Here is a 144,179-nt window from a genome sequence, read left to right on the forward strand (position 1 = left end):
AGAGCACTCAAGTTTGCATGTGTTCCCAAGGATAGCTTCATTCGTTGATTTTATACTTCTTTCCATTGCAAATTTGGATCGTTCAATCATCTCCCGCATATAAATATGTGAAGTTGAGACCTGGAAAACTTTTCAACATCCATTGCATTCAAGTTTTCTTTATTAGTATACATCTTCTCCTCTTCCTTCCTAAAGGTGTTCATCATTAATTGTAACATTTCTATCAAATTTTATGCCTTATTCCATTCACTCTGTTTCACCTATCTCTTATAATCAGGTACCCTTCTCTCATCAAGATTTTACCTTAAGCATTTTTTTGTATTTTATTCAAGATGAGTGATAGTACCGTTAACCTAATGAGTGATTCTCAGAGTGATACTTCTTCTATTGTGATAATGGAGATATCTCTTGATTCTTATAACATTCCCCTTGTTCATGACCGCCTAGAAACTGAAGCCATACACCCTTAGTTGATGATTCTAACTCAGAACTGCATTTAAGAACTCTCAAGGGGAGGAACTTCTTAGTTTGACTCATTTGAAGCTCTCTTATTAGATGAAAATAAATAAGGGAATCATATTGAAGTACCCATGCCCCCGTGTATATTGACTGAGGAGGAAACATATGCTATGGAGCTTATGAGGAAATACACTGATTATTTCGTTTAACTCTTACTAAGAACCAACAATTGTGAACCCAACGAAGATTAGGGGAAGGCCCACTTGGATCTTTGGGGTAGGTCAAATGAAGTGTGGTGGATCACGCACAGAAAACATTCTAAAATCGACCACCTAACTCATAAGGGTGTGACATCAGTGGAGCCGACAGATGAAGTGAAGTACGGTTGGGTGGAGGCCGAGGTGGTTGGTACACTGTCTACCCTGAATACTGAAGCCGCAATATAGGCTACAATTATTATGGTTGATGATCCTCATGATTGGTTGGTCCTTCTTGTGGACCTGAAGAATATTATATGTGTGGAAATATGTTTTGCAGGAGACCTAAAGAAGTGATCAAAGTGTGACAATGTTCCTATGATGATGACAACTAAAAGGAGTGTTTGATGATGCAACATGTATTGAAACTTGCATAACAATCGTTACAACATATGAAAATTCAAGAATGCAAAGCGATTAAAGTTGCAAGCAGACAAGCTAGGATTTGATGATTACAACAAAAATCCTCTAATGATGGGTCTCAATTAGAATAAATTGCAAGCCTCATCTCCGAGAAGATTTAAGCAAGTGTTCGTGTGATTGGTTTACTTGACAAGTCTTGAAGCTTCAAAGTATGAAAAAGGGGAAGTGTTAAAACTCGCCCTGTCGCGTCTGAGTGAACTGTGTTTTGTAAAAACACAACAGCTTTTTCGTAAAGTGATACAGTTAAATCAAACATACAAAAAAAATTGTAAGCCCTTATTTCTTAAGAAAATATCCCTAAAAATGTTCTAGAGCCGTTCTAGTTGAATTTGGAATGGTAAAAATAGTTTTGGAAAAAATTTGTATTGTCTAATAGATGGGCACTCATACCCAATCGATTGGGTATTGTGTACTAAAAATTTGAAGCACAAAAGCATATATAGTAATTGAAAAAACAGACCGTGCTAAGCCCCATCATGGCTCGCTTACACGACTACACGAAAAATAGAGCAAACTGTCACAAATGATGCTAAACGCTGGAAAAGGATGCTTAGCATGCTACCCTCTGACTGGCCACCTCTAAGTGCGCTTTTACCACGCTAACACCAACCAGAAAATCATGATTTTCATCCAAAAATTCATCTTGAAGCTTTTCTTTTGCCTATGTAGTGCCCAATATGCTTCAACCATGCAAGGAAACCTATAAAATGAAATGAAATTGATCAAACTAAGTGATATTTACATGATAAAGCTAAAAACCAATTATTTACATTAAAGTTAAGGTTTTCACATGAAATTCCAATGAAACCAAGTGAAAAGGGCCACAAAATACTACTGATTATAAAGACAATTTGACCTTTATTTGTTTTTAAGGGTTAGAGTTGTTCCATCTCTAGTGTGCTACTGATACGGTGTTGGTGGGGGTTTTGTCCTTTGAGAACCTCTTCGCCATTAAGACGAATCTTTGGGCCTAAAGTGATCTTTTCTAAGAGTTGTCTATTTAAAGTCAATGTGGCTAGGCCATTTCTAGATAATGTTGGGGAATATTTGCACTGCAAACTGGGTTCCATCCTTTACAAGTACCTAGGGTTTTCGATGAGGGTGAACCCGGAGAAGGAATTGACTTAAAATCCTCTTATGAATATCTCTAAGAGATTATCTTCTTAGAGAAATATATTTGTGAGCTTAGGTGGTAGGGTGGTCCTGTTGAACTCGGTGTTGAATTTAATCTCATTGTTCTTTTTGTCTTTCATGAATGCCATGCTCAATTTGGAAGAAGTTTTTCGATTTAGAAAGAATTTTTCTCTAAGGAGGTGCTAAAGGTGGAACAAATTTGTTTGGATAAAGTGAGAGGTCTCATTGATGGATGGGGTTTTCTCTCACTGGGTCTTCGTCGATGAGCTGTTAAACTAGTTTATTTTTTCTCGTGGTTAAGGATGGTCATAAGGCTAGATTCTAGCATGATGTTTGGGTGGAGACAATCCCTCAATGTGTCTATTTTGAGAGGTTATTTATAATCTAAGAGCAAAAAGCTCAATGGTGGGTGCTCTGGGTTATTGGAAATTGGTGGTATAGGTTTGGAGTCTTAGGTGGAGGTGAGTGTTCCTAGTATGGAAGGAGGAACTTTTTAAGGAATTGTTCACCACCATATCAGGTGTGGCTAAGTGAGGCAATGAAGATGTATGGATTTTGAAACCAATTCCAAAATAGGGGGTTCTCCATGAAATTGGCTTATGATAGCTTTTTGGCTTTGGTTAATTCTTTGAATAGTATGTCCAATAAGGTGGTGTGGGGTCTTTCTTGAATTTGGAAGAGTTAGATGCCTTCTAAAGTTGTAGTGTTCTCTTGGCAGTTAGTTCATAATAGGTTGTTGACTTGGCAGAATATCTTGAGGCATCAATTGTGTCTAGTTCTATTAATTCAAGGTGTGGAGTGTGCATGGGGCATGTAGAGTCGACAAATCATCTTTTTGTCTTATGTAGGTTGCCTCATCTATCTAGTATAAAGTGTTAAGTTGGTGGGGACGGGCTGGGCCATTACAACATTCGATTTTAGGGTTGCTTGAATTGTTTTAGGGCTTGGGTCAAGGTAAACATACGTCTTTAATCTTATTTTTAATCTAACTCTCTATGGTTTGGACTATTTGAAAATTACGTAATAAGATCGTTTTTTGTTGGGAAAGCTTTTCGGTTAATAATTGAATGTCTCTGATCATTAGCTTGGCGTGTAAATGGGTTCATGATCATACTCTAAGTTCTAGAGTTTCTTTATTAGACTGAAAGTGGAACTCGCTCAAGTAGATGGGAATTTAGGGGTGTGTTGGTTGACTAACCACCATCCTTTGTTGTAGGCAGTTGTTTTTTCCTCCCTCCAACTAACTATCTTCGGAGGTTTGTTTGCGTCCAAGATTTCAAGTTAGTTCGGTTTGTTCAACTAGTTGATTTGTTTTTCTTTTGTGGTTGTATTGTTGTTATGCATTATTTTATTTGTTCCGACTTACTTAATCTTTGTCGCATTTGTTGTTTTTGTTGCATACTTCTAAAATTCAATTTTTTTCTGGTATCGATTATATAACTTTTATTTTTCTTTTATATTAATATATAATTTCTGCCTTATTATTATAATAAAAACCTCATTCATAGAAATATAAATTTAAATTTAATAGTTAACATGATATTTCAACTAATATTTTTTTAATTCTTGTTATTTACTCCATATTTAAAGACATAATATTTTCTTAAATAAAAAGCAAGTTTATCTTATACAACACTTAAAGCGTAACATTACATTTAAAACGAACAGGAGGAAATCCACAATCTACAGAAGTTTGAATTTGGAAAGCTTAGTCTTTATTCTAACCCACCATTGATAGACTACGTAAATATATACTCAATCTACTTTAGGAAATCCATATCCAAATTGGAAAACTCAGTTTGTAATTACTTCGAGGTTTGATATATATACCTTGCCATAAACTGAAATACGTGGTTTCCTTCATTTAGTAAAGAAAATAAAAAGAAATTCGTGGTTCTTTATGAATTCTTCACGGAAGAGATTTATTAAGGCTTTCAAAATTTGATGGATATATTTCAACAAACACTTTGAGGAATTCAAGTTAAACTTAGTTAATTAGTGTATAAATATGTCTTGCCCCCTGTCAAATAAAAATAGAGTATGTGATGTCCTTTATTACCGTTATATGTTTTGAGATTATTTTTTAAAAAAGTTTTTTTAGTTAAGTATTTAGCTAATGTTTGGATTGTAAATTATTAATAATTAATTATAATTAATTATCATGGTTGTGTTTTAAAATGGTAAGAAAATATGTATGTAAAGTTTGTATTTTGAATTTGAAATAGACAATATTTCATGAAGTGTTGCAGTAAACAATTTGTATTTCTAAATTCGGAAATAAACAACACTTCGTGAAATGTTGCAGAATACATAACAATACAACTTTTAAAAAAAATTGTTGTAGGCGAAACAATGCAACCAGGGACGGAGCCAGGAATTTTGAATAGTGAGGTCAATATATATTCATATCAATAAATAAATTTAACATTCCATTTTCAAAAATATAAATTTACATCATAATTGCTCTCTACGATTTTCCATGTTTTGAAAATGTTGAATGATTTTTTTTCATTTTCAACATTTACAAAAATATCTCTTTCAATGTAAATAACTCAGTAATCATTTAACCATTCATATCCCTCATGCGATTTCACATATGATTCTCGATAATATTCATAGTAGAGAAAACTCTTTCAACTGTTGCAATCACTACAACACGCAGGGGCTTTAAAAGCGCTTTTTATGGGCTTTAAAAGCGCTTAAAAGCGCTGTGAAAGCCAGCGCTGGCGTAGGTAACAAAAGCGCTTCAGAAAGCGCTCTGGTAGGCCCCCCCTATAAGAGCGCTTTTCTGGAAAAAGCGCTCTGGTAGGCCCCCCCTATAAGAGCGCTTTTCTGGAAAAAACGCTCTGGTAGCCCCCCCTATAAGAGCGCTTTTCCAAAAGCTCTTTCGTATGTTGCGTTTTTTTTATATTTTTTATGCTTTTTTATTATTCTTTGGCAGCGCTTTTACTAAGAAGCGCTTTTGTAGGTGGACCTTTAAGAGCGCTTTTTAAAAGCGCTGTCGTTGCTAAATGAGGTATTTTAATGTGCAGCCTGTAATTTAATCCTCCCAGTCGACCTGTAATATGTTTTCAACCTGTAATATTTTCGACCTGTAATATATTTTCGACGATATAATTTCAGCCATCAGTAAGACAATATATATATATATATATATATATATATATATATATATATATATATATATATATATATATATATATATATATATATATATTAATATAATACCATTATAATATCCAAAATTATATATATACATCATTACAACATCAATAATATTATAGTTCAAATCGACACAAATCCTACATGAAAAATTGCTTAATATAAAAGTGACACAAATCCTCTTTGATTTCTTCCAACTTAAGTCTCGGGTACCCAGCAACACGGAATTCGTCAAGGTACTACAAAACAAAAACATAATATGAATGATATATTTAGTTAAATGTAATAAATTATATGAAATTATCTTAAGTTATAAATTCATACCGTGAGCGGAATCTCTAATTGATTCGCCTAAAGGATTTCTTTCATAAACCTCAAAACAAAGTATCCGCAATCTGAACTGTTTCGCTGTTGCGGACACTACATAGAAAAACAAATAAGATTTTATAGTTGTCTTGTTTTATCAAGTAGCATAAATATTATAAGCAAAATTGTGAAAAATAATGTACCTGCACTTTGATCCAAGTAATGTTGTTTGATTTAGTCTGGGATACCTGTGCGTCCCGTTGACTTCGGAACACTTGTATTGATCTAATTAACAAATATATAAAAGCATGTTTAGATCAATCCCACAAATAAATAAATATATAAATATACACGAATATTTAGAACGATCCCACTTACAAATCAACGATTTCCTTCATAGCCGGATAATTGGTTCAGTCACCATTTATCGAATTCAGATAATACACGACTTCTCTTATAGGGTTGATAGCAAGCAACAACCAGTGTGCTCTATAAATTAAAACAATAGGTTATATGAAAATTTTGCTATACACAAAAGAAACAGAGATTAGATGAACCAAGAATGAGAAACTAACCCTACTGGTCGGGTATTATACGCCCAAAGATGCAGACTTTCTGAATTGCCGGTGGACATGAATCTATCGACTAAGAGCTGTCTAACTGATTCCGGTTCCGAAGCAATTGTCATTCCGCTGCAATGGGCGGAAGACACGAAACGGAATCTGTTAGACAATACAGTCCCGCGTAACACTCTGTCATACAACAACCTTAAATAAAAACATAATAAACATTCGATTATTTTCATTGAAATGTGTAAATAAATTATATTGTGGGACTAATTAAATAATATATCGGATGAGTGAATATTACCGGATGTATGAGTGCATATTACCGACGCCTAGTTGTTCATGCGTAAAAATCTCTTCCAAGTCATCAATTGCAATATGTGACTTGAATTCAATACCGAAGACACTTTCATCCATATTGATTTCACGTAAAGCACCATCCTTCAAATCAGACATATCAACCATTGTTGCGAGTGTCGTCCGGTATCGAGGCACAAAAGCACCGCCTTTTTTTGCCGCTATCTTCGGAGGACCAGTGGGTGGTACGCTACGAACTTGCTGCGTCACTTGTTGTGACTCCCGAGCGGATGCCTAAAAATCATATAAGTTAGGTAAAATATAAAATCATGCAGATTTAGATTCAGATTATATATTAACACTTTAAATGTACCTCTTTTAGTGATGCAACAGACTCCTCCTCCTGTAAAATCCCTTTACCCTTAATTGCGGGTTTTATAGGCGCAGTCTAAAATTAAAATGTAAAAAATAATTAATAAACGGTTTAGAATTGACATTCGAAAACTAAATGATTCATAATCGTTTTCAATATACCTCATCACTAATGGTAATGAGCTCCGAGGGCCATGCAACAAATGATCCTATTGCATCTCGCAGCAATGTCGTCTCTGAGACCATGTCAGGTACCGGTAGCATCGCATCATGATCTAATACAACATCCACCGATACTTTCAGGTGTCCATCCGGGAGCGGTCTATGGTGAAGTAAATCTCCCAAAGTGTTGTGCACTTTTCCCTTGCCAACTAGTCGATAATTCGGTGACGATAAGTATAGTTGGCAAGATGAAATGCCCTAAACCAATAGTAAATATAAAGTCATTATCATTAATAAAATAAAACAATTTGTAAGGAAAAAAATTTATAATTACCTCGGGAAATTTCCTTTGACAGTTGATACTAGCCTTATCACTAGTTTCTTTCACCGATGAAGTGTTGCACTTTTCTCTCATATACATATCTTTATCTCTTTGCAATTCAGAGACTTGTGCTTGTAGTTCCTGCAACTTTTGCAACACTTCTTCATTGGTAAGATTTGATCTTCTCCTAGGACTCTTGTAAAAAGAGGTTGGAGTCACACCATGACCCTTACCCCTCACCCGATCGGGATACTCAGGAGCATCTAGTGCTCTACTAAGTACGCTCCCCTCACCGGTGGATACCGATTGCGACAAGGTCTCCTGTAATTCATTTACATTTCAATAATTATTAGTGGAGATAAAAAATCATTTATATATTAAAAAACATTTGATTTAATTAAAGACACAACATTATACTTACACATTCAGTATAAACTCTCTGAACATCGGGATCGACAGCTTGATTCTTGCCCACACGAGCTTCCTTCCATAACACATGTACAGGAAGTGAAGTTTCCTCACTTTTAGTCTCCTCTAACTATGCATTGACACAAATGATAAAATCGTCAAATAAAACATGCACATTTAGACAATTAATTAAAACGCATTTCTATTTACTTACAATTTTATCCTCTAAGCGTGCATATCCCAAACGCCCTTTTTTGTATGGATACGCGGGTTTGGATGCTCTCGCACTATTCGTGGCACTCCTTTTCCGAAAATCTTCATCTCTTTGCTTTACAAACTCAGCCCAATCTTTTTCATCAATGAAGATCTCATACTTTTTTGGCCGTCCCGGTGCCTCTTCAAGAAAGTTTCCATCTTTATCCTTAAGATAGGTGTTTGTCAAAAAAGCTTTCCACCCTCTATATCTTTTTCCGGCCAAACTAAGTATGTAGCGTCTACGATCATCTGGTATCTCAAGAGTCCTCTGCAAAAAAACATACGCATAGTGTGTTAGTATAAGTAATTTAAACAATTTATCGTCAAGATAATAACAACAATTAACCATATATGATATATACCTGAAGCTCGTCCAAAATCGCTTTTTTTTCCGCATCCAACTCTTCGCTTTTCAGATTCCATTTAGCTATGGAGACCGGAATATGCATACGAACAAGTGTACCAATATAGCTTGTCAACTTTGCAGAATTAGGACCAATTGCTTGTTTATCAGAATTCCAATCCAAATGGTATACTAATCCTTGGTCTCTATGTCGAATGATTCCCTTCATAATGGTGATGCCTCGTGCAACTTCTTTTGCTTCAGTATCAGGTGGAGCATTTGTATCCGGAGCATCTCTTTCTTGAGCATCTCTTTCTTGTGAGTTTTCAGGTGGAGCATCTCTATCCGGAGCCATTGAACCTGTATCAAACAAACTAAAGCACATTAGTACACTATTAATAAGCTAACAATCTATACAAGTCAAATGGAAGTCAAACCATGCATGTACAAGTAAATCGGAAACGAAATCGGTACAAATCAAAATAAGCGTCAAAAAAGAAAGTTGTCGGAATTGAACGAAATTTACATGGCTATGGTAAAACGTCCCCACGGACTCAAAAATAAAGTCGGTTTTCCGAAATTACCTTATTTCAAGGTAATATAAGTCCACAAACCAAAAAACTGGTTGAGAGACACTAAATTGATATTAAATAGAACCATAAACAATAAACTATAAGCAGAAAATAACAAACTATAAGCAAGAAGAAAGGGATAGTAACCTGAGTTAGACTTTATGTGGGAGATGGGTAGGTTTGAATCGGCGTTGTACAAGTAGAAATCAGAGACTTCAAAGTAACTGTAAAATTAAACACACACACGATGCAGTTAAATACAAATATCATAAAAGTGAAGGAACTATATGCAAACTGTAGCACAAACTACAATGATTAAGAATAGATTAATATTATTTTGACATACATTTTTATATTAGCAAAAGAATAACTAATTACCTTTAGAGAAATTCAGAAACTTCTGGAACCACACACCGTAAGCTAATCTGATGTCTCTAGTGATATTCTTTTAAAAAATCTTTAATATCCCCTGAAAAATAATCATAACCTAGATGTTATAGCAATTCTAGATCCATAGTACCGCAAGGTAAATCAAAGTTTAACAACTACTTAGAAACCGGGGCAGCAAATACGCATGTCAAAACAACGTCGTGAAAACGACCACAAATCATAGTCGAGTCATACAAATGGAGAAATCAAGGTGGAGCAATTATATCTCATGAGAAAACAACAATTTAGCATGTATTTTCATAACGGGGCAGCATTGATGTCTAACAAAATAAAGAGGAAAATACACTCAACTCCCTTTAGATTTAGCTAAATAACACAAACATCTTCTTTAACTTTCAAAATACAATAACCGTCCTCTATCGTGATATCGTGTTATTTAGAGAAATCGGAAGAATTAACTTATGTGAGTGATGGAGAGTTGAGCTTGTATCCAGAAGAAGAAGTAAGCAATAGAAGCATAGTGAAGGAACTGACTTACAATCAAAGGAGAGTGGGATTTGATTTGGATATAATGGCAAAGATATATCAGGCTATGATTATTTGTTGATAAGATATATTAGACTTGTCAAACATTGTACATGGTAAACTATACCATTATGATGAATCATAAGCCAAAGATACATAGAAAAAACTATTTGCTTGCTATCATACTTTTAGAGTAAACTATACCATTATCACTTCAGGATCAAATAAGATAGCAACACAAAAACAAATTTCTACATTACAGAAATTATGAACAGAAGCAGAACCAGAAACTATTTGCTTGATATCATACTTTTAGAGTAAACTATACCATTATCTCTCATAAATGTTTCAAAGTATTCTCACAATTTGCTCTTAAAATAGTGGGAAGACTTTACCTGAACAGAAGCAGAACTGGACTTTGATTTTGACCAAGAAAAACCCTAAAATCCCACAAGACTTTGATTCTGAGAGAAGCAGCAAGAAGACGACGACGGCGGCTAGTTGAGACGATGACGGAGGGACGGAGGAGGGGCTGAGACCACGGCGGAGGGAGTGAGAGCGAGGAAGCAGAGAGTACATGAGCGAGGAAGAAGAAGAAGATGTACGGAGGAGTTTTGGGTTTCTGAATAAAATAGCGTGTTTTAGTTTTATGAAAATTTTAAAAAGGGCTACCAGAGCGCTTTTCAGAAGCGCTTTCATATGCCCCTTTATACCAGCGCTTTATTACTAAAAGCGCTTTCGTACCCACCCCCTATAAGAGCACTTTCAAAAGCGCTTTCATACCCACCCCCTATAAAAGCGCTTTTAGAAAGCGCTTTCATACCCACCCCCTATAAGAGCGCTTTTAGAAAGCGCTTTCATTACCCCCCCTATAAGAGCGCTTTTCTAGCGTGATTTTTAATTTTGTTTTTAGCCAAATCTACCAGAGCGCTTTTGGGCAAAAGCGCTTTCGTAGGTGTGCTGTTAAAAGCCAAATTTGGCGTAGTGAATTGCCACAGATAATATCAAAGATAATTTTAAAAATAAATATACCAACGGGTACACAACATGTTTTTTGGTCTCTACGAGCTTGATAGCAAGATCACTAACCCCTCTAATTCTGAAAATTCATTGTTAGAGCATACATCTAAGAAATAGTTTTGAAGATGACAATCTAGTGCCAATAATTCAACTTGGGAAAACTCGAAAGGATAAAATTGAGCTAAACGAATCAACCTCTCCTTATCAAACGCAGAAAATGAACTTCTTGGACTTAAACAGACTATACAAAGGAGCAACTCAGTATTCACTTCAATAAAACGATTATTCAACTCTTAAAGTTGTCGATCATTCACTTCATAAAACAATTGAATTTGACAATTATGTAAATTAAATACTTTCTCCATTATCTTTTGTACCTTGTAGCCTTATTTTGGATACTTTTACTAACTTCATAGCACTTACAATATCTTGATCACTTATTTGTAATGCTTGAGTTAAGTCATGTGTAATTCCTATAACTTTTTTCATCAAGTGCAAGATGAAAATAAGTTCAAAAGATTGCATATAATTCATTAGAATTAGTGCTTCACCTTTTTTATCTAAATTTGTACCATCTTCCTCAACCATTTCTAACACATCAATCATAGAAGAGAATATAGAAACTATACCAAGTAATGTACCATAATTTGAGCTCCATCTTGTTTCCCTTGCCTTCTTAATTGTAATATTTTCTTGATTCAAAGCCACGCCCACTAGAGATTTCTTCTTGTTGCACTGCTTCTTTCACCTTTGTAGATTGACTTTCACGAAAAAGATCTCAACGCTTACATGATGCTCCAACAACATTAAAAAAATAAGCAACCAAATTAAAAAATAGAGAAATTTCACTTTTTTTTTTTGCTAATGCCATAAGAGCTATTTGGAGTTGATGGGCAAAATAATGAATAAAAAATGCAGAACTATTCTCTTTTAATATAAAGATTTTTAGACCATTGTATTCACCTTACATATAACTTGCTTCATCATATCCTTGTCCATGTATCCTTGAAAAACCTAATCCATATTTTATAAATAATGACTCCAAAGCCAATTTCAATGTTAGATCACTAGTATTTGAAACATGAACAACACCAAGAAAACGCTAAATAACTTTTCCTTCGTTATTCACATAACATATAACTACAACCATTTTCTCCTTCAATGAAATATCATGAGATTCATAAATTAAAATAGAAAATAAGTCACCTCCAAGATCATCAAGTATAACTTGCGTAGTAACACTTGCAGCAGGTTTAACAATATCCTTTTGAATATCAGGAGATGTTAACTTCCGATTTCCGCGACAATTTTTCCAAACTTTATAAATAGCTTCATTTTGGTTAACAGGAAAGTTCATAAGTTCAAGAAAATTCCCCTCATTTCTTGATTAAATTGATTCATCATTACAACAAAAAGCTAACCCTAGGGCTAATAAATATCTAATACAATCAATTAGACCCATCAAATGAATTTGATAATCCTTTTTAAAGTGGGAGTTAAGAATACAACCAGGAACAGAGCTAGAAATTTTGAGTTGTGAGGTCAATACATTTACATATCAATAAATAAATTTAACATTTCATTTTCAAAAATATAAATTTACATCATAATTAACGTCTACGATTTTCCATGTTTTGAAAAATGTTGAATGATTTTTTCATCTACAAAAATATCTCTTTCAATGTAAGTAACTAAGTAATCATTTAACCATTCATCCCCCATGCGATTTCACATATGATTCTTGATAATTTTCATAGCAGAGAAAGCGCTTTCAACTGCTACAATTGCCACAGATAATATCAAAGATAACTTTAAAAACAAATATACCAACGGGTACACAATATGTTTTTTGGTCTCTACGATATTGATAGCAAGATCACTAATCCCCTCTAATTATAAAAATTTATTGTCAGAGCATACATCTAAGAAATAGTTTTGAAGCTGACACTCTAGTGCCAATAATTCAACTTGGGAAAACTCGAAAGGATAAAATTGCGCTAAACGAATCAACCTCTTCTTATCAAACGCAGAAAATGAATTTCTTGGACTTAAACAGACTACACAAAGGAGCAACTCAGTATTTACTTCAATAAATCAATTATTCAACTCTTGAAGTTGTCGATCAATCACTTCATAAAACAATTGGATTTTACAATGATGTAAATTAGATACTTTCTCCATTTTTCGCTTTGACTTTCTCCATTATCTTTTATACCTTGTAGCTTTATTTTGGATACTTTTACTAACTTCATAGCATTTACAATATCTCGATCACTTATTTGTAATGCTTGAGATAAGTCATGTGTAATTCCTAAACCTTTTTTCATCAAGTGCAAGATGAAAATACATTCAAAAGATTGCATATAATTCATTAGAATTAGTGTTTCACCTTTTTTTTATCTATATCTTCATCAACTATTTCTAACACATCAACCATAGAAGAGAATATAGAAACTATACTAAGTAATATACCATAATGTGAGCTTCATCTTGTTTCCCTTGCCTTCTTAATTGTAATTTCTTGATTCAAGCCACGCACTAGAGATTTCTTCCTGTTGTAATACTTTTTTCACCTTTGTAGCTTGACTTTCACGAAAAATATCTCGACGCTCACATGATGCTCCAACAACATTAAACAAATTAGCAAACAAATTAAAAAATAGAGAAATTTCATAATGTTTTTTTTGCTAATGCCACAAGAGCTATTTGGAGTTGATGGGCAAAATAGTGAATAAAAAATGTAGAACTATTCTCTTTTAATATCAAGCTTTTTAGACCATTGTATTCACCTTACATATTACTTGCTCCATCATATCCTTGTTCACGTATCCTTGAAAAGCCTAATCTTTATTTTGCAAATAATGACTCCAAAGCCGATTTCAATGTTAGAGCACTAGTATTTGAGACATGAACAACACCAAGAAAATGCCTAATAACTTTTCTTCTGTTATTCACATAACGTATAACTAAAACCATTTTCTCCTTCATTGAAATATCACGAGATTCATCAATTAAAATAGAAAATACGTCATCTCCAAGATCATCAAGTATAACTTGCGTAATAACACTTGCAATAGCTTTAACAATATCCTTTTGAATATCAGGAGATGTGAACTTAAGATTTCCGCGACAATATTTCGAAACTTTATAAATAGCTTCATTGTGGTTAACAGGAAAATTCATAAGTTCAAGAAAATTCCCCTTATTTGTTGATGAAATTGATTCATCATTACAACAAAAAGCTAACCCTTGGGCTAATAAATATCGAATACAATCAATTATACCCGTCAAATGAATTCGATAATCCTTTTTAAAGTGGGAGTTGAGAATATAGCAAGTGTGATCAGTGTGGGGGAAATAGTTTTACATTGGATAGGAATGTGGTGACTTGAGCATTTATAAGTGGGAGAATCCACTCACCTATCACCTTAAAGTTTTAGGTGGACTAGTGGTGTGTCTTTCACAAAGGTGTGTTGCTTAAAGGAAAGTCCCACAAAAATAAGAATTCTCCCCGCTCGATCCTCCTCTGATTCTTGCGCTAATAAATAATATCAGAGTCTGGTTTCGAGAAAGGGATCGTCTTACTTGTATCGAAAAGCACTACACATGTTCATGAGTAAGTGTTCCGCATTTGGGTAAAGACAATAGTGTCTCATTGAAGAGAGTCAACGGCGGTACAAGTGTAAGTGGAAGAAAGAGCTTCCAATATTGAGGGGAACATTGTGGACTCACACTTGAGGGGAAGTGTTGAGAATATAGAAAGCATGAGTAGTGTGGGGGAAAAGTTCCACATTTGGATAGGAATATGGTTACCTGAGCATTTATAAGTGGGAGAATCCACTCTCGTATCACCTTAAGGTTTTAGGTGTACAAGTAGTGTGTCTCCTACAAAGGTGTGTTGTTCAAAGAAAAGTCTCACACAAAATAAGAATGCTCCTCACTCGATCCTCCCCGATTATTGCGTTAACAAATGGTATCATGTGTCTTTGGTTTCGAGAAAAAGACCAGCTTACTTGAATCGAAAAGTACCTCACATAGTCATGGGTAAGCGTCCTGTGTGTGGGTAAAGAGTGTCCCGTTGAAGAGTCAACAAAAGTACAAATGTATGTGGAAGAAAGAGCTTCCCTTGAGGAGAGCATTGTAGACTCACGCTTGAGGAGGAATGTTGAGAATATAACAAGCGTGAGTGGTATGGGAAAATAGTCCCACATTGAGTATGAATGTGGTGACTTGAGCATTTATAAGCGGGAGAATCCACTCACCTAACACCTTTAGATTTTAGGTGGACAAATGGTATGTTTTCTACAAAAGTGAGTTGCTTAAAGAAAAATCTCAAAAAAATAAGAATATTCCTTACTCGATTCTCCCCAATTGTTGTGCTAACAATTTTAATGTATCCGTTATACATTTATACTCATTTTATGAATTTGCTTATTAAAAAAAACTCAAATTCACCCTTATCACATATGCATATAGTGAATTTGACCTAGTATTAAAATTGGCAAACCAGTGTTTGCCTCTAGTTGAAACTTAAAAATAAAATATAACTTGAAAGCAAACTATCTAGCAAATAGATACTACAGTGATTTATAATTATTTTTCATTAAGAAAGTTATGAAAGTTCATAACAACCTAATTGCTAACATTCCAATTTATTGATTATTCAATTCAAATATAATTTACTTACTTCTAGTTATAGAAATAGATGTAACCTTTTTTGGCCTATATTTATGGATCTGCTGAAATAAGAAAAGAAAACAAATGGCAATTACCTCATTGGTTCCACCAAACTTTCTATTCTTATCCCTATGATTAACTAAAGACAATACTAGCTATTTGACTCAACCAAACTTTTTCTTGAAACGTGGCCAGCCCTATCAAGTTGATCTTCATTGTATTTAATTAAATTCAGTGTCCTAGAAGGATAGATAGAGTGTAACATTTCTAAATACGATTTTTTTGTTATTTTTTAAACCCTAAATCCAAAGGACCACGTGTTAAACATCTCGATCAGCAAAATATCAGGAATCATATTTTTAAATTAGTTAATTGATTTGATTGTATCCATATAATAGCTCAAATCCTAACACTATGATATGTTATCTTGGTTTCTTCACAGCCGGACTAGTTGCATAATTGCATTAAACAATATGTATTCAATTAAATCAACCCAACATGTTATTTGGAAAGAAGCAACCTTATTTTTAGACAAAAAATATATCTATATGTGAATAATTAAGACAACTTATCATCATTAAAAAATCATTATCATTATCCTCGTGGTTGAATATTCTAATTATTTTTCTCTATTGTTGAATTATTCAAGATAATACGGATCATTTAAATTACTCTTATATACAGTCAATTAAATACTTCCACCAATTTCTATTATAATTGCTTTAAAAATATATTAAATAATTAATATATCTAATAATAATAAAAAATTTAAAAATACACATAAGAATACAGGGAGTATTAGTTAAACTCTTGTATATTAAAGATGCATTCTTTTTAAAATTTTAAGTTTGAAGATTTTGTATTAAAAAATTATTTTTGTTTTTGGAAGACCCATGATAAATAGTTCAATAAAGTGTCACACATAAAAGTGTGCACAGTATATGAGATTTCACCTTAGTGAAGATATGCGATTTTGTCCTTCAACACATTCTTTACTGTTGGATCAAAACGAACGGTCACCTACATGTCACATCGCATTTTATGGAGACAATTTTAACTATTTATCTTATATAAAGCATAATATGTATCATTCCAAGTAGGGGTGTTCGCGGTGCGGTTTGGTTCGGTTTTGAACATAAAAGTCATCCTAACCGCGAGATAAAAATGCATGCGGTTCGGTTTGGTTCGGTTGATTTTTAAAAAGTCATCCAAACCAAACCAAACCAAACTAATGCGATTAGATCGGTTCGGTGGACCGCGGTTTATACTATAAAATAAAAATGTACTAAAATAAAAGGAAAAAAAGAAAGTAATTCAATGTCAATATAATATATGATATTATACCACACAAAAGAAATTATATTACAAGAACAATTATATTACAAGAGCAGTAGAGAACTAAAAATATATTATAAATGAAATATATATATTAGATAGTGGAGAATTACATATATATGTAGCTCAATAAAATACAAAAATTAAGTGGATTATGCCAAAACTTAAGTTAATAAATTAATTATTAAAATTCAAAACGTGTGTCCAATTGGATTTGGAAAGATAATAAATTAATTATTAAAATTTAAAACTTAAGTTAAATATGCGGTTCAGTTCGGTTTGGTTCGGTTTTGTGAAATAAAAACCGCAAACCTAACCGAACCGTGCGGTTTAGTCCAAAAATCATCCAAAATCATCCAAACCAAATGCGGTTTTTTGCAGTTTCGGTTTGGATTGGTTCGATTTGCGGTTTTGCTTTTGGATTGGTTCGGATACGATCACCCCTAATTCCAAGTATTCATTCATACAAACACTCAAAATACTTTCTCATTCATTCACTCGTTCGAAGGTCCTCTTCCACTTTACCTGAAATTCACGCCACCGCATCAGAACTCAAGTCCATTCGATCTCCACATATTTCTAGTTATTGTATGGAACATTGGTGCTGTCAATAGGCAGTATGTGAAGATGGAATGAGCTGATTTCTAATGTGGTGGAATGATATTTTAGTATGATAGAAAGAGGATAGATTTGCAAGGTTACCACTCTAACCCTTAAGTTAGTAAATGAGTGAAAACAAAATTTTTGTGTGTGAATAAGATAATACATGAAATGGTGATAATGTTAGACTTTATATAGTGTGAGTGGTTGTTGCACAGTGTGATATGGTGCCTCACACGGGAGGTAACCCTATTGTATTCGAAGGTGGTGAGTGCTCTGAGTTATCAATGCCTTGGCGCACATGTTCTTGGACTAGGCCTCCTCATGATTGGGCTTTATTGTCCTTGGGCATGTTTCAATCTGAACAGTGTGGAGTTATGTACTTGCATGTACAACTATATGCAAATGATATTGGTGGTAGATGATCCTGGTGGTTTTGATGATGACAACACCTAATGTCAAACAATATTCGCTTGAGTCCTTAAGGGTCTCTGATCAAGCAACCTGTGATGATAATATCTATAAAAAATCTTTATTAAGCCTCATCATATAGAAGAAGTCAATGCCTTGATGAAGTGTAGAATCAATGATGAATCAAGCTAGGGAGCTTGAAGCTTCAAGGTTGAAAGAGAGAAAGTGTAAAAGCTCGTCTAGTTTTGTAAAGAGAGAAAGTGTGAAAGCTCGTTTGGTTTGTATTTGAATAATCTCTTAAGATACTAAGGAAACTCACACACACATGCTAAAATATTTTTGAAGCCTTTTTTAATATAAAATCACCTGAAAACGTTTTATCCGAGTACCTAGTTGCTTATTGGCTTAGTTAAAGTTTTAGGAGTGTATTTTACATTAGATAATCAATTAAAACTCCAGGGTTAATCTATTAAGTATTTTGTAATGCCTCCTAGTCATTTAAATGAGCTTATAATCAATTAAGAGACAATGGATTTGAAAATCTTCCATATTTAGCCTACATAATCAATTAAACTTAGGTCATAATTAATTATGAGAGTTAAAAAACTCATTGATCATTTTTCTTTATTAGCTAAAATTTCTCCTATAAATAAAGGGTTTTTTCTCATATCAAAATACACTAGAATTTGGATTTATACTATCCCTTTATCTTTTTCTACTTTTATCCTCTCAAAAGTACCGTTTGTCGCAGGATGATCGGGAGAATCTCAAATTTCTCAGGGGATCAAGACAAGAGGGTTAAGTGAGAACAGACAAGCAAAAAACCTAGTGACAGGAACACCCCTAATAGTTGGAACATTGATGGCCCCCACAGAAGAATTAAAGACCTTATGAATCTTATTCATTTGTAGCATCATGTAATAACATATCATTTTATCTCCAAACCAGAAAATAAGAATATGGTCGCCATGAAAGAAGTATAGAAAAGAAGTGCAGTGTGTTTCTATTCATCGTTTATTTTATTTCTTTGGCATTGCCACAAAAGAAGAAACTCCGCCAATGAAACCACATCCGTCAAAGAAGGCCATCACTTTCTTCTTTAGATAAGTTTCTTCTGGGGACAAGTCGTGTGAGCTGTAAACATAAAACTTGGTGTCCACCAAGAAATGACTCAGACGTTAGAACTTGGAGAATTCGCTCGAGATTCGGAAGGCGGCTCAAACTTGCATATTCTAGCATGAACCACCTTGGTATGAAGCGTAACAAGATAATATCACGCCGTCAGATTAAACCTCAAACATCTTGCTATTTTTCTTGAGAAATCAAATCTTGACCATGCGCTGAATCAACGAAGCTGCGTTGAGATTCAAAGAGATAATTAATAGTGGCAAGGTCAACACACTCTTATTATACTCACATAAATACTAGAATACATTGGTGTAAGCCTAGCTCTACGGGTGCAATTTCCAAGCGGGTATTGATAGGGAATTTAGAACGCCTACCTCGAAGTGATTGAAAGGAAGACATAAACATATCAAAGAAAATATGCATTCATGGAGAGGGATGACATACCCATCATACTTATTGCATATCCTCACATACCCTTTGAGGGGATGCACCCCCCATTCTGAGGAAGGGCCACCTCAATGAAGGCATGATCTATACAACCATTATCAATGAATTCAAAGACGATATCCAATGTCTCCGGATCTACCCTCACAACTAAGTTATCTTTTATCGCTCCTCGAGCTCTTGAACGAGAGTCCTCCATTTGAAATGTATGTCAACATATAAAAATAAATGACCATAAGTGGAACCACGAGGCTGATATAAAATTGAGTTTTGCATTCCTATTAAAAGTAATCTATGACAAAGGATTTCGTAAGGGGCCTAACAACTTTCCAAAGAATATATCACCACCCAATATCCCACCATCGACGGTGAGTTTATACTTCAAAATCCCGTTCTTCATAAACCCTAGCAAAGCAAACTGATTTAAAAGAAGAGAAAGGTTTTGAAATTTTACTTAATAGAGATGAACTCGAAAGTTTGCTCGTTGAGCACTCCACCAAAAGAGGTGGCACAAATGGGTTGAAATAATAAACAGCTGAAGGATTTTGGAGAAGATGAAAGAAGTTGTAAACAGATAAGAAGAGTTCTCAAGATCCACGAGAAACGAAAAAGGGATATGATAATACTACTACAAAAAACCTTTTTACCGAAGATGAAAAATGGGTTTTACCTCGGTTTCATAGGCGAGGTAACAAAGGGCGCCTTATGCGCCTTAAAATCTTGCCACTTTTCCCCGCAAGTAAAGTTCCACTGAGGGGAAAAATGGAACTGGTCATGGGTTCAATCCCCAACAACAACATTTTTTGGATTTTCACAGCGCGTCACTTTACCCCTCGATTAGAATTAATATCTGAGGTGAAATACTATGTTTATATAATTTTAGTTTTAGCCCTTTTTTAATTTGCATAGCATCAAGTTTGTTGAAAAATTCTAAATCTTCCTCATTATCATCAACAATAACAACAACAACAACAACAACAAAAGAAAAATCAATAGAATCATTAAATATTAATCTCAACAACAACAACAAAATCAGTAGAATTCTTAAACATTAAATCTCAACAACAATAACAACAAATCAACAAAATCAATATGATCGTTATACATTAAATCTCAACAACAACAAAAACAATATTAAATATTTTACTTGATACAACAACAAGTAACATTGCAAAGCTACATTCATGCTTTCCTAACTAACATTAAAAAAATTTAACAAGAAATTAAAAGAGAAGAGATTACATTAAGGAACCAACTTTAAAATATTTTCCTGCTCTTGCAATCCATCATAGATAATGGAGTTGTACTTTATGCAAATACTTTCATTAGGTTAAGTTTACATTTTAGCACTCTGCATCCAAGATGGATAGTTGTAATATTCGCGCTCGGATTCACTAATGAGAGGTAAATAAGGTCGTCATAAAAAGTAAAGTCTTATCACCTCCGTGATTAAAACACCAAGGTAAAGGTTTATTATCGCATGAGTTCGAACCCCATTTTTTGCACTTTTATTATTTACAAAAACTAGCAACTTTTTTTATCTCGGTTTATCATAAAAACCGAGGGTTCCTTAGTTTTTTTTTTTAATAAATGTCGTTACAGTGTTTACTGAAATATTACATTTTTTTAATAAAACTTGTTACAATGTGATAACACGAAAACGTATCGTATATTTAGCTTAATTTACATGCATTATTATTCTATTTTATTTTGGTTTTATTATTTCTATTTGTTTTCAGGAATTTATTTAATCGGAGCTCGCAAAAGAAATAGTCGGAAAAAGGACCTAAAATGGAAGAGAAATTGCTTAAAAGGACATTTAAATAAGGAGGTGCAAATAGAAGAAGGAAAGAGGCCCAAAGCAATGCTGAAGCAATAAGCCCATATGCGCAAAAGTGAGTTGCACGTGACGTGGGGCACCCTGAGGTCCACGCCGGTCGGCGCACCCCCCTCTCTTCCGTTCGGCACCCCCCTTAATATTGGTGTGTGACGTTAGTCACACACCCAGGCCCAGAAGACGCAGCTTTCCAACTCTCCGCCATTTTCTCCTCCGAAAGAACAGCAACAGCTACGGAACGTGATAAAACCCAAGAATCTGCAACTCTATAAATATCCCTCAAGAATCATTGAGAGAGGACGCAATTTTTACCCTACTGCCGTCAATTAGTTCCTCTGCAATTTCCAGATTCTGTTCTTATTTCCTACCCGCTTCCTGCAATAGATTTCCACACCGGAAACTCTATTGCGATTTAGTTTTCTTTGTCAGCCTCAGATTTAGTTTTAGTTTTAGCGTCAAATTTAATTTCCAGAACTCAAGATTCAAGAACCAGTGCTGCTCTATTTCAAATTCAGTTTGCTATATTAATTCAGGTTTATTTATTTGCATTTAATTATCATTGTCAGTTTATGTTAGTTTATAGAATTATGCCTGGATCATTATTTACATGCTATATCTATCCTGTTTTGTTTATTAAACAATGTCCAGCTAATTTATTTTTATCGGTATGTAAGGTCACATAACCGAGGGAATCGAGTAACACTATCAATGTAGTTTTTTAATTGAATTTATTTGTCTGGCTGATATTTCTAAACGCTTAATTAAACTGTTTTGTAACGAGAGTTAAAAATAATAGAAGTTAGGATCAATACAAACGAGAGTTTGAGATTTTAACTGGACCTTAGAAATTAGGCATTAACCTTAAATACAGCGAGAGCGCTTTAAGGGTAATTAGTTTTCATTGGTTTTCAAAAATCACTTTGAACTTTAATTGATACAGCGAGAGCGCTCACTTAGGTTTAATAGTGAAATCATAATCAATAAACACGAGAGTGTGAGAGGAAGGTTTTTAAACTAATGATTTCTACAGAAAAGTGATTTTAAAATTACGATCCGCATCGATGGCTTACTAGATCCCCGAAGTCCGGCCATTGCATACCGATATTCTTATCCTAGATTTAATTCAATAATATTCCTTTTTAATTCCCGTCTGATCAATAATCAATCAGATATTAGCCTTAGATTTACGTAGTAGCGATTAACTACATTAGGTCGATTCTTAGTCCTTGTGGGTTCGATATCTTTTAAAACTACACGATAGACTGTGCACTTGCAGTCATAATCATAGACATACCCCATTGTCGCGATCACAATGTTTATCCAGAATATTACATTAATTGTTCATGAATATCATATGTTGGATCTTCAATTCCTTGATATTCTGGGAAAGATCAAATACTTGGAAACTGTTTTCTCAAAACAAAACAAAAGAGTTTGTTAAAGGATATTCTAGACGGATCTTGTATGTATTTGTTTCTGGTGAAAAAAAGGTAAGATAATTAATATCAATAATAAAAAATATTTTCGGTACAAATAAAAATTTAATAAAACAAACTTTGAACCCGGATGATTTTCTACTCTTGCAATCCATCGTAGAGAATTTTTCCAAGATTCCTTAGGTTTCAAACGCTTCATATGTTTCATTTAGATTTCGAATGTCGTAAGAGAACTTATATAATGGATATTCCTTAGGTTTCACACGGATCACTAATGTTAGATTCTTGAGCATTGATAACCTTTAAATGGACGATAAAGATTTGTTTTAGGCTGTTGATTGAAAATAGTGAAAAAAACACTTAACTATCATCTCAGTTTTTAAAACAATCGAGGGGTTAGAGTAATTTTTCTTTTGTACAAAAATGGTTACGTTTTTTACCCATAATATTAAAAATACATTGTATGCAATCAATCTTCACAGAATATCAAGATTGTTTAACCAGAATATTAAAATTGCAGCATGCGCAGGTCCCATACAATATTTGTTGCATACAATGTATTTTTAATATTCTCTGTAAATAATGTAACCATTTTTGTTAAAAATATTATTGTACTCTAGCCCCTCGGTTTAAAAAAAAAATCGAGGGGTTAGAATATTTTTTATATAAAAAAAATAGTTACATTGTTTAATCAGAATATCAAAAATACATTATAGCAACAAATCTTTGCAGAATATCAAAAATGTTTACCCATAATATTAATAATACAGCATGTTCAGACCCCATACAAGATGCTAGAGATATGCACTTGGATGACAGAACTGCCTTCACAAAGATTGATTGTTGATGCTATCATTATCACTGCCTTCACTAGCGTATACAATTTGCATGCTTTGAATGTATCCAATTTCTAATTAGGTGTTTGTTCCAAAAATTGAAAAAAAAACTTTGCACTTGCAATCCACTAGTGAACACTTTTAGGAATAACTCACAATTGTTCAAAACCTTCAACAACAACAACAACAACATCAACACTATTGTTTGAGATGGATTACAAAAGTTAAAAAAAAAATTTAAGGTAGAAGAATATATTTTTTCATGTTTGCAATCCATCCTAAAAAAATGCATTCGACGGTGGAGCGACTACAAATAAGATAACATTAGGGTGAAATCTGTTCAGCCAATGTTTTATATTAAAATTTGATTATTATATCCCTCACGTTATCAAAGAAACCAAAAGGTTAAATCATTTATTTTACAGTTGTTAACAAATAAAAATATAAAGTGCATTAGCTGGGATTCAAAGCATGTTCTGAATGGTATATCACCTTGGTTTTTAAAATAATCGAGACAACAATATATATATATATATATATATATATATATATATATATATATATATATATATATATATATATATATATATATATATATATATATATATATATATATATATATATATATATATATATATATATATATGGCGTACCTTGGAATAAAACCTCAATTTTTTGTGAATGACGTGAAAACTTCGTCATGAAAAGCGTTATTTGTTATAGTGGCAATGTCTTGATCATGATTACTGAAAGATTTTGTTACTTAATTTTTTATCAAATTAGACAAAAAAAAATTCTCCTCGGTTGCTAGCTCAATCAAGGTAATAGTTCATAAATAAAAAATAAAAAACATTAAAATACAACTATACTTTATCCCTCGGTTGTCAGCTCAATTGATGTAATAGGTCATAAAAAATTTAAAAAATTAAAAGGTGATAAAATATAGTTGCTGGGATTCGAAGACATGTTACCTCAATTCTTTACCCCTCGGTTGTCTGCTCAACTAAGGTAATAGGTCATTAAAAAAAATACTAAAAGGTGTTAAAATGTAGTTGGTGAGATTCGAAGGCATGTCCCCTCAATTCTTTTGCACTTGGTTTCCAGCTCAACCGAGATAATAGGTCTTAAAACAATTTAAAATAAAATAAAAGGTGCTAAAATGCAGTTGTTGGGATTCGAAGGCATGTCTCTTGGATACTTTTCCCTCGGTTTCCAACTCAACTGAGGGAATATGTAGTATTTTTTAAAATTAAAATGTGACATATAATGTTTGTTGGCCGAGGTGAACGTTTTGTCATATAATGTATTATTTGTAGTAGTGTAATTTCAGGACTCGCCGTAAATCCTACAACAAAGACAATTGTATGAAACACAATGATAATAAATATTAGGAAATGCGAGCTACACCACCAACGATCGAGGTCTTAATTCATATTGGTAATAATACTCTAGTACAAGAAGGCATCATTTTTGTGAGGATTAGGGCTACACGTCTAGATTCCCTTGCTAAATGTCGCTAATAACAAGGTAGGTAATTAATGAGCATGTTCCCAATTCTACTGATGATGTTCCATCATAGCTCTTCCACTTCCTCTTGTTGGAATTCGAATTAAAGACATGCACGACAATCCCTCATTTATCAATATGAACAAGGACTTAGGGGACAACTGTTTTAGGTCCCTCACAAGGCCCACAATGAAGAGCCCAATAACAAGCACCACATAAAAAAGAACTTGAAGCATGTGAGACCTCACCCCAACAAAAGACACGTGACTCCAGCCTCCAGCACAATCCTCACTATTTAATCGGATTAACAACCACACACATGTGGCGTCGAATCTCATGGAGACTGTTTTAACTAACCACTTTATATATAGCACAATACACTACACTTCATTATATGTATTCATTCATTCATACACTCAAATTATTTTTTCACTCATTTACTAATTTATGTGTTGGAGTTTTAATGCCGCGGGTCTTTCCATCGCATTGAAATCTCACTCGACCGCTGGAGAACTCAAGTTCATTCGATTTCCACCTATCTCTGGTTCATGTATAGAGTATGTTGGATCAATAAATAAAAAATTTTATTATGATTTTAATTTCAATATCTGTGACTACATATAAGAATTAATTTTTAAATTAGTTGCTTTCTAAATTGAGTACCAACTTTTGAACAAAACTAAACATTAATAACACATTCATCCAATTAGAGTATTTTAAAGTGTCAAATCAGATAAATAATTTAAAATTTACTGGGTCTGTTTGATAAAAATAGCGGTTGGCTGATAGTTTATAGTTTATGGCTGATGGCTGATGACCGATAACTTATAGCTTATAGCTGATGGTTGAGACTGATAGCTGATAAGCTAATTGAAGTGTTTGGTAAATTTATCTGTTCAACTAACTTATAAATGTAAAATGACATAAAAGTTATTTAATACATAATTATTTTATTTTAAATTAAAATAAATTGTAAAAGATAAAAGTGGTTTTTTTTTTTTAAATAAGGATAAAAAAAAGAAAAAAATGATAAGCTATAAGCTAAAACGCTATTTGAAATAGCATCCGAAAAATAAGTTATAAGCTAGCAAAATAAATTATAAGCTCGTGATGACAAGACCGTTATTAAACAGGTCTAAATTATCATTTTAGCTTATAAATTATAAGCTCAAAAATTAGTCTTACCAAACAGACTCATTGTCTCACTTGACGGAATAGTTATTGATTAAGTGTGTAAAAATAATTTAAACTTTCAGTACACCATCCATTTTCTCTAATTAAAATATAAAAATGGTCATTTTCTCGGCAGCCATAGATGGACTTCTCAACTCTCACTTTTACGTATATAAATATAGCCTATATATGAAGAATATCAGACTCACATTTCATCAAATTTAATCTGTGTATCAAATCAAAACCATGTGGTCTATAGTAACAGATCCCATTAAAACTCTTATTTCAAGAGTTGTGAAACATTCTATCCATGGAGATTTTCATGATGCAGTGGCCAAAATGACCATCATAGATGCCTTTCTCTTCTTTGTAAAATTACTTTTCTTCATCTAAATCAACTATATATATTATATTTTTCATTCATGTTTCTTTATAAATAACATACATAATTGTTGTTTTAACTAATTATTTCAACTTTATTATGCTCATGACTTCTAACTTCATTATTTTATTTTTTTTGCATGGTTTGTACAGATTATGCATTCCATTGACAAGTTGGGAATATGGCACCGTTTGCCTGTATTCTTAGGGCTATTGTACTTGGCCATAAGGCGTCATCTTCATCAAGAATACAATCTCTTGAACGTTGGAACAACACCTGTTGGAATTAGGTCAAATCCATCTGATTTTCCATATAGAACAGCTGATGGAAGATATAATGATCCTTTTAATGATGGTGCTGGCAGTCAAGGATCTTTCTTCGGCAGAAATATTCTCCCTGTTGATCAGAAGAACAAGGTAAAACAACAATCATTTTAAAGCGGAGGGGGTATTTAATAGTTGACTTTTTGGATTTTTTTTTTTTTTGAGATTTAGCTATATTTAGATATAAGGAAAGAACAATAAAAATTATTGATGTGAAAAAAAGAAGAAGTTAGGTTTAACTTCACTATTAATTGTTGGAAATGCAAAAATGTTTGAAAATCAATTTTGTTTGTTGTTTATCTAATTTTGGTTAGTAATTCAATTGGTGGAGAGATGTTTCTCTCCTTAGGTCTCTATGGGATTAAGTGTTTGACTGATTTGACTCCTCTTGTGTTAAGTTAGTCGGGGACGGCCAAAAGACCACGTTTTGACATGATGTTTTGGTTGGGACTATCCATGTGTGTCTCCCAAATTATTTCTTATTTTGAAATTAAGTTTTAGGTGGTGAGTTCTTTTGGTATTTGGGTAGGGGATGATTGAGTTTGGAATTTTAGATAGAGGCGAACTTTTCTAGTTAGGGAGGAGGAGATTTTTTGAGGTATTTTTCGATCTTATTTCGGGATTGATTAGATGTGAAAGGGAAGATATTTGAATATGGAAGTCAGACCCGACTAGAGGCTTTTCCGTTAGTTCGACTTATGTTAATCTTTTAGCTTTGGCTGGTGTTAGAGAAGACATGGTTGAGAAGGTTTGCAGGGACTTTTTAAGATTTGGAAGAATTGGGCACAGACTAAAGTGTATTTTTTAGTTGGGTTAATAGTAGTTTACCCCCTGTAATATGAGCGTGTTTTGGTTTACCCCCACCATTGCCAAAGGCAGGTTTTGGCAAAAGGTAGGTAGGGGGAAAAGCAAAATTCGCTAAGATTACAGGGGGTGAATTACTATTAACCCTTTTTTAATATTTATATTTCAACATAAGGGAAAACAAAATTTAGTTGAAAAATTATATATAGTTTGATAATGTGTTTTTTGTAGTTGTTGAAGCCAGATCCAATGGTAGTGGTGACAAAACTTCTTGAGAGGAAAACGTACAAGGACACAGGAAAACAATTCAATGTGATTGCAGCTTCTTGGATTCAATTTATGATACATGATTGGATTGACCATTTGGAGGACACTAAACAGGTTCAAATGGATTTCATCAATTTAAAAATAAATACATACAAAGTTTTACACGTTACATCTTTGGCTTTTCTTAGTAAATACTTAATTACTTATGTCATCAGAAAATATTAAATGCTATTACTATATATAGGTTGAACTGAGTGCACCACGTGAGGTTGCAAGTCAATGTCCATTAAAATCTTTCAAATTCTTTAAAACGAAAGAAATTTCAACAGGCTTCTATGATATCAAGACTGGACATGCAAACATTCGTACTCCATGGTGGTAAGACTATTTTTATGTGTTTATTTATTTTTCTTTTAAAAGAGATGGTCAATCACTATCTTTTACTTTGATGAGTATTCCATGGTAATACGTAAGAAAATTGAAAATGGAAAAGGGTTTGAGTCAGAAATGAGAACATTGCAATTTTTTTAATGTTGAAAAGAAAGTGAATTGTTAATTGAGAATTAAGTCTTGCAATTTTTATGACAAAATCATATTCCTAACATCAATTGCAGGATTAAAAAACTAATCATTACTTTATAAATAATTGTATATTAAGTTTGATTCTCTTTGTCATGGTTTATATATCTGAAAAGTATTGGAGATTCAACATTACACTACATTTTAAAAAGATTATCAATGGAAAAGTTGAGTTCAACTCCAATTATTAATGTGAAATCTCTTTATAAGATAATATAAGTATTTCTTTATCAACAAAATTTAAAAAGACTAAAGAGGATTGATTTAACATGTCACCCCTAAATTATATCCGACATTCATTCAAATTTTCTTAATCTTAAATTGTCTATGATTAAATTTGGGGTTAATTAGGGAAAAAAAAATCTATAATAGATTTTCCAAAATTTCTGGTAACATGCCAAATTTTCTATATGAATTTAAAAAATATACTCCCTCCGTCCCAAATTATAAGAGAAATTCACTTTTTAGATTCATTGAATAATTAATGTATCTGGTCTGCATATAGACCAGATACATTAATTATTCAATGAATCAAAAAAGAGAATTTCTCTTATAATTTGGGACAGAGGGAGTATTATATTACTGGAAATTTCCAGTAAATTTTGAAATCTGCTGTAAATTATTGAGAATTTCGAAATTTCTGGTATTTTCTTGAAATTTTCAATAAATACGAAAATAAATTTCAAAAAAAATTTGTGAGGACATGAGTAATAACATCCATCATTGGACGTGCGAGATATAATTTGAGGGTGGCATTTTGAATCCTCGAAGCATTGGGATGAGATGACGGAGATCTTCGGTTTAACTCGTTTTTTAAAAAAATATTTTAAAAAAAAATAATTACACTTAATTAATGATATGTACTCTGACTATTTAAGTTAACTTACACATAACATGAGTATATGTTTATGATAAAAGGGACGGAAGTGTGATATATGGAAGCAATCAAGAAGTTTTGAACAAAGTGAGGACTTTTAAAGATGGGAAGCTAAAAATATCAAAGGAAGGTCATCTTCTTCATAACGAAGATGGAACTGCAATTTCAGGTGACATTCGCAACAGTTGGGCTGGTGTCACAACTTTGCAGACACTTTTTGTTCAAGAACACAATGCTGTTTGTGATGCGATCAAGGTATACATGTTATATATCCATTAGATATATCCTTTAATTAGTTACTCTAGACCAAAATGTTGATGATATAGTTATATATAAAAAACTAATACATATTTTTTTTTTCCATATTGTACTTTATTAGAAGGAAAATCCAGACTTGGAAGATGAAGATCTTTATCGTCATGCTAGATTAGTAACTTCAGCTGTGATTGCAAAGATTCACACTATAGATTGGACTGTCGAGCTTCTTAAAACTGACACTTTGCTGGCAGCCATGAGAACCAATTGGTAAGATGAATTGAGATATTATAGATGAACTAATTAAGATATATATTTTCTATAATTTTGAAATAAGTTTATGATTAGTTATAAATATTAATATTTTGGTTTGATTGCTAAAAAGTTCAATTTGGTTTTAGGTATGGACTATTGGGAAAGAAATTCAAGGACACATTTGGACATGTTGGAGGAGCCATCTTGGGTGGATTGGTGGGCTTGAAGAGATCAGAAAATCATGGTGTTCCATACTCTTTAACTGAAGAATTTACTTCTGTCTATAGAATGCATCCACTTCTACCTGATTCACTGCATTTAAGAGACATATCTGCCACTCCTGGACAAAACAAATCTCCACCATTAATCAAAGAGTATGGAAATTAATGGTTTTACATCATCATAGCTTCTTTCTTCAAAATATAGCAATATTGGAAAGATTACAAATTCACTCTCTAATCCTTTTGTTTTGTATTATCTAGGGTTCCAATGAATGAGTTGATTGGACTACAAGGAGAAAAGACCTTGTTGGAGATAGGAGTTGCAAAACAATTAGTATCAATGGGTCATCAAGCTTGTGGAGCCTTAGAACTTTGGAACTATCCATCATGGCTCAGAAACCTAATACCACATAACATAGATGGCACAGAAAGATCTGATCATGTGGACTTGGCTGCTCTTGAAAGTAAGATATATGAATCACAACTTCTAATTCTAAGACTTTTTCTTATTTTTGTCATTTTGTGTCTAAGTGTCATGGAACTGACATTGTAATTTGATATGATAAACTATGCAGTTTACAGGGATAGAGAGAGGAATGTAGCAAGATATAACCAATTCAGAAGAGGACTATTGTTGATACCTATTTCTAAATGGGAAGATTTAACAGATGATAAGGAAGCAATTAAAGTATTGAAAGAGGTATATGGAAATGATGTTGAGGAGCTTGATGTGCTAGTAGGTCTCATGGCAGAGAAAAAGATAAAGGGTTTTGCAATTAGTGAGACTGCTTTTGTGATATTCCTTCTCATGGCATCTAGGTAATAACAACTAAAATTTTATTTCATTGAAGTCTAAACAATTATATTATTTTTTACTATTTATCAGAAATACATATTTATACTATTAGAAATACTCAATTTTAGAAATAGAATATTTTAACTCAATATTATATTCAATTTGGTTGAACTTTATTACACATTACAGGAGATTGGAAGCTGATAGATTTTTTACAAGCAACTTCAATGAAGAGACATACACCAAAAAAGGTTTGGAATGGGTGAACACAACTGAGAGTTTAAAAGATGTTATTGATCGCCACCATCCAAAAATGACAAATAAGTGGTTGAACTCTTCAAGTGCTTTCTCTGTTTGGGATTCACCTCCAAACAAAGACAATCACATTCCACTTTACTTTCGTGTTCCTAACTAATCAATTGAACTTAGCAAAAGTTTAAATTCATGTATGTGTTTGTATTTTGATTGTCTTAAATAATTGTATTTGTATTTGTGTTTGTATGTACACAATTATGTGTATGTATTCATGTTTATTTGTTGTATTTGTGTCTTTCAAAGCAATTCTATGTTGTCCGATCTAAACATATAATCCTAATGTATTTCAAATGATGAATGTTCATTGGTTTTATGTCTATATTTTTTTTGGAAATTTCATTATCCACCTCCCTCTTTTCTTGGTCACCTCTGGTGAAAAACTCAAAATACCCTCACTTCGGAAATGCATTTCTGAAACGCTTATTTTTTTTTTTTCAAAATTTGTCTTATTTCGGAAATGCACTTCCGAAAATACGAAAAAAAAGGTGTTTTCGGAGATGCATTTCCGAAAACACCCCTTTTTTGGGTTTTCGGAAATGCATTTCCGAAAACACCTTTTTTTTGGGAGGGGGTGTCTTCGGATATACACTTCCGAATTTTTTTTGGAAGGGGGTGTCTTCGGATATACACTTCCGAAATATTCCAAGACCAAATTGGTCTTGGAATGTTTCGGATATACACTTCCGAAAGAATTCAATAATTATTAAAAAATTAAAATCAAGGTAAATCAATACAATTAATAGGTATAAAATCAAGGTGAATCAATACAATTAATAGGTATAAAATTTCCTAAACAATTTTAAAGTTAAAAATTATTTTACTAACTTATATAAATCAAAAACATCTTAATTTCATAAGTAAATTTTGAATTATTTAAAATTAAATATAATATATAAATATAAATATAATATATAAATATAAATATAATATATATATTATAAATTAAAACACTCATTGTTTTAATTTTTATATTTATTATATAAATGTATAAATATATTTATAATTAATATATAATAATTATTATATAAATATATAATAATTTTTATAAATATATAATAATTATTATAATTATTATATAAATATATAAATTAAAACACTCATTTTTTTAAATTATTTTTGTAAATATATAAATATATAATAATTATTATAAATATATAAAATATAAATAAAAAATTATAACTCATTGTAAGTGAAATTATTTTAATTATTTTAATTAAAATTATTTTAAATTTTAAAATATGAATCAAAATAGAAATATATAATAATTATTATTCATAACTCATAAATTATATCAAAATATATAATTATTATTATTATTCATTACTCATAAATTATATCAAATTTATGATAATTGAATTAATTAATATTCTAAAATTAATTTTTGGGATTTTTTTAGATTTTTTTTTGTTGTTTCGGAGATGCATCTCCGAATTAGTCAAAATCCCAATTTTTGGGATTTTTTCGGAAATGCACTTCCGAAGTCTAGAAAAATTTAGAAAAAAAAATATTTCGGAAATGCATTTCCGAAGCGGGGTAAAATGGGGTTTTCGCTGGGGTGACCCCATAGGGAGGTGGGTAAAGAAAAAATCATTTTTTTTATTTAAAAACAATTATGATAGATATTCTATAGCTAATTTAAATATTGGATTGCAAAATAAAAAATAATATAGATGTTGCTTCAAAAAACTTTAAAAATTTTGTCATCACAAACGTTACACAAGTAGTTAAGATTTTTAAAAGACTATGACCTATGATCCACTTCAAGGAGTCAAACCAAAAGTAAACAATTAATAATATATGATAGAGAAAGATACTAATTGCACCTCCTTAAAATTGATAATAGTCTTTGAACCTACCACTATGTTTTATATATCTCTTTTAGCCAGGTAGTACTTTTACATTGATTTTCTTTTTATTTTTGTTTATCACAATGGTTTTGAGAGAGTAACATGGTTTTTAAAGTTATTTAGAAAATAGTAAGCAAGAAAATAATTGGCTTGAAAGGATATGATGATCCAAGGAAGTGTGATGTTGAGTGTTCCATGCTGAAAAAGTCTATTGGGCAATCAAATTTCTGAATTTCGATATTTCTGAATTACCACAATTGGAGTAAATCAATGTGTTGCGCTTTGACCTTCAAGAACAAACTCTCGTTCATCAATGGCGGTCTTCCCAAACCCTCTTCCACTGATCCCGATTTTGAACTTTGGGATCACGCTAACAACATGGTTCTTTCATGGATCAATCGCACGCTTTCTCCACACATCGCACAAAGCACCATTTGCTTTGACTCGACATTCGACCTCTGGGAAGTTCTCAGAGAAAGATTCACGAAAGGTAATCACTTTCGTTTTCAGATCTTCTTCGTGATTTGCATTATATTCAAGAAGGAGATCGCTCCTTATCAACATACTTCACTGATATGAAAATCCTATGGGACGAACTCGAGGATTTACGACCTACACCTTCGTGTTCATGCCCTACACCCTGCACCTGTGACCTAGCCAAAGTTGTGCGCAATTACAAACATATGGAGTACGTTTCCTGCTTCCTCAAAGGTCTAAACGACAATTATCACAATATTCGTACCCAGATATTGCTTCTTGATCCTCTCCCTAGCATCAGTAAGGTTTACTCCTTGATAGCACAACAACAAGTACAATCCACATCTGCTCCTTCCACCACACCGGCTATTCTCTATGCAAATTCTCACAACAAGCCTAAAGGGAAAGCTCCTTCCAAGACCCCTATGCTTTGCACCAACTGCAGCAAGACCAACCATACCATTGATAACTGCTACATCAAGCACGGTTTCCCTCCTAGATATCGTTCAAAGAACTCAAAGACTCATTCTGAATCAAAGCCCGTTGCTGTTCCAGAGAAAGAACTTTCCATATCTAAAGAAGATTATCAACATTTGTTACTCTTACTTCAACAATCAAGGAAAAACAACCAACAAACCAAGACCAGCACAACAGATGCAGAAATCATCTCAGGTATTGTCCCTATAGGTAATCCTTTTCATAATACCTCCTCATGGATCTTGGACTCTGGTGCTTCATACCATGTTTTTCCTTTTATTCAACATTTTTCAACCCTCGAACATATCACCTGTGTTAATATTCACTTGCCTAATGGTACCAAACTGTATGCAAAATTCTCTAGCTCTATTATATTTGATGATAAATTTCAATTGCATGATTTTTTTATAAGCCAGCTTTCCATTTTAGTCTAATCTCCATATCCAAACTATGTAGCACATCACCTTACACAATCACTTTCTTACACAATTCCTGTTTCATTCAGGATGTGTCTACCACGCAAATGATTGGGCAAGTGATTCAGCAACATAGTCTCTACATATTGGACAGATTACCTATTCACACAGTTAACTGCAATCCATTAGTCTTAAGCAATCTACTCAATGCTCTTATACTCTATGGAACCATCGTTTCGGACACCGATCTTTAGAAGTTTTACACTTAATGTCTAAACAATTTCCTGTAATCAAACATTATAAATATTCTACTTGTAATACTTGCCATTTGGCTAAGCAAACTAAATTGTCGTTTCCTACAAGTAATTCATTTTCTACTCATTGCTTTCAACTTGTGCATATGGACATATGGGTGCCTATTTCTAATCCCTCTTTGGTTCATTATCACTATTTCCTAACTATTGTTGATGATTATTCTAGATAAACCTGGACTGTTCTCAAGCATAATAAATCAAAAACTAGACTGCACATTAAAATTTCCTTGCTTATTGTAAAAACCAGTTTTCTTGCAGCATTAAAACCCTTAGAAGTGACAATGACATTGAATTTATAATGCCCTCTTATTATGCTTCACTTGGTATACTTCATCAAAGGAGTTGTGTGGAAACACCACAACAAAACTCAACAGTAGAAAGAAAACATAGGCACCTCTTAAATGTCACTAGATCTCTTCTTTTTCATGCTAACCTTCCCAAATGTTTCTAGTCATATGCTTTGTGTCATGCTACCTTTTTGATAAACAGGATTTGCAGTCCACTGCTTAAACACAAAACTCCTTATCAACTGCTTTTCAAAACAGACCTATGCTACAATGACCTTAAAATTTTTGGATGTCTTACTAATGCTTCTACCATTTCAAGACAAAGAGATAATCTTGATCCTAGAGACATTAAGAGTCTAGTCTTAGGTTTTCCTATTGGGATTAAAGGTTACCTCCTTTTTTACTTACAAACTATATCCATATTCATATCTAGGAACTGAAAGTTTCATGAGGATGTTTTTCCCTATGTACCTCACACTACATATTCCCACATACCACCTCTTGATAATCATACTTCCACCATCCCCTTTCTTTTTGAGCATTTACCTTCCCAACACATAACTCAGCTGCAGCATGACTCTGCCGCTCCAATCCATCATGAACCTGAAACAATACAACAAGATTCTCCTATACCATTATAATCCATGGATGCTCCTACTTCCGATGAAACACAAGAAAAACATACCAACATTGCACCTTGCAATGTTATTTATTCATCTACTTTATATGACATTTCAAAATATATTTCTTACTCTCAAATATCTCCTGCCTTTTTTGCTTACATTTCTGCTATTACGACTGATTCTACACCTAGTAACTATAAACAAGCCAGCCTACATCCTAAATGGATTCAGGCTATGCATGATGAAATCACTGCTTTAGTAGAAAATCAGACTTGGGAATTAATTACTCTTTCCAAAGGTAAGAAAGCAATAGGTTATAAATGGGTCTACAAAACAAAACTTCATTCCAATGGCACTATAGAAAGGCACAAAGCAAGGTTAGTAGCCCAAGGCTTCAATCAAATCCAAGGTATTGATTACTTTGAAACTTTCTCACCTGTTGCAAAATTGACTACTGTAAGACTCATCCTATCTCTTGCTGCTTCTTTGAATTTGCATTTATTTCAACTTGATGTTCATAATGCTTTTTTACATGGAACTTTGGATGAAGAATTCTACATGTCTCTACCTAAAGGCATGACACTCACTCATCCAAACCAAGTGTGCAGACTTCTCAAATCCATCTATGGATTGAAACAATCCAGCAGGCAATGGTTAGAGAAGCTCTCCACTGTTTTGCTGACCAATGATTTCAGTCAATGCACTTCTGATCATTCATTATTCATCCATAATTCCAAACATTCATTTACATTTATTCTGATTTATGTTGATGACATCCTCCTTGTAGGAAACAACTTAGAAATCATCAACAATATCAAACAATCTTTGCAGCATCATTTTCATATTAAAGACCTTAAACATATGAAATATTTCTTGGGATTGGAATTGGCTCGCAACAGCAATGGAGTCAATATCTTTCATAGAAAATACACACTGGACCTGCTTGCTACAACTAGAATGATGGGTTGAAAACCATCCTCTACACCTATGGCTCGCGACATAAGACTGCAATCAACTGATGGCACACCATTAGAAGATCCCACGCAATATAGGAGATTAGTTGGTCAACTCATATACCTCCTCAACACAAGACCCGACATATCCTATGTCGTCCAACAGCTAAGTCAACACATGAATCAAAGCATCCCCAGCCCAAGGCATCTTGTTTCCTACCAAATCAACTCTTCAACTCAAAGCTTTTTCTGATTCAGACTGGGTCACATGCCTAGAAACTCGTAAATCTGTGAATGGCTACTGCATCTACTTAGGAGAATCACTTATTTCCTAGAAATCCAGGAAACAAGCCACTTTATCTCGCAGCTCCACTAAAGCCGAATGCCGCTCCATGGCCTCCACTGTTTGTGAACTTCAATGGCTCACTAACCTCCTGACCGAACTTTGCATACCGTTCACCACCCCTGATGTTCTGTACTGCGACAATGCCTCAACAATACACATAGCAAACAATTTATCTTTTCACGAACGCACCAAACATATTGACCTAGACTGCCACTTCGTACGAGGGAAGCTTCATCAACATTTATTTTGTCTCTTGCATGTTCCTTCATCTCAACAGCTAGCCGATATTTTTACAAAACCGTTAGACTTGAAACCATTTTCTGATAACATTTCTAAGCTAGGACTATATTCCATATACCCCAAGTTTAAGGAGGGGTATTAGATTATATTGGGCCTTTTGTATTTTACCCATTTGGGCTTTATCTAGTATACTAGGTTGTTACCTATATTGTATATCAGGGCCGTCTCAATTTTTTGGAGGCTCTGTGTAGGTTAGTCATGATTCAACCATGAACAAATAATTAGAGGCCCTATTTAACCCCATGTTAATAGTGGCTAAGATTTATGAGGCCCTATTTACTTACAATTTAACTGGAGGCCCTATGCGGTAGCCCGCCTTGTACGCCCTCAAAGATGGCCCTGTTGTATATATATAAGCCCAGTTAGGTTATTGTAAAAGGTGAACATTCATACTCAATATTCAAATTGTTTTCTGTGCCGCCAATATGGCACATTCATCTTCTTCATCACATTTTGTGTAATAATACATTACATACATATTAGATCAAAGATAAAAAAAGGAAAATAAAGATGCATTCATCATCTTCTACATTCCATCCATCATCCTTCAAACCTTGTACCTAAGCCTCATCATCTTCATGCCTTTCTTCACTCCATCATGCTCTATTGCCATCATCAGCATCCCATATCATTCAATTCATCACAAACATAAATATTAAGCAGTAGCATCATACACAAAAACATAGCATACATAAACATTCACCATCAAATTGGGACTACCTCCAAAACACACGGTTTTCACCCTCAAAACAAACTCATTTCAAAGCAACTAACACAAAATCACTTCAAGCAAATACAACACAAATGGAACCCAAACTTTGTTCAATAACCTTTCTCACACGAATCACCAATAACCAAATGCCAACCTTTGATCAATGACCTTTCTCACATGTATCACTATCCTAACCTCACTTCCCTCCAATTTTCAATCTCATTCATAACATAATGTGTGTCTTAGAGTTAGAGAATAATGTGAAGCATGGATATCTCCCATTTATTGAAAAAGACATTCACATTCTTTTTTTTGAAATCCAATAAAAAATTTGAAAGAAATTGATGCTATTCATCTTTTAAAGTATTGTGAGAATGTAAAAAAGAGTTACTCTAAGTTTCAATATACTTATACACTTGATGAAGAAAAAAGGCTAGTGCATATTTTTTGGTCCCCTGCTTCTTGCTTTGATTTGTACAAAAAATATGGTGATGTTGTTGTATTTGATATTACATACAAGGTAAATTCTTATGTAATACCCGTTTAGAATTTGTGTGGGTGTATGAATAACACTACTAGAAAATTCGCTTTTAGTGACCGATTTAGTGACCAAAAAATTTTGGTCACTGTAGTGACCGAATTAGCCACCGGAATATGATATTCATGAGCCAATCTTAATAGGTCACTAAATCGGTCACTAAAATACATTAGCCACCGATTTAGAGACCAAAACTTAGTGACCGAAATTTCAGTCACTGTAGTGACCGAATTAGCCACCAAAATTTGATATTCATGAGCAAATTTTAAGAGGTCACTAAATCGGTCACAAAAAATATTTTTTTTATGCAATTGAATTTATATATATAAATTAGAGACCGAAATTTCAGTCACTAATATTTATTGTTTTTTTATTTATTTTTAATCCTCTTTATTATATTATTATTTCCTTTCCATTTTTTTAAAGATTTTAATTCTCTTTCAATTTTTAATTTTTCATAAAATTTTCATATTTTTTATTGTTTTAACATATAATATATTTGTAAAAAACTATATGTTTAAATATAAAATATAACAATAGATGTAAAGTGGTGTAGTGGTAAGTTCTTCTTAAAATATGCGGATGTCACAAGTTCGATTCCTAGGTATCACAACTTTTGATTTTATTTTATGAAAAAGAACACTAAAATCGGTCTCTAAATCGGTCACTGAATTCGGTCACAAATTTCGGTCACTAAATTCGTCGCAAATGCTTAGCGACTAGCACTTTTCCAACCGAAAAATAATGGTCTCTAAATCTGTCACTAAACGTTTTAGTGACCGATTTTTAAGCATTTTCGGTCTCTAATTCGGTCACTAAAAGCGAATTTTTTAGTAGTAACCATGGAAAGACTATACTTTTTGGATGTACACTTTTACAGAATGAAACAATGTCTGTATTTCGTTGGTTAATGAAGGTAGTTCTTGCTTTTTTTTCTATAAAATTTTATTATGTTACCCATTTTCTTTAATTTTTTATTTTATCCTTTTTATAGACTTTTATAGCTGTAATGAAGAAGCCACTGAGAACTATATTAACCGACCAAGATCCGTGGATGAAAGAAGCAATATCGAAAGAAATATCCTCAACTACTTTAAGGTAGGTCTTGTTATTGGAGTCAATTCTCACTTGTATCTAAGGTAGTTAGCAACTACTTTAAGATAGGTTTCTACCAGAAAAAACCTACTAAATAGGGGGGTATTCATTAGACTAGAGGGTGCTTTTGCAATTTTTGCTCGAGGTTTCTAGAGTCATCCTCACACCTTTTTGTGACTTGCAATGTAGTAATATATGTCTGGTATATTACATTTAGTTGGTTGTGGTGGTATGTAGCTATACCAATGGATTCTCTGACCCCTTTTTCAGATGTTTCTCACTCTTAGCAGTACATATATTCTTAGGGGTGTAGTATGATATGGCATGTTGTGGTCTTGTCAATCTAGAAATCTCTTAATGATATATTGTTTTCAAGTAAATTGGTGTTAGCGAAGGACATGGCAGATTTGAGTATTATTTTGCCTTGGAAATGATATCTTGATAGTTCTATGGGAAATTCACGTGTTTTCTTAGCCTGACTCGATAACCTTATCAAGTATCTGAGCCAATAGCAGCTTGAATGTCTTTGATTTCCTTCTGGTATGTTCTTACTGCTCACCGAAAATTGGTGCCTTTTTCTTATTCGCGGATCTTTGGTTGGGGAGATCTAGCTTGTGCTTCTCTCCGGTGCTCTTGGTTTTTGCTTCTTTTTTTTTTTTTTGCTTTTTGTTCTCTTTGAATATGTTTTAATCTTGTAATGTTGGTGTTTTTTAGACAAGTTGTTGTTTTATTTTGTTGTTGTTGTATTGGTTGTTCGGTACGAGTGTGGTTGATCCCCTTTTATTTGTACTATTAACATTTGATATCTAGTTATATTAATATAGTTATTTTCTTATAAAAAAAATTATTTCTTTTTTAAAAATTTTGTGAAGACAACATTTATTCTTAAAATCAGTGTTGTATAAATAGGATCAGACCAGTCGGTTGGACCATAAACTGGACCAATGATCGGCTTGGTTCACTAGTTGAATCGTGTTTGTCTTCAAACTGGCGTAAACCGGACTGAACCGATCAAAACCATAAAATCGGCAGTTTCCGTAAACCGTCCGATTCAATTGCTTTTTTTTAATTGCATGATTAAATTGTTGAATACTTGGTTGTGCTGTTCTTTTGATTGCAATATGATTACTGTTAGACTTAGTGTTGTTCTTTATATAGGTTACTATTAGACTTTGTAACATATAGAAATTTGTATTGTTTTATTATAGTGTTCTATTATACCAAATTTTTTTCTATTATACCAAATTTTTTCTATTGTCCTACTATACCAAATTTGTTCTATTATATCAAATTTGTTATATACTTTTGTTCTTTTATAATGTTACTATTGCAATATGACTCTTTGTAACATATAATATTTCTATTAAACGTTTTGAGATTTGTTGTTGTTTTATGATTCTTTGTTGAATTGATTTTCGGTTAATAAGCTCTATAAGCTTTTCATATAGGTCATTAATGTTATTTTGTTTCTGTTTTTGAAATTTGTCGTCGTTGAATTTAGTTTATGAATTAGAATTTAGTAAATTTATGATATGATATTTTTAAAAAATTTAAGTGTTAGTTATATTTTTTTTAGAGATTAAATGATCTGTTTCGATCGGTTTTATATTTATATAGTTTTGTCATAATGATAGATCTATTAAATCAAGTTACAGTATTTGATTTAATCTGGTTTGATCATGTGGTTCGACTAATGATTCAATAGTCCGACCAATAAATCAGTAATTCAATACTCTCACCAATTTGATGACCGGTCTAATTTTTAAAATAATATTTAAAACTTTAAAGTCTAAATCCACGTTGGCCATGTGTACAATTACTTGATTGAAAAATGATATTAATTAATGATTTTAAAGGTGTTCATTATGATTGATTGCTTTTATCCATAGAATCGAAATCTGCAACAGATGTCAAATAATGCACGCTACCTTATCTTGGTTTGTGACTACTCACTTGTTTTTTTCTTAGACAGTGTGTATTCACATAGTTGCAATAAACATGTATTCAATTTTTAAAACATGTACAAATTATTTAGAGAGAAGCAATGTTTGATTAGAACAAGAAAAAAAATTTATCCACCTCCTATGGGGTGACCCCTAACAAAACCTCCGAGATGTCCCTGCTTCGGAGATGTATCTTGTATTTTTTTTTTAGATTTTTTTAGATTTCGCCCAAAAAAATTTAAAAATTGGGATTTTTATTAATTCGGAGATCGAAAAAACCAAAAAAAAATTAAAAATCCCAAAAATTAAAAATTTTGGAATATTAATCATGAGTAATGAATAATAATAATTATATATTTTGATATAATTTATTAGTTATGAATAATAATTATTATATATTTCTATTCTAATTCATATTTTAAAATTTAAAATAATTTTAATTAAAATAATTAAAATAATTTCAATTATAAAAAATTTAAAATAATTCGAATTATTAAAATGTAGTTACGAATAATTTCAATTCATGTTTCTACGGTTGATAATAATATTGAAAGAGATCAAGTAAAACTAATGATGATAATAATAATAATAATAGTGATAAAAAAATTATTTTTCATAATTAAAAATGAATTATAATTTTTCATTTAGCTTAAAAAAATTTAAAAAAAAATTGTCTTAATTTTATTTAATGAATAAATTTTATATTTAATTTCATATAATTCAAAATTTACTTATAAAATTAAATTTTTTTTAATTTATATAAGTTAGTAAAATAATTTTTAACTTTAAAATTGTTTAGGAAATTTTGATTCACCTTGAGTTTATTGATTCATCTCCATTTTATTGATTCACCTTGATTTTATACCTATTAATTGTATTGATTCACCTTATTTTAATTTTTTTAATAATTATTGAATTTTTTCGGAAGTGTATATCCGAAACATTCCAAGACCAATTTGGTCTTGAAATATTTTGAATATGCATCTCCGCAGACACCCCTCTCCAAAGACTTTTTTTTTTCGTGTTTTCGGAAGTGCACTTCCGAAATTAACTTTTTTTCAGAAAAAAAAAAAATTTTGGAGATGTATCTCCAAAATATAGGGACTTTCTGAGAAATTCGCAGCGGGTGCCCAAGAAGATTATGGGGATGAATAAAGAAATTTCCTTAGAACAAATTGATTCATTTGAAAAGAAGACCATATAAAAAAAATTGTCTTTTTTTTATTGATAACTTAATCAACTTTTTTATTTTTTCATAAACACTACTATTTCTTGTGTATTCTAATATGTTTCTTTTTAATATTTTAATGATTATAATTTAGTCCAATATATATAAAATCATAAATAAATAGAATGTTACAATTTTAAATCTGCACATTGTAATCGGTTATTTCTGCAACATTAACTCAACTGAATTATCGAGAATATGTCAAATATTTTTCAATTTTTCTAGAATTATCGTCGAAGCAATCAAGATTGATATTGTCTTGGATGAAACAAATAAATTGGCAGATGCTTTAATTAAATGGGTTTTATTGTCTTAATATATATTAACTCACTATTTTGATGTGGTTCCTAATTGTTGTACTAGTATTTTTTTTCTATTAGGTAGAGCTAATATTATTTTTATGTGAGATTGTTGGGTTTTTTAGTGACTCTTTTTTCATCATTAAGAAGAAAAAAAAGATTAATCAATATTTTTCTTTTTATCATGTTATATACGCACTTTAATTTTTATTGAAAAATAACCATTTTATTTATAATTATAAATTTCATATATTTTTTTGAGATCTCTATCATATTATTTAATCTATCATTTTAAAATAAGTGATATAAGTAATTATTTAATGCAGATTAAGAAAATTATGTCAATTTAAATTTTTTTATATTTTTCTTATATATTTTTATGCACTTATATTTATCATAAATACAAAAACAAATACTAAATTCAAAATAATGCAAATTAATTGACACAATTAAATATAATTGTACTGAATATTAAAAATGTTATTTATTTAGAACACAACTTTTTTGAATATGTCATTCAATTTAAATGTTAATAAGTTTTTAAGTTTTTGTAAGTTTTATAAGTTTTTAATCTTGTTTGCAAACTTATTAAAAAATTTGTAATAAAATACTACTACTTTTTCCTTAATAATAAGACACTTTTGACAAGAATAAGGAAACTAAAATAATTGATTGTTGTATTAAATTAATTGACAAGTATAATTTAATAAAATAGTGAAGATCTATTTTAGTCCCTCACCAAAATTAGAGAGTTTAAATGCAAATTAATTTTATTTAGTTAACAAATAAATCTAAAAAAACAAAATTTTGCACCAAACAAGAGTTAAACCAAGGACCCTTTGGTCTATAGGTAATATGCTCTACCACTAAATCAATATATTTTTCTTGTTTTAACTTTAAAATAACACTTATATCAATATATTTTCTTATTATTTTTCAATTATTAGCAATAATTTATATAATTTGATCTCTAACATAAAAATAAAATCATTTTTAATTTCTTGTAGTATCATAGGTTCAATCATACATTATAGTATCATAGGTTCAATCTTAGTCTCATAGGTTCAATCATACATTATAGTATCATCGCATTCAAACCAAACCGCAAAATTCTACATTATCATCACATATGTTATAGGTGTACCATAAAATTCAAAATATTATAGTACAATAAAATTCAAAATATTTTATTAACATCAAATTCCAAAATATTGTATAAAAAAATAGAACTTAAAAATCTAAAACATCCAGTATCACCAAAATAAAACAAACAAGTGTCCTAAAATTGCAAAGAACGATGTACCAATAATTACAACTTAAAAGCAAAACATATGATGGTGCCACCAAATTCAAAAGACAAACTAAATAAAGTAGAAGGAAACATCATGTTGACCATCATTGTGTAAATCTAATAGTAGGCATGAATCTTGAACTACTAGGTCCAATTTGTGGAGATTGAGATGAACATGGAGGACAAAATGGAGATGTTGGTGGTCGGGTCGATGAAGTTCCAACTATGGAAGGACGTGCAATGAAAGGTGGTGGTGGCGGCCTAACTAGAAGAGATGATGGCCGAACAGAAGGAGGTGGTGGTGGCCTAACAAGAGGAGGCCTTACAACTTGAGGTTGTGGTGATTCCTGATGCATAAATAATAACAAAATATTAGATTGAAATAAAGTACAAGCAAAAGTAGAAGTGACAAATTATTACATGTGACAAACTTTGTGATTGAGGCTGAGTTTGTGACCAATTCTCCATAGTTGTTGTTTTCTCTGCTATATTTTCGTTTTTTTCACATATCTTGGTTTTGGAGGTCCTTTACATGTCTTTTCATAATGACCAGCTTCACCACACTTTGGGCAAATCACTTCATATCTTCTTTTAACCTTGCGTGTTCCGCTCCCAGGCATATCTTCTGAAAATTGCATCTTTTCTTCTATGCTTCTTTGGTCTGCCAATAGGTCTTTTCATCTTTGGTGGTTCTGGCTTAGGATGCTCTATAATTTTCCAATATACTTGGCTGTTGACCGGTCGAATATAATGATCATAAGTAGCATTCAAAGCTTCAATTGTGAGCCACTGATGCACATAATTCTCAGGCTTCTCAACCTTATATGTTATAGCTGCAATGGCATGAATACAAGGCATACCAGTTAATTGCCACATTTGACAAGTACATGTTTGCAAATCCAAGTTCACACCAAGGCTTGTACCATGTCTTCGAACCTCATACTGATCATCACCCGTTATCTGAGGTGTCCACTTATTGCTCTCTACCTTTAATTTTTCAATCTTCCTTTGTTGAATAGGTGGTAATATACTCTTGCATGTGCCTAAGACTCTTTTTAAAATAATTGGAATTAAAAATAATGAGTCCACCTAAATAAAAATAATACATATAGGCAGTCCAGTCACGGTTCAAAAGTAGAAAGAAAAAACGATTTGAAAAAAATTCTAACAGAGGGACTAACATGACTCGGTTAAATTTTGCAAGGGACTAAATAGAGACTTTTTTTCTTAGAGATTAATTTAAGCTCTCTAATTTTTGTGAGAGACTAAAATGGGTTTTCACTCTTAACAAAATTATTTTCTAAGTGAGAGAATCAATTAATATTTATATAAGAGTATTTATTATAAATGGTAGAAAAACATGTAACATGTTATTTTTGGTAAAGAAAAAAATCAATGCATTTTAATATTTAAAAAAGTTCATAGTTTATTTTAAAGTTTGGTATTCAACCATACAACCCTCTACTTAAATAGAATCAATTTCATTTTTCTCTTGAGGACCGCTTGAAGATCAGTGACAGCAGCCACTATTTGCATTGCAAAGTGGTGAATCTTACAGTGTTGACTGTTAGCGCAATAATCGGAAGGTCGAGCAAGGACCATTCTATTTTGTAGAATTGTTTTGAGCAACACACCTTTGTGAGAGACACACCACTTATTCACCCAAAACCTTAAGGTGATGGGTGAGTGGGTTTTCTCACTTACGAATATTCAAGTCACTACATTCCTATCCAATGTGGGACTATTATCCACACTGTTCACACTTACTATGTTCTCAACACTCCCGCTCAAGTGTGAGTTTATCCACAATGCTCTCCCTCAAGTGAAAGCTCTTTCTTCCACACACACTTGTATCACTATTGACTCTCTTCAACAGAACACTACCTACGGACATTTTGATACAAGTAAGTCAGTCCTTTTCTCGAAACCAAAGGCTTCTGATACCATTTGTTGGCGCAACAATCAGGGGGTCGAGCAATGAGCATTCTAATTTGTGGGACTTTCCTTTGAGCAACACACCTTTGTTAGAGAGACACCACTTATTTATCCAAAATCTTAAGGTAATAGGTGAGTGAGTGTTCTCTCTTATAAACGCTAAGTCACCACATTCTTATCCAATGTGAGACTATTATCCACACTACTCACACTTAATGCTCCCCCTCAAGTCCACAAACTCTTGTACTGCACAAAACATTTCTTACTCACCACCTTTGTGGTGCCGTTGACACTCTTTAACAGGACGTTTCTTAAACACTACCCTGCGGCGCCGTTGACTTTCGATACAAGTAAACTAGACCGTTTCTCGAAACCAAAGGCTCGTGTTACCATTTGTTGGGAGAGTTTTTCACTAGGGATTACTGATACTTTGTAAGACTTTCTTTAAGCAACACACCTTTGTGAGAGACACGCCACTTATTCACCCAAAACTTTAAGGTGATAGGTGAGTGAGTTCCCCCACTTATAAATGCTCAAGTCACAACATTCCTATCTAATGTGGGACTATTATCCACACTACTCACACATGCTACATTCTCATCAATGACCAACACAATCGCTCGTATTTGGAACGCTAGAAATAAAGCTCGATTTCAAAGCTTAATTTCTTTTTAGAAATCATGTTGTTCCTTCATTATTTCACTCACAACATATATCAGCACCAAATGCAACAACCATAATATTCAAAATTTTATTATTTTAAAATATTTCGTTATCAATGCTCACCCTTCCAAAGTGTAGATCTGTAAAGAAGTCTTGTGGTGTCCCCTTCTTTATTTTAGGTCAAGGTTAGTATAAATCGTGTTTTAGTTGGAACTCCTCTGTTAGCAGTTTGCGGTGGCATTTTCAAAAACCATAACGGTGATCATTTGGGAAGTTTTACGTGTAATTTTGGTCATGAAAATGTTTTATATGCTGAGCTCATGAGAGCAATTTTAAGAATAGAGCATGTTGTGAGTCAAAATTGGGATAGGTTGTGGTTGGAGAAGGATTCGAAGCTTGTGGTGCTTGCCTTCAATAAAGCATTTGTCGTGCCTTAGAAGCTTAAAAATAGATGCGACAAATGTATTCAAACTCTAAACAAATTAAACATCTTCGCAACTCACATCCATAGAGAAGAAAATCATTGTGCAAATTAGTTAGCTAATTTAGGTGTAACTAACTATACCGGGTGGAATGATACACATCCTAATGTAAATATGGACTTTCAATAAGAATAAATTAGATATTCCTAATTATATGTTAGGTTTGAAATTTTGACTTTAATCCCCCTCATTTTTGTGTAACTATTTTATATATATATATATATATGTCCCCTCAAGTGAGAACACTTGGTTATTATGAGAAATGAGAACAATGAATCACGACCATTAAATTTGATTTTAATGGACTGGATTGGTTTCTCTTTCTATGTTAATTTAAAGTAAATATTAAGGATCATAGAAAGAGAAACCAATCCAGTCCATTAAAATCAAATTTAATGGTCGTGATTCATTGTTCTCATTTCTCATAATAACCAAGTGTTCTCACTTGAGTCGTCCCCTATATATATATATATATATATATATATATATATATATATATATATATATATATATATATATATATATATATATATATATATATATATATATATATATATATATATATATATATATATATATGATGGGCCAATGTCCTCTTTTGATTAAAAAAAGAAACCTCAACCTTATGGGTTTAGTACTCCATCTAAAAAGAGAGAGAAAACATTTTGCATTAGTTATTATTCTGAGTAAATTATTTCTACCATTGAATCATAGAAGATGTGACATTATTTTCAATTAATTTTGTACGGTTTATTTGAATATTTAATAAAAAAATTAAAAGAAATAAACTTCTTGGTCCTCTCTTTTCCCTCCCCTCTCCTCCATCTATAAATACCCAAAAGTTTCTCAGAATGATACACACACAAATTTCATAAAACTAGTCTTTCTATCATCCAAAAACCATGTTGCCTCTTATAATTGCTCCCATTAGAATTATATTTTCAACAATTGTGCAACATTGCATCCATAAAGATTTTCACGAAGCAGTGGCTAAAATGTCCATCATTGATGCTTTTCTCTTCTTGGTACAAATAAATACCCTTCTTCATCAAATCAATAAATATATACTAAAAACTCAAATCACTAGTATTTTATTTTCATACAACAGTTAAGATTATGCTTCCTATTTAAGCATAAATATAAGCAAGAAAACTCAAATATATTTACTCCAAAATTTTGACAAAATATATTTTGTTCATACATAACCTCTAACTATATATTGTCTTTTGTTTTGTTTTTTACTATGACATTTACAGCTGATACACTCCATTGACAAGTTGGGAATATGGCATCGTTTGCCTGTGTTCTTGGGACTACTTTACTTGGCTTCTAGGAGACATCTTCACCAACAATACAATCTCTTCAATGTTGGTCAAACACCTGTAGGAATTAGGTCCAATCCTTATGACTATCCCTATAGAACTGCTGATGGAAAATTTAATGACCCTTTTGATGATAATGCTGGAAGTGAAGGTTCTTTCATTGGAAGAAACATTCTTCCTGTGGATCAGAAGGACAAGGTCAAAACAGTAAATTAATTACATATAAAAAAATATATATTTTCTGATTATTTAAAAATATGATTGAATGATATTTTTTTTCAGCTGTTGAAGCCAGATCCAATGGTGGTAGTGACAAAACTTCTGGCAAGAAAAACATTCAAAGACACCGGAAAACAATTCAATGTGTTGGCTGCAGCTTGGATTCAGTTTATGATACATGATTGGATTGATCATTTGGAAGACACTCAACAGGTGTGAATGGATTTCATCACCTTAAAATTACATAAAAAAAATTTATCAAGAAATTCTTAATATTATTTATATTTATAATAAACAATTTAATATTTTGACAAAATAAACACCAAATTCTAAAAAACGGACTTTAACCTTAAGATGTTGATACTGTTTTATGATGGAAAAAAATTGTGAGTAATTCAGGTTTGGACGATCACAATCAATATCACAATATCTGTACGACTAGACCACGACTAGACCGTTATTTATTATAAAAGACTAACATATTGTGATTTATTTTATTTTATAATAATAGATTGAACTCACTGCGCCACGGGAGGTTGCAAACCAATGTCCATTAAAATCTTTCAAGTTCTTGAAAACAAAGGAAATTCCAACTGGATTCTATGATATTAAAACTGGACATGCAAACATACGCACACCTTGGTGGTAAGAACATGTTGATTTATCACATATCTAACATATATTGAACTTACATTACACATGACATGAATGAATATGTATATAATATGACAGGGATGCAAGTGTGGTATATGGAAGCAATGAGAAAGTTTTGAGCCAAGTGAGGACTTCAATAGATGGGAAGTTGAAAATATCAAAGGGAGGTCAGCTAGAACACGAAAATGGAATTGCGATATCCGGTGATGTTCGCAATAGTTGGGCTGGTGTTTCAGTTCTGCAAACCCTTTTTATTCAAGAACACAATGCTGTTTGTGATGCTCTCAAGGTATATGTATAAACTGTTGTCTATAGTTTCATTTTAGTACAAAAAACTAATACACATTTTCTTTTAATATTGTACTTTATTAGAAGGAATATCCACTCTTGAAAGATGAAGAACTTTATCGCCATGCTAGATTGGTGACTTCGGCTGTGATTGCAAAGATTCACACCATAGATTGGACTGTCGAGCTTCTTAAAACTGACACTTTACTTGCAGGCATGCGAGGAAATTGGTAAAAACATACTAACTATAGACGCAAACACTGGCATAGACACACGTATTTTTTCAGAGGTACCTGTGCTGCTTATGATAATGAAAATTTTGATTTGATTTTAGGTATGGACTATTGGGAAAGACATTCAAGGACACATTTGGACATGTTGGAGATGGCATATTGGGTGGATTGGTGGGCATGAAAAAACCAGATAATCATGGTGTTCCATACTCTTTAACTGAGGAATTTACCACTGTCTATAGAATGCATGCACTCTTACCTGATACCCTCCATTTGAGAAACATACATGTCCCTCCAGGAGATAACAAATCTCCACCATTAATCAAAGAGTATGACAAAATATTTGTGTTTTCGTAATCCAACCTACAAAAACCTTGTAAATCTCTAAGTTTTTTTTAAAAAATATATTTCTTTTGGTATTATATAGGATTCCTATGAAAGATCTGGTTGGACTACCAGGAGAAAAGGCCTTGTCACAGATAGGAGTTGGACAGACATTAGTATCAATGGGTCACCAAGCTTCTGGAGCTCTAGAGCCTCAGAACTATCCATCTTTTCTTAGAGATCTCGTATCACAAAACGTCGATGGAACAGAAAGATCGGATCATGTGGACTTAGCTGCTCTTGAAAGTATGATATCTTATGAGTCACAATTTTTATTTCAAGATCATTTTTTAATGGCTTGAAACTGACACTCAATTTAATATATAATAAATGATGCAGTTTATAGGGACAGAGAGAGGAAAGTTGCTAGATATAACCAATTCAGGAGATCATTGTTGTTGATACCTATTTCAAAATGGGAAGATTTGACAGATGATAAGCAAATAATTAAAGCATTGAAAGAGGTATATGGAGATGATGTTGAGCTGCTTGATACACAAGTAGGTCTCATGGCTGAGAAAAAGATAAAGGGTTTTGCAATTAGTGAGACAGCTTTTGTGATATTCCTTATCATGGCATCTAGGTAAGAACAACTAAAACTTTATTTGTTGAATTTGCTTAGTATAAGAAATACATATAATGGATTTGATTGAACTTTCATGGATTTTGAAGGAGGCTAGAAGCTGATAGGTTTTACACAAGCAACTTCAATGAAGAGACATATACCAAAAAGGGGTTTGAATGGGTGAACACGACCGAGAGCTTAAAGGATGTGATTGATCGTCATTATCCTGGAATGACAGACAAGTGGTTGAACGCTTCAAGTACTTTCTCCGTTTGGGATGCACCCCCGAACAAACCAAATCCAATTCCAATTTACCTTCGTATTCCTAACTAAATGTTGGTAGCACTCACTCTCTTGAAGTGTTTTTCACTTTTATTATAGTACTTTGTATTTCCAAGAAATGGATATGATTCCATACTAGTTATAAATCTAGTTTCGGATTTCCAATAAGCTCTATCTCATTTGTATTGTTACATTGTACTGTTAATGAGGTTTTGAGTAATGTTGTTCCATTTGAATTCTCTTCTATAATTTTCCGACTCTTACATCTTCGTTTTCCTCTAAAATACAATTTTATATTTAATGTTTGTTTGCTTAGTGCTCTAAGATATTGGTTAAAAATGATCACATTCCAAACAAATCACTTCCCTTTAACATTATTTATATGTTTTGAACAAATAAAAAAAAAAAACCTATATATTGATGACTTGATGAAGAGAAGAGGTCAATTTATCATCATGAGACAACACAGTAACCTATATGTTGATGACTTGATGAAGAGAAGTGGTCAATTTATCATCATGAGGCAACAGCAACCTATATGTTGATGACTTGACGAGGAGAAGAGGTCAATTTATCATCATGAGACAACATAGCATAAAACAAAATCAGAGATTGATAACAACTCTGAACTTCTAAGCATGTGATACACGAGAATTTTATAGTGCTCTCCGGAGAAAAGGATTCAATAACTTTAATGCAATGACTTTAGATAACTTTAATCGACTATTCGAGGGGTCAGATTTAGTAATTTTAATCCAATAACTTTATTTTAATCATTTTTGTTTTGGGGAAGGATTCAGTAACTTTAATCCAATGACTTTAGATAACTTTAATTATTTTTGTTAAGATTATTCTAGGAGTCAACACGAGGAAGCATTTTTATATTTGAGACATTTTCTTTTGATCTCCGGAGAAGGATTCAATAACTTTAATCCAATAACTTTAGATAAATTTAATCATTTTTGTTAGGACTATTCGAGGGGTCAACACGAGAGAACATTTTTTATATTTGGGACATTTTCTTTTGAGCAACACTTTTTTGTGAGAGACACCGCATACCCAACCAAAATCTTAAGGTGATAGGTGTGTGGGTTCTCCCACTTATAAATGCTCAAATTTTCACATTTCTAACCGATGTAGGACTTTCCCCACATTATTCACACTTGTTATTCTCAACAATTTCCTAACCTATTTTATGAAAAAGAAAATAAAAGAAAAAGAAAAATTAAGATTAGAGGGAGAGTTGTAGGTGAGAGAGATAGAGGGAAAGTTATGTGACTTTTCTCACGTTAAAGTTACTAAAACCCAACCCATGCTCTACATATCTGTATCAATGAGTCGAAATAAAAGATAAAAAATCTAACTCATGCCCTACATACCTGTATCAATTAGTCAAAATGAAAGATAAAATATACAACTATATAACAAAAACAACTAATTCTAGTTAACTTCACCCACCAAAGATATCTTTTGGATAAGCTTTGTTTAGGTCGGTTTAATCAACAACATGCACCATTTACCACCCACCTTCTTGACCAACACTATATTGGATAGCCACTTCGTGTACTTCAATTATAAAATGAAGCTTGCTTGTAGAAGTTCCTTGAAAATATTTCTGATAGCTTTAGCTTTCTCTGGTGTCTGTGGGTCAAATACCAAACATAAGGGTCGATGTTCAACTAATGACAAACAACATTGAGATCGATGTTGAACATATCTTATGAGGAAATAGTGAACAAATCAACATTGGCTTTAAGACATCTAATTATTTCCTCCTTAATAGAACTAGGAAGGTTAAATCCAATCTTCATTGTTCTTGCTTGACTTTCGTCGAGCTTGATGACTATGGAATCATCTTCAGAGACCAGACTTGGTATTTTCCTCCTAGCTTAGACGGGGAGAAGTATCTCTGTTTGGCCTCATCATCAAATTTGGCCTCCTCTAAACGTGCGTCGAAGTTCACGAAGTTGACTTATAAGGGGTGTTGTTTGGAAGAGATGGACTTCTACCTTCTCCCTCTATTAGACAATAGCCACATCCATGTTCTGCTGTAGGGATTTGTGAATGTGATAGGCTCTTCCAGGTCTTTACATATTGTCTTTAGTTTGTCATGAATGTTGTGGTACTTCAACTTCAGTTGGACGGTGGAAGCGGCGATGTCAAGGGTTTGTGAGAAGGGCCTCCCGAAGATGAAACTGCAGATGCTTTTATAAGGAACCACTAAGAATTGAACATCCATCGTTCTGGTGTCTCTTATTTTGCAGAATATTGCCACGAGCTCTATGAAACCCCAAGGGTAGGTTACATAATTGTTGAATGCTTGCAAATTAGTGCCCATATAAGACGATAATTTCTCCTTCTTCAAACCTAACTTCTCGAAAATTTAGGCATATACATGATGTCACATGAAATTCCTCTGTCAATGAGGATCCTCGGAATATGAAATCCCAAGTGGGAATAGGATAGTATCTCTATGAATTTTGTGGTGGTTTTTCCTATAACTGTTAAAGAGTATGATTCAATTTGGATTATAGTTTCTATTCTAGTATCGAAATGGCACTATTTGAAGTGTTATATTGTAGAAGATGTAGAACATCCTAGTGTTAGTATGAGTTTGGAGAAACTGCCGCGTTAGGATCGAAGTAGTTCAGCATATTATTGAGAAGTTTAAGATGATTTAAGAAAATATCAAGACGTTGCAAAGTAGGCAGAAAAGTTATCATGTTAAGTGAAGAAAAGCCCTCGAATTTCAAGAAGGAAATCATGTGTTCTTAAGAGTCACTCCCGTGATTGGGGTTAGTCGAGAATTGAAGTCGTATAAGCTTAATCTTTGGTATTGTTCTTTATTAAATTCAAAGAAGAGACGATGAATTCGCCTACGAAATTTCCTTACCCCTATCTCTTTTAAATGTCCACTGTGTCTTTCAGGTCTCTCAACTTCGTAAGAATATTCCAGATCTGTTGCATGTGATCAGTTAGATGATGTGCAACTTAGGGGTGGTAAAATGGGGCAACCCATTGGCCATGCTTGTTTTTCCCGCACTTTAATGTGGGACAGACCAAGGGTTTATGCTCACTCCCTCTAATGTGTTCGCTCCACCCTGCCTCATTTTTTTGTGGGCACGTGCATTTACAGGTGGAACAAGGTTTCAAGCCTGCACCCTTAAGTATGCCCGCCCCTCCTCATTTTTTGCAGGCTTTTGCAGGACGGTCCAAAATGGGGCGGGCATGTCTGTTTTCCACTCCTAGTGCAAATAAGAGATAACATATATTATGAAACACCACCATTGTAAATTGAAGATCGAAAGGTAAAACACTTGAGAGAGGGAGAGATACGAAGGGAGGGAGAGAGAGAGAGAGAGAGAGAGAGAGAGAGAGAGAGAGAGAGAGAGAGAGAGAGAGAGAGAGAGAGAGAGAGAGAGAGAGAGAGAGAGAGAGAGAGAGAGAGAGATTCCTTTGGTTAAGGTTTTTTAAGGAGGAAATTTTGAGAGAAGTTTGACTTGGTAGCGCGAGAGTCAGATACATGAGTCTTATCTATACTTGTTCATTTCAGGTAAATTTTCGAGGACGAAAATTAAACAAGTGGTAGAGAGTTATAACACCCCAAATTAATTAAAATATATTTTTTTAGTATTATTCCATTTTTATTTATGTTTTTCTTATGAATTTTTATTATTGTTATTAATATTATTAAGGTTATTATTATTAATAATAATATGAATTATTGAGAAATAATTATTTAATTAAAAAATTGTTGAGATAATGGGAAAAAGAAAGTCAAAGAGGAAAGAGTTAGTGGCGAAATAAAAATTTATTTTAGGGGGGAGAAAAGGGATGAATAGAAAAAAGGAAGAGATGGAGAGAGAAAGAGAGAAACAAGAGAAAACACGTATTCTGAGGAAAATCCTCACCATTCCAAAAATCACCAGAGAACATCTTCTTCTCCAAAAGACCTTATTTCCCCAAAAAAAGATTGTAATAATAGCTAGTGTGCAACGGAGAGATGCTGTCATTGTTAGGAGCCCCGCAGAGAAATTCCTACAAGCATAAGGTAAGGGAGAAAATTGTTCTATAATTGGGTATTTTGGTGTTTAGGGTAGTGGAGTTTTCCTTGAACCCCGACTTCCGCCTAATTCCATGTGGAATTTCTCCTAAGAGATGACAATTCATGAACCTTAGATTGAGAATTTTCTTTTGTAGGATAGTTCCCTTAAGTTGACTGTATAAACTTGTGTGTTTACATATGATCATGTATGGGGTTGTTGATTCATATTTTGCTTGAATGAATATATGTTATGATGGATTGGTCGTGTTAAAATGATGCCTTAGTATGTTATAAGATGAAATTTCATGCCAAGACTATTTTTCGAGTTTAGGGTTGAGTAAACATGTCGGGAAAGAGTTTGGGTTGAAGAAAAGGAACAATAAAATGTAAATATCCTAGAGCCATTACGGTTCATAATAGCCATTATGGCTAGACCGTAATGTTGTTGAATATTTGTACTAGGTTAATTTGTAATCATCATATCTTAAGTAAGAAAACTCTGATTGTGGTATGCTCAATTGCGTAAGAAAGATAATAAGGTGATCTATACCCTAGTGAAGCTCTTGCGACCAATAGGTCTCCCCCTAGTAAGTGGTAATTAAATATTTTAAGGTAAATCTTAGGACATGAGTCCAACGTTTGGTAAAACTAATGTGAATCTCTAATGTGGCAACCAATGCAAAGGTGGCAATACAAGTTTTATAAACTATTTGTAAGGCTCTAATGTGGAAATAAATAAAGTGTATCATTGTGTGTTATGAATTGTGCTGCCACTTGCTGTTATTATACCTTGTACTTTGTAGAATGTATTATCACCCCTTTTTTTCTATGTTTTGACGATGCATATCTTGCACTGAATATCCTCAAGTTGAGACCGAGGAATAGTCTCAGTGCGATGCTTTAATTGAGAATGGTGTGGAATACCAATTCATTAATATTTTTTTGTATTTATTATTTATGTTAAATTGTTAAGTCAACTAGTATGTTTGATTTGTAATAAGGTTTTGGTATTATAACATTGTGGTTTGGGGTGCACATGGGTCAGTTTGGGTTGAATTTAGCCAAAATCATAACCTAACCCGTACATGGTACACTGGTTTGGGTGAGGTAAAATAACCACCCGCAATATTATTGAGTTGGTTTGGATAAAACCACAAATTTATGGGTTGGATTTGGTTAGATAGTGTGTTACCCAATATTTTTTTCCTTATATAATTATTAATTATATGTCACATTTTTTCTTAATAAATAGTTTAGAATATTACTGTTATTTTTTTAAACATCAAATGTCTAAATGTACAATGAAATTTATCATAAACATATATTTGTAAAAAACAAAGATACATTATAGTAAAACCTAGAATTGCATAAAATACTTGCAACTTACTAGAATTAGGATTAAAATAATCAAAATGTGACATCCTAAATAATTTAAAATCACTAGTTACTGAATAAAAGATGTTCAAAAGATTGAAATTGAAGCAAGCAAAATTAAAAACATCAAAGTCATCACTTGTCAAATTATAAAAAAGAGAAAAAAATATAATCACTCAATAACCCATGGGTTTTGTGGGTTGGGTGTGGGTTTACCTATAACCCAATTATTTTGAATGGGTTTTTATTTTTGAAAGTCGTATTCACCCAATAACCCGACCCAACCACTTTTGGGGTCGGTTTGGGTAGGTTTTACTGGGTTTATTGGGTTTACCCAACCCATGAACACCCCTAATTGTGGTAAGGATTCATGATTTTTTACTCAAATGCCACTATTTTGAAAAAATACCAATATGTCACACTTTGAAAAAAAATTCAAAATGCCACACTTTTAGAACAAGCTCGGCCATCCATTGGTCGAGACAATGAAAGAAACTATTTTTATGTGTAGGCTCGGCCATCCATTGCCTGAACAACTTATTAAGTCAGTTAACAAGATACCTGACTTAATAAGTGTATAATTTCAAATAATTTTTCAAATTTTAAATAGCAGGAGGACTTATTAAGTCGGTTAAGAGAAGACCTGACTTAAAAAGTGTAAAATTTCAAATAATTTTTCATAGCAACATGACTTATTAAGTCGGTTAACAGGAAATCCAACTTAAAAAGTGAAAACAATCCGATTTAATAAGTGGCTCGGCCAAACCTATACATAAAAATATTTTTTTTCATTGACTCGTCCAATGGATAACGAGTTTGTTTTAAAAGTGTGCAATTTAGAAAAAAATATTCAAAGTGTGACATTGATTTTTTTTTTAAAATAGTGGCATTTTAGTAAAAAAAAATCTCAAGATTCATGTATCTTTTTAATGATTATGTTTAATTTTATGTTTTAATCTATTCAAGTGTCCTTTTGAGAATCGTTTCACGTGTTGAAACTTGAATTTTTTTTTTTTTTCTAAATGAAAGTGAATATTTTCAAAAGTAGACATTTGATTCTATTTTGTCCATGGAATCAAAAATTTATATCACGTGTCCAATTTTTTCTGAAAAAAAAAGCAAATAATACCAAAATACTCATTTGTCCATAGAATAAAAAATCTAGGGGTGGCAAAATGGATGGATTAGATGGATATGGATTGGATTGCTAATGGATGGATCCAATCAATCCATTAGTCCATTAACAATCCATTAAATCTTCATCTAAAAAATCCAATTCAATCCATCCATTAAGGTTAAAATCCAATCCAATCCATCCATTAACATCTTTATAGTGGATGGATATCCATCCATCCAAAACATTTATTTAAATATTTTAATTAATTTTCTAATAATTTAGATTTTAAAACTTTACAAAAATTTTTTTTTTTTATTTCTCTATAATAATATTTTTAGAATATATAGATATAATATATTTATGTTATATTTATTCATAATTTATAATATTTGATAGATAAATTTTGATAATTATTTGTTAGTGTTATTCTGTTTTATTTTTCTCTTTTTTTCTAATGTTGTTTCTAATTTTTTTATCTTTGTATGAATTTACAATTTCGTTTAATAATTGGAATGATATATTTCTTCGTTGTTAAATTATGACACCCTTGCATTCTTATTTCTCCTTCAATACTTAACTACTGTGTTGAATTATAGATTTTTTCAATTTTATTTTGAAATATGATTTCCAATTCAAATGAATTGGTGTTTTTCAAAGTATATACAAAAGTATATACATAATATATACAAAAGTGAGTGAAAAAACTGATGGTGATATTTAATTGGTGATGAACATGATTGTTTACGTGAGAGAGAAAGAGTAATTTCACGATAGTGGAAATAAAAAATAAAATTATTATTATTATCATTAAAAATTAGTAACTTACTTGAACAATGAGAAGAAATTAACAGCACTTATTGATGAAAAATGCAATTGTTAGATGAAAATTTTAAGTGAAACTAAAAAAAATCCATTGGATTTATTAAATGAGATGGATGGATTGAATCCATCCATATAGTTAAATGGATGGATTGAATCCAATCCGTTAAATAGTTATTTGGTTGATGGATGGATTGGATGGATAAATTATTGGATGGATTGGATGGATTTTCCCTTAATGGATTTTATTCCCACCCCTAAAAAAATCTACAAAAACACCTGACTAGGATAAATTATCTTATCTTGGTTTATAGACCAATTGATTGGTCAAAAAAGAAATATCTTTATAACATATTACAGTCTTTTTAAAGAAGCAACATTTTTAGTCCCTTTATTTTTAGCTTTTTTTTCTTTTGGCTTAAATGCAACTTTGGTCCCCCTATTTAGCATTTTTTTTGATTTTGATCCCCCCACTTTCAAAACCACCATTTTAGTCCCTAATTTAAGTTTGTTGCTTGAATTTAGTCCCTCAGTCAATTTGGGACAGATTTTTTATGACGTGGCGTGTTTTTATATGATGTGTCAACGCCAGGTCATTTAAATATTAATTAAATTAATTGTTTTATTTCATATTTTATTTAAAATTTTCATTAATTAAAATAATGTCAATTAATTTAAGCCAATTTTATATTGTACTATATATTTCTCACAAAACCCTAAATGCCTCTTCACGTTTCAGATTAAGCTTCCAGCAGCTTTCTTCCACCCTACCGCCAACATTCTAGCCTTCTTCACCATTCCTTAGATCCAACATTTTTTTCTCTTTGTTCAAATCTTCTTCTCTATCTTTCCTAACCATTTCGTATTACACCCAAAAATGTCAGAAACAAATTTCTCTTTTGCCTCCTCAAATTTATCCGGTGCTAGAAGAAGAGGTGGTAGATGTTGGTGTGGCCTTGAATCTCCGTTGATGACTTCGTGGACTTACGAGAATCCAGGAAGAAGATTTAATGGATGTGGTAATTACAAAGTGATGAAGAAAAAACAATGTAACTACTTTCAATGGTATGACGAAGACATGAGCGGCCGAGCAAAAGATGTGATTAGAAGTTTGAAAGACAGGAACGACGAACTTGTGGACTTATTTAGGGACACCAAGAATAGGGAAGAATTTCTGCAGATGAAGATTAAGTTTATGTCCTATTTTGTTGGTTTTTGTATGGTGTTTGTAATATTAGGGGTCTTTGTACTGGTTGCAACATATGTAGTTAAATGAGATACTCCAATGGATTTAAATGGTTGTAAAATGCCTTGTCTCTTAAATGAAATGTTTGTAACCTGTTATTGTATCTTTAGTGAAATGGTTGTAACCTGACTTATAAAGAAATTGCACTGTTTTAATTGTGTTTTAATAAAATGGTTATAACCTGTTTTAATGAAATTGTTTGGAAGTGAAAAACACCATTCCTGTTTCTATCATAACATTCCTGTTGAAACATGTTTGTGTCATAACATTTCTGTTAAAATTGTTATAATGAAATGTGTTTCGAAGTGAAAACACCATATTAAAACACCATACTAAAACAACCACGTGAAAAACATCATGGTGTGTAGTTGGCTTTTGAAAAACACCATATTAAAATAACTTGTTTCTGTCATGCACAACCATGTGAAAAAAACATCATGGTGTGTGTAATTGGCTTTTGAAAAACACCATACCAAAGTAACCTGTTTCTATCATAACATCATGGTGTGTTTATTTGCCTTTTGAAAAACACCATGTCATTAAAAATACATACAAAGAAGCATAGTTTCTATCATAACATCATGGTTTAGTTACCAAAATAACAGTATACTCACCAAAATTACATACTAAGGCCAGAACACAATAGAAGCATAGTTACCAAAATAACAGTATTGCACAACCACGTAACAGTAGGGTACCTAACAGCATAACAGCATACAACAAGAACATAACAGCCAGCCTAATTCAAGTTTAAAAATGACCCAAAATGTTTGGTCATTACAAAACAGCTAACAACAGAATATATCAAACAACAAAGTAACTATTCTTGGGTTGATGGCGGTGCTTGGGATCCTCCTTCAATGACCGTTTGTCCAGCCACTTTGTCAACCTTCTTTTTCGCCTTTTTATTTCCACCTTTAGGAATCGCTCTCTCCGCCGCTCTCTTTCCTTTACACGTTCGTTTGTTATGGCCAAAACTACCGCATTTTTTGCACTTCACAGTTTGTAGACTTCTAGGCAGCGTATTTCTTGCTCTTGGTTCATCATTTGCCTTGTTGCGATTCTTTTTTGGACGACCGATAGACCTCCTCATGAATGGAGGGTTGATTGGATGAGAAACATTCACCGGCCATAGTTGAGGCCCATTGGTTGGCATTACGATATGGCTATAAGTAGCCAACACAGTAGATTTCCTATACACAAAAAACAATACATTAGAATATGTAGAACATGTAGTAGAACATTGTATAGAATAACAGTAGAACACGTTACCGATAAAACGATGAAACAAATTCTTCGGGCTCTTTCTTGGCAAACCATATGCACGAGATAGCGTGGCAACATGGAATTCCGGTTAAGTCCCATCTCCTACAGCCACACCTCCTTTGCAGCAAATTAACAGGATACGTCTCGACACCGTTTGAAACCCCAAATATAGCAAAGTCATCATCGGCGTGCCATGTCGCAATCCAGCCTTCAGCTTCCCTCTTTGTTCTTTCCAAGACTTTTTGAATGTTAGGACTGATTACACCTTTGTATCTACCTAACTTCTCCTTTTGAGTGGAAATTCTAACTGTTATGTAATGTTTGATTCCTTCCAGCAATGAAATAATCGGCTTGTCTCTATACTCCAAAATTGCTCGATTAAAAGCTTCACACATATTGTTGACTTGTAAATCGCATTGTGTGTTAGTCTTGAAATGAGACCTACTCCAACTTGCTGCAGGCACATCCATCATGTCTTTCCAAGCATTAGGATTCAGCTCTTTCATGTAATTCATTGATCTTTGCCATCCAGATATTGTTGTGGCCCTAGCTGCCCTCCATAGCACTTCCTTCATTATTATCCCAGGATATTTTTTCCTCCAATTACCATACAAGTGTTTAACACACAGCCGGTGTTCAACATGTTGGCTTGTCTCTAGAATAGCCGGTACCAAACCCTGGACACATTTAAATAACACATTATCAGAACTACTGCTATTAGTAAACTCCATAACAGAACTGAACTATATTGATCAGAACTGAACTATATTTATTAGTAAATTCAGAACTATAATTACATGATCATTAGTAAATGAAAAACATATTAGAACTGAATGTTAATTCATAATAGTAAATGAAAAACATATTAGAACTGAATGTTAATTCATAATAGTAAATGAAAAACATATTAGAACTGAATGTTAATTCATAATAGTAAATGAAAAACATAACAGAACTGAACTGCAGAACCATAAATGAAAAACATATTAGATGTGCTTCATATTAGTACAGAATGATGATAAAGCCATAATTACTAATCCATTTGTTGAACTGCAGAACCATAATTATTAGTAAATGAAAAACAAAACAGAAATGAACTGACCTTCTGTTGATCGGATATAAAGCCATAATCGTTTTGTTGAACGGAATTTAAGTCGTCAAGTAATAAGTTAAGGAACCACTGCCAAGAGTCCTTCGTTTCAGCTTCCACGACAGCATAAGCGATTGGATAAATCTTGTTATTTCCATCCTTACCAATTGCCCCTATTAACTGACCTCCATAATCCCCTTTTAGAAAACACGCATCCAATCCTATTAAAGGCCTACATGTAGTTGCAAAGGCTGCCTTACAAGCTTCTAAGCATACGTATATTCTTTCAAATACAGGACCAGAATCTGAATCAACACACTTAATTATAACAGTAGAGTTTGGATTTGACTTTAACAACTCCTCGGCGTAACTCCTTAGATGGTTAAACTGTTCGCGACCAGCACCTTGAATCAATTCTATTGCCTTCCTCTTGGCTCTATATGCTTGATGACTTGATAACTTTACCCCCCATCTTTGAAGACATTCTGCAACTAGTCCTTTACTTTTCATTTCAGGAGTGTGTCTTAACGTATCCACAAATTTACGAGCTAACCATTGTGTCGTCGCTTGTCTATTCTTGGCTGTCCTATGACAATTATGTTGATCAATGAAGCTAACAACTTGCCAAAATTGATTGGTAGACCTCATGCTAAACCTAATATGAAATGGACATCCTTCAATACATTTGACAACAACTCTCCTCTTGTCATTTTTCTTGATCACAAGACTCTTATTTTTCTCCAATGCAAACTCCTTGATGGCATCTTTGATTTGTTTTTTATCCTTAAACATCATCCCTAATTCAAGTTTTGTGGATTCCTTGAAAGTTGGATACTCCTTTATCGCATCTTCAGCATCACTATCCGGTGGAGTACGAAGCACATCTGAATCACAACTATCATTATCAGAAATAACATCCAGCCTTGAAGGGTTTTGTGTAGGAACCGTAGGGAGAATTGTCGTCCAATCAATTACAGTATCACTACCTAAATCCAACTCATCAAAAATAGCTTCATCGTCCTCCTCATCTTCCTCACTACTCATCTTATAATCAGGATCAGATTCACTATCACTGTCAACCTCCACCTCCACATTATCCTCAGCATTTACTTCCTTCTCGTTATCAACCTCCACCTCCACATTATCCTCAGCATTTACTTCCTTCTCGTTATCAACCTCCACCTCCACATTATCCTCAGCATTTACTTCCTTCTCGTTATCAACCTCCACCTCCACATTATCCTCAGCATTTACTTCCTTCTCGTTGTCAACCTCAACCTCCACATTTTCTTCATCATTTACTTCCTTCTCGTTATCAACCGAAATCTCCACATTATCCTCAGCATTTACTTCCTTCTCGTTGTCAACCTCAACCTCCACATTTTCTTCATCATTTACTTCCTTCTCGTTATCAACCGAAATCTCCACATTTTCCTCAACATTAACTTCCACCTCATTATTAACCTCAACATCCACATTTACTTCCTCCTCAATAATAAAATCATCAATACTAACTTCTTCAACCTTGTGCTCAACGTAAATATCAACGACTTTAAATCCTCTAACGTCTTCCACAAACCTTATAACGTCGCTATCATTGTTCAACGGCTTAAGTCCACGGGAAAATGCAAAGGATGGATTCCAATACCACACACACTTTATGTTAAAATACCCCTGAGCCTTGATCAATTCTTCAATTTGCATATAAGACAGGTAGTCCACATCCCAGTCCCAATCCATCTCAGTAATAACCTCACCAACATATAGCTTCACTGGGTTTTCGACAAAACTTCCCCGATGATGTATTCGGAGTCTCACATATTGACTTTTGGATGGCCTGCAACAGAACACAACTAACTCACGTGACATGTTCAACACTTTATAAATCAAACAACTTAAACTATTCAGAATCTGGGACCACATAATCTGGGACCACATAACAGTTTAAAAATTCAGATTTGGGACCACATCATAAACAATTCAGAATTGGGACCACATCATTTACAATTCAAAATTGGGACCACATCATAAACAATTCAGAACTACAACCACGTCATAAGCAATAGAAGCATATGAAACACATCATAAACAAAGACCGAATGGCTTAGTGAAAAGGACGAACCAAGAAAGAGTTACCTGGAAACGAAGCTTGGGGTCGCCATTTCTTCAACTGATGAAACGAACAGCGTAAGTTCAGTAAACGCAGAGGGTTGTTCGTTGTTCAGATGAAAACGAAAACGAAAACGAAAACGAAAACGAGATGAACAGTGTGAAAATGGAAACGAAAACGAGACGAACGAGATGATTTCAGACAATTTCTCACAGCAGCCTAGGGTTGTTCGTTGTTCCTCTCTTCATTGTGTTTATGGTTCTTGGGAAATTTCAGAGTAATGAATGGATTATGAGAAAACCCTAATTTCTAATTAAATTAAATTGGGAAAAAAGAATTTCCATAATTAATATTTCATTATTATATTATATTAGTGATTTTAATGGAGGAAAATGACGTGGATTTTGTTTCAAAATGCCAGCTCATATAAAAACACGCCACGTCATAAAAAATCTGTCCCAAATTGACTGAGGGACTAAATTCAAGCAACAAACTTAAATTAGGGACTAAAATGGTGGTTTTGAAAGTGGGGGGATCAAAATCAAAAAAAATGCTAAATAGGGGGACCAAAGTTGCATTTAAGCCTTTTCTTTTTTAGCGATCTAGCATTAAGCCAATTTTGAAGAACAATTTAACAACTCTTTTTCACACCATCATCGAACAAAAATGGCTTTTCTTGTGTACAAGTTAATGATACAAGGTTTAACCGAGTTGGGATTGGATAATTATAGGGAGAGAAAGACGAGGTGCATTATTCTCTTAAATTTCACTCATAAATATTTTTTGTTTTTTTTTTTTAATAAAAGAAAATCAACTCATATCATTAATAAGTAAATATTCAATACAAGGAGGAAACATATTAAAGAAACTACGCCTAGTCCAAGAATCGACCGCCTTAGCTAAAGCATGAGCAATCGAATTTGTTTGACGCTTTACAAAATTAACCTCAAAGTTGGGAAAATTATCCAATAAACTACGAATAGACGAAGTAATAGTACTAAACTCAGAGAAGCCATTAACATCAGAACAAATGGCGTGAATCGTATTTTGTGAATCACTCTCGAAAATAACATACTCTAGATGCAAATCAATAGCACTAAGGATGGCTTCTTTGAGGGCCAAAGCTTCCGCTTCCCGGATTGGAAATATTTATGTTCTTATTATATCATTTTGGTGAATTCTTATCTACCCAATTCAAAAAGTTGGGTAGAATTACTTTAGTGTAAAATGGTTTGGAAACAACCAAAAAAATGTACTATTTAATAATAATTAAATAAGATAAAATTAAATGTTACAATGTGATTAGTGGAAAATAGGATAAAATATACTATTCAATTTTTTGTGATGGTTAGAGAAGTTATCCACTGTAATTTTTCATTAAAAAAACGAGGTACATTATTCTCTTAAATTTCAGTCATAAATATTTGTGTCCTTATATAAAATATAAGACAAATTTTCATAAATGCAAAGTCTGGGTTGTGAACATGAGTAGGTATAGGAAGGACAAATATAGACCATGATGATGTTTATAATCTGAAACCACACACTACTGCTGACCATGTGACAAACCATTTTTGTTCGTATATATAAATACTAGTACAACTTTTTCATCAGAAAAGTCAGAAAAGTAAATGATATCTGAACTTTTTCATCACAAAAGTAAATGATATTTGTACTTATCATGAATCGATAAGCAAATAATTGAGTGTGTGTTTGGTTTGTGCGGTGAAAATAAAATTGATTTTCTGTAAATTGATAGTGTGTGTTTGGTTCTGCAGTGAAAAAATTAATTTTGAGTGAATTGATTATATAAAATTGATTTTGAATAAAAGTGAGTTAAAGGTAAAGTGATTTATATTTGGAGAAATTTTTGCAAAAGTGAGTTTAACAATAAATTTCAGTGTAAAAATCACATTTAAAAATCACATTTGATCAAAAATTATAAATTTTAACTTCAAGTAGAATCAATTCTTGAAAGCATAATCAATTCTGCTTGAGATCAACCAAACACCTCAAAATCAATTCTAGGCATCCAGAATCAATTCTGGATATCTCAAACGTGAAATCAAACATAGACTATGTAAAATTGATTCGGGATAAAAGTGAGTTAAAAGTAAATTGATTTATATTTGAATTTTTTTTTTGCAAAAGTAAGTTAAACAATAAATTTCAGTATAAAAATCAGGTTTGCCCATCACGAAGAAGTTGCACTTTTGACTTTCAATTGTCGATAAAACAAGTTGTTATAAATAATTTTATTTTATTAATATTATTAATCATTAAAATAATATTATTCATTTATGTTGATAGATTTTTCTCTATTCATCATCATTATCTTCACCGCTACCAAACATTAAAATAATACTTCCTCCGTCCCACAATAAGTGATCCATTTGAAATAAAATGATGTCTCAAAATGAATGATCCATTTTAATTTTCAATACTTTTTCCAATTCTACCTTCTAATTATTATAAAGTTCACCATTCCCAATATGGGTGGACAAACGGTCACCATCCGACGGAGTCCGACCGAATTGAAAAGAGTTTGGAGCTACGAGTTGGTTTTGTTCGGGTTACGGGTATAGGTGGAAGATTTAATTTGGTGTGAATGGATATGAACAGTCGGTTTCGGTGTTGGAAATTTCACCCGTCGGAATCCGGAATCGGCCAATTTGTATTATATGTTTGTATGTTTGTTTCAGAACTAGGCTAGGCTTAAATGCAATTGGCCCAGAAGCTCAGATTAGGGCTATTAGTTTGTCATTTTCAATCTCTTTTTCACTTTCTCTCATTCGCATCTAGGGTTACAGCCGCCACCACCATCCTTAATTCCTCTTCGTCATTCCATTCAATGTCGCTCGAAGCTTCAAGCTACCACCATCGTTCTCATCGTCATCCATGATCCTCTTCTAGGGTAAGTATAGTGCTTTCTCCCCTACTCAGTTTGTTTTCTTCTTCACGATTCGGTGGCTTACTAAAGACTTACTTATCACCTAATTTTGTTCATTGATTTACATGTTAAAAGGTGGTTTGTGAAGTTGCTAAGGAGTTATGATCAGCTGAGATTACTTCACAATTTTAAGAGGTAGTTTCTTCTCCGCCGCTGTTTCCATCTTCATCAATCCTTCCTTGTATTTTCCTTCTCCATCCTTCCTTGTATCATCTTGACTTCCTTCTCTTATCATCACATCATCACATGTTTACTTCTTAGTTTTATCAATTTCATCTCATCTTCATAAATTGTTTATCTGTAGGCGTTCAACTGATTGGAAGTTACGAGAGGTGGTTCTACCACTAATAATGTTTATTTTCAGGTGTTCAACGGATTCGAAGCTACGAGATCTGGTTCTACCACTGATGAAACAGAATCCTACCACATGTTAATTTTTGTTGATTTTTAATTTTAAGGTTTATTTTTGTTGATTCTTAATTTTAAGGGTTGTTAGATAGGGTTTAGTTAACTATAAAAGTGATATAGGGTTTGAGGTTTTTGGATTTGTGTTGTTAGTGTCTTAAAAAGTTTGATTCAACATTTGGGTTTTGTGAAATTTAAATGAATTTAGAGATCTGTTTTGATTTTGGTTGTGTTCAGATTTTGAAGTTCAACTAAGTGTGGAATGAAGGGTGATTCTTTAAATGTTTGTTAAGTTTTTGACATTAACCAATAGTTGTTTTCTAATCTTTTTGCAGCTTGTAAAAGGAACTCCATAATGTCATAGAAGTTGCTGGTATTCTCATTACTTCATATTATAAGGTTTCTCGTTACATTTAATTTACAGGCTATATATTGTCAATTATTTTTTCATAAACTTACTAACATAATTTTATAGTCGCATTTGATTTCTTTCAGGAAGTGTTGAAATGAATGTTTCATTCTTATTTTAAAGGTAATATTTGTTAAGATTTTGACACTAACCTTTGAATGTTATCTCAAAGTTATGTTTGTTAAGGTTATGATTCTTCTTTTCTTTGATATAGATTGTTTTCTGATATGCATAATTTTGTTGCTGTTGGTTTCTATGGGTTATTATACCTGAAATTGTCTTTAATATTTTCTAGATCTGAATCTATTTTGCCTAAGATCTTCATAGTTATTGTAAATCTGAGAATTACTTTTGTTAATCTTCCATCACTATTAATCTTTTCCTTACTCATTTGTTTCATTTCTTTCTTTTATTGACCTGGTATTAGGGATGACAACTGGTCGGGTGCGGGCTTCACACTACTCAAACCCGCACCAGAAATCGGCACCCGAATCCGAACCCAAACTCAAATGTTGTTCGAATGGCAAAATAACACCCACGTCCGCACCCGTTGGGTTCAGGTTTTTTCATCCAAACCCGAATCCGAAACAAAATACATTTTTCTACAATGTTCCTGCAACTTTCCACAATATTATATATATATATATATATATATATATATATATATATATATATATATATATATATATATATATATATATATATATATATATATATATATATAATCGGGTGTGATTTTGGATTTCGGGTTTGGGTTTCATACTACTCAAACCCGCACCGGAAATATCGGGTGGCACCCGAACCCAAACCCAGTCAACTTGGATTTTCACTCGTTGACTCGGGTTCGGGTGCGGGAGGGCCCCGTGAGTGCGGGTATGCTTGCCATCCCTACCTGATCTTAAGAGGGGGATGAAGAGAATCAGAACAATGTCAAATGTGTACATCGAAACTTATTTCATGATTGTGTTGTTCAGGTAAATTAAACTCTTCCTTTTTTACTTTTATTTTGGCTTATTTTAATTATTTATAAAATATTTTATTTATTCATTTGATTTTAGAGTTAATATACTAAAACTAAGCCATTTCAACATTATTGGTTTTATGTTAACCAATAATAAAGTTATATTTTTTTTCTTTTGATTAATCATTTATTCTCATTTATGTGTTTTATGACTAAATTTGATAATTTATTACTTTTAATGTTTGGATAAAATCAAATATTGATTGTAGAAAATTATTTACAGTTTTAGTATAATCATGTTTTTAAATATTATAATGGTAAAATAAACATTTTATTGGTTTTATGTATAAAAATGTTTATGTTTGTTTATGGATGATGGATGATTAATTATTTTTGTTGATAAGAATGGATAATTAATTTTGAATCAAATATTGATTATAAAAAAGTAGTTATGGTTTTAATATATTGAATTTATGAGTTTTAATTTAAAATTCTAATTAAACTTAAATAGCATTAAAATTGTGCTCATTGTTAATACTTATTAATTTTGAATTTTATTCATTATTGATTTATTAGTTGAATTGTACAATATGAATGCTCTTAAATTTGAACCTATAATTATTATAGATTTGAACATCACTATTTTATTAACTATATATTTTTTAATATTTTATTTTAAATAATTTTAAGAAAAATTCAGCTTAATCAATATTTAATAGTTTTCAAAGATTTAAAAGCAATTCAATTATAATTTTTAAAATTTATTAAAAGGAAAAATTAATGTTTTAAGTTGGGTCACAATTTTAAATTGACCTACTGACTAATATGACTAACTAAAATTTTAGAAAGAATTCAATTAATTTTAATTCGGGCCTAAAGTTCGATATGGCCCAATAAATTGCTAACCGAAAAAAACCGAGTTTGTTAACTGAATCGAAAAAAACTGAATGACAAAATGGTCGGAAATTTGGCCTGCACTTCTCACCTGTGAGTTGGTTCGGTTCAATGGTTTGGGCCCGAATCCGAACCGTTGTCCATCCCTAATTCCCAATAGAATATTATAATAAAAATAATATTATCTCTTTTACTTTTTTTTATACTTTTTTAATATTTATGAAATGATGTGTTGGATCACTGATTGTAGACGGAGGGGGATAATAATTTTGTTTAATATCTATCATGATTTTTTCTTTTTTTCTAGACCCGGCTATATTATTCTTCAAGAACAAAATACATATTTTCCAGTTCTTTTCACTACTGATAATTTATTTACAGATTTTTTCACTATTGAAAATTGGTTAAATTTAAGATGATGGTTCAATTAAATTTCTCGCACACTTCCATGTGTGTAATTCCTCGCACCCTTTCAATTAAATTGCTATTCTTCAGTTTTTTTTCCACAAATTTCCATCCCACCCTTCCATGTGTGTAATTTCTAGATTTTTTTTCCAGAAAAAACGATTTAAAATTGTTTAGATCTGTCCTTTTTCGATATCGCGAAACTATCCACTAGATAACCATCGTTCGCCCACATTATTGAAACTTCATAGTCCTATGTAACACATAATAGTAACAGAACAGAATAGTGTTATAACTTAAGGTAATTAATAAATTATTCTTAATCAAATCTCAAAAATACTGGAACTAAAGAAAAACCCTGGAAATGAGAAGATAGAAAGGTGTTTGATTATTCTTGTTAAACTATAATTTGATCCTGGAACCTTTATGTGAAGCATGCAATCAAGTGATTGCCACATATTTTCACTTATAGAATATCCTACAAATGTTATCTACAAATATAATTAAATATAGATTGTATTTGATTGAGAAACACTTTGACTTAGTTATTCTGGTAACAGATCTAGATTTAAAATTTGGGTTTTTAGAAGAGTAAAGTTCATCGATATGAGGTGTTTGTTTTTGTTGTGTTCTTCAGAGGATGAGATGAATAATTTTTTTAGATTTTTTTTTTTAAATCTAAGTTTGCCTTATTATTTTTTAAATCTAAATTTTTTCTTTTTTTTTTAATTTTTGAAATTTCTTTATTGACCCCTAATCTTCTTTGTCATCCGCGGCGAAATTTCTAGAATGACCCTATATTTCAGAAATGCATTTTCGAAATCACTTTTTTTTTTGAAAAAAAATTGATTTCGGAAGTGCACTTCCGAAAACACTAAAAAAAATGGTGTTTTTGGAGATGTATTTCCGAAAACACCAAAAAAAAGGTGTTTTCGGAGATACATTTCTGAAATCACCTTTTTTTTTTGGAAAGGGGTATCTTCGGAGATGCATATCCGAAATATTCCGATTTTATGTCTTGGAATATTTCGGATATGCATTTCCGAAAAAATTCAATAATTATTAAAAAATTAAAATCAAGGTGAATAATACAATTAATTAAAATATATTATTAAATATATATCATTATAATCAAGATGTAATAATAATATTAACCTAATAAATATTTAAATTAACATTTTATTTTTATATAAAAAATTAATAACAATAATAATAAAGATATTTATTTTCTATTTTTCTTATGATAAATCATTTTATAAATTAATTTTCAAAAACAATTTTATAGTTATAAAAAATCATTTTATAAATAAAATTTCCTAAAAAATTTTAAAGTTAAAAATTATTTTACTAACTTATATAAATTAAAAACATTCTAATTTCATAAGTAAATTTTGAATTATATAAAATTAAATATAAAATTTATTCACTAAATAAAATTAAGACAAACTCTTCTTTTAATTTTTTTAACTAAATGAAAAATGATATTTTTATCATAATTAATTATGAAAAATGATTTTTTTATCATAATTAATTATGAAAAATGATTTTTTTTTATCATTATTATTATTATCATAATTCTTACTTGATCTATTTCATTATTATTTATTATCAACCGTAGAAACATGAATTGGAATTATTTATAACTACATTTTAATAATTGGAATTATTTTAATTTTTTTGTAATTGAAATTATTTTTAAATTTTAAAATATGAATCAGAATAGAAATATATAATTATTATAATTTATAACTCTTAAATTATATCAAATTTATGATATGTGAATTAATTAATATCCCAAAAATTTTAATTTTTGGGATATTTTAGGATATGCATATCCGAAAAAATCTTGTTTGGGGTTTTTTCGGAGATGCATCTCGGAATTAATCAAAACTTTTGGGATATTTTTCGGAGATGCATCTCCGAAATCTGAAAATATCTTAAAAAAAATTATTTCGGAGATGTATCTCCGAAACAGAGGCAAGTGGGAAATTTCACTGGGGGTCACCCCCATATGGGGTCAATAAAGAAATTCTCTTTTTGAAATCTGAATTTAAAAGATGAAGAAGAAGATGAAGAGATGATGGTTTGAGGATGAAAAATATGAATATAAAATGAAATTAATTATTCTAATTAATTAAAATATATTATTGAATATAAAAATATTAAATAATAAGATTAAAACCTGATAAAAAAAATTAATAGTAGGTGACAAGTCATCCATCATACGTTGAATATAAATAATAATATATCAATAGCGAAAAATCTCACTTTTCCATGATGGTTAAAAACTCACTTGACCAGGCTAAACGCCACTGTGGCATTTAAAAAATTATTCATGGAATGTAACTTCATTGAATGCAAATGTCAAATAGTTGAATCAATACATAAAACATTTCCAAATAAAACTATCAAAGTGTGATACACAGTTGATAAAGGCATTGTTTGATTATATAGCTACTGAAGACATATTACAGGTTCCATTGTTGCAAGAGGTGGTAAAAGTTAGATTGATATGGAAAGAGGAACAAAATGGAGTGTATAGTGTGCGATCTGGTTACAAGCTATGGAGGAGTTCTATAATAAGGCAAAATAATGATAGTAGGAAGGAGGATTGGAGTAGTCTTTGTAGAGTTAAAGCCCCAGCTAAAACCAAGCATCTGTTGTGGAGGATTTGTAGGGGTTGCTTACCACCGCGTACTAGGTTCCGTCAACATCATATACCTTGCCCATCAGATTGTCATCTTTGCGGGAATAATAATGAAGATGATTGGCATGTGTTCTTTGGTTGTGATATGATTACTCAGTCATGGAGGACAGCATGTTTGTCGGATCTCCTATAACCTCGTTTACATACTTTTAGTGATGTAAGTCTCTAATTGTTGATATACGTAGCACGAAGGATAGAACGGTTGCTGGTAGATTTGTAGTTATGATGAATGTGATTTGGGAGAATATGAATGACTTTATTTTGAAGGATAGAAAAACACTTAGAAAGGGGGGGTTTGAATAAGTGTAGCTTTTAAAACTTGTAAGATAAAAACTATTTGCACAATGATTTTTATCCTGGTTCGTTGTTAACTAAACTACTCCAGTCCACCCCCTTGGAGTGATTTACCTCACCTGAGGATTTAATCCACTAATCACACAAGATTACAATGGTTTTCCACTTAGACAACTTCTAAGTCTTCTAGAGTATACTGATCACAACCTGATCACTCTAGGAACAACTGCTTAGATACCCTCTAAGACTTTCTAGAGTATTCTGATCAACAACCTGATCACTCTAGTTCTTACAAATTAATGTAAACAAATTCTTATAAGAGTTACAATGATTCTTATAAAGCTATTATCACAACTGTGATTTTCTCTTAAGTTTAAGCTTAATCTCACTAATATATTACAACAGCAATGTAGTGTGGTTGAAGATGAAGTTTGAGAGCTTTTTGAATTTGACAGCGTTTTTGTATATTTGCGCAAGTGTTCTATTCAGAATTCGTAACCTTGCTTCTCATCAGAACTTCAATTTATAGGCGTTTGAGAAGATGACCGTTGGGAGCATTTAATGCTTTGTGTGATCCGTACAGCATTGCATTTAATGTTTCACTCTTTTGTCAACTACCTCGAGCCTTGCTTTCGCTGTGTCTACTGACGTTGCCTTTAATAGCTTCTAACGTTCCTTTTGCTAGTCAGCGTAGCCTGCCATCTTGTACTTGCTTCTGATCTGATGTTTGTGTAAACAACGTTTGAATATCATCAGAGTCAAACAGCTTGGTGCAGAGCATCTTCTTGTCTTCTGACCTTGAAGTGCTTCTGAGCGTGATACCATGAGAACTTCAGTGCTTCTGCTTCTGATCTCAAGTCCTTCTGATGCTTCCATAGACCATGTTCTGATTCTGCTTGACCATCTTCTGATGTCTTGCCAGACCATGTTCTGATGTTGCATGCTGAACCTTCTGAGTCAGTGCTTCTTGCGCTGATTTTGTGCATACTCTTTATATAATTCCTGAAATGGAAATTGCATAGTATTAGAGTACCACATCATCTCGTACAAAATTCATATACATTGTTATCATCAAAACTAAGAATATTGATCAGAATAAATCTTGTTCTAACAATCTCCCCCTTTTTGATGATGACAAAAACATATATAAATGATATGAATTTGCAATCAGAATATCACACGGCTAAGGACAATTACACAGTTATAGCATAAGCATATAAACATAGTGTGAATATGTCTCCCCCTGAGATTAACAATCTCCCCCTGAGATAAATAATCTCCCCCTGAAATAAATAATGGAAGAAATTTATAAATAAAGGACTTCCCTGAGTATTTTCCATTTCAGTTGAGACGATCACATATGCTTAAATCTTCAGAACATTCATAGCTTCTACTTCTTGCTTCCATAGGACAACTTCAGAGCTTGAATTTCTTCTTGGATCATTGCATGCTAGATTGTATCAGAACATTGTTGAATGTACCAGAGCATCATCAAAGCATCTCTACATCCTAAAATGTTACAGAACAAACTAAACGACAAAAGTCAGAGCATGAATGAATCAGAACATAAAATATGTATCAGAACATATAATATATATCAGAGCAAAAACAATAATGTTTCAGAGCATATTTAGAACTAAAACATGCATCAGAACATATAAGGAATAAGAATATGTTAGAGCATATTCTATCATCAAAATATCATAACATTCTTCCTTCTTGCTTCTGATCTTGAAGCTTCATAGCACTCAGCTTGCTTCAATTTCCATGAGCTTGTTTCCATACAGAATTGCTTTTCCCCATGTCTTTGCTTCTCATGTTGAGCTTTTAAGAATATCTTCAGTTCCTGCAAAACACTCAAAGACATAGAACTTGCACATTCTGTTAGAAATGTGGAGACTTTCTCCCAGCAACTGATAATATAAATCAGATTATTTATCACATTTTCTCCCCCTTTTGTCATAACATCAAAAACACAAAAGATTCAGATGAAAAACAAAACAATATGAGAGAAAAGAAGAATAATTTTCATTGTTTGCAAAAGAGAATTATCAGAAGGTACAAGGAAGATGCATAGAAGACAGATGCAAGAAACAAAGAAAAACAACTAAGACACAAAGGACTAAGACGACCCTAGCTTAGACATAATCTTGGCCAGCATGTCATGAATCCCAGCTTGGTTCTTCTGAATAACCTCTAGAGTCTTCACCAGAAGAGAGGGTTCACCAGAAGAAGCTTCACAACTTCTGTTCAGAGGGACAGCAATCTCAGCAGCAGCTTCCATTGTCAGATCATCAACATGATTTTTTTCAACAGAAATAGTCTCAGCAGGATGATCTTCAGCATCAGCTTCTCCCATATCAGCATCTTCTTCATACTCAGGAGCAGGAAGATCAGAATCTCCATTCTCAAGAGCTTGAAGAATGGCAGCAAGATTCCTTGGAGCAGAAGGACCTTCAACTTCTGGAGGATCAACAACTTCTGGAATGACCAAATTGGGGTCTTCCTCAGAAGGATTTTCCCTCAGAAAGTCAAATAGTGACTTGAAGTCTCTAGTCAGAACTGGATACTTAGGTCTCCATACCACAATATCCCTACAAGGATTGTCCAGCAGCTCATCAACAAACATATTTTCCTCAAGAACTCTCCTGTTTCTGATGGGATGATAATATACACCATTATCAACTTCAAGAAGATATCCAGCATAACCAGGTGCAGCAGCCACTAGTCTCTTCTGAACAGCCATAGCTCCCACCTGAAAATCTTGGCGAAAGCTTCTCCAGAGGTTTCTAGTAGAAACATCATCAAGGTCACTGAAGAAGGCATCTTGCAAGAGATCCAGCCTACTGATAACTTCATGTCTGAACAACTCTAGGTAGGTATGAGGATCAGGTTCAGGAGGATTGAAGGTGAATTTGTAGTCAGGGTAGAGAAGACAGTATGGGTTGGATTTTCTGGTAGGAAAGGGATGGGATAGAGAAGGTGGAGCTGCTGTGGTTTAAGAGGATGGAATATCTGTGGAGATGGTTGATGAGGATGGTATATCAGTGGGTGTGGGAGGATAGACATTTAGTGGAGTGGGGTTCAAAACAGGTGTAGAAAGAGATGGTTGAGGAGGATTTGGAATGGTGAAGGTGTTGTGAGGTTCAGAAGGAGATGGTTGGTATACTTGCCTGGGAAAATTTGTAGTTCTTATAGTACGGAAAGATTCCCTGATGCGCTGGTCTTGAAATTCTTGGGAGTTTACTTTTACAGGATCAAAGGTGACCCTTTGCTTCTTGGCTTTCTTGGCTTCTTCTTCTTGAGCCTTTCTCTTCAGCCTTGCTTCTTGCTTCTTCTAATCCTTCTTCTGAAGGTCAGCCAGAGAAGGAAGCACTCTTCCACGAATCCACGCAGGATCAACAGAAGATTGAGTTCTTACAGAAGCTTCCAAATATTGCTTAACAGCCTTGTGAAGTTCTGCTTGGAACAAGGTAGCAAAGCCTTCAACCTGAATTCTTCTGGTTAGAATATCTGGGGAGATTACAGGAACCGAAGTTACCTTCGTGATAAGTTCCAGTCTTAGCAGATCAAAAGCATTGATGACATGCCCTTGAATGGCTCCAAAGAATTTGGACGTTCCAATAGTCCTTAGAGAGTCTATCAAATCACTTTCTATCAGAATGTCTGAGATCATTCTGGCGAAAGGAATAATATTTCTTTGAAGATGAGGATACTTCTCACGTTCTTCATCTCTTGACTCTTCAATAGCCATCTTCAGATTCTGAAACAGAATGTTGGAGATGTTCAGTTCAATTCTTCTTCCAATGCAGAAGAAAGTGTATTTGTGATCAGGACTAATGTACATGGAGGATAATGATCTTCTTCTATGATGAAGAGATCCCAGAATAATTTCAACCCAGACTTGATAGAACGCCCTCAATGTACCAGTTTGGTGAGATTGAAGACCAGTTGCATAAGATATCTGTCCTTCAACCTGTGGCCAACTAACTCTGGCAGGAAGTGGACCAGTACATCCTTCTTCATCATCCAGGTTGTACAACTTCCTTATAAATTTCTTAGTAATCACAACTTCATGCCCTAACACGAAGGAGATGATTGCAGTTGGAGTAACCGTTGCATGAGCCCATAAATCTTTTACAAGAGCCAGATAAATTGGTCCAACCAATCTATCAAGGTAGTTTGACCATCCTTGTGCCATTGTCTTTGCTTCAGGTTTGAAACCATGTGCTCTCAGATTTTCAAAGTCCACTGAAGACTCACAAAGAAGTTCCATCTCTGCAGTAGGAATGGAGCAGGTCTTCAACGGAGCATACCCATGCTTGCTAAACACCAGATGAGTGGAAGAAACTTCTGTTTGGCTTGAGGAACTTGACGAAGGATTCATGATGAGATGCTAAGTTGCAGACACAAACTAGGGTTTATGCGATGAATGCAAAAAGAGAGGGACGAATGAAGAAAGAGAGTGAAAAGAATGAAAAGAGGATGAAGAGAGGTATTTAAAATATTGAATAAAAGAAAAAAATAAATGCAATATGGTTTAAATGAAATGATTACAGAAAAACATGACATCAATTTGCATTTAATGAGAAATGACGTTAGGAGAGATAAAGTGACAGAATGAAATGATTTGCACAGTTACCTAGGGCGACGTCTCCTCAACTGCACGCATGCTTGTCCAAAAATAGTGAACACGTGTTCATTTTCTGGAAAACTGGTGACAGCTGTTTTACTTTAAAAGAGATTCTGAATCAACTTAGATAATGAAACGTTAGTAATAACAGAATCAGAACTTCTAATTGATCATTATCAGAACTTCTTATAAACACATAATCCCGACACATTTCAGAATATAACCATACATAAGATCTTCTCATAATCTCATTCTGGGCATAAATCCATACTGATATTCTTCAGAATGAACTTAAACCTATCTTCAGCAAGGGGTTTTGTAAAGATATCAGCCCATTGATGGTCTGTACCACAAAGTTTAAAGAGAGAACACCCTTCTGAACATAGTCCCTAATGAAATGATGTTTAATCTCAATATGTTTAGCTTTGGAGTGTAAGATAGGATTCTTAGATAAACATATGGCAGAAGTATTATCACAGAAGATAGGAATGTTACTCTCATATATTTGATAATCTTCTAGCTGACTCTTCATCCAGAGCATTTGTGTGCTACAACCAGCAGCAGCAACATATTCTGCTTCTGTTGTTGAGAGGGCAATGGTAGCTTGCTTCTTGCTGTACCAGGAGATCAGGTGACTTCCTAGAAATTGACAACTTCCGGAAGTACTCTTCCTTTCAATTCTGTCTCCAGCATAGTCAGCATCACAAAATCCTACTAAGTTGTATTCTTTAGATCTTCTGTAGACTAAACCAACATTAGTAGTACCTTTCAGATACCTCAGAATTCTCTTAACGGCAGTTAAGTGAGATTCTCTAGGATCTGATTGGAATCTAGTGCACAAACAAACACTGAATAAAATATCAGGTCTAGAAGCAGTTAAATATATAAGAGATCCAATCATACCTCTGTACAACTTCTGATCAACCTTCTTACTTACCTCATCCTTACCTAGAACACACGTTGGATGCATAGGAGTTTTGGCTTCTTTGCTTTCAGAGAGATTAAACTTCTTCAGAAGTTCTTTCATATACTTCGTTTGATGAACATAAGTTCCATCAGAAGTTTGATTGATTTGAATTCCAAGAAAATACTTGAGTTCACCCATCATACTCATTTCAAATTCAGCCTGCATAGACTTAGCAAACTCCCTTCCAAGTGAAGCATTAGATGTTCCAAAAATAATATCATCAACATAAATTTGACAAATTAAAATGTCCTTCTTAGATGTTTTACAGAAGAGAGTGAAGGATAGAAAAACACTTAGAAAGGGGGGGGGGGGGGGGGGGGGGGGGGTTTGAATAAGTGTAGTATCAAAACTTGTAAAATAAAAAACAACTTGCACAATTATTTTTATCCTGGTTCGTTGTTAACTAAACTACTCCAGTCCACCCTTATCAGGTGATTTACCTCAACTGAGGATTTAATCCACTAATCACACGAGATTACAATGGTTTTCCACTTAGACACTGCTAAGTCTTCTAGAGTCTTCTGATCAGAACCTGATCACTCTAGGAACAATCTGCTTAGATACCCTCTAAGACTTTTCTAGAGTATTCTGATCTAACTGATCACTCTAGTCCTTTACAACTTAATGTAAACAAATTCTAAGAGTATTGCAATGCTTCTTAAAAGCGATAATCACAACTGTGATATTTCTCTTACAGTTTAAAGCTTACTCTCACTATATTATTACAACAGCAATAAGTGAGGTTGAAGATGAAGTTTGAGAGCTTTCAAAATGAACAGCGTTTCAGCAAAGTTTTTGTCAAGAGTTGTATGCAGATTCGTTAACCTTTGCTTCTCTTCAGAACTTCATTTTATAGGCGCATGAGAAGATGACCGTTGGGAGCATTTAATGCTTTGCGTATTCCGTACAGCATTGCATTTAATGTTTCACACTTTTGTCAACTACCTCGAGCCTTGCTTTTGCTGTGACTACTGACGTTGCCGTTAATAGCTTCTAACGTTCCTTTTGTCAGTCAGCGTAGCCTGTCATCTTGTACTTGATTCTGATTGATCTTTTGTAGATACAACGTTTGAATATCATCAGAGTACAAAATACTTGGTGCATAAGCATCTTCTGATCTTCTGACCTTGAAGTGCTTCTAAGCGTGATACCATTACTTCAGTGCTTCTGCTTCTGAACTCCAGTCCTTCTGATGCTTCCATAGACCATGTTCTGATTCTGCTTGACCATCTTCTGATGTCTTGCCAGACCATGTTCTGATGTTGCATGTTGAACCTTCAGAGTCAAAGCTTCTGAGCGCTGATTTGTGCATACTCTTTATATATTTCCTGAAAAGGAAATTGCATTGGATTAGAGTACCACATTATCTTAAGCAAAATTCATATACATTGTTATCATCAAAACTAAGATAATTTGATCAGAACAATTCTTGTTCTAACAATCTCCCCCTTTTTGATGATGACAAAAACATATATAAATGATATGAATTTGCAATCAGAATAACAGACGACAAAAGACAATTACACATTTATAGCAACAGCATATAAACATAATGTGTGAATGTGTCTCCCCCTGAGATAAATAATCTCCCCCTGAAATAAATACTAGAAGAAATTTTGCATAAAGAACTTCCCTGAATATCTTCTATTTTAGTTGAGACGGTCACATATGCTTAGATCTTCAGAATATTCACAGCTTCTGCTTCTTGCTTCCAGAGGACAGCTTCAGAGCTTGAATTTCTTCTTGAATCTTTTCATGCTAGATTGTATCAGAACATTGTTGAATGTACCAGAGCATCATCAGAGCATCTTCTACATTCTGAAATGTTACAGAACAAACTATACGACAAAAATCAGAGCATGAATGAATCAGAGCATAACATATATATATATATATATATATATATATATATATATATATATATATATATATATATATATATATCAGAGCATAAAATATGTATCAGAACATACAGAATGCATCAGATCATACATATAGTAAAGCTTAAACAAATATATCAGAGCATATAAGGACAGAGAAAAAGTTAGTGCATATTCCATCATTAGAATATCATAACATCCTTCCTTCTTGCTTCTGATTCTGAAGCTTCATAGCACTCAGCTTGCTTCAGTTTCCATGAGCTTATTCCCTTTTACAGAATTGCGTTTCCCCATGGTTTTGCTTCTAGTGTTGAGCTTTGAAAGATGTCTTCAATCCTGTAAAACACTTAAACAACACAGAACTTACAAGTTCTTGTTAGAAATGTGGGGACTTTCACCCAGTAACTGATAAAATAAATCAGATCATTTATCACATTTTCTCCCCCTTTTTGTCATAACATCAAAAAGAATATAAAAGATTCAGATGTAGAAAATGACAAACAGAAGAACTTTTCATTGATCAAACAAACAGAGGTACAAAAGATATGCAGAGAAAGACAGATGCAAGAAGCAAACAGACAACTAAGACTCAAAGACTAAGACCCTAGCTTAGACATAATCTTGGCCAGCATAGCTTGAATCCCAGCATTACTCTCATTCTGACTTTGGATGAAGGCGCGAAACTTAGCATTAGTTTCATCTTGCATATGCATCCGAGAAGCCATCTCAGCCTGGGTCTTCTGAATGACCTCTAGAGTCCTTGCCATAACAGAGGGTTCACCAGAAGAAGCTTCACAACTTCTGTTCAGAGGATCAGCATTGATCACCATTGCTTCCATGGCAGTCTTCTGAGAGAGATCATGAGAAGGATTTTCTTCAACAGGAATTTCTTCAACAGAATGATCTTCAGCTTCAGCATCAGCATCTTCCATCTCAACATCATCTCCGTACACTGGAGTAGGAAGATCAGAATCTCCATTCTCAAGAGCTTGCAGAATGGCAGCTAGATTCCTTGGGGCAGAAGGACCTTCAACATCTGGAGGAGCAGCAACTTCTGGAATCACCATGTCAGGATCTTCTGCAGAAGGATTTGCTCTCAGAAGGTCAAACAGCCATCTGAAATCTCCAAGCAGCACTGGATACTGAGGTCTCCATACCACAATATCTCTGCAAGGGTTAGCTTCCATTGCAGCAGCAAGTCTTGCTTCTTCAAGTTCATCCACAAATGGCTTCTCTTCAAGACAGAATCTTCCACCAAGATGAGTAAACCAGAAATCTTCTGATTGCCTTAAAAAGCCATTTGGTCGAGGAGCAAGTTCTACGCAAATTTCTTGCAGTTCTCGAAAGTAGGCATTTGCTTGTCTTCTAAAGAATCTCCAGAATCTCCTCATAGCAACATCATTGAGTCCTCCTTGATGAGCTATTCTGAGGGTGTCAAAGACTCTTCTGACATTCCTCTTTACCATTTCAAAAATTTCACCAATAGGATATGCTCGACGGGTTTTTATTTGTGTACGGGCAGAGACAGGTGTTAGAAGGGAATAGGGTTGAGGTTTTCTATCAAGACACAAAGATGATTCTGCCTCATTATCAGGATCTAACACTACAAGCTCAGGCTCAGGTCGAGGCCTGGGAGTATAGTTGCAGTCACGGAGCAATTGCTCATGTGATGCAGAGTCTGGTAGGTCAGATGAGGGAGAATTATTTTGAGGTTGAGAAGAGATGGGTTCAAAGTTCGCATGAGGTGGGGGTTGAGAAGAGGAGATATTTGTGTGAGGTGGAAAGAGAGTTTGAAGGGGTTCAATCTCAAGAATAGGATTAGCAGGGGTCTGGTCAGAAACATGGTTTGTTTTGGATGGAGAAGAAGGGATGGGATCATTTGTGACAGGTGAAGGAGCATGATTATTGATTACAGGGGAAGAGGGAGGTGTGAGAACACGGACATAGATGGGTGATTCTGATGGGGCTTTTTCTGGTTGTTTTACTGGTTCAGGGGTTTGAGCAATATTAATTGGTGCAACTTCTGAACGTAAAGCAGGAACAGAATCGGGTTCAGAAAGATGTATACCTTTGGACACCTTCTGAAGAGCTACAGTCACAGCCTCCAGTTTCCGCTGCTTCTTGCTCTTTGGCACTTCCACAACCACTGACTTCCCAAGAGAGATTTCTCTTCTCCTTGCAGACTCCGGATTCTCCTTCTCACACTCAGCAGTCTTCTGACCTTCAACAGTTTGAGTTGTTGGTCTTTGAATAGAGACTTCTGGCTGATTCTGAGCTTCTTCTTCTTCCTCTTCATCAGAATCTCTTAGAATCAGTTTTCTTCTTTTCTTGGTTTTCTTCTTCTCAACAACAACTTTCTTTGACTTCTTTTTCTTTTTCTTCACCTCCACATCTTCTTCTTCTGCTGCTTGCACAGGGACAGGATCTGCTTCAACAACAGCTTCTTGTTCCGCAACATTAACAGTAGCAACAGTAGCAACTTTTACCTTTTCCTGATTATCAGAAGAAGGATCAAACTTTCTTTTTGTTCTCCTTTCTTTGTTGACAGCAGCAGTTTGAGTATGATCAGAGGCTTCTTCTGACACAGCAGTGCTAGAAGTGGATGGCCTTTTTCTTTGGACTTTCTTGGGAGCTTCTTTAGGATCACCAGTATTGAGAGAGTTAAGATACAGAGTCTTAACTTCTGGAATTTCACTTCTGAAGTGTAACTCGGTGGGAGAACTGACTTTTATTTTAGCAAGCAAATGTTGCGGTTTGCAAGAGTCGCCACCGACTTTTATTTTGTCCAATTTCAGGAAAGGTAAAAAGAACAGAAAAAGACATTTTTTAGAGAAAACGGGCTCGGGGGGTAAGTTATGAAAAGGGAAGGTGTAAGCACCCTTTTCATCCACAGTTCTCTGTGGGCTCTTAGTTTTCTTAGCTCATGTTTGTTTATTGTTTGTTTGAAAAAGAGATTTTGAAGAGAAAAGGACTTTAGCTTAAAAACGTAGTCTTTGTTTTTTGAAAGAGGTGTGAAAAATGATTTCTTTGTTTGGAGCAAGCAAACTAGGAGCACTACCCTATACTTGTCTTTTCTATGCTTTTTAAATTTCCTAGGACTAACCATACCATTTATGGGTAGGTAGTTCCTTTTTATTGGACGTGCGGGACAATCGAAGGGTCATCGGAAGTCGTTTAAGGCAACAAGTAGAGGTACCCTTAGCAAATTCGAAGGGACAATCATCGTTTCGTAGGCAACCATTCGAGGGACTAGATCATGTATTCCTAGGCAGAAATTCGAGGGTCATCGAGGGACCATGATCTTTGATGATTTTTAATTATCGGGACTTTTGCTAATGGGTACCTCTATATTCGAGGGACACAACCATTGTTTCGTAAGGCAACCAAGAGGGGCGTACCCTAGAGGTGAGTGTGTGCGAGTTGGTTAGATTCGAGTATATTATCTTGAAGTTAGTGAGCTAGCGTTCATTTTTAGTCTTTCCATGCAATCCTATTAGCATACATCTAGCAGTTTATAGGTGCGGAAAGTAAAAGCAGAAAGTAAAGCCCTAAACTATTACATGGCTTCGGGGAGGGGATTACATAATAAGGAGGTGCAGGAAAATAAAGCCCTAATTACTATTACAACCCATAAGCAATTACATTATTTAGAAAAAATGCGAGAATAAAATGGTGGATGTGCAAATCGAACAAGGCTAGCAAATGTCCATGATAGTCCAAAAGCTCAGGATGGTAGTTCCTCACAATCAACAAAAACATATTAGTAACACAAAATAATGTACGAGAAAAATGATAAAAAAATATGAACAAATGTTAATTAAGATTGACAAAAGAAGAAAAAAAACTAAAAATTCAAATTAAATTCTAACAAAACTTAAATGAAATTAAAACACTATATTTTTTTTGTTTTTAATTAAAATAAAGTACTATTAACTATTTAGTCTTTCTTAAAAAAAATTTAAAAGGTATTAAGGAGAGGGTTAAAAGATTTAATTGGGCCAAAGGGGTTAAAATCCAAGGTGTAGCCCAAAGATGAGTTAGAAGATGAAGTTAAAAACATGGGCCGGACCGGGTTTGAAATCAGCTGAGCCCGAATCAATTATTAAAACAAACCCTAAACTTAAACCAGCCGCCTCCTCTCATTTCCCTCACTCGGTTCTCACACTCTCTCTACTAATTCATTATCAGAAAAATACTCCCTCTGTTCACGTTTCCAGGAATAACAAAACACACCCTTTCCTTTCCTTCTACCCTATAATCTCTATCCAAAATCAAATTAGAATAAGAACAAATATCAAGAATGATACACATGTTTAAGCATGGTGGAACGACAACAAATGTCACAAACTTACTCGATATAAAGCAAGAAATCAAAGATGTATAAAGTAGTAACAAATGTGAAACAAAATCGTACCAGATCGAAGAAACCTCCACAAGGACCGATTATCAGATGCTCGCCATTGTTTACTATGAGGATTGAAGCGATGATCTGCCCTGAAGTTGTTGTTGTGCTTTGCTGAAGCTGAGTTTGACGGCGTCGGAGTATGAGTGTTACGAATTGCTGCTGAGTGTTGGTGATGATATTGTTGCCGTGCGGTGATGATGCTGAGGATCGACGTCGCACTGAACTTATAAATCGGAGAATCTGCTATGTTGCCGGTGCGTTGGACTGAGCGGCGGCCGATTGTTCTGATAATGATGTGTTGATTGAAGATGCCATTGAAGCTTGACTATGCTGCGATGTCGTGGATTCAGAGATAGTGATGTAATTTCGATATGTATGTTGGAGATGAACCGAAACAATGTGTGGCTGAAAGTAAAGGAAGTATCCTCGATGACGGTGCTGCGTTTGAGTCGGTCTCCAATTCTCTTCCTTCTTTTCCTGTAAAAAAAAACATATAACAGTTTTGTGTAGGTTGTTATGTTAAATGATGGTGGATTTTGTATTGAATGGCATGATAAATTGATTAGTACTGTTTAGATAAAAAACCAAAAAAAAAAAAAAAACGTAAAAACATGAAACGTGTATGTACGTTACTGTATAAAATTAGTGTTTGCTTTCCATAAAAATAATAGACAAAGTGAATAAAAAAAAGTATATAATGAGCTTAGAACAAAATATTCTAATGTATTAGTAAATATATACATACTATATAATGAGCTTAGAACAAAATATTCTAATGTATTACTATCTCCGGTCTTATTTATAAGAAAAGATTCTCTTTTTAGATACATTGAATAAATAATGTATATGGACAATATGTTGTCCAAATATATTATTTATTCAATGTATCTAAAAAGGGAATCTTTTCTTATAAATGGGACCAGAGGGAGTAGTAAATATATACATAGTGTATTAGTGCAAGCGTGAGTCGAAAATTTTTGTACTTCATGCGATTGGTTTCGGGGTAACAAAAACCTGAGAAGAACGTGAGTGAAAAATTGTTAGCTTTTAAAAATAATACCATCAGAGGATCATCATTTGGTGAAAAAATTAAAATAAAATTGAAAATAAATTAGGGTGCCTCATATGAAAATCATCGGCCAAAAATTATTAAAAAAAGCCTAGAGATTTGAAAAAAGGGTTTGAAAAAGTGTTTGGGAGGTTATGGAATTGTGGGTGATTGTTAGATAATTGTTAGTGAGAAAGAAAGAGTGTGGAGTCTTCTATTTATAGAGTGAGAATTAGGTTAAAACCACTCCTAAAAAGGAAATGATCCAACCCAAAGGCCCATGGACCTTCCTTGATGACCAAGATTGAGAACCTGGACGTACTTGTGTCCAGGTGCGTCCAGGTGCAAAAAAAGATTAAAAAAAAATTGTTAAAAAACTTAGAAATGCACCAAGCGGGAATTGAACTCGTGACCTTCTATTTGTAATGCACCAAGCGGGAATTGAACTCGTGACCTTCTATTTGCAAGCCTTTCATTCTTACCAATCGTGCTATATTATTTATTTGAAATAAAAAGCCAATTGAAAGTATATGAAGCATCGGCCAGCATTTTCTATTTATTAAAATATAAGCAATTTAAGAGTAAACTATTATATTTTAACATAGACTTTAAATTGAATATTTTTAAAATTCAGGATGTCGATGTAAAAAAATCCAATTTTAAAAATAATTTCGAAAATTTTTGTCACTAAAAAGTGTGGGCAAATTTTGGGGTATGACATGAAGAATTCTTCAAATTCAGCAAGAACAGGATCTCTTCTATCAGTGGTTCCGGAAGGAGGTGTTGGAGCATGACTGATAGTTTTAATAACATTCATCTTTCTCAAGGTGAATGCATCCAAACAACTTCCAGTACAAACAGTAAGATCCTTGATGGTTCCTTCAGCTTCCAGTTCCTCAACAATCTTGGAGTGTACCAGAAGATTTGTAATGATTCTTCCAAAAGGAATAATATTACTCTTCTTTGATCTAAAGGCATCTCTAGATTCCTTCACAGTTTTACACATGTGTTTGAAAATGATATAGATGATATCCACCTTCTTCTGAGTGGCAATGCAATACAGAATATATTGCTGTTCTTTGTTGATGAAATCTGCAGAATGAGTGGCTTTTCTGTGGTAGAAACAGCCTAGCAGAATTTTTGTCCAGATTTGATAAAGCTCCTTCAAATCTTTGACAGGCTTGTTATACTTCCCATTTGTATACAGAGTAGACAGAACATTATCCCATTTTTCTCTCTTATCAAGTTCGTAAACTCCTTCAGCAGATTTGAGATCAAACATTACTCTCAGAATTTCTTCAGTAACCACCACTAACTTCCCATGAACAAACGATAAAATTGATTTGGGGCCAACAACAGCATGCACCCAGAATTCCTTTACCAGTTCTAGATAAACTGGTCCACAGAACTCAGCAAATAACGAGGTCCAACCTTGAAAGATCATATTGTCTTTAAGATGATACTTATGTAGTTCGATATTATCAAAATCCACCATGAGTTCACAGATGACTTCTAACTTATGTCTGGGGATAGAGCAAGTGATAACAGGAACAATAGGTTGATCTGTTTCTTTAAAACTTTGAGGAGCAGAAGAGCTAGGATTTTGAGAGGATGAAGCAGCCATTTGAGAAGTACTGAGATTCTTAGAATACTTTCTGGGTTTTCGCTTAGGGTTAGAAAAGACAGCAAAGAGGTTGCAAAAGTGCATGCAAGAACAAGGAAGATGAAAAGAGAGCGAAAAGGAACCCTAATGAATTTGAATGAAATATATAGAGGCGGATTTGAAAAGAATATGTAATGCATTTATGAGAATGAACAGTTACAGAATCAATTAAAATCAATAGCATTAAATGATGAATGACGTTAGGTGAGAGAACGTGGTAATTGAAATGATTTAACACAGTTACCTAGGGCGACGTCCCGTCAGATACACTCACGCTTTTACCATCCGAGCAAACACGTGTTCTCTACCAGAAAATACTTGATGACAACTTTTAGTCAAGAAGGTAACTTCTGATGCTAGGTAAACTTTTTCATCTTCTTATTCTGATTACTGATTTAGACTACCATTCTTTATGAATGATCTGGTTCTGATAGGATCATTCTTCTTTCCAAGAATGACATCTTCTGAATGAGCAGAAGTGAGTCTGGAAGATCTTCTGACAGTTGGTTCTTCAGAAACGCTTAGATTCTCCAAAGAAGCTGCAACTTGATCTTCAGATTCTTTACTTCTGAGAAGTTCTGCTTCTGATGCTTTGCTTCTTGGTTCTACTGCTTCTGATATATCAATATCAAAATCTGCAAAATTCTCAAACTGCTTTGGCTTTTCAAGACCAAGCTTATCATCAAACCTGATATTGATTGATTCTTCTACAACCAATGTTTCAGTATTGTATACTCTGTAGCCTTTTGAGCGTTCAGAATATCCAAGAAGGAAACACTTTTGTGCTTTAGAATCAAACTTACCAAGATGATCTTTAGTATTCAGAATAAAACATACACATCCAAAAGGATGGAAATATGAAATGTTGGGCTTTCTGTTCTTCCACAATTCATAAGGAGTCTTATTTAGAATAGGTCTGATAGAGATTCTATTCTGAATGTAACATGCAGTGTTTATTGCTTCTGCCCAGAAATGTTTAGCCATATTGGTTTAATTGATCATGGTTCTGGCCATTTCTTGTAGAGTCCTATTCTTTCGCTCTACAACTCCATTTTGCTGTGGAGTTCTAGGACAAGAGAAATCATGGGCAATGCCATTTTCTTTGAAGAACTCCTCAAAGAATTTGTTCTCAAATTCACCACCATGATCACTTCTAACCTTTATGATTTTGCACTCTTTCTCAGATTGGATCTGAGTGCAGAAATCAAAGAACACTGAATGAGACTCATCCTTGTGTTTTAAGAACTTTACCCATGTCCAGCGGCTATAATCATCAACGATGACTAATCCATATTTCTTCCCTCTGACAGATGCTGTTTTGACTGGGCCAAACAAATCAATGTGCAAGAGTTCTAACGGCCTTGAGGTAGACACAACATTCTTAGACTTGAATGCAGGTTTGGAGAACTTGCCCTTCTGACATGCTTCACAAAGAGCATCTGATTTATATTTCAGATTAGGGAGTCCTCTAACAATATTTAGTTTGTTAATCTGAGAAATCTTTCTCAAACTAACATGTCCTAATCTTCTATGCCAGACCCACTGCTCTTCAGAAACAGACATAAGACAAGTTATCTTCTGATTCTTGAGATCTTGAAGATCTGTCTTATAAATGTTGTTCTTCCTCTTGCCTGTAAATAGGATTGAGCCATCCTTCTGACTTACAGCCTTGCAAGACTTTTGGTTGAAGATTATATCATAACCATTGTCACTTAATTGACTTATGGACAATAAGTTATGTGTTAATCCTTCTACAAGAAGTACATTAGTTATGGAAGGAGAGTTACCAGACTTTATAGTTCCAGAGCCAATTATCTTTTCCTTCTGATCTCCTCCAAACTTGACTTCTCCACCAGATTTAAGCACCAGGTCTTGGAACATAGACCTTCTTCCTGTCATGTGTCGCGAGCATCCAGAGTCCAGGTACCATGACATGTTGTGCTTTGTCTTCTTTGCAGCCAAGGATATCTGCAATAGGAATAATCTTTTCCTTAGGTACCCACATTTTCTTGGGTCCTTTCTTGTTAGTTTTCCTCAAGTTCTGATTGAACTTGGGTTTGGCATTATAAGCAATAGGAGGAACAACATGATAATTCTTATTCCGAGTTCCATGATATTTCTTAGGTTGTGTCACATGCTTCTTGGTGTGTGTTATGTGAAAGCTTTGAGCATGTGATGTGTGCCTAATATCATGTGAGTGGCCATACTTGAACTGATCATACAATGGCTTGTATGTGATTTTCATATCATCTACAGGTTCAAGTTTGTATGGGGTTTCACCCTCAAAACCAATGCCAACTCTCTTGTTTCCAGAAACAGCATATATCATAGAAGCTAGCTGACTTCTGCCAATACTTCTAGATAGGAACTTCCTGAAGCTTAAATCATATTCTTTCAGAATATGGTTTAGACTAGGAGTGGACTTTTCTGAATCAGAAGAAGATCCAATGTTGTTGGATAATTTTAAAACTTTTTCTTTTAATTCAGAATTTTCTAACTCAAGCTTCTTAGTTTCAAATTCAAATTGCTTTTTCAGATTTTTGTATTTGATACTAAGATGAGCTTTTAGTTCAAGAAGCTCTGTTAAACTGGAAACTAACTCATCTCTAGTTAGTTCAGAAAATACCTCTTCAGAATCTGATTCTGACGTAGATTCTGATCCATCATTGACAGTGGCCATCAGTGTAATGTTTGCCTGCTCATCTTCAGAGTCTGATTCATCTTCTGACTCATCCCATGTTGCCATAAGACCTTTCTTCTTATGAAACTTCTTATTGGGATTTTCCTTCTGAAGTTTTGGGCACTCATTTTTGTAGTGTCCAGGCTCATTGCATTCGTAGCACATGACCTTCTTCTTGTCAAATCTTCTGCCTCCAGAAGATTCTCCTCTTTCAGGTTTCTTTGAGCTTCTGAAGCTCGTGAACTTCCTCTGCTTGCTTTTCCAGAGTTGGTTAACTCTTCTGGAAATCATGGACAGTTCATCTTCTTCTTCTTCTGATTCTGATTCTTCAGAATCTACTTCTTCAGCCTGAAAAGCGTTAGTGCATTTTTTATAATTAGATTTTAATGCAACAGACTTACTTTTCTTCTGAGGTTCATTGGCGTCAAGCTCAATCTCATGACTCCTCAGGGCGCTGATTAGCTCTTCCAAAGAGACTTCATTCAGATTCTTTGCTATCTTGAATGCAGTCACCATTGGGCCCCATCTTCTGGGCAAGCTTCTGATGATCTTCTTCACATGATCAGCCTTGGTGTAGCCTTTGTCCAGAACTCTTAATCCAGCAGTTAGAGTTTGAAATCTTGAAAACATCTTTTCAATGTCTTCATCATCCTCCATCTTGAAGGCTTCATAATTCTGGATTAGCGCAAGAGCTTTGGTTTCCTTAACTTGAGCATTTCCCTCATGAGTCATTTTCAAAGACTCATATATGTCATGGGCAGTTTCCCTGTTAGATATCTTCTCATACTCAGCATGAGAGATAGCATTCAGCAAAACAGTCCTGCACTTGTGATGATTTTTGAATTCCTTCTTTTGCTCATCAGTCATTTCTTTTCTTGTGAGCCTCACACCACTAGCTTTAACTGGATGTGTATAACCATCCAACAGAAGATCCCATAGATCAGCATCTAGACCAAGAAGGTAACTTTCAAGTTTATCTTTCCAGTATTCAAAGTTTTCACCATCAAACACTAGTGGTCTAGTATAACCATTGTTACCATTTCCATTGTATTGCTCAGCAGAGCCAGATGTAGATGTAGATGTGTTTGTTGGAATTTCACCACCCATCTTTTACTGAAGCGTTTTTCTCTTCCTGAATCTTTTCTAAACACGGTTAAGTGCTTGCACCTTAGAACCGGCGCTTTGATGCCAATTGAAGGATAGAAAAACACTTAGAAAGGGGGGGGGGGTTTGAATAAGTGTAGTATCAAAACTTGTAAAATAAAAAACAACTTGCACAATTATTTTTATCTTGGTTCGTTGTTAACTAAACTACTCCAGTCCACCCTTATCAGGTGATTTACCTCAACTGAGGATTTAATCCACTAATCACACGAGATTACAATGGTTTTCCACTTAGACACTGCTAAGTCTTCTAGAGTCTTCTGATCACAACCTGATCACTCTAGGAACAATCTGCTTAGATACCCTCTAAGACTTTTCTAGAGTATTCTGATCTAACTGATCACTCTAGTCCTTTACAACTTAATGTAAACAAATTCTAAGAGTATTACAATGCTTCTTAAAAGCGATAATCACAACTGTGATATTTCTCTTACAGTTTAAAGCTTACTCTCACTATATTATTACAACAACAATAAGTGAGGTTGAAGATGAAGTTTGAGAGCTTTCAAAATGAACAGCGTTTCAGCAAAGTTTTTGTCAAGAGTTGTATGCAGATTCGTTAACCTTTGCTTCTCTTCAGAACTTCATTTTATAGGCGCATGAGAAGATGACCGTTGGGAGCATTTAATGCTTTGCGTATTTCGTACAGCATTGCATTTAATGTTTCACACTTTTGTCAACTACCTCGAGCCTTGCTTTTGCTGTGACTACTGACGTTGCCGTTAATAGCTTCTAACGTTCCTTTTGTCAGTCAGCGTAGCCTGCCATCTTGTACTTGATTCTGATTGATCTTTTGTAGATACAACGTTTGAATATCATCAGAGTACAAACAGCTTGGTGCATAAGCATCTTCTGATCTTCTGACCTTGAAGTGCTTCTGAGCGTGATACCATTACTTCAGTGCTTCTGCTTCTGAACTCTAGTCCTTCTGATGCTTCCATAGACCATGTTCTGATTCTGCTTGACCATCTTCTGATGTCTTGCCAGACCATGTTCTGATGTTGCATGTTGAACCTTCAGAGTCAAAGCTTCTGAGCGCTGATTTGTGCATACTCTTTATATATTTCCTGAAAAGGAAATTGCATTGGATTAGAGTACCACATTATCTTAAGCAAAATTCATATACATTTTTATCATCAAAACTAAGATAATTTGATCAGAACAATTCTTGTTCTAACAGAGAGTCGTATCCATTTGTCCTCTAGTGAAACCATTGTCCAGAAGGAAAGAACTTAATCTTTCGTACCAAGCTCTAGGAGCTTGCTTCAATCCATACAATGATTTCTTAAGTTTGAAAACATGTTCTGGAGACTTAGAGTCTTCAAAACCAGGAGGTTGGTGGACATAGACTTTATCATCTATATATCCATTTAAGAAGGCACTCTTAACATCCATCTGATATAGAGTGATGTTATGTTGAGTGGCAAAAGAAATTAATAAGCGAATAGATTCTAACCTGGCCACTGGTGCAAAGGTTTCTGTATAGTCAATTCCTTCTTGTTGATTATATCCCTGAGCCACCAGTCTGGCTTTGTTTCTTACCACTTCTCCCTTCTCACTAAGCTTGTTTCTGAAAACCCACTTTGTACCATGATGTTGAAACCTTTTGGTCTAGGAACCAAATCCCATACATCATTCCTTGTAAACTGATTTAGTTCTTCTTGCATGGCAATTATCCAGTCAGGATCTTCTAGAGCTTGATCAACAGAAGTTGGCTCGATCAAAGAAACAAAACCTAATTGACATTCTGCATTGTTCTTAAGGAATGCTCTGGTTCTGATAGGATCATCTTTCTTTCCAAGGATCACATCTTCTGAGTGAGCTGAGGTGAGTCTAGAAGATCTTCTGACGGTTGGAACTTCAGAAATTATGAGATTCTCTAAAGATGCAGCAACTTGATCTTCTAATTCTTTGCTTATGAGATTTTCAGCTTCTGAAACTTTGCTTCTTGGTTCTACAGCTTCTGATATATCAATATCTATATCTGCAAAATTCTCAAACTGCTTTGGCTTTTCAAGACCGAGCTTATCATCAAATCTGATATTGATTGATTCTTCTACAACCAATGTTTCAGTGTTGTATACTCTGTAGCCTTTAGAGCATTCAGAATATCCAAGAAGGAAACATTTTTGTGCCTTAGAATCAAACTTACCAAGATGATCTTTAGTATTCAGAATAAAACAAACACATCCAAAAGGATGAAAATATGAAATGTTGGGCTTTCTGTTCTTCCACAATTCATAAGGAATCTTATTTAGAATAGATCTTATAGAGATTCTATTCTGAATATAACATGCAGTGTTTATTGCTTCTGCCCAGAAGTGCTTAGCCATATTGGTTTCATTGACCATGGTTCTGGCCATTTCTTGTAGAGTCTTATTCTTTCGCTCTACAACTCCATTTTGCTGTGGAGTCCTAGGGCAAGAGAAATCACGGGCAATACTATTTTCTTTGAAGAACTCCTCAAAGAATCTGTTCTCAAATTCACCACCATGATCACTTCTGACCTTTATGATTTTGCACTCCTTCTCAGATTGAATCTGAGTGCAGAATTCACATAACATTGAATGAGACTCATCCTTGTGTTTTAAGAACTTTACCCATGTCCAGCGGCTATAATCATCTACGATGACTAATCCATATTTCTTCCCTCTGACAGATGCTGTTTTGACTGGTCCAAACAGATCAATGTGCAGAAGTTTTAACGGCCTTGAGGAAGAGACAACATTCTTAGATTTGAATGCAGGTTTGGAGAACTTGCCCTTCTGACATGCTTCACAAAGAGCATCTGATTTGTATTTCAGATTTGGGAGACCTCTGACCAGATTTAGTTTGTTAATCTGAGAAATCTTTCTCAAACTAGCATCTTCTAATCTTCTGTGCCAGACCCATTGCTCTTCAGAAACAGACATAAGGCAAGTCACCTTCTGTTTCTCAAGATTAGAAAGATCAATCTTATAAATGTTGTTCTTTCTCTTGCCTGTAAATAGGATTGAGCCATCCTTCTGACTTACAGCCTTGCAAGACTTTTGATTGAAGATAATGTCATAACTATTGTCACTTAATTGACTTATGGACAATAAGTCATGCGATAATCCTTCTACAAGAAGTACATTAGTTATGGAAGGAGAGTTACCAATACTTATGGTTCCAGAGCCAATAATCTTGCCCTTCTGATCACCTCCAAACTTGACTTCTCCACCAGATTTAAGCACCAGGCCTTGGAACATAGACCTTCTTCCCGTCATGTGTCAAGAGCACCCAGAGTCCAGGTACCATGACATTTTGTGCTTTGTCTTCTTTGCTGCTAAGGATATCTGCAACAGAAATTATCTTCTCCTTAAGTACCCACAGTTTCTTGGGTCCTTTTTTGTTAGTTTTCCTCAAGTTCTGATTGAACTTGGGTCTAGCATGATAAGTAACAGGAGGAACATCATGATATTCTTTAGGTTTGGCAGCTTGATATTTTTTAGGTTGTGTCACATGCTTCTTGGTGTGTGAAGTGTTAAAACTTTTGGCATGTGAAATGAGCCTAATATCATGTGAGTGGCCATATTTGAACTGATCATACAATGGCTTGTATGTGATTTTCAAATCATCAACAAGTTCAAATTTGTGTGGGGTATCACCCTCATAGCCAACGCAAATCCTTTTGTTTCCAGAAACACCATATATCATAGAAGCAAGATAACTTCTGCCAATACTTCTAGATAGGAACTTTCTGAAGCTTGAGTCATATTCTTTCAGAATATGATTGAGACTAGGAATGGATTTTTCTGATTCAGAAGGAGATCCAATATCTTTGGATAATTTTAAAACTTTTTCCTTCAGTTCAGAATTTTCCACTTCCAGCTTCTTAGTTTCAAATTCAAATAGCTTTTTCAGCTTTTTGTATTTGATACTAAGATGAGCCTTGAGTTCCAGAAGTTCAGTTAAACTGGAAACTAACTCTTCTCTAGAAAGTTCAGAAAATACCTCTTCAGAATCTGATTCTGATGTAGATTCTGATCCGTCATCCACTGTGGCCATCAGTGCAAGGTTTGCCTGTTCGCCTTCAGAGTCTGATTTTGATTCTGATTCCGAATTATCCCATGTTGCCATAAGACCTTTCTTCTTATGAAACTTCTTCTTGGGATTCTCCTTCTGAAGTTTTGGACATTAATTATTGAAGTGTCCAGGCTCATTGCATTCATAGCAGATGACCTTCTTCTTGTCAGATCTTCTGCCTCCAGAAGATTCTCCTCTTTCAGGCTTCTTTGAACTTTTGAAGCTCTTGAACTTCCTTTGCTTCCTCTTCCAGAGATGGTTTACCCTTCTGGAGATCATGGAGAGTTCATCTTCTTCTTCTGATTCTGATTCTTCTAAATCTACTTCTTCAGCCTGAAAAGCGTTAGTGCATTTTTTATAATTAGATTTTAACGCAATAGACTTACCTTTCTTCTGAGGTTCATTAGCATCTAGCTCAATTTCATGACTCCTCAGAGCACTGATCAATTCTTCAAGAGAGACTTCATTCAGATTCTTGGCAATTTTGAAAGCAGTCACCATAGGACCCCATCTTCTTGGCAAGCTTCTGATGATCTTCTTGACATGATCAGCCCTTGTGTATCCCTTGTCAAGAACTCTTAATCCAGCAGTTAGCGTTTGAAATCTTGAGAACATCTTCTCAATATTTTCATCATCCTCCATCTTGAAGGCTTCATATTTCTGGATCAAGGCAAGAGCTTTAGTCTCCTTGACTTTGACATTTCCTTCATGGGTCATTTTCAATGACTCATATATATCATAGGCAGTTTCCCTGTTAGATATCTTCTCATATTCAGCATGAGAGATAGCATTCAGCAAAACAATCCTACACTTATGATGATTTTTGAATTGCTTCTTTTGATCATCATTCATTTCTTGTCTTGTAAGCTTTACACCAGTAGCTTTCACTGGATGTTTGTAACCATCCATCAGCAGATCCCATAAGTCACCATCTAGACAAGGAAGTAACTTTCAAGTTTATCTTTCCAGTATTCAAAGTTTTCATCATCAAATACTGGTGGTCTAGCATAACCATTGTTACCATTTCCATTGTATTGCTCAGCAGAGCCAGATGTAGATGTATTTGTTGGATTTTCACCAGACATCTTGACTTAAGCGTTTTTCTCTTCCTGAATCTTTTCTAAACATGGTTAAGTGCTTGCACCTTAGAACCGGCGCTCTGATACCAATTGAAGGATAGAAAAACACTTAGAAAGGGGGGGGGGGGTTTGAATAAGTGTAACCTTTAAAACTTGTAAGATAAAAACTATTTGCACAATGATTTTTATCTTGGTTCGTTGTTAACTAAACTACTCCAGTCCACCCCCTTGGAGTGATTTACCTCACCTGAGGATTTAATCCACTAATCACACAAGATTACAATGGTTTTCCACTTAGACAACTTCTAAGTCTTCTAGAGTATACTGATCACAACCTGATCACTCTAGGAACAACTGCTTAGATACCCTTTAAGACTTTCTAGAGTATTCTGATCAACAACCTGATCACTCTAGTTCTTACAAATTAATGTAAACAAATTCTTATAAGAGTTACAATGCTTCTTATAAAGCTATTATCACAACTGTGATTTTCTCTTAAGTTTAAGCTTAATCTCACTAATATATTACAACAGCAATGTAGTCAGGTTGAAGATGAAGTTTGAGAGCTTTTTGAATTTGACAGCGTTTCTGTATATTTGCGCAAGTGTTCTATTCAGAATTCGTAACCTTGCTTCTCATCAGAACTTCAATTTATAGGCGTTTGAGAAGATGACCGTTGGGAGCATTTAATGCTTTGCGTGATCCGTACAGCATTGCATTTAATGTTTCACTCTTTTGTCAACTACCTCAAGCCTTGCTTTCGCTGTGTCTACTAACGTTGCCTTTAATAGCTTCTAACGTTCCTTTTGTCAGTCAGCGTAGCCTGCCATCTTATACTTTCTTCTGATCTGATGTTTGTGTAAACAACGTTTGAATATCATCAGAGTCAAACAGCTTGGTGCAGAGCATCTTCTTGTCTTCTGACCTTGAAGTGCTTCTGAGCGTGATACCATGAGAACTTCAGTGCTTCTGCTTCTGATCTCAAGTCCTTCTGATGCTTCCATAGACCATGTTCTGATTCTGCTTGACCATCTTCTGATGTCTTGCCAGACCATGTTCTGATGTTGCATGCTGAACCTTCTGAGTCAGTGCTTCTTGCGCTGATTTTGTGCATACTCTTTATATAATTCCTGAAATGGAAATTGCATAGTATTAGAGTACCACATTATCTCATACAAAATTCATATACATTGTTATCATCAAAACTAAGAATATTGATCAGAACAAATCTTGTTCTAACATATTTTGCATAATGAGAGAGATAGGAAGCAATCAAATTGGGTATGATTGCGTTTCATAACTAGCAGAATTGGCTTATAACACAAAGAAATCAGGGAAGAGAGAATACTCATCATAACATCACAAGTTGGAATCCGCCAACGGGTGAATGGTTAAAGTGCAATGTCGACGCGTGGTTTAATAACCATTTGGGGACTACTAATAGAGGTTGGTGTGTTTGTAATAAAAGGGGAAATTTCATTATTGCAGGTGTTGCTTGGGGTATTGGTACCCTCTTCATCCTTGAAGCAGAAGCTTCGGCGGAAGCTATTAAAGGAGTTATAGCCTTGCACCTTGACAATGTTATTTTCGAAAGTGATTCTCAACAGGTGGTTTAAGCCATCCACTCCAATCACAAGGGTGAATATGAGTTTAGTTTGATTATTATGTCTATTAAAAGTTTATTACATGTTTTTTCCAACTTCGAGGTGAAATTTATTAGACATCGATTGAACTCGGTTGCCCATTCCCTTGCGAAGGCGGTCAATTCTTGACGTAGTGTTATCCATATGATTCCTCCTTGTATTGAACATCATGTGTTGAATGAATTTTGTTGAGTTTGCTTTTGTCAACAAAAAAAAACTCATCGAGCGGGTATTATATAATTAGAATTATGAACTTAAAATGTATTTAAGAAAAAAAACAAAAAATACGAAGACATAAATTTAACTCATAAAATGAAAAGTAAATAAAACTATAAAAAGATCTTCTTTTTTTATAAGAAATGAATTTATATCAAGAAAAATCAAGTACAAGGGGTACTCGAACCCTCAACAAACAAGGAGACTAGTCACTCCTCCTAACACAATTCATATGAGAAGTGTACGCATCTATTTTCAAGACAAAAAGATAATGGAAGAGAAACACTCACCAAATCTAAAAACATTCTCTTTAAATAGTGGCTAGCCAGATAATTCCAATGGAATTTCTAACAGTAATATTCTTCACATGTTGAATTGCTAACAAAACAGAAGGAAATCCAATATTCAAATTAATCGGATTACCCATCCACTTCTTCACCGCCTCCCAAATTCTAATTGAGAAAACACAAGAGTATAAAAGATGGGCATTATCTTTCGCGTTCTGAAAGAAAAACACACAACAAGAATCATTGGTACCGTTAAGAATTCCTTGCTTGATGAATTGTTGTTTAGCTGGTAACCTAATAAGAATCATCCTTCATCTGAAAACATTGATTTTAGACGGAACCTTCATCTTCCACAAAATAGACAGCAAACATTTCACCTCCACCGACAATCATTATCTGATGCAATCCAATTTATCATAACAAGATTTAACTGGAAAACATTCACTGCCATGATGCAGTCAATTGAATTCGTCATCACCAATATGCTTAGGCGCAACTTCGTTCAACAAAAGAAGGATTTATTCCTCTTGTTAGGCTTTTGTAGAATGTGTGGCAGCCACATAATAGAGACGCTTCCAATGCCATAACCCATCTTCTCACCATCCTGCATTTGCTACGCTCCCAAACTTATTAATGACCTCCTCAAACGCTTTTGGAAAAGCCTATTTTAGAGATTGATTGCCAAGCCAAAGATTGTGCCAAAATGAAATTTCATATCCATTCTTCAACCTGCATAAAATATTGTTAGTAAAAACATTTGAATTGACTTCGTTCTTAACCTCCACTTTCATTAAGTCCCTCCACCATATTGAATCACTATTTTGAACAATACTACCTCCTTCACAAATCAACTTCAAGACCATATATTGGTATCTACGGCGCAGAATACCATTTCAAATCGCGTCCTTTTATTTCAAAAACTGCCACTTCCATTTAATTAACAAAGCGACATTGAAAAATTCAAGGTTCTTAATACCGAGACCTCTCTCCTCCTTTGGTTTGCAAACATTTTCCCAACTAACCCAATAGATTGTCCTCTTCGAGTCTGAACCTCCCCACAGGAAATTAGCATGTATCCTTCTGATTTTTTTCAGAACTTTAATTGGCTCTTTATAAAAGGATAAGGAGTAAATAGGAATTGAGTTCAACAAAGAGTTGATCAAAACTACCTTTCCTTCCAAGGACAAAAAATTATTGTTCCAAGCAAACAGTCTAAATTTGAAAGGAATGGTGTCGATACAACACGATAGAAAGGAGGCATTTGTGGTCATGTTCCACTCACTCATATTAATATTGAAATTCTTACTCTTGAAAAAATTTAACTTTTGTACGAGTAGATATTATACAATTAGATTTTTGTTAAAAGGTTTAAATAAATACACCATCCTTATAAGTTATCAAGATTTTGTTTTTCGTCCCTATATTTTATATTTTTTTTCTAAACTAATTTTTTAGTATTAAATTTTTTTATATTTGTTTATAAAGTTAAAATTAATAAGAAAATTTGTAGGTTAAAAGATTTTACCCTATAAATTTTAACTTTAACTACGGATTTTAACTTTAAATACCAATAACATTCAAGAATTATTCTTTTTTTTAAAAAAAAAACACAGAGACAAAAAAAATAAAAACTAATCAATTATAAATAACACATCTAATCATTGTCACTCATAAATAACATGTGTTTATTTCTTTTGTATAAAACTTAAGTCTTTTGTGTCAGTTATTACTAAAAGAAAATAAAAACTAATCAATTACTCCCTCCGTCCTACAATGAGTGACCCAGCATACAATTTCACATAGATTAAGAAAAGTGTACAAAAGTAAGAGAGATAATATTGTTTTTACCATAGTACCCTTATCATGTATTGGGAATGGTGAACTTTTTAATAATTAGATGGTAGAATTGAAAAAAAAATGTATTGGAAATTGAAATGGATCATTCATTTTGGGACATCATTTTATTTCAAATAGGTCACTTATTTTGGGACGGAGAGAGTATAAATAACATATCTAATAATTGTCGCTCATAAATAACATGTGTTCATTTCTTTTGTATAAAACTTAAGTCTTTTATGTCAGTTATTACTAAAAGAAGGATGAATTCATTGTTTAATCAAACAACGTTAGGATTAAAATCATGCAGGGAATTTGCAGGACAGGATTCAGTTGAACATGAATTGTCATAATGTTCATCCGGATTGGTGCAATACTTGGGCCATTGTGTCATGCAAATTGGACTTGGCGAAATAAAGACATTCATGTTGATAACCATGCAAGACCTCTTAATACTGAAAGCATCATTGCTGATAAAATGAAGCACTATAAGCATGCAACTATAATGCAGCAGTGAATTGTAGACAAGCAACTGAGTGTAGAAACAGTCCGTTGGAGCCCCCCGAAGCCAGATTTTGTGAAGCTTAACGTCGACGGGTCTTGTGGGAAAGATAATTACTCAGGTTGTGGTGGTGTTATTCGAGACGGTAATGGCAGCTGGATTTGCGGCTTTTCCATTTGGCACGTGTAATGCGTTCATGGCGGAGGCTTGGGGAATTTTTGTTGGTATCAATCTCACGCTTGCCAGAGGTTATACGGAAGTCATCGTAAATATAGACGTTAAGAGAGTGAAAAATGCAATTATGCAGAAGGATAACCATAGTTTCACTAGTTTGGCCTTAATCCGCCAAATTCGCTTGTTAATGGCCAAACACGACGTGGTGTTTCTAGAGCATACGTTATGGGAAGCTAATACTATTGCAGATGATTTAGCTAAAAAGACGAGAGTTTTGCAAAATGACCTTTGTATCTTTGAAGATCCTCTCGAGCATATTGCGAATTTGCTCTTAAAGGACTCCCTTGGTCTTGCTACCTCTAGAGTTGTAGCAATGTAATTTCTTTTCTGTTTCCAAACTTCGGCCCTCTTATTTATCAAAAAAAATCATGATCTAGGTTGCAAAGAAAAAAAAAGATAAAACTAAATTTCATATTTTTTTTATTGATTAAACACAATTTAAACATAATAATATAAATAGTTAGGATTTAACGAGTAAATTGAACTCTAGACCACTTTGAAAACTAACATTAAATACTAGTAATAAATTAGAGAAAATTACTAATTACACCCCACTCAAAAGGCATAAAAGTCTTTTATTAATACTGATTTTTTATTCTTTCTTTAATGTGTTTAACTGACGGTTGTCACTAGGGGTCTTCGCGGTACGGTTTGGACGCTAAAAATTATTTGAACCGCAAAAGAAAAAAATGTGCAGTTTGATTTGGTTCTTGACTTTTAAAAATAAAACCAAACCAAACCAAACTAATGCGGTTTGGATTAATTCGGTTGCTTTGGTTTTTTATATAAAAAAAAAGTATTGAGCCATACATAGGGGTGTTCAAAACCGAACCAACCCAATAAAAAACCGTAAAATCGAACTGAACCAAATCGAAACCACAAAAAACCATATTTAGTTCGGTTGTGTTTGAGTCATTTTCTAACAAAACCACGTGATTCGGTTCGGTTTGCGATTTGTATCTTGAAACCGAACTAAATCAAACCAAACCGCATTATGTTACAAAATTTTAATGACCAATATATATTTCTTTAATTCTTTAGAGAAATCAACAAATATTGTGTATATTTTATCATATTCTTTGCAAGACATTTATTTTAATTTCTTATTAAAAAACAAAAATTATAACAACAATTATTCATTTATAAATACTTGACAATATATATTTTATTGTATTCTTTGTATGATATTTATTTAAGAATGCAATTTCATGTATATAATTCTGTAGACTTAAATATAAACACTTGTAAGACGCAATTTTATGTATCAAGTTTTAAATTTATTTCGACTATTATAAGTTTTTTTATTGAAATGTATGAATGATAAAACACCATATTATATTTTCTATATGTGTAAAAAAATTCTATATGTGTAAGAATCTCCTAATTGTCACACCTCAATTTTGCCATTCTAATCATATAATTAAGTTTAAGTTTCATCTAATAGACTCTGTACCATTCCTCATTACAACACGACCATTCCATTTGGTCATTAGTTCTCATCATCATTTATTTCATATGCAATGTATCATTCTATTCGTTGAAGTTGTTGTTCCTCATTTGAATTTAAAAGAGACAAGGATCGTGTGATCTAACCTTGGATTTTGCCTCTGAATTTAAGATGTTGTAACATGACTTCTAGTTTAAGGTGAATCCAGATACATTAGTACTAAAGAACTCATTTTTTTCATTAGAATCATTTTTTAGGACTAGAACTTGATTTGGTTATGTTTAGAATTTAATCTCACTCCTTTGGAATTTCAAAGGGAATTACCACACTATTAATTTGGATTTAGAATTAAAAATCACTTTGGAATGCGACTTCCTTTCTTTTTAAAACTTCTGTTAAATGGTGATTTTGTCACCATACATTCATGGTTGAAGTTGGCTAATTGAACAAACTTCATTTGAGTCAAGTTCAAACCCGCACTAACTATTGTTGATTTTACTTTTAAAGCTAGTGGAATGTGTTCGAAATAACACGTTTCAAACTCAAAGAAAATGCAAGGTAAGTGTGCCTTCAAAGTGAAGTGTACATCCAAATATTTTTATTAAATTGTCGCAAGTCAAATTGGCCACATAAATCCTACACTAAAATTATTTGAGATAACAACAAGTTGGATAACAAATTGGAGGCAAATTTGAACTTGCAAAATTATGGTATTGCAGCAAGTGTTTGGACTACAAGGATAAGTTACAGTTGATGGATAATTCAACCATTGATTTTAAAATGGCAAAAGGCCCTTAGATTACAAGATTCAAATAAATACAAGATGGTTTAAAATTATCAAAGTCTTAAATCACCTAAGTTCCAAAAGGACATAATTCTAATTGGCCTACTTTACTTCAATTCTTCAACTTGCTTCTTGTGTACTGGACTTCCAAGTAGTTCTTGTCATCCAAGCAACATTCCTAATATACTTGCACCAAATAATGCAACATCAAAGTTGATTCCAAAAGTAGTCAGCACAGGAAGTTATAACAAAAAGCAATGACTTAGGGGCAAGTGTTCTGGGCCAACCAAATCGGCCCCAGATCATTTTGGGCCGACTACATCAACCCCGATCAACCACTAGGAAATGACCTCATTTCTTCAAGAATCTTCCTAGTATCTGAAGATTGACATCCTCATTATCCCAAGAGATCTCAAGTGCAAATACATCCAACAACTCCCCTCAAATAAGGGCGAACAAATAACTAGTTCGTTGTTCTTCTCTCTCAATATAGAGAGAGTGGGCCCCAATTTGAGGTAACAGGCTTCTAATCCAATTTCATTTCACTCCTTTTCATCATATACTAACTTGAGTGTTGAAATGCTAACCTTACAAATCCACACTCCACTGCGTCAGAAGCTACGATCCTTCGTCACTGTCGTTCATCTTTTCATTTCTAATTTCAAAACAGAACTGAATCCATATATCGATTATGTCAACTTGTCACAAAAAAAAACGGGGTGAGATTTTCAACCTAAATCCTTAAGTTGGTCTGCCAACCCTTTTCAAAATGGATTAACGACAAACGGGTTGAAATAGGGTGGGTTGAACTTTTTTGCTATCCCTATCATGAATTGATTTATTTATTTCTTTCCGTAGTTCCCATTTTTATATGTATATTGGCAAATATTTTATTCATATTTTTTTTAATATTTATCAATGACAAATTTTCTCGAATTATTAAATTATCTATAACAAATATATTTTTTGTAATTTAATATATCAATAATAAATGTTTGTCTTATATAGAGTTTTTCTTTTTTTTTAAATTGTCTTATAGATGATTAAAATTGGACGGAAATAAACCATTGTACTCATGGTTCAAAGTTCAAAGAGATCACTTTGACCAACATTCAAGTGACAGTAATTAAATTATTGTCATTTATTTTCATATTAACCCAATACACACAAAAATAAGAGTTTAAAGATAGTGCACCGACAGTGTAAATTAATTTTACACATACAACAAATCAAAATCCTTACACTTGCCATGTCATATTAGTTTTTTTAAATTAAAATTGTGTTTTAATTAGATAAATGATTGTGATTGGTTGACAGTGTAAAAATATTTTACACTGTCAGTGCATATCCCTTTTCTCCAAAAATAATATATAAAAATCCGCAATTAAAAATTAAATTTCACAAAAGCTATTAAAATATGAAATTTAAATGACAAATATATAGAAAAATGCTCGATAAAAATTAAAATGATATAATGATTTGTTTATTAATTATAAATTAATTATTAAATTGTCTAATTCATGTACTTTTGTGGAGTCTTTGAAATTTTATATATATAGTATAAAACACTAAACTTCAAGCAAAAATCATATAAACACTTGAGATGGAATTCAAGTAAGGCCTAGTAAACAAATATTGAAAGGTTTATTGGGTAGAATACACATGATCCAAGACAATAATTCTTTTAATTTTATTTGTCATCTCTTATTTCTTCTCATATGCACTTGATGACTCATCTTTTCCCTATGTTATATAAGTATATTATTTCTATGTTATATAATATATTATTTTAATAAAAAATGTTATTCTCAGATTGACACTACACAGTATAAATATACGATTTTGTTTTTTCATCATGTTTCTTAATTAATTTTTCTTTTTTCTTGATACAAACAAACACACACCTGTTTGATGTATTTTGGTTGGTGTAAGATACGGTGTCAGTTTTTTTTAATGTAAAATTAACAGCTCTTTATTTCAAACAAATTATGAATATTATGTAAATTTTTTGTGAATTTATAAAGTAAATTCCCATAAAAGCGAGTGGACAATGGAAGGATCAGTGCAACGATCTAAGCCGTAAAATTGCATGGCACATATTGAAAACCAAGAGTCAAATCTCAAGGATATTATCAATTTCATTCAATTTTCCGGTAACTAAACTTTTTTGGAAAATATAACTCAATAAATATTAAAAGTCCTATTGGAGAATTAATTTAAATTGGTCAAAAATGAATTATTTCCTCTCTTATAATTTGAAACAAAACAAAAATTGAAAAGGATATAAACTTCTTCATCTTCTCCTCTCCCATGTATACTCTATAAATTTACCTTAAATTTTCTCTGAATGATACACACACATTTCATAAAACTAGTCTTTCTATCATCCAAAAGTCATGTTGCATTTTCTAGCATCTCCCATTAGACTTCTTGTTTCAACAATTATGCCACATTTCATCCATAAAGATCTTCATGAAGCTATGGCTAAAATGTCTATTATTGATGCTTTTCTCTTCTTGGTACAAACACTCTTCTTCATCAAACTAACTATATATTATAGTATTATGTTTTTTTTTTTTTTTTACCAAAACATTTATAATATCTAGTTAAACTGATCTTTTTTCATGGCATTTTCAGATTATACACTCTATTGACAAGTTGGTAGCATGGCATCGTTTTCCTGTTTTATTGGGACTGCTTTACTTGGCCATTAGGAGACATCTTCACCAAAAGTACAATCTCTTGAACGTAGGGACGACTAAAGGAATTAGGTCAAACCCTTCTGATTATCCTTACAGAACACTTGATGGAAGATATAATGATCCTCTTAACGATATTGCTGGAAGTCGAGGATCTTTCTTCGGTAGAAACATTCCTCCAGTGGACCAGAAAAACAAGGTACAAGATAAAAATTATATGGTTAACTATAATTTTTAGATGAATATATAATTGGATATAGTGTTTTCGTGCAGCTGTTGAAGCCAGATCCAATGGTGGTGGTCACAAAACTTTTGGAGAGGAGAACATTCAAGGATACTGGAAAACAGTTCAATGTGTTAGCAGCAGCTTGGATTCAATTTATGATACATGATTGGATAGATCATTTGGAGGATACTCAACAGGTTGGATTCTTATATATACATTTTTTTTCTTTTTCATGCTACATAGTTATTTCGTTAGAAATAAATACTTTTGCTATATACAGATTGAGCTCACTGCATCTTCTGAAGTTGCAAGCCAATGCCCTCTAAAATCCTTTAAGTTCTTAAAAACAAAGGAGTTTCTCACAGGCTCCGATGATATTAAGACTGGATGTCAAAATATTCGCACACCTTGGTGGTAAGAACATCTAGTTTTTCACACTATGTATTGATTTTACACATATATAACTAATAACTGACTTGAATGAATATGTATATGATATTGAAAGGGATGGAAGTGTGATATATGGAAACGCTGATAAAGTTTATAGACAAGTTAGGACTTTTGAAGATGGTAAGTTAAAAATATCAAAGCAAGGTTATCTTCTTCGTAATGAAGATGGAGTCGCAATATCGGGTGATGTTCGCAATAGTTGGGCTGGTGTTTCGGTTTTGCAGAGTCTTTTTATTCGAGAACACAATGCTGTTTGTGATGCTCTCAAGGTATATATACACTAATGGATTCATACATTTAATTAAGTTTTGTTTAAGCAACAAAAAAACTAATTGTTGTATTATATTAGATAGAATACCCGAAATTAAAAGATGAAGATCTTTATCGCTATGCGAGATTAGTGACATCAGCTGTGATTGCGAAGATTCACACCATAGATTGGACTGTCGAGCTTCTTAAAATGGACACTTTGCTTGCAGGCATGCGAGGAAATTGGTAAAAACATATAAGAATCTTCTTTCAAATGTAACAATTTTGATGTTCATTGATTTGTAACATGATACTGTAAACTATGATTTGATTTTAGGTATGGATTATTGGGAAAGTCATTCAAGGACAAATTTGGGCATGTTGGAAACTACTTCTTGAGTGGAATGGCTGGCATGAAAAAATCAAAAAATCATGGTGTTCCGTTCTCTTTTACCGAAGAATTTGTTAGTGTCTATAGAATGCATCCACTCCTACCTAATTCTCTGCAATTGAGAGACATATCTGCCTCTCCTGGACATAACAAATCTCCACCACTGACCAAAGAGTATGACAGTATTTTTGCAGCATCATAATTTCTTATATATATTTTCAACTATAACAGCATCACAAACTTTAACAACTCATCTCATAACGCTCATTTTAAAATCAATAAATGTTTTTTTGTTGTTGTTATTGTCACTAAAAAAATCTGTTTTGAAATTATATAGGATTCATATGAATGATCTCATTGGACTACCAGGAGAAAAGACTTTATCAGAGATAGGAATTGCAAGAACATTAGTATCAATGGGTCACCAAGCTTGTGGAGCCCTAGAGCTTTGGAACTATCCATCCTGGCTTAGAGACCTAGTACCACATAACATGGATGGAACAGAAAGATCTGATCATGTGGACTTAGCTGCTCTAGAAAGTAGGACATATGAGTCACAATTGTTGTTTTAAGATCATTTCTTAATTTATCAGTAAATGACTTTAAACTAACAATATAATTTGATATGATAAATGATACAGTTTACAGGGATAGAGAGAGGAAAGTAGCCAGGTATAATCAATTCAGGAGAGCATTATTGTTGATACCTATTTCAAAATGGGAAGATTTGACTGAGGATGAGGAAGTAATTAAAGTGTTGAAAGAGGTATATGGAGATGATGTTGAGCTGCTTGATACACAAGTAGGTCTCATGGCAGAGAAAAAGATAAAAGGTTTTGCAATTAGTGAAACAGCTTTTATAATATTTCTCATCATGGCAACTAGGTAAAAATAACAACTTATCTTCTTTTTTTTCCCAGTTTACACCTTTATAATGTTAGAGATATTTAATCATTATACACCAACACTAAGAAAACCCGAAAAGATATTTATCAATTGAAAGTTATTAAACAAATATTAAGATGTAACATGTTTATTTGTTGGTGTATAATGATTAAAAAAAATTATATCAGTTGCCAACAAATAGATTGGGCTTTAAAGCACAATATATTGTGATTTATTGAATTTGTTTACTGATTCAACTTTCATGATCTTTGAAGGAGGATAGAAGGTGATAGGTTTTTCACAAGCAACTACAATGAGGAGACCTACACTAAAAAAGGATTGGAATGGGTGAACACAACCGAGAGCTTTAAGGATGTAATTGATCGTCACTATCCGGAGATGACAAACAAATGGTTGAATGCTTCAAGTGCCTTCTCAGTTTGGGATGCGCCTCCAAACAAACAAAATCCTATTCCACTTTACATTCGTGTCCCTAATTAATCAATTTCATCATGCTATATTAGGTTATTAGCCGTTAGCACACACTTTTCAACACCTACTATCAACTCACACACTTTTCAACACCTACCATGTTGATAAGAGTTTTAGTGATTTGATGATATTTCCTCCGTCCCAAAATAAATGTCACATTTAAGAAAAAAAATTGTTCCAAAATACTTGTCACTTTACATTACCAATGCAATTTTATATTTAATTTTTTAATTGTACCCTCTAATAAATACTTTTAATTTATTGTTTTCTCACTCAATATTAATGTTATTTCAAATACACCAATAGTTAGTTAGGGTAATTTTGTAAAGTCATCATTCCCTCTCTTTCATTTATTACTGTTTCTTAATCTGTGTGAAGTGAGCCGTTGTGACAAATAATTTGCTACGGAGGGAGTAGTTATTTATTTGTGTTTATTAAAAACAATATTATTGAAATGAATAAAGCTAAGGCAAGGAATATTGACATGTGTGTGTTTCAAAAGAACCAAATGATCAAGGTTCTAGAAAAACCAATGACTTGAGGTTGTTAACGAGTGTTTCTCCATTACAAGTTTCTACCTTGTTTTCTTACTTATGTTTAAGTGGTTTTCCAATTTACTGCAGTACTTTGTACACATTTCCAAGAAATGGATATGATGAAAATTTAAGCAAGCTCTACCAAAACATAGAATTAGAAAAACAGAATGAATCTGAATTTCTCAGCATCAGTTTCTGATACAGGAGGAATTGTTTAACAGAAACAACTAATTTCAACCCTCATAGTTTCACAAAGCCAGAAAAAATTTATGTGGGCAGCATAAACTGCAACTCTTCTCATAAATACATTCAGGCAAGTAATTGTTCCCTTGACCTATTTTGCAGTCTTACTTCCTCAACTAATCAATTACAAAAACCAAACATTTGAGTAATATAATATGGCCCTGCAGTGTCCAGGTGATTGAGCAGGCACTGGTAACTGAAGCTAAAGTACAAAATTTGATCCTCCATAAGCATCACCTAAACTTCATATTTTCACTATAATGTAGCTAAGCTAGGTACATCGACATGGAGTTGCATAAAATTTAAGTATCCCTATCAATCACTTGTGGGCTTGTAGCTGAAGGATATTAATAGATATGGAGATACCATCCCCCAATAACTAACTGATTAAAATGAAGGTGGCTTGGATTTCCCAATCTTAAAAGGGCAGATGAATCAAAGTATTCATCAACAGAAAGTTTGATGAGACTCTATATGCTACTATATGTCCAAAAAAAATATAGACACACTTTGGATTCACAGTCTGTTATCAAATCTAAAACCCCTATAATACAACAGTTTGACAACAAGTATAAAGAAAAATAAATGAATAAACTTTTTCTTCAAACTTTCAAAGTGTTTCTTTCTAATGAATCAAGTACAAAGTAAAGTAGTAAACATGTTTGACATTATAATATTTCACAGAAATACTAATCCAGTACCCTTTTGAATTGATAAGGAAATGTCGAATAAACAAAACAACAAAAGCTACTGACAATGCTATTTGTTTCATGTGTCACAACCATTTTCTCTCTTTGTTAATCGTCATTTGATCAACGTCCATTACCGTGTTTTCTATTATCTTACAAACACGAAACACAATAGACATGCATAAGCACTAATCCTGTTATACATATACTTCTAAATTGCATTACATCACATAAGTGTCAAATGCCTAAAAGGAACTCATGTCACCAATATCTAAGCTAGGATCACAGCACGATACCATGAATTAAACAAAACACTATGAATTACCATAACTGAAATTTTTATAGCAGGAGATAGATACTTGAAAACAACATGAACTTAGCAAATGCCGCATTAGTGGCAACAAAGGAGAAACAGTCAAAATAGCAGCATATAGAGAAGCTTTCATATAACTTGAGATTAGCTTTCATATTTCAATGAATACATCGTCATAAGCAAATAAGCATCAACTTATTTCAATCGAGAAGCTTTCGTGATACAAAAGTTAATCCAAACTATGCCTTAATAGAAAATAATTTCCAAACTTCTCAGAAAGTAACAATGTGATAAGACTAACTCCAATAGTAATTAAGAACCAAAGTTTTAAACCACGTGATCACTCTTAATCTAGTAGAAACTAGCAGAAAAATACAGTCACATTTGTAGTTATAACTACAAATCAAAACATTGACTAGAACCATTTTCCATGAAGAGAAGTTGAATTAATTGTAAAATAGCAATACAAGACATAATTTCTTCATAACATTGGCTTACAATCTATGTAGCACTAAGACTTCAAATTGAGGACTTCTCTGGTGTCCAACATGTGTCGGTCCCCAACACAAGTGATTACATTCAATCAATGTTGTCAATTTCATATAGTGTGTTTGGGATACTACAAAAGTCACGATGGCAACTCAGGTTTAGCCATCTCTCCAATTTGTAGCTAGGAGGTTTTTACGGCAATAGAGGTTTTATCGTGCAGTGGCAGCAAAGTGCCGCTGAACAAAACAAGATAGCAAAAAAATAGTGTTTGTTCAAAATCTGCTACGCTAAGAGTGCTATCACACCATTATAGCTACTATGCTACTATTAGACAACACTTCATACTAAATATTGTATTGTTGAATAATAGGGATTTTTTCAAACTCCGCTACAATACAACCCTATTCGACAACAGTACATTCAATTACTTTCATTCACTTAAATTATTAACTATAATCTACGTGTCTCTATCGACTTTGGTATCTATGATGTTTCACAGCTTATAATCCAACTTTCCAAAACTAATCATCACAATTCATAAAAACAATTCCTCATAAAAAAGTTCCAATTTAAGAATAACTCAACTAACATCAACAACAATAACAACAAAAGTTCTTAACTTAGTATCGTGTCAATGTCAGCGTCGTGTAAGAGGTACGACCTTCACAATTTCTAATCCAACCTCCAATTTTCTAAAACTAATAACATAATTCATGAACAATTCCTCCAAAATCAGTTCCAATTCAAGAATAACTTAATCATCATCAACAACAACATCAACAAAAATATCTTATTACAACAAACTAACATACAGATAAATATTAAGCTACTAAAAGATTCAAACCAAAAAAAAAAAAACTCAATTCTCTATAATATTACTGTTGTTACCAAGCACAAAGGAGAAAATCTCACGAACCGGCGAGAATTGCACGAGCGCAACATCAACAGCATAACCAGCAACCGGCAATTTAAGCTCTCTAAGAAGCGAAAAAGCCTCAGACATTCTCTGTTTCGGCACACAATTCGCAACGGAGCAATGAGGAATCCAATTCCCCACCGAAAACTCCTCAGAAACCTCAATCCCTTCCTTTGCAATCGCATCCACAAGATGCGAATGAAAATTAAGCAGAGAAATCGACGGAGTAGGTGAGAGAAAGAGCACGTTGTTATCGTTGGAGAACGAAGAGATCGAAGAGAAAGAGAGAGTGAACGGATCGAATTTGGAAGTTAGGGATTTGAGAAGGGATTCGAGTTTGGAAGGTTCTAGAAGGAAGGGAGTTGAGAAGAGTGTGATGTGTGGGCGTGATCCGATTTCGATTAACTCCGTGCTGATTTGGCGGCGAGCGAGGACGTTCCAGGCTTTCAAGACTTGGTTTTCGAGTGCGGGATCCATGTAGAGCTCGATCGCGTAACCTTCTGAAGATGAAGACATTGGAATCGGAAAATTTTTTGGAAAGGGAAAGAAGAAAGAGTTTTTGTTGTGTTGTGTGGCTATTTTGTTTCTGGCTCTGTAAAATCTCTGCTCTAATAGTGTCTAGTGGTAGAAGAAAAAAATGTATATTTGTTAATTTTTAGATCAATTAATTCGAATTAATTGAACTGTTATTGTAGTGATTTGTCTTTAAACTAATTTTAATTTAGATTATGAATTTATTTTTTATTTTTGTATGTTTTAAATTATAAATAATGAATTTTAGACTTTTTTTTATTAATAAGAGAAAGTAGTTTTTTTTATTTCAAATTGATATCTGAATTCATTAAGAAGTTGGTGGTTGATAGTTGGAGTGAAAAAGTTACATGAAGTGATAAAGAAGTTGTTAGTTTTAGGTTCACCCCAGAAGAAAATAACTAATGTATACTAACATACTAAAATTTGTTAATGTAAAAAAGTTAATTAGGTAATTAGTATTTTACTTTTTCTATGAAAGTGGTTAGAAAGTATTGTCAAAATTTTCTTTTATTATTGTTTCACTTGCAAAAAGCCAAAAACCTTTATAGGGCCTATTTATCATAAGTAGGGGTGAGAATAAGCTAGACCGGGTCAGGTTGATGTGCATATAAGTCTCGTATGAGTAATATTTAAATTGTTTCGAGTAATATTTTAGTTAGAAACGAGTAATAATATCATAATCCATGAATAATATATGCATTATTTGTACACATCTATTAATTATGAGTAATTATTAATTGTGAGTAATGAGTACACTTCTGAGTAATATTTACACCATTCTGAGTAATATCAAATTTTAACTATTTTGAGTAATATATTCATTGTTCTGAGTAATATTTATACTATTTTGAGTAATCTGTATATTATTTTGAGTAATAAATATAATACTTTGAGTAATATAAACAATATTTGAGTATTTATGCATCGTGCATAAGGATATACCTTATGCACATTAAAACTTACGGTTTAGTCTACACTTAGGCTTTGAAGTTTTTGGTAGGTCAGATTTAGACTTAACAAAGCCTAACTCGCTCCAACCTATTCCCACCCCTAATTGTGAGCCTATCTAGTTAAATATCTTTCTTTAAAAAATAACATGCAAAAAATTTGATATGCTAATAAAATGCAGTATACCTAAAAAAAAACTAGTAGGTTAATATAGAAATTCGGTATGCATTATTATCGGGGTTTTTTAAAATTAAAGTCTGTCAAAATTTATCAATCTATTTCAAAAGCACAATATATTATCAGTTTTTTTTTTATAAATTTGAAAATTTTGATAGTATTAATTTACCTGTTTTACAAAAAAAAAAAAAACTTATGAGGTTATCAATTTTTTCAAAAATAAACTACAGCAATTACTAGATTTTTTCGATAGCACTGAAAAATTCAGTAGTATTAACTTTCAACGATCGAGATTTGCCCAACACTTTTGCAGGGTTGTGATTTCACCGACAATTTTGTGTGGTCTATATTGTTTCCAAACTTATATAAATTTGCATGATATGTTGTTAAAACATCTCAGAATGTCTAAATATTGACATCTCGCGTTTGTGAACTTCAACTGCGTAAAACCTCCATTTGATATTAGGCTCACTAAGGATATCCTTCTTGATGTTCTGAAATCCAAACTGGATAATCTTGTGCACCATATCGACAATAGAAAGGTGGTTAAGATCGAGTATTGTTCACTATCAACCGATAATGAAGAGAATATTAGGTTCAGTAAGTTTATGATGAAGATGGATCAATATTTAAAGGTCTTGTGGAGTACATAACACCAACACGAAACAAAGAGTCTGATCGAGGTGGATGCAAAAATTGCCATACATGTCGACGATATTATCAAGATGTTGAAACGTCCTCAATCATCTAGCACTTTTTAAGTTGTATCCATGTTATTATCTTGTTATGTTATGCAATGTTCATGTTTAGTAATGTAATGTTAATTTTCTTCTATTGAAATGTTAAGACAAGATAAGATGAGATGTCAAAAATATACAAATAGTGTCAGCAACATCAAAAAATAAACAAACTAATAAAATCGACCTAGGTCCACCACAAGCAATGTGTGTTATCTCAAACAACCTGGCATAAATCTCACCATTTGGATTTGCCAAACTCACGAGGTTATCTGAAAGAAGTGTTATCCTCTGCAATCGTTGTTGGTCAATTATACCAGGTGGAGGAGGTGAAGGCGCTTACACGACATTTGAAGGTCCTTTATCATGGGAAGCTCCAACTTCATCAAAAGGTTGAGTAGTGTTGTACCCCAATTTTTTAAACCTGAGATCCCACCTCATTTGCGTTTGATCTCAAAGAGTGTAATCATCATTATCATCATTATTATCATTCATAATCTTTCATGCATAATTTGTTAGCAAAAAATATACAAAAGGATTGTGTTTGTTTCTTGCTTGTTTCACAAGGTAGGTGACTGATCAAGAGACTTAGGAAAATTAGGGTTTTATGACTCATTAGGTGGATCAAGCTTTCTCATATGCTCAAGTGATTCCCCTCATCAAAATACAATCCCAAGTGTGGCTGAATTCAAGATCAACAGCTTTCAACTTCATCCGGTCCACAATTAAGGTTTTGACCTAATTCATCTAGAAGTTGACTTTTAGTCAAAGCATGGTTCCATGGCTGAAATCATGATTCAAGTATCTAAAATGCATCATTGTAATCCACTCACATCATTCATTTGATTGGAAGAGCCTGATTCAATTGATTCTTACAAGAATGCAATTCATTTGAAAAAAGTCAACTGTTCAAGATCACCTTTGACTTTTAAGAAATTTGGTCAACCATGGACTTTTGAAGATCAAAATCATGAATATAAGTTTATTGGAGTCATTTGATCAAGAAAATCAATCAAGAATCAAAATGTCAACAATTAGGGTTTTGACTTTTTCATCAAGAAATACATGTTTTTTACTCAACTTTGAAAGGTCGTAACATTCTCATCCCTTGGCCAAATTTTTTGTTCCAAAGCTCATTTTGAAGAAAAAGTCAAGATCTACAACTTTTTCACTGTGAACAAATTCTCAAAAGATGAATGTTTTTTAAGTTATGGAGCTTGAAAGTTGGCTACTTTTTCAAACACTTAGAAATTTTTAAAGAAGGCAGATTTTTCCCTTTAAAAGTAACCATCTTTGAGGGCACTTTACACCAAGATGCAAGATGAATTTGAAGAAAACCAAAAATGAAAGTTTTAGAGCATTATTGGGGATTTCCAAAAAGTATTAGAACTCCTTCATAGCATTTGTGAGCTAGGAGAATCGAAGAAAAGAAAATGGCACCATGTTAATTGAATTTTAGGTCATGAACATGAAGAAACCAAGTTGCAAATTCAATCCAAACCTACCAAATATGCAATAACAGGTCCATTAACTTGTGAATCTCCCTCTAATCAGAAGACTACACTTACTTTTGAGCTATTGTACAAGTGATTTGAGTATTGTCCACTGATTCATGTCATTTCAAGATTAAAGGCAAGACTTCCATTTTTGAAAAGAAGCTTTAATCACCAACAACTCTTGCATTGAGCTTCTAACTTGTTTGTTCTGCACCAAAAGTGAATCAAAACCAACAAGAAACCTCTTATTATGCAGAGAAGCCACCCTAGGTTTTGCTTAAAGCATTACAAGTACCATTGAACCCACAATTTTCTCATTTCTTCATCAAGAAGTAAAGTGACATAACTTTTGTTTGAATCAACCAAATGGTCTGAAATTCCCCCCCCCCTACAAACCATATTTTGTGTCTATAAATTGAGGCCCTTGCATCTGAAATCAAACACACCTCAATTCTCAAAGTCACCCTTCCATCCAAAAGCTCCAAATTTCTCACTTGCATAAACTTGTGGAATTTGAGTTCCAAACTTGTTCAGTGTCAAACAAGTATCCAAACACCCTCCATACACCTCATACAAATTGTTCCACTCCTCACATTGAGTTTGTTACCACAGAATTGCCACCCTCCATTTTCATTTTAAAGCTTTGCATCTGGATTCGAGTTGGGCTTTACAGACCACTTTGAATCAACCAAAGCATCCAAACATCTCATATACTACATATAGAAGCTATCCAAACCATAAAATAACATATGTAACCACAGAATCATCATCCACCATTTTCAAATAAAGCATTTGCAGTTGGATTCGGGTAGGAGGATTCAAATAGTTCCAAGGTGTTGTGAGAATTCAGTTAGCATCCCTAAGGCCTAAGGAAGATGTCCAGATCATTCAAACACTTCTGGAAGTCCCATATTACTAGTTTCGATTTCTAGTTTCAGAGGTAAGTTTTCAAACTTGAAATTTCTCATTTAGGTATCATTTTTAATAAAACTCAATTCTATTATGTTTGTTGCAATGTGAGGATCAAAAGCCCTCAATAACTTGCGATTTATTCATTGTATATACCATTTAATTTGTTTTTTTGAAAGATTAGGGTTCTTAGCATTTTTTGAAAAATTTGTGAGTTATAGTTTGAATTAATTAATGTTTGATACATTTCTGGAACCGTGGTTAAATTTAGAGCAAGTTTCATGTTTACACTTTTGAAAATGTTTGAGTATTGGTGATGGTACGATTTCCAGATTTAGTTGTTCTTGAGGAAGAAGATGAAGTTCTTCTTCAAATTCTCAGAACTTGTTTTATCATATTTTGAATGATTTGTGTTTTAAAACATGAATACATCGTTACCCCATTGGTTGAAGAGCACGTTTTAAAGTCACTTAGTTTCCAAGGGCCTAAGTTCGAATCCCCTCTTTTACCATTTTGTGATTTATTTGGTTTTCTAAACGCTTATGACTTGTTTCTGTATTTATTCACTTAAGCCCATCACACTATCACCTATAGCGCGTTGACCCATTTATTTGGTTTTCTAAACGCTTATGACTTGTTTCTATATTTATTCACTTAAGCCCATCACACTATCACCTATAGCGCGTTGACCCAGTGGCATATGTTTTTACTTGTGAGTCCAAGGGCATGAGTTCAATTCTTGCCAAGTACAAAACCTTATTTTTTTATCACTTGTTTATTTATCCTTTTTTAATAACTTTGATAAACATTTTTAAATAGCAAATTTAATCATTTTGACTTAAAATTTTATACTTTTTATTTATCTTGTCTATTTTGAGAATATAATTTAAAATCCCAAAAATATTTATTATGTAATCATTTTAAAATTAAATCAAAAACAAGTATTTTATTTCTTTTTAAAGGCTTTTAAATTAACTTCTTTTAAATATTTTCATCAACTAACATACATATACTTTTGTGAATCAGTTAGGATTAGAGTAAGCTCCCCTTGAAAACATTAACATGTCCCCTTAGTCAATCCATTCAATGTTTTGTTTAATCGACTTTAAATTAATTAGGCTTAGGTGTACATAAACCCTAAAACCCTAATTTTGTGATCTCTTGATCTTTTTACCTTTAGCAATGTCATGTTGATATAACTTGTTGATATGATCTCTCCTTAATTATATACTTGTACATATACTTGTTGATTTACATCCTTGTACAATTATACTTTGGTTATGTTATTATCTTTGTATATATATACATTGTTGAACTAACCCACATGCATGAGATATTTATTCATCCATCATCCATCATACTCATACATATATGATCTCAACGTATGTCATCCTTTTATTCACCAAAATTTTATCTTTGAGCTTATGCTTTGATATATTTGAAGCTCACCCTTGATTATATCCATGATGCACATATTATATCACATGCATTACTTGAGATATTCACCATGATTGATTGCTTAAGATGTTGCCTAAAACTCCAAAGGAATGGGAATGATATTGACTAAAATTGTCAAGGTACTCACTCTCTTTTCCAACTCTTTTAACTTGTGCTTAGTATTGTTAAAGCTTTGCACTCCACTTGTTTTGAAAATGGTTTTGTATTGTTAAAGCTCAACCTTTTTAAATCAACCCTTGGTTTTGTATTATTAAAGCTCAACCAACCTCTTTTATTGAACCTTTGCCTTGTACTGTTAAAGCTTGGCACCTTTTTAAACTTGTTAAGTATTGTTAAAGCTTAATATTTTAAAAAACTCGTTGAGTATTGTTAAAGCTCAACACCCAAAGAGATTTTTGCCACTTGGCCTTTTATTTTTATTTTAAGTGGAACTACAAAGCTCTGACTTCCCAATTGCACTTAAGGAGTATGTAGGCCTAAGATGCGATGTCTTACCGAGCTCACTTTTAAAAACTTCTTTTCTCATCCTCCCACTATATTTAAACACAAAAAACACTTTTATGATAATAACAACAATAATATATATTTCAAAGAGGTTCCTATGGAGAACCGTAGATGAGAGGGGTGCTAATACCTTCCCCTTGCATAACCAACCCATGTACCTAGATCTCTAATAAGTTTATTATTTTTTATTTTAAAAACTTCTATGAGTTTTATTTCTCTCTTTCTCCCATTTCCTTTGGAAACAATAAAGTGCGATGGCGACTCTGTTAAAATATCTGAGCTAAGTCATTCAATGTATCACTCTAAGTAATCATCCTTGTCAAGTAGGTAGGATGATGCAAGGGTGAGATACAATAATGTACCACTCTAAGTAATCATCCTTGTCATTCCACTTTTGGACCATAATAACTACAACCCATGTTCAAGAGCCATGAAAGTGACCCTTATTTTCAAAAATAAACTCCACTTTGTTAATGGCACATTCCCTCAACCTGCTAGTGCCAACACCTTACACGGTCCTTGGCTCCGATGCAATAACATGGTTCTTTCATGGCTGCAGAAATCCATTTCTGAAACAATAGCTCAATCAAAATTATGGATCGATAATGCATCGGTTAATTGGAAGAATCTTGAAACGCGTTTCTCGCAAGGAGATATTTTCAAAATCTCCGATCTTGAGGATGATCTAACAAATTTGCATCAATGTACTTTAGACGTTTCTATTTACTTCACCAAGCTCACATCTCTCTGGGAACAAATTGATTCCCTCTGACCTACTCGCGATTGCACATGTGCGATTCCTTGTACTTGTGGTGCCGCCTCCGATCTTCGTCTATACAAATAGCAAGATCGCGTCCTCAAGTTCCTCGAAGGTCTTAATGTTCAATTTTCCACTATTCACTCTCAACTTCAGTTGTGGAATCCCCTCCCTTATTTGGACAAGACTTTCTCCATGGTTTTGGGTCAATAACGTTGTTCTTCAGCCCCTAAGAATGAAACTCCTGAGATACCAGCCACGGTTATGAATTTCCAATCTCACAATACTTCTAGGGGAGCTCGTGCTAATGGTTATTCCTCCTCTCGTGGTCGTGGTCGTTCTCAATTAGGTCGTGGCCCTTCCTCAAATCGCATATGCACTCAATATGGTCGCCACAACCATACAATCGAAACTTACTTCATCAAACATGGATATCTCCCTGGTTATCACTACAAGAGCCAAAAGCCTTAGATCAATAATGTAGTTTCCTCTTTTGATGTTTCCAATGAATCTACTCAGGAACCTGGAAATTCTCTTGCTCCGATTCGCAATCAATACAATCAAATTTTATAGATGCTTCACCAACAACAATCCTCTACTTCTGCTATAGTCACTACTTATGGCACTCACCTTCCCAACATCAATTTTATTACATCTCGATCCAGGGCCGATCTAATCAACGCAGAGGCCCCGTTCTAATTTTGAAAATGGGCCCAAATTTAAAATATAAATACAATTATATTAATTAAAAAAGAGACATAAAAATTATATTTATGTATTAATCAATAATATATTTAATTAAAATTATTTTGAATTTTGATCTATCTCAATTTTTATATGTATTGAATTTTTATTTTAACATTTTTTTAATTTAATGAATTTTTATTATAACATTTTTTAATTTATTGAATTTTTATCATAATATTTTATTTATTTCAATTAATATTTATAGAAAAAAATTCTATCTTTTAAAATTTTTGGGCCCCTAAAATTTGGGGCCCTGTGCTGTAGCAGTCCCTGCACATGCACAAGGCCAGCCTGAAGGATAGAAAAACACTTAGAAAGGGGGGGGGGGGGTTGGATAAGTGTAGCTTTAAAACTTGTAAGATAAAAACTATTTGCACAATGATTTTTATCCTGGTTCGTTGTTAACTAAACTACTCCAGTCCACCCCCTTGGAGTGATTTACCTCACCTGAGGATTTAATCCACTAACCACACAAGATTACAATGGTTTTCCACTTAGACAACTTCTAAGTCTTCTAGAGTATATTGATCACAACCTGATCACTCTAGGAACAAACTGCTTAGATACCCTCTAAGACTTTCTAGAGTATTCTGATCAACAACCTGATCACTCTAGTTCTTACAAATTAATGTAAACAAATTCTTTTAAGAGTTACAATGCTTCTTATAAAGCTATTATCACAACTGTGATTTTCTCTTAAGTTTAAGCTTAATCTCACTAATATATTACAACAGCAATGTAGTGAGGTTGAAGATGAAGTTTGAGAGCTTTTTTTAATTTGACAGCGTTTCTGTATATTTGCGCAAGTGTTGTATTCAGCTTCTCATCAGAACTTCTATTTATAGGCGTTTGAGAAGATGACCGTTGGGAGCATTTAATGCTTTGCGTATTCCGTACAGCATTGCATTTAATGTTTCACTCTTTTGTCAATTACCTCGAGCCTTGCTTTCGCTGTGTCTATTGACGTTGCCTGTAATAGCTACTAACGTTCCTTTTGTCAGTCAGCGTAGCCTGCCATCTTGTACTTGCTTCTGATCTGATGTTTGTGTAAACGTTTGAATATCATCAGAGTCAAACAGCTTGGTGCAGAGCATCTTCTTGTCTTCTGACCTTGAAGTGCTTCCATAGACCATGTTCTGATTCTGCTTGACCATCTTCTGATGTCTTGCCAAACCATGTTCTGATGTTGCATGCTGAACCTTCTGAGTCAGTGCTTCTTGCGCTGATTTTGTGCATACTCTTTATGTGATTCCTGAAATGGAAATTGCATAGGATTAGAGTACCACATTATCTCATACAAAATTCATATACATTGTTATCATCAAAACTAAGAATATTGATCAGAACAAATCTTGTTCTAACACGGCCCTGTCTCGATCCAACGGTAAGCCATCTGTATATTGGGTAATTGATACATGTGCTACTCATCACATAAATCCTACTTTACACAACTTTCAATTTCACTGTTATGTACCTCCTATTAACATGAAACTTCCTGATGGAAATATTGTTGTAACAAATATTGCAGGCACAGTTCATCTTTCTAACTTAATAGTTTTGTCAAATGTCTATTATATTCCAAGTTTTCATGTCAATTTAATTTCTGTTACAAAGTTTATTAATTCTTCTTCTTGTACCCTTACCTTTACTAATAAGGAGTGTCTTATAATGCAGAAAAGTTCTTCTAGAAAGATTAGTTTAGTTGATCTCTATGAAGATCTTTATTTCCTTCTATACCGGGCTATCCCTTCTCATTCTCTACCCTTTTTTACCTATAACATTGTTTCTCACAATCACTCTGATATTTGGCATAGCAGACTAGGTCACCCTTCCCATGTTCTTCACAAAACTTTAGCTCAGTAATGCCCTAGTATTACTCACAATTTTAATAAAAGTTTACCTTGCCATTTTTGTCATCTATCTAAGCAAAGGCATTTACCTTATAGTGGTAGTGTTACTACTTCTTCCAAACCTTTTGATTTGCTTCATGCTGATATATGGGGTCCCTATGCTACCCCTTCCATTACTAATCAATGTTACTTTATTACTCTTATAGATGACTTTACTAGGTTTACTTGGACTATTTTTATGACAAATAAAAGTGAAACTAGAACTCATTTGATGCACTTTGTTTATCTTATACAAAATCAGTTTTCAGTTACTTTGAAATGTTTGCGTATTGATAATGGTCAAGAATTTCTTATGGGTGATTTTTATCACTCAAAAGGAATATTGCACCAAAGGTCATGTATTTAATGTCCTCAACAAAACGGTATCGTTGAACGTAAACATCAACATATCCATAATGTCGCAAGATCTCCTTTCTTTCAAGCCAATTTAGCGAAAAACTTATGGCACCTTTCCATTGCTTATGCTGTCCATTTAATTGATCGCTTACCATCGCCTATTATTAATTTTAGTACCCTATATTTTATTTTATATAACAAACTTCCCGATTATGATTCTTTAAAATGCTTTGGTTGCCTTGCATATGTTTCTACTATTTCTCGTAATCGCACTGAATTTGATCCTCGTTCAAATAATTGTGTGTTTGTTGGTTATAAAGCAGGTACCAAAGGTTTTCTCCTTTATGATTTAACCTCAAACACTTTTATTGTTTCTCATAATGTTGTTTTTTATGAAACATGTTTTCCTTTCAGCATCACTCATGACCATCAGTCACTCCCTCCTTTACCCACCCTTCATCCAATAAATAGTGATCTCGAACCTTTTCCTTTCCAACCCAATTCTCCTCATTCTACATCACTACCTCCTCCTCTAATGCCTAACATCTAGCCGAAATCACCTCCTTCTCCCATCACCAATACTCCTCCAATCCATCACCTTAATCCCCCCCACTCGTAGGCAGTCTACCAAACAAATTAAACCGCCCTCTTATCTCAATGATTACCATTGTAATCTTCTCAACCATAATTCAATTACTTATCCTACCTATACTACCCCACATTTTTGTCTTTCCTCTGTCATTAATTACGACTTAAGCAACAAAGACTACAAACAGTTCTGCCTTGTCGTTTCCTCCTCTTTTGAACCATCAACCTATTCCCAGGCCTGCAAACATGACTGCTGGATTCAAGCTATGAATACCTAATTGGGTGCCGTTGAACAAACAAATACATGGACCTTAGTTGACCTTCCTCCAAATAAAACACCTATTGGTTGTAAATGGGTCTACAAAATTAAATATCTTGCTAACTGTAACATTGACCGGTACATGAAGAGGTTTATATGAAAATTCCTTAAGGTTATAAACCTCATCATTCACCTCCTAAAGTTTGTAAACTTAATAAAAGTATATATGGCCTTAAAAAGTCTAGTGGGCAATGGTATTCCAAATTGTCAGAAACTTTATTCTCTCTTGGTTATCAGCATTCCCGTGCTGACTATTCTCTTTTCACGAAAGTTACAAACACTAACTTCACTGATTTATTAGTATATGTAGATGATATTGTTCTATCAGGTAATAACATTGAAGAAATCAAGAATGTCAAACAAATTCTTCATTCAAAATTCTGCATAAAGGATTTAGCTCCTTTAAGGTTTTTTCGGGGCCTTGAAGTTGCTAGATCCAAATTAGGTATTTTGCTTAATCAACGTAGTTATGCTCTTGATTTACTCAGCAAAACAGTTTTGTTAGCCTCTAAACCAGCATCTACCCCATATAATTCTGCAATTAAACTTCATTGTTCTATTCAACTTTGTACCATGATAACACCCAATATGGAAGCTAATTGGCCAATTAATTTATTTAACCACTACTCGCCATGATATTTCTTTTGTTGTCCAACAGCTCAGTCAGTTTGTATCCCAACCAACTGATAACCACTTCAAAGCTGTTGTTCGAATTCTTTAATATTTAAAGAGTAACCCTGCTCGTGAACTGTATTATCCATCTAATTCTTATTTAATTTTCTTTGGTTTTGTAGACATTGACTGGGAAACTTATCCAACGACACGCAGATCCACCACCGGTTTTGCCATCTTTCTAGGAAAATCACTAATCTCATGGAAATCCAAGAAGCAGACCACCGTTTCTCGCTCCAGCTCGGAAGACGAATACATAGCTTTTGTTGCCCTCACCTGTGAAGTCCAATGGCTTTGTTATCTTTTCAAGGATTTGCATATCAGTTTCAGCAAACCAACTTCCATCTATTGTGATAACAGATTTGCTGTGTACCTTGCCCACAACCCTACCATCCATGAAAGATCTAAACACATTAACGTTGACTGCCATATCATCCGCGAAAAACTGGACACCGGCCACATCAAGCTTTTCCCGATACCTCCCTCTACAGAAATTGCATAATTCCTCACAAAACTATTGCCTGCTCCCTCTTTTTCCAATTTTATAGTCAAGCTTGGCCTTCTTTTCCTCCACAATCCAGCTTGTGGGGGAGTCTTAGATGATCAAATATAAATGTTACATTACTTAGCATGTATTTAGGGATTTGTTACACTTTATCAGGCCACTTATTATATATAAATAATTGATCCATGTGTATAATATTATTGATTCAATATGGAATAAAAAAGGTAGTTTATGATTGGTTCTGATATTCAATAATAATAATTGTTAAACATTATAAAGTTAAGTGAATCTCATATATTATAGTGATAATTCAAATATATTTATGTTGGAAAAGCTGCATAATAAACAAAAGAAATACATTTACTTAAAATCAAAGTGAATTGTTAAACTTTTATCAACAAACTATAACAAAGAAGTCTCAATGAATTATAACCAAATCTATGACAACAAGTCAAGCACCTCTTAACCAATTCTTGTTTTAGCACGTTAAATCATTTTCATCATCATCCATCTCCATAAAACTAATCCATTTCCATAAAACTAAATTTAGCATTGCTAGACAAAGCATTATATAAGCCATATCGTGGATTTCACACAAAGCGTTCTACATATGGCTTATAAAGGCAAAACATTATATACAAGACTTATTAAAGCAAATCATTCTATATGGGGCATATTAAAACATTTTAATATATCAAGAAAATATCTATAACTAATGAAATTTAGTATAGCATAAACTAATTTTGCACAAAAAATTGCATATATTATTTTCAAAAAAAGTTGTTTTGCAATTTTAACTAGGGCATGAACGGGTTCTACAATTTCAATTGCATATCCATAATCATACCTATAAATTTTAATTTCAACTGAATTTTTTTTACCGTTTTTATTAAACCTAACTTAGTGAAAGAAGAGGACATAGAGTGAAGATTTAGCAAAAGCAAATCCAGCATCTTCTTTAAGTATGGTGCAAGGAAGATGAAAAATTCAACCATTTCTTTTACAGTTTTTTTTTATTTTTATTTCAATTGTGTTTTTATATTTTTTTTATTTTGAAAGTACTAGGAAGATGAATGATTATGCAACTTCATCAAAAAAAATCGAGATACCTATACGCAATGAAAGAGAAAAACATAAGCTCGTGACTCACTTATACATATGTTATAATCTCAATCATTCAGTATAATTCAAAGGCTAAAAAGATATTATATATCTAGAACATACTACCATAATCGAGAACTGGTAAAAAGCAAAGACAATAGTACAGTAGTATTATCCTCATGTCCTAATAAAAAGAATGCATGGAGAAACTTCTATTTTCCTTTAACTACGTTATGATAGAAGCATAAAAAGTATAATTTTTTATGCGATGTTGACTCTAATCCAAAACTCATAATTTTCTTCTTTGTTTATCATTCTCCCTTTGAAGAAAAGCCAATAAAAATTCATTCCAAACATCAATAACACCAGGCAAACACCAATGAGTACAATCATTATAACCTTTCATCCATTTATTTCCCCAATGTTCACCAGGATGTCCATCTGGTCTCATCATCATTGTCTTTGTCACATCCAAAATCTCAAACTTAGTTTTCCCTTTATTATTATTCTTAACCTCTTTAAACTCTTCCATTTGAACACTCCTTAAATTCCATTCAAATTTACTTGAATCGAATTCCCCTTCATTTATAGGACCTGTCCTATTACAAGACCCTCCAGTGTTCCAGATTCCATTCTCAAAATGAGATGGTGCAAATGTCCTTATAATTGTGAACAATTTCCCATTCTTACAATCTTTGCAGTCGTTGATGTATTTCAATGATGTTTTAAACGCCAACCTTAGTGGAAAATCTATGTCATAGTTTTTGACATTTTTTTCACTACAATAAATGCAACCTAATAATTTTCCACCTTCATGTAAAAACATTAATCTGAAAAACCAATGGCCGCCTGAAATTATCGCGTAGTCCAGTTCAGGTATTACTTTAGCCCAGTCTTCATCTACTTTATCCATTTGCAAGTCAAACACGCCTGACCCTGTTCCATTTACAATTCTTTCTTCACCTTCTATAAGAAATCTACTCCATAATATCATGAGAGTGAAGTCATATCTAGGAAAATAATATGTCCTAAATTTATCTTCTGAGTCCTTGTATATATCTTTTGGAGTTTCATCCTACAAAATAGGAAATTGGGACAAAGAGTAAAAAAATATGAGCACATAATTAACACATACTTTGATCCATGAATCACTTAAATGTTACAAAAAATGCATATATATTTGTATATGAAAAACAAAATAAAGCTTTCTAAAAATAAAATTACTAATTACTTAGAGAAATAATCTAACTATTTCTAAAGACATATTTAACAATTATTAAAACTATATGTTATATAGCTTTCATAATGCTATATAACATCATTATGTGAATTTAAACAACTCTCATATTAGATCACATCTCCAAACTCGACGTATAAAAGATTACACCGTCCAACCTATTAACCAAATGTTGATTGCAAACTGCACCTTAACTTACATTTCACTTTCTAACCACACCTCCATACGCATTTCAAGCTAACAATTGATATTTGACTAATTTTCATAGTTCAATGATAAATTTGACACAGTAGGTGGAATAATACAAACAATACTACTAGAAATTTGCAGTAACCAGGTCACGACTATGTTTGTCGTATGCATCTACAATTTAGAAAGAATCTTGATAGCATGTATAAAATATTCACCATCATCTTTCAGTAGGATTGGTCAACAATTCTAGTTGAACCTCCAGAATTTATAACATGCCAACGACCATTTTTATTTCTACTATTACTGGAACGAAGGTTGATCAAACAGAGAAACTAGTGGTAGTGACTATATTTTTTTATTAGACAACACTTAGACATGGGGATACATGACACCGTGTGTGTAGTATCTCAAGAACTTGTTGATATTGTGTGGTCTATAGTTCACAATGAGGTTCAACAAAGTAGAAAATTGGAAGCCAAACAAGCTAATTCAAGTGAAAATTATGTCACATATACCATGTAATAAGTTCAAGGGTATCATGGTTAGGCAAACATTTTTTATCAAAATCAACTAACTTAATCTTTCTCTGTTCAACAAGAACTAACTTAATCATTCTCAAAACTATTGAGGTCCAGCATGATCATTAAGACTCTGGATTTAATCAAAAGCATAGTATAACTGTAATAATTGAGTTTTATATCCATATTCCCTATTTTATAACTCCTTTAACTAAAAGAAAGCATAAATGAAGATAAAAAAACATCAAATTAAGGGAGTTGCACACGTTAGATAAAATCAACTAATTATACTAAAAAAAGAGAAGCAAATACCAAACATAGAACACCACAAATCTCATGTATTAAGGATAGAATAAAACATTAGTATCTACTTAAATAGCCAAATGAAGCATCATCATGTTCAGGTCACAATGCAATAACCAATAAGATAATTTTATATAAAAATCCAATCATCTCTAAATTTCAAAAAACATTCATTCAACCAATCATAGTATTTATACACTCATCATCTTTATCTTTACTTCTTTTTATGTATTTCTTAAACTAAAATATATATGTGCTACAATGTTTTTATTTTTAGTATAGATTAAATAAAATACTATGAATTTGTATATAATTAATTTATTTTTAATATTCTAAATTATTTGTTAATATTAAGAATTTAATTGGTATACACTGACGTGTAAAATAATTTTACACCGTCAATGAATCGTGACCGTTAAATATTTATTGAAATTTAATTTTTATTTTAATTATTTATAAAATAATATTTGTGAATGGTTGTGATGCACTGACTGTGTAAAAAAAATTTACACTTAGAGTGTTAATCTCTAATATTAATTTAGAACTTTTTTATAAATGAGATAATAAATATATTGAATAACTTAAAAAATGACTTATAATCTAAAGTTATTTTTTATCAAATAACTGAAATACAACTGATAATTTTCTTAACAATTGCACACAATTTATTTAAATATATTACTTTTACGAAACCAACGGATCAAAAACCTTTCCATACCTTGATTAGCCTAAATATTAATGTTACCACCTTTTTCAATGGCCGCTATTAAAATTAGAAGCACCATTAAACTCATTTAATAGAGATTCTTTTCCTAAATCTCTAAATTTAAATCATTTATTGAAAAAAAAGTATCTAAATATAAATTCTATTTCACACTATAAGATGCATTTTTCTAAAATATAATTCGAATTCAATACCAAAAAAATTAATAATAATTCGAATTAATATTAATTTATTTTAAATTAAAAATCATTACAGGAGTAATTTATTTTAATTTAAATAGTTTTTTCAATATTTTTTGGACTATTTTTCTTCTAAAAAAATTTTGAAAAACCTATTCAAATTAAAATAAATTACTCTATATTTGGAATCAATTGACCGCAATAAATGCCATTATGACATATTTATATAAAAAAAATCGCCCTTATGAATTTTTACAACTAATCAACCATTTAATGGTTGAGTAATGTAAAAAAAAATTCAAGAGGTAAAATTAATGGTTTTTTTTTACCCACCTCCTTATGGGGGTCACCCCAGCGAAAACTCCATTTTATCCCGTTTCGGAAATGCATTTCCAAAATATTTATTTTTCTAAATTTTTCTAGACTTCGGAAGTGCATTTCCGAAAAAATCCCAAAAATTGAGATTTTGAATATTTCGGAGATGCATCTCCGAAATAACAAAAAAAAATCTAAAAAATCCCAAAAATTAATTTTAGGATATTAATTAATTCACGTATTATAAATTTGATATAATTTATGAGTAATGAATAATAATAGTTATATATTTTGATATAATTTATGAGTTATGAATAATAGTTATTATATATTTCTATCCTGATTCATATTTTAAAATTTAAAATAATTTTAATTAAAAAAATTAAAATAATTTCACTTACAAAATAAGTTATAATTTTTTATTTATATTTTTGTAATAATTGTTATATATTTATAAAAAAAATTAAAAAAATAAGTGTTTTAATTTATATATTTATATAATAATTATAATAATTATTATATATTTATAAAAATTATAATATATTTATATAATAATTATAAAATTAAAAAAATGAGTGTTTTAATTTATAATAATTATTATATATTTATATAATAAATATTATATATTTATATATTATATATTTATATATTTCACTTATAAAATTAATAATTGTGATTATATATTTATATATCTCTATTCTGATTCATAATTAAAAATGAGTTATAATTTTTTATTTAGTTTAAAAAAATTAAAAAAGATTTTGTCTTAATTTTATTTAATGAATAAATTTTATATTTAATTTTATATAATTCAAAATTTACTTATGAAATTAAGATGTTTTTGATTTATATAAGTTAGTAAAATAATTTTTAATTTTAAAATTATTTAGGAAATTTTGATTCACCTTCATTTTACTGATTCACTTTCATTTTATACCTAATAATTGTATTGATTCACCTTGATTTTAGTTTTTCAATAATTTATTGAATTCTTACGAAGTGTATATCCGAAATATTCCAAGACCAATTTGGTCTTGGAATATTTCGGATATGCATCTCCGAAAACACCGCATCTCCGAAAACACCTTTTTTTTCGTGTTTTCGGAAGTGCATTTCCGAAAATACTTTTTTTTCAATAAAAGTACATTTTCGGAAATGTATTTCCGAAACAAGGGGTATTTTGGTAAATTCGGCAGAGGTGGCTAAGAAGGTTAGGAGGTGGGTAAAGAAATTCTCAAATTAATTACCAAGATTTATTTTGGAAGCATTCACTGAATTTATGAATACACTAAACAATTTTATTTATATTGAAGCTTTTTCCTTTTTCTATTAATTTTATTTACAAGAATCATATTCCCCTAATTATGCAAGCAAAGAATTTTCAACACCTCACAAAGCAAAAAAAAAAAAAAAGCATATTAAATGTAAAAAAGAAAATCCACTTAAGAACTAACCTGTGACAAGAGACAGAGAAGTGAATCCATTTGATTTCTAGCAACAGAATCACCAATGAAAGCCATTTTCTTGCCACGAACAATGTTGAGAAAAATTTTAGGATCAAACATTGGAAGTTCACATTTTTCAGGTTTCCATTTCCAATTAAGAAAATCACTATCCATTCTTCCATGCTTGAAACAATTTTTGCTATCAGGGATTGTAGGGCAACTTGAATTTGTATAGTATGATGACCCTCTCAAACCTCTAATCCAATGACCCTTAAAAAGATCACATGTTTCCTTCTCTAAAAAAATAAAAAATAAAAAAACATCATAACATATTTGAAAATTCGAAATAAAAACACATACTCACGAATATAACAAATTTAAATTAAATATAAAAATCAAAATTTTAGACCTAAAACTATACTTCATTCAAAGTGTTTGAACTCTCCTAATGCTAACGGTTCATGTTTAAATTAATATAGAGTTTTATTCTAACTTAAATAGAATCTGTTAGTGTCCGATGGAGATTAGTCCGTCAATAAAATTCAAATTTTTAAAAAAAAAAACAAAAATCTCAATAATTTGAAAAATGACTATTCTGGAGTTACACATTCAAATTTTGGTGATCATCGAATCAACATTAAAAAAAAATTATTTTTTGGTTTGTCCCATGATCAAGATCAAACCGAAAATAATCGAGAATGCATAAATAAGATAAAAAATCATTCAATTTCATATTACCCAATAAAACTCTATAATTCCGGCCACATCATTCCGTTTCCACCATAAATCTCCTATTTTATCTGGTCAAACTAAATTTAAGTTACACATCAAATATAATTCAATGAATATAAACAAAAACTATACAACTATACAAATTTCGTTAAATCTTTTGTTACAAACATATCAAATGAATTCATGATTGAAAAAAAAATCAAACAAACACATATATAAAAATTGAATATGGATCATGTAATCAATTTTGGGACATACCTTTGTGCAATTTGGATGGTGTAACATGTTGATGTTCCTCAATGGTGTCATGTTCTTGACTAGGCACAAAGGTTTTGGCATGATTAGATTCATCGTTTTGAGAATGTTTTTGAATGGTTTCAAGATCTTGATTAGGGACAAGGGTTAAAGGGTTTGGAGAATAAAGGAAGAAGAGACTCAAAATGGTGATTACCAATAGAGATGCGAAAATGAAAGGTAACCCTTTGATTAATAGGTTGGGATAGGTTTCCCTTTGGCCATAGTTGTGAAACCTGTCATGAAAAGACTTTGATGATTTCATGGTTTTCTATAACACTCTCTAGAAACAAGAGTGATAGAGAGAAGAGAAGGAAATAAAATAGGGTTTAATGTGAGAGAGTCATGAGAATCACAAATCAAAGAGAGAAAAATGAAAGTTATGCAATATTGAGAAAAGTTTTTTGGGATTAAAAAAGTAATTTTATTTTGAAAAAATTAAAGAGACAATTCAGATATAGATTAAATTTAATAATTAACTAATTAATTATAACTTTAGAAGAGCATATTCAAAAAAAAAAAAAATTCACTATTTTTGTAAATTAAAGAGAATGAGGGTACTTATCCACAAAAAGAAAACGTAGGGTAAAAGAAACGTCTAGAATCAATATTCTAAAAATAGAAGAGTATAAATATATATTTCTTTTTCAGTAAAAAATGTTTTTATAATCTAAAAAGAAAATTATATAATAAGAAATTATTAAGGACATTAAGATTTTGTTCAATGAACATGATAAGGAAGATGATTGTTAAAATCTAAATTGATCCACATATCATCTAAAAAGTAAGTTATATAATAAGAAATTATTAAGGACATTAAGATTTTGTTCAATGGACATGATAAGGGGTAGGATTGTTGAAATTTAAATTGATCGAAACTAAAACATCAAATCAAAAATTGAATTTCAAAATTAATATAAATCGAACCAAACAATATTTTAAAAATCGGATTGACTTGGCCGGTTGAACTGGTTCAACTTTGAACCATTGTCTAATCCGGTTCGGTTTGGACCAATAAATGGTTAGGGCTATAAAATTGGGATAAAATTGCTTCAAGCTCAAAAAACCAAAATAATCGTAAAATTAAAATCGGTTTTGGTGAACCAGACCGTTCAAAAAATCAAATATAATTTCTTTATATTTTACTTCATTTTATTTCTTTGTTTAAATCTAAAACATTAATTATAGCAAACATTTAAAATTGTATAGATGGAAAATAAAGAATAAAATTGAAAGACAAAAGACAATGTAAATGTAATAAAAAGAGAAGAAATAATGTAATGTTTGTGGACACGGGATAACTGATGTTGGTCTTTAAAGACATGTGAAAAATTATACTGATGAAGAACTTAAGGCTTTTAGTTAAGCAATTAGGCTTGTTTATTAATTTTATAATTTCTTATTGGATCTTACATTGACTAATTTTGGTCCTTAACTAATTTTATAATTTCTTATTGGATCTTACATTGCATTCTTCATATTTTGTAAGCTTGTTTATTAATATCGTATTTATTTGAGAATTTTATTTTATAAATTATGATATAAATTAATTTTATTAGGATATTTAATATATATATATATATATATATATATATATATATATATATATATATATATATATATATATATATATATATATATATATATATATATATATATATATATATATATATATATATATATATATATATATATATATATATATATATATATTTTAGTTTGAACCATGACCCGCATGTTTTAATGGTTTTTTCTTCGGGTCGGTTTTTAAAACATTGGAACCAAACCTTATTCATATATTTTAATACTCATTTATTTATTTTTTTAATATAATGTATTGTATTAATTTATTATTTATTGATATTTAATTTTTTTTAATATTATTTATTAGTTTTATTATTTATTTATTTTTAATTTTTCATATGTCCAAGCATAATCAATCAATCTTATTTTATAATTTTAATTTTTAATATATTATATGTTATATATTACTTCAACACTATTATTTATACTATTTTTATAATATTAAAAAATTGATCCAAATTAAACAGCGTAAAATTAGATCCGATCATATTTTTTAACTAGTCATCTAAAATTAAATCAAAACGTAAATAATTTTATCTTTGAATCAAATAAATATTTATCTCAAAATCAATATTTTAGTTCAAGGTTTAATGAGTTAAGTGTGAAAGTTGATTTTTCTTAACTTTTGATCGTTACGAGCAGAACAGGTGGCCAGCAACTGTGAGGCTTGAACTTCGGGACAGTTGAGAGAAAAAAGGGGGGTGGTAACTGCAAGACACTCTGATGCCAAAGTAAGTGTTCGGACAACAAGGTACAACAGAAAAGTGAGAGATTTTGCGTTGAAATGTGATTACCTTGCCCTCTAAGGCTATAGGGCTATTTATAGGACAATTCTGTAACGGTCGACTCCATCTTTTGAGGGTCTATGCGTGATTTGCAGCCAGGAAACACGGAGAGCTGGCCGTTGCCAAGCACAAATCTTCAGCGTGCTTGGTCCTAACTTTCTATTGCCCAGAATGTGTCGGGGAAGGTTGTCGCGTGATTGGGCCAGAACGCGTTAGGCCAAAGAGTGGATTGGGCCAATTTGGATAATTGGGCCAGTCCGGAACAACTTTGTATATTTTTTTGTCAAGAAGTTTAGTAGTTGGAATTTCACATTTTAAATGTGAATTAATGGGATGTCATCTGTTCGAACTTACGCGTCTTTATATAGCTTCCAGCAGAGTTGACATAACGAAATTTTTTTATATTTTTTAATTTTAATGACTAATTCTTATTATAGATTTTTTTTTTAATCAAAGAAATATTTATTAATTAAAAAAAGATACAATCATCTGACCACAAGGTCCAACCATCCAAACAGACAAAAACAAATAAGTGACCAAATTACATCATCATTTTAGCTATGTGACTCCTAAGTTTAGTCGTATGCCAACCCCTGTATACCAATATATCTATAATTTTTTCCCCAATCAAAGTATTATCTACATTGTTTCCAAGGCACTCATCATTTCTATACTTCCAAATGCTATAAACTGTCTCAGCAAAGGCCATATTCAAAATGGAAGCATTCCAATCTTTTTTCTTTAGTGGTATCAATTATCTAATGAAGCTCTTCATCCCACACTTTAGGGTCATGATCCATATCAATCCAACTCAGCACTTTACTCCATAAATTTTTGGTTTTATTACAAGTAAAAAACAAGCGGTTCATTTATTCCTCCTCACACTTACAAAGACTGCACAGACTATTTTGAAGCATGCCAAATCTCTTTAGTTTGTCTTTTGTGGCCATTTTGCCATGACATGCAAGTCAAAGACAAAAGAGGGATCTAGGTATGGCTTTGTTGATGTTGAACACCTTCCTCTAGGGCACCCTTTCCTCATCATCAATGAGTTTGGTGTAGTACTTCTTCATAGGGAACTTTTGTAGTACCATAGACTGATCCCATATTTGTTGGACATTGCATATGCTCTCTTTCTATTGCAAGATACTCCTAAATATCCAGGGGTTTGTATCGTCGCCTTCATACTCTAACACATGCTTACCTTTTAGGTAATATGTGTGGATTCATCTCACCCACATATTATCTGCTTTCCTACACACATTCTAGAGATATTTCATAAGTGCAACACAGTTCCACACAGTCAGGTTAATGTTACCAAGCCCTCCTTGTTTCCAGGTGGTGCACATTCACTACCAAGCCACTGGACTCTTTCATCTAACTTCATGATTTCCAGTCCATATGAAGGTCATGCAAATGCTATCAATCTTATTAATCAGAAATTTAGGAATAGGAAAATATTGCATCCAATATTGGGTAATGGCACAAGAGATACTATTAACCAATTAAATTCTCCTTGCATGGCTAAGTATTTTAGTAGCCCAATGATTAACTCTCCCTATAATATTCTCAACCAGGGGTATGTAGTGGTTTATTGTTAACTTCCTACTGGTTAAGGGACTCCTAGGTATCTGACTGGCAGAACACCCTCTTCAAACTCATTAATATCTCTCAGCATCACCTTAGTTTCATAATCCACTCATCCGAAGTACATTTTGCATTTGGAGGGGTTCATAACAAGACCAGTTGAGGCAGAAAACATCTTGAAGGTGTCAATTATCATCTCCATTTATTTGGCATCACCCCTACAAAGTAGGAGGACATCATCTACAAATATCAAGTTGGTAAGGCACAATTTCTCACATTTAGCATGATGGTTGAAGTTTGCATCTCTCTGCATCTTGAGCATACACCTATGCATATATTCCATTACGATCACGAAGAGCAAGGGGACATGGGATCCCATTGCCTTATTCCTCTCTTGGCCTGCATACAATCAGACAACTCCCCATCAATATTAAATTTATAGGATATAGTAGTAAGTCATTATCCAATTGATGAAAATCCTATGAATGCCAATCTCCTTCAAAATACTCTCCATGGATTGTCAATTGACCATGTCATAGGATTTTTAAAGGTCAAGTTGCATCATAACTCTAGGTGTGCCTCATTTCCTATCGTACCCTTTAAGTAGCTCATAGGCCAAAAGAATGCGCTTATGGATGTTCTGCCCAAGTACAAAATAAGTCTGGAAGGGACTTATTATGCTATGCAGAACCTTCCCTAGTCTATCAGTCAAGATTCTAGAAATAATTTTGTAAAATGTTATGCATCCAGCAATGGGTCTGTACTCTTTAACAGTTCTAGCATTTTCATTCTTAGGGATCAAGGTGACCACAATGCGGTTGAACTCTCTAAAGATTCTGCCAACATCAAAGAGCTCTTTGGTAGCTTTAATCACATCATTTTTTATGGTTTTCCGTCTAGCTTTAAAAAAAACCTAGCTCCATACCCATCCACTCCATGAGCTTTCATATCCCTAATACCTTTGAGATCTTTGACAATCTCTTCTTTAGCTACACTGCTAACCAAGAACTGTCTTTGCTCCATGTTCAGTTGATTTCCATATCTCATTGCCTCAATTCAATAAGAGTCAAGCTATTATCTTATTTCCCCATCAGCTTACCATAAAATTCCATGAACTCCTGCATAATATCAAGGTGAGATTGGAGGGGGGGTTCCATCAGTTTTGTGAAGTCCTTCATAATTTTGGCATTTTGTTTAGTTTTTATGGAAGCATAGAAGAATGAATTATTTCCATCCCCCGTCATTAGCCAGACAACTTTTTCCCTCTACATAAACATCTTCTCCTCAAGCTCATTATACTTTATAACCTCCTCAGTATGCTTCTTGACCTTCTCCATTTTTTGGACATCCATTCTATTAGCAATGAGATCAATCTGGGCCTGATTAGGGTCATGTCTAGCTTTCACAAGGTTCTCTTTAAATTTAGACAAGGGTTTACTAAACTATTTTAGGATAGGTTGCAGCCTCATGAATTCTGCCAAAGCACTTTCATAAGCTCCCCCTAGCAGGTTTCTCCCAGCAATTTTTCACCACCTCATCATAGCCTTCCATGTCCACCAAATAGTTATTGAATTTAAATAGCTCTTTAGGTTTCCTTTCAATGCAATTGTTAGCTACATGCAATAAAGCATGGTCAAATATGTTAGGGGGGATGTTTAGTACTGCATCCAGATTCTTTTGAAACCACTCTAAGTTGCCCAATAATTTTTCAATTATAGAGTATATAGTACCCACCACATGCTTGTTAAACCAAGTGAAGTAATCACCTATACTATCCATTTCATAGAGTCTTGTACAATTCATCATATTTTGTAAATCTACATACTCAACTTCCATAACCATTTTACCTCTAATACGATCTTGAGCCTTTCCACATTATTGAAATCTCCAATAACACACCATGCTCCTTGATGAGTGCTATGAATTTTCTCAATTTCCTTCCACAAAATCCTCCTTTTTTTCCAGTTGATTATGAGCATATACAGTTGTTAGCCAATATTTAAACCCATCATTGACATCATAGACACCACAATAAATATACTGACTAGAACTTTGCACCTGCTTAATCTCAACTTTGTATTGTCCCACTCAATCCAAAGCCTTCCATTCTCATGGTTAAGGTAGTTATCCAAAAAGTTATTAGGGAGGTGAAGCTTATCTCTGATACTCTCAGCTTTATTATTCTTTACTCTAGTTTCAATCAAGACAACAATTGTAGGCTTAAGCTTAAGGAGACGGGAGCTAATATCCCTTAGCTTTCTCACTTTATTGAGCCCCCTTAAGTTCTATGAGACAGTCATGATCACTTTCCTATGGCAAAATGAGGTTCATTCAAAACCTAAAGTGCCTTAAATCAATTATCACAGTTAACATCAGAAGTAGCTCTAATAGAAACTATACCTTAACCTCAATCTCTTATAGCTCTTTTCACCTTAGTCCACTCCCTATGCCCAGCATCATTGTTTTGAATAACATTCTCTTTTGGCGTCAGAGGAGGTGTTGATTCCTTTGTAGGTTCTAGAGGCTTTTGCTTCAGTCTCCATTGCTGAATTTTAGCCATAACTCCACATTGATGTCCCACTTTTTGGCATTTCTCACAAAACACGGGGTTGTATTCATATTCAACGGCCTTCTTAGGTTTCCTAACTTCACAGTCCTTAATGGTGATCTCTTTTACCAATTGCTGCGTTATGTCCACTTTTACCAAAATTCTAGCATACAACACTCTGAGTTTGTCTGTCGTGCACTCATCAGTCACCATAGGGTTTCTAATCGTGCTCCCAATCTTATTTAGACTCTATGCACCCCAAATATGGAGGGGGAGTTGGGGAATTTTAACCCAAATTGGTAGGGTTCTAAGAAAATCATTTCTCAAATTGAAATAAGGTCGTCATTCCTTCAAGATCATAGATCTGTTTTTGATGGTGTATGGTCCTTTCATCATAACAACATCCATATCTGCATGATAATTGAACCGGAGTAGAAAGTAGCCTTTATTGTGGTAAACAGATCGAGAATCTTCACAAAGTTCCATGTCTTCATCGTGTTCATACTCAGATCATCACCCATCACATACACAATCATAGCATTATCCCATAATTGAATTTTTGATTCTATGTCATCTTGTTCAATTTCAATCTCCACTTCACCGTTCATTAGTTAGGGCGCAACATACTTCATAGTCCTTCCTTTCGGTGGATTGTGATTATCGCTCAGAATATCAACCCAGAATTTTCGTTTCTCCGACGCCTTCTTCATCATTTCCGTTAAGGTTTTTGCATAAATCACATCATTGTTCTTCTTCTCACCTTTGATACTTGATTCTCCAGTTACCATGCTTTTAATCACGTTCTCCACATCCGGTTGAGTCTCTGAGAGAGGATGGCTCATTGGTGACGAAGGCGTCGTAGTATTCGACCGCCCGCGCCCTCGTTTCGTCATCTGAAAGTTCTCTTTTATTATTAAGTGAACTCTTATTGTTGATATTTAATGAAACTTGTAAATAATAATATAATATTCTCAAGTCAATCTTTAATATTTTGTCAAAATAAGTTAGTTATTTATATTTATCACTTAACTTGTAGATTTAATTTAAATATATTAGTCTTTTATATTTTGAGTAATTGAGTACTCAAAACAATAATGTGATTTCTTAAATTAAATATATTAATAGATTTGAGAAGTATTGACATACCTCAAGTATACGGTATTGGGAAGTAGTAAAATAGTATGTCGATGTTCAGAGACCAATTGTTTGAATATCAATTTCTATCATATCGGTGTAAAGCTAAAACAATTAAAAATTAGTTTGTGACCGGTTTTTGCATTTGAAAATAAAATAAGTAAAACAATGAGAGTTTAGGACTGACTCATGCCTTTAATTCTCTTGCAAACCCTACTTTTGTTACGAGAATACAACTAATTTCGTAGAAAAATAAAAAGGGTAGAGAACACTCACTTTCATCAGCGTGTTGTCTTGCTCTTATCAAATATGCTGCCCATTTTCGCCAGTGTAGTCTATTTGATCATAGTCCATTTTTCAGAGCAACTATTAATCAAAAAATATTTTATTTGTTGAATAGTTGAGACACTTTCTTCGCCTGAATCTGACAATTCAGTGTTTCTAATTCCAATATCGTACTACACCCTTTCAGTGTATAGGTGATATCCATTTCATTCCTACTTTCGGAGTGAAATTAAATATATTTAAGATCAAAAACATCAAAACATATTTTCCTAAAGGTCTCGTAACAAATCACCTAAGGATCTACACGTGGATTATTACAATGCAATCCTAATTTCTCTAAACTGTTAATATAAATTAGTTTATATACAAATTAATTTATTAATATTCTGTGTCAACAATGTAATTTTTTTTTTTAAATTCTTTCCCCTCGGTTTTGGTCATAAACCTAGAGGTAAGTGACGCTAATTTTGAAAATATAAAAAAACTATTGATGGTGATCGAATCAACGACCATTTCAACTATCGCCTCGGTTATTCAAAAACTGAGGGGTTAAGTGGAAAGTTATTATGACTACATTCGTTATTTCGCCTCTACTAATACTAAATCAAATTGTACATCAAAATTACTTCCAACTCAGTCATAATTCGAACCATCCTACAGAGGTGATATGTTGTTTATCCTCCTTCTTTATCCATAGTACCAGAAAATATTCTCCCTGGAGCTCACCCAATAAACAGAATAGGGTGCCTACTCTGATATCGATTGAAATTCTGGCACATATACAACAGATGTCAAGATAGATGTCCTAACAACACACAATACCAAGACATATGTTATAACGTTTGCTGGTTGACAGCACAATTATAAAAACTCAAAACTTAAATGCAGAATGATAAATAAAACAGGAAATTGTTAACCCAGTTCAGTGAAACAACGCCTAATCTGAGGGTTACTAAGCCATGAAGGAAATCCACTATTAGCAGTATCAGTTCAACGCCTATATAGTCCTAGTTTACAACTTATCTCCTAATCCCTATCCAGTGCAACTTCTACCTAGAAATCAACATCTAGATATGAGGAATCGACATCTCACTTCCAATCAACGCAATGGTAAAAACAGTCACGCACCCTATGACCAGAGAAAAAAAATAAAAAGATTACACTTTCAAATAAACAATACTTAGTCAAGAACCTCAACTGAGAACAATACTTGATCTTGCTTAAAATCTTTGATCAAGAAAAATACTCAACTTTATTTCTTAAAAGCTTCAAGAGTGAGAATATACGTCCACCTCAATGTATCAGAAGATACATGAGTGACCCAAAAAAGAACACACGAAAAACTTAAACTCCCTTCAAAACCTAAACCCTTAATGCACCCACGGTTTCCCTTATGTGAATACTTGCAAAACTAGGTTTAACAAGTCTCTATTTATAGACTCTTGCAATATGGACTTAAAAATCTGAATAAAATCCATTATTCTCCTTTCTGAAACAACTGCAAGAACTTCACACAAATAGGAACAAAACAAATCAAATCAGATCTTAGTTTTCTAAAAAAAGTTTCAAAGATTCTTTTTCTAAAAACCAAAATAAATATGCATTTGTCCTAAAACTCTTTGATTATTTTTCTATCAAATCTTTGAAGGATTAAAAACCCGTATAAACTGTCAGGATGTTCTGATATAGGATGTCACAACATCTGGAAAAATATCTGTCAAAAGACATAATAGTTGAACCTGTTATGACATTAGGACAATATGTTCCAACATCTTGCTTTGTATCAGTTAAGAACCATGTTTTAAAAAAATTATGCCAATCATAAAACCACGGAACTAACAACATCAAAAGTTTGACTTTATCATTGCAAGATTCACCAACTAAAGGGAGACACACAACTTAGGGAGGGACTTTTCATTCTTATCAAACAAGAGTTCAAAGAGTTTGTCGTCATCAAAAAGGGGGAGAATGTGAAGAATATGTCTTATATCTAGTTCAGTTTTGATGAAGACAAATATAATCAAAAAAGAAAGGATAAAAAATGTCATGCACAACAATGATAAAGTTTATCAAGAAGGATAAACATAAAAATTCAAGTGAAGATTTGAAAGAAGTGAACATAACCAAGGTACTCATTTCAATTCATACTAAATTATTTTAAATTGCTCATTATTTTATATCTTACTTCATCTAAAACCTTCTTACATCATCATACATGATCATCTAAAATCTTCTTCACCTAATTCTTGTGACAAGTGTTTGTACACAAAGTTGTGTGAGAATATTGTGATATCTTTTTGTCTCTATGTGTATTATATGTTGATCATTATCAACTAGATGAATGAAATCTTAGAAAGAAATATGTTTCTAGATTCCACATTCAAGATGCAAAGATCTTGAAATAGTGGACACCCTTTTTTCGATCAAAGTAAAGTGAATGAGTGGAGGTTAAAAACATAGTCAAACACACTATATAGAGAAAACTTCCACATTCAAGCTGAAAGATCTTGGACTAGTTGAAACTCTTTGGGGGATCAAAATGATGCAAAATAGTGGTTGTTATGAACTTAATCAAATACACATTGTTGAGAAAGTTCTTGATAAGTTCTAATTGTTACGTTTCAAGAAAGTGAATATTCAATTTGATCTTAGTGCCAACATGAAGATGGAAGAGTTGTGACCATATTAGAATACACAAGTGAAATTGGTTTTCTAAAGCAATGAAGTATATTGGACATAGCATTTGCAGTCATTAAAAGAGTAGATTTACTAGCCATCCAAATGGAGAGCATTGGAAGGCCATCACAAGGATTTTCGATTATCTTTTAAAAACCAAAATCTTGACCTCCATTATGGTAGGTTTCCTGCCATATTAGAAGGATATACCAATGTGAGTTGGATATCGAGTGTTGGAGATCATAAATTTACAAATTAGTGGATATTTACATTAGATGAGATCTAATTTCTTGGATGAGCAAGAAATAAACATGCATCACTTTTTAAACCATGGAATCAAAGTTTATGGCTATCGCTTCCGCTGGTCAACAATTTGAATGGTTAAGGGATCTTTTGTTGGAAGTTCCATTGGCTAAAGACAATGTTTCAAAGGTGTTGACACGTTGCGATAGTCAGGCCATTTTATTTAGAGCGTTCAGCGAAGTGTATAATGGAAAAGTCTAAACACATAGGACTTAGACATTATTTTGTGAGAAAATTGATTAAGAATGGAAAAAAATTTACTCATTTATATACAAACCAGCTATAATTTGGTCGATCCATTTACTAAGCCGAGACTTAGTAAAAACAACCTCAAGAAGTGTGGGGTTAAAATTCCTAGAGTAAGAGTTCCAAAAGCGGCGACAATCCAATCTTACGTTAACTGAACATTAACTTCAAGATTCAATGGATAACAATAAGTCGTTGATTTGGATGATTGGCGAACATTTCCTAATAATGTTGACCTTAAAATCGAGGGTTGAGTTTTTCTTTTAAACTCTTAATGAAGTTCAATACCAAGATACCAAGGGTACGTGTCTTATAGAAAAAGACATAATATGAACTTCACCTATGTGAATTTCGAGATGGTGCTGTCTCAAAGTGAGAGTTGAAGTTTCTCTCACAAAAAAAATTCATGAAACATGAAAGCATATGGCCATAAATAAGTGCTAGGCGAGAAATGTAGGCGAAGAACCTTTAACGAATGTGCGTAAGATAACGCCGGTCTATTCACATGGATTAATGATTTTAAAGCATTTCTACCTACATTTTCTATTAGACTTTACGTTGTCTATACTAAGGTTAAGTTTTAAATCGAAAGATACCTAACTGTAT

General features: G+C 33.0%; 6 protein-coding genes and 1 pseudogene across 6 annotated transcripts; 3 read left to right on the top strand and 4 right to left on the bottom strand.

Annotated features, from left to right (window-relative positions):
• Positions 1-13,643: 13,643 nt before the first annotated feature.
• On the bottom strand, positions 13,644-15,112 carry LOC131650467 (uncharacterized; annotated as a pseudogene).
• Positions 15,113-26,550: 11,438 nt separating this feature from the next.
• Positions 26,551-31,749, top strand: LOC131647275 (alpha-dioxygenase PIOX-like). Its single transcript, XM_058917184.1, has 10 exons — positions 26,551-26,725; positions 26,891-27,154; positions 28,097-28,246; positions 28,377-28,510; positions 29,630-29,843; positions 29,968-30,113; positions 30,245-30,472; positions 30,581-30,783; positions 30,895-31,138; positions 31,305-31,749. The coding sequence occupies exons 1-10, from the start codon at positions 26,603-26,605 to the stop codon at positions 31,528-31,530; spliced, it is 1,932 nt and encodes a 643-aa protein (XP_058773167.1). The 5' UTR covers positions 26,551-26,602; the 3' UTR covers positions 31,531-31,749.
• A 16,769-nt stretch (positions 31,750-48,518) lies between these two features.
• LOC131652770 (alpha-dioxygenase PIOX-like) lies at positions 48,519-51,852 on the top strand. The gene is made up of 10 exons (XM_058922725.1): positions 48,519-48,681; positions 48,913-49,176; positions 49,261-49,410; positions 49,709-49,842; positions 49,930-50,140; positions 50,224-50,369; positions 50,474-50,701; positions 50,800-51,002; positions 51,096-51,339; positions 51,429-51,852. The coding sequence occupies exons 1-10, from the start codon at positions 48,559-48,561 to the stop codon at positions 51,652-51,654; spliced, it is 1,929 nt and encodes a 642-aa protein (XP_058778708.1). The 5' UTR covers positions 48,519-48,558; the 3' UTR covers positions 51,655-51,852.
• A 9,172-nt stretch (positions 51,853-61,024) lies between these two features.
• LOC131650468 (uncharacterized) lies at positions 61,025-64,722 on the bottom strand. The gene is made up of 4 exons (XM_058920178.1): positions 64,697-64,722; positions 62,573-64,397; positions 61,477-62,147; positions 61,025-61,397 (listed from the first exon to the last, which is right to left on the bottom strand). Exons 1-4 carry the CDS (start codon positions 64,720-64,722, stop codon positions 61,025-61,027), a joined length of 2,895 nt encoding a protein of 964 aa, XP_058776161.1.
• A 41,884-nt stretch (positions 64,723-106,606) lies between these two features.
• Positions 106,607-109,789, top strand: LOC131650469 (alpha-dioxygenase PIOX-like). The gene is made up of 10 exons (XM_058920179.1): positions 106,607-106,729; positions 106,848-107,108; positions 107,183-107,332; positions 107,416-107,549; positions 107,641-107,854; positions 107,935-108,080; positions 108,172-108,399; positions 108,563-108,765; positions 108,867-109,110; positions 109,386-109,789. The coding sequence occupies exons 1-10, from the start codon at positions 106,607-106,609 to the stop codon at positions 109,609-109,611; spliced, it is 1,929 nt and encodes a 642-aa protein (XP_058776162.1). The 3' UTR covers positions 109,612-109,789.
• Positions 109,790-112,419: 2,630 nt separating this feature from the next.
• On the bottom strand, positions 112,420-113,407 carry LOC131652771 (uncharacterized). The gene has a single exon (XM_058922726.1). The coding sequence runs from the start codon at positions 113,302-113,304 to the stop codon at positions 112,732-112,734; it is 573 nt and encodes a 190-aa protein (XP_058778709.1). The 5' UTR covers positions 113,305-113,407; the 3' UTR covers positions 112,420-112,731.
• Positions 113,408-126,558: 13,151 nt separating this feature from the next.
• Positions 126,559-132,795, bottom strand: LOC131647276 (xyloglucan O-acetyltransferase 3-like). Its single transcript, XM_058917185.1, has 3 exons — positions 132,390-132,795; positions 131,409-131,695; positions 126,559-127,561 (listed from the first exon to the last, which is right to left on the bottom strand). Exons 1-3 carry the CDS (start codon positions 132,688-132,690, stop codon positions 126,776-126,778), a joined length of 1,374 nt encoding a protein of 457 aa, XP_058773168.1. The 5' UTR covers positions 132,691-132,795; the 3' UTR covers positions 126,559-126,775.
• Between the last annotated feature and the right edge of the window lie 11,384 nt (positions 132,796-144,179).

Source organism: Vicia villosa, linkage group LG2, assembly GCF_029867415.1.
Source record: "Vicia villosa cultivar HV-30 ecotype Madison, WI linkage group LG2, Vvil1.0, whole genome shotgun sequence".
NCBI classification, from domain to species: Eukaryota; Viridiplantae; Streptophyta; class Magnoliopsida; order Fabales; family Fabaceae; genus Vicia; species Vicia villosa.

Bases quoted from the DNA above. Each gene is read 5' to 3' on its own strand.
- LOC131647275 (XM_058917184.1), top strand. From the start codon at position 26,603: ATGTGGTCTATAGTAACAGATCCCATTAAAACTCTTATTTCAAGAGTT. The intron at 26,726-26,890 runs GTAAAATTACTT...TGGTTTGTACAG, and splicing joins TAGATGCCTTTCTCTTCTTT to ATTATGCATTCCATTGACAA. The intron at 28,511-29,629 runs GTAAGACTATTT...TTATGATAAAAG, and splicing joins AACATTCGTACTCCATGGTG to GGACGGAAGTGTGATATATG.
- LOC131650469 (XM_058920179.1), top strand. From the start codon at position 106,607: ATGTTGCATTTTCTAGCATCTCCCATTAGACTTCTTGTTTCAACAATT. The intron at 106,730-106,847 runs GTACAAACACTC...TGGCATTTTCAG, and splicing joins TTGATGCTTTTCTCTTCTTG to ATTATACACTCTATTGACAA. The intron at 107,550-107,640 runs GTAAGAACATCT...TGATATTGAAAG, and splicing joins AATATTCGCACACCTTGGTG to GGATGGAAGTGTGATATATG.
- LOC131652771 (XM_058922726.1), bottom strand. From the start codon at position 113,304: ATGTCTTCATCTTCAGAAGGTTACGCGATCGAGCTCTACATGGATCCC.
- LOC131650468 (XM_058920178.1), bottom strand. From the start codon at position 64,722: ATGGCGACCCCAAGCTTCGTTTCCAG. The intron at 64,398-64,696 runs GTAACTCTTTCT...GTTCTGTTGCAG, and splicing joins ACCCCAAGCTTCGTTTCCAG to GCCATCCAAAAGTCAATATG. The intron at 61,398-61,476 runs GTAACGTGTTCT...TTTTGTGTATAG, and splicing joins TTTGTTTCATCGTTTTATCG to GAAATCTACTGTGTTGGCTA.
- LOC131652770 (XM_058922725.1), top strand. From the start codon at position 48,559: ATGTTGCCTCTTATAATTGCTCCCATTAGAATTATATTTTCAACAATT. The intron at 49,177-49,260 runs GTCAAAACAGTA...ATTTTTTTTCAG, and splicing joins CTGTGGATCAGAAGGACAAG to CTGTTGAAGCCAGATCCAAT. The intron at 51,340-51,428 runs GTAAGAACAACT...TGGATTTTGAAG, and splicing joins TTCCTTATCATGGCATCTAG to GAGGCTAGAAGCTGATAGGT.
- LOC131647276 (XM_058917185.1), bottom strand. From the start codon at position 132,690: ATGAAATCATCAAAGTCTTTTCATGACAGGTTTCACAACTATGGCCAA. The intron at 131,696-132,389 runs GTATGTCCCAAA...TTATTTTTTTAG, and splicing joins ACCATCCAAATTGCACAAAG to AGAAGGAAACATGTGATCTT. The intron at 127,562-131,408 runs GTTAGTTCTTAA...CCTATTTTGTAG, and splicing joins TTCTCTGTCTCTTGTCACAG to GATGAAACTCCAAAAGATAT.